This window comes from Scomber scombrus, chromosome 3 (genome assembly GCF_963691925.1).
Source record: "Scomber scombrus chromosome 3, fScoSco1.1, whole genome shotgun sequence".
Classification (NCBI taxonomy): Eukaryota; Metazoa; Chordata; class Actinopteri; order Scombriformes; family Scombridae; genus Scomber; species Scomber scombrus.
In genome coordinates, this window is record NC_084972.1 from 22261029 (window position 1) to 22378891 (window position 117863).

Sequence of the window (117863 nt, forward strand, 5' to 3'; positions counted from 1 at the left end):
ATTAAAATGCAGTAGGAAAAGAAGGATTAAGAAAAAATGTTGTTTGTAAAAACAAACATAAGGAAATATTGCAGTCACAATATACAGCTGTAAAAGGTTCATTTCCTGTATCACCATCATTCACAGTCATCTTACAGTAAGTCCTCACACCATTTTGGAGTTTATCAGTCGCATGGCCTTTTGATCATTTGATCATTCCATTTTAATTACAGCCGAGCAGAAGTTCAGAAACCAGTGCTTAGAGTGTCTGTCTCTGTAGGGGTCTTACGTGGGCTGGGTAGACTCTTCAAGTACTCCAAATGCCTGCGTGCCTCAGCTTGGTTCTGCCTCACATAGTACACTACATACACAATAACCATGAAGAACCACACAAACATTGTCACCAGCATGGCCACATCAGTGGTTTTCCTCTGCAAGCTGCAGAAATTCACCCCATAATCCAGGAGTTTGACCAGTGGTTGACCTGCATGCTCGCCCTGTGCCCCCGGGTCCTCCCACCTGCTCCCTTCGCCCACCCCTCTCACAGAGCTCTCACAAATGATCCCGTTCACTGTCTCAGGCTCCAGATTAAGAGTCTCCATCAGCTCCTGCAGGGCGCAGTCACAGTGCCAGGGGTTGTGGTAGAGTCGTGTCTTTGCACGAGTGGAGCCAAACTCCTCCCTGCTGGCCTTCCTTAGTTGGTTATGTGAGAGGTCCAACAGACGCAGCTCAGGTCCCAGGTGCCGCAGGGCCCCCGAAGACAGCGAGTCAATGCGGTTGTGGGACAGGTACAGGTCCCGCAGGTGGACCAGATCACTGAAGGCTCTCTCTGGGATGTTCCGGATGTAGTTGCGCTCCAGGTGGAGGGAGACTGTTTCTGGGGGGATCCCCTCTGGGATCTCCCGCAACCCTGCATCTGAGCACAGCACCGTGGCCGTGTCCCAGGCACAGTGGCAGCTGTCCGGGCACTCTGGGGAGGCTTGGCCCCACAGAGCCAAAAACAAGAGCGAGATGAACAGCCATGAAGGAAGATCCACTCCTTTACCAAACCGTCTTCCTCCACTGACGCTGGTACATCTCTCCTCACACCAGCCTGTGCACATCGCCTCACCATAGCCCTCTGACACACACCAGGTCCCAATCAGACACACCGTCGCACCAGGAGAACCTGACAGATAGAGAAAAAAGGATCAGTCTGGAACAGCTGACTCCCTCTTCCTCTCTCTCTCTTTACAAACCCTTCAAACAAAATGCAATCAAAATGAAAGCTGACAGGGGAGATTATGATGTTTAGGAGGAGGAGGAGAAAAAAGGTCAGTGGGTAAAGAGGTAGACACTGAATGAGCTTAAGCTGGTCTATCTGATAAATACGCTCCTGCACAGAGAGAGCGTGATACTAAAGCATCAAAACATGTTTCAATAAAAGAAAAATATTCCTTATATTTCACATTGCACGCAAACTAATTTAAATCTGGTGGTGCTGTTTGCTAATAACTTGACTTTTAGGACAGGCAAAAGCACATATTAATGCAGTGATTTCCTCATGAATCACAGTCTAATCAGCTGTAATGATCATTTAATAAGACTGTAAACCCCTCTTGTATTTCTGCATTAAAAGGACATAAAGCATCAGACATGATTATCTGAACTCCACCTGCCTGTCTCTACTCCTGCTGTGTCCTGCCTGCAGCTAAAGACCAGAAGAAGAGCATCGTATTAGACTCATCAATACATGTTCATCTCATTCATTCCTCTATTTATTTACCCATGATGCCATAGCTCCTTAATCATCTTCCATGAGTAGAAGGGAGGGGCCGTGCATTGTAGGAATGGTGGTTAGAAAGAGGAAGGATCGATAGCCCAAGTATTGCCTGATGGACTATTAACAGCAAGAATATCAATCCTACGTATGTCCTACAGTCAATAAGTGACAGAACTGGAAAAATAACCCAGCAGTAATCTGGGTTGAGCATGTGCTCACTATTCAGTTAGGAGTTGAAAGTAAAAAAAAAAAAAATCTGGCTAGACTGTGCATCACATGGGTAAAACCTCTGGAGAATAAACTACATGTGTTATGTGTGTTAAGCTATTTTAGAGACATTGCAAGTCTCAGCTTCCCGTCTGCCCGCCTGTTTGACTTCTTTAAAAATCTATTTGGGTCTATAAATGGTGTCATTTTAAGGTTCTTCAGATAATCCAGTCAGTTGTTGTCAGATCATTTTTGTTTTACGGAGACAAGTCTGGCCATATAATGTTCTTGTTCCAAGACAGAAATCACAATAAACCCCTTGAATTTGATTACAAGACCGTTCTCTAAAATGTCAAGCACTTTCTGCTTTCTACCCCGTCTTCATAACATAATCAAAACTGTCGTGCATCTCCATTCTCCTGCATAGATAGCACACACTGAAGGCTTCAGCCCCACACTAAGAGTGACCTGGATTTGGATTTTGATAGCCTAAAGGTGACTCACTGACTGACAGCTCTGTGATGACCATCAGGTGGCCCAGTGTGTCTTGTGAGGAGGGGTGAAGATTTTGTGCACTAATAATTAACCATCCATATTAACATACTGAATGTAGATACATGCAAATCCCTAATTAACAAAAATAATCATCTGCTGCATGAATAACAATGGGAATGAAAAAAAGGTTGAGAGTGAGAAAGAAAGGGATGAAGAGAGCAGACACAGCTGGCGCTGAAGCCACAGTTGATGGTTGCATTTCCACTCCAATATGTTGTTTATTTTTCATATTCCTCATTATTTACTTGAAGTAAAAGGACACATGACCTTGATAGAAAACAACACAGTTATCCCTGCCCTGCTTCTGAGTCTGGTCTCATGTCCTTATAGGATTAACCTGCACTGAAGTCATAATTCATTTAGACCATAAATCACATTAATCTGGGTGAAACAAGTCAACTACACTATCTGAAGGCAAGGAAAGTGGCTATTTTATGTATTGTATTTGCAACTTTTGAATCATGAATGTGAAGTTTACCAGTGGTTTTTTTTTCCTCCTATGAAGCTACCATCTAAAAGTTAAAAACCAATTAAAAAGGAAATCCAGGACTATAACAATATAGTCACTAATTATTACACCAAATTCCTTATAATTAGAAAATTATTATGATTTTATATACAGACATAAATGGATATAAAGTAATCAGTGAAATAACTTACGTGTAAATGGTTTCTTGAAAAAGTTTTGGATCCAGAAGATAGAAAAACATGTTTTTTGGACTCTGTTTGCAGTTTCTCTTCAGATTTTATCCAAAAGCAGAGTGGGCATCATCTTCTTCAGTGTTTTTTTCTTTGAAAAATAAAAAGAAAAAAAAGAACCTATGTGAGCAGCATCAGTTGCAGCTCCGTGATTTGTCTCCTGCAGTTTGCTTTATCACTGACTGTCGTACCTCTCTCTGTCTCTCTCACACACACACAGAGAGAGAGCAAGAGACGGAGGGAGGGAGAGAGAGAGTGGCAGAGGGAGGGACAGAGAGACAGACGACAAACATAGGTGGTGTGCCATCAATCCCTCTTTATGAGCTTATATCCATATGAGATATTAACTTAATCACCTGTATGTATAATTGGATTCTAACAATTATCTCTCCCTACCTTCCAGGAAGGTGCACAGGTGAAAAGACGAAGAAAAAAAAGAAAAGAAAATTGTAGGTGTTAGAGGGGCTACAACACTTGAAAAATTAACAGCCACCTGCTAACTTCCAATAAGTATCAGACTGTTCAAAAATATTTTCCATTTGTCACAGAAAGATAAGCGAGAGTGCTGACTAATAGAGCTGGAAGAAAACAACATCAAGATCCATTTCTGGGTTTTTATTGGAGGCCAATTATAGAGAGACATAATCTATCTCTGTGTAAAACTACAGATAACCACTGTTTATCAAGTAAAAAAAAAAAAGATTGACTTACTTTGAGTTTGGGTTTGCTGCCACTATAGACATTCAGTAGATAGTTCCTACATAAATATATAGAAATGCAAATAAATGGATTTACAATCACATGGCAACCTTGAAGCTCACACACTACGGTCACAAATTTACATATAAATAATAAGATGCATGCACAGTCTGAGAAAATACACCAGGCACAAACTGTATGTACAAAAATGTTATTCATGGAGGGTTAACGTTAGGACAAGTGACCTGCTCTGTCTTCACCACCATAAGCAGCAAAAATATCTGCCAATCTATAAAAGAGCCCTCAGGGGGGAAAGGACGGGTCTGACAGCCATGATGGTACCCCCTCATATCTCTCCTCTGTCTCGCCAGCCTGTCCTGCTCCCATCAACCTGTTAAAAACTATGACATATCCAGTCCTGACAAATATAATACTGAACACTGCAAGTACAACAAACCCCCACCCTCCCCTATCCTCTGTTTACAGATTAATTTTTGTGAATATTTTGCCCTTGACGGGTGATTGTCTCCTTGGCTGACAAGAGAAAGAGGCTGTGGATAAGCTGAGTTTTGTGTTTTTTTCGGATACAAAACAAGGGACAAAGGATGCATAATGAGAAAGCTCATGATGGCATAGAGCAAAATCCCCCCTTCCAAAAACATTTATTACACATTGTCTATTTTTCTGGTGCCTGACCTGAGAGTGAACAGCATGGTGATGGTTGAGAAGTTCAATTTGCAGCAAGGAAAGCAGAATGGGGGAATCAGGAAAGGGGGGGTTATTTTGTGTCTGTTCGGGATGTGCACTTCTAACGGATGTACATCCCTCGAGCAGTTTGCTGATGACAATGTTGACAATGTGAACTCAACTGGAAAACCTGACTACAGTCAAGTGAAGCAGTTTGGCATCGTCTGTTTGGCTGTAGTTCTTCGAGGGGATAACTGAATGAACCTTACAGTTTTGTAAACAGAAAGAGGCACAAGTGGAAATGATCCGACAGGCAGTAGTGGAAAATCTACTCCTCCAACACACATGGAGGATTAAATGCACGGTTATGATTTGTTTTTCTGTTATCTGGTGTTGCGTCTTGTGTTGCAAAAAGAAAAAACGGACCAGAAAATACATGCCCAACAGTGTGACTGTGTCGAGTATACCTGATGGAGTGGGACAGAAAGAGATTTAAAAAGAAAATTTAAAAAAAGCATTGGAGCATTTCTTGTAACTAGCCTGTCTTTCTCTTGGGATTGAATCCACTAACAATAGGTCAGGCTGAGGGCAGGTGTTCTGCTGAGGCTCTCAGTAGCCATTTTTCCACAGTGTGGCCAACTGGGACTTGCCAGGGCTGGAGTCGTCTAAAAATGCTTACAGGGTATGACCAGCACAAAGGTTTTGTCCGTTGCTTTGTCGTTAAGAAATCACAACCCAGACGGAAAATCATCCTTGCTGACATCTTTGCTTTGTAGGTAATTTGCGTGACAGGAAAAGACTTAGTCCTTTCTAGTCCTCTCTGGCTGTGTAGGGGGAAAAAATAGAGTTAGGCGAAAATAAGAAAATGAAAACCAAACTAAAAAAAACTAACAAAAATGCAAGGATAGGCTTTTGAGGATGCTTGACTTTTTTTTTTTTTTTTAAAGTCGGAGCGTCTTGTAATTTCCATTGCAATTTCCATTGCATAGCAATCAGGCAAGAGCACTTGGTCATGAATAAGCCTGAAATTGTACATGCAAGGATAAAGTGGTGGTTGGAAATTCAAATCGATACATATTAATGTACAAGTCAGCTTCTCCTCCTTTCCAGATGTTTCTCTCAAAATGTCCGCAATTACGCCCCTTTGGTGGATGCACCTTTGCTCATCTCACAGAGGTAAGCGAGGGAAAATGGCCATCTTCTCTGTCTCCTATAATAACACAGTATTGGTTTGCAGAGATTACAATATGAATCATGTGACTGCAAAAGGCTGTCACAAATGTGTATAGATTGGATTGAGACCTTGGCTCAGGTCCAGCACAATAGAGAGCAGAGTAATAACACTAAAATGTGTGTGCGCTTGTGAGAGAAAAGGTAGCGGGGAAAACAATATAACTATAAATTTAAAAAATAAATATTCACTGTAATCGCAGAGAAAAAAGGGAAACAATTGCTCAGCATTTGAAACTTGAGACTAAATATAGATTGGATGGGATTAAGACCTTTATTATTATGACCATTTTACAATCTGTGTAAATTCCTTGACTTAAAGACATAAATGTACCCAGTCAGCAAATCATCTCCATTTCAATAAAGAGAAAAATAAAAAATGCAAAAGAGTGAGAAAAAAAGACACAAAGGGTCTTGTCACTCAAGAATTAACAGTCCACACCACTGAGCAAAATGATGGAAAAAGACAAGCTGCAGAGCATTAACAGCTGCATGTAACAAATCAGTTGTTTTTTCTCACTGCTTTGGCATTTTCCTGATGGAAATAAATACACATACATGGCAAGAGCAGCAGAAGGGGCAGCCCTGTGGCAAATGCAATAAGGGAAGAGTTGCAAGTAGAGATATGGAGGGAAGAACACCTGGAGTATTAATGAGAAAGTTCAAGGCACTCCCAACTTTATTACAGAGAAATTGACTCTACAGCTCATCCCACTGCCGGTAACCTTGTCACAACACGGGCTGCCATAAGGAGCACCTCTTTGTGGCATTTGAAAATTTAATTTCTCAGAATTGATCAGGGCTCATTTTTGGCGCTTTGATCTTAGAGCCAGCGGAAGTAGCCTTTGTATCTCTTTGTAGTGCGACAGTTAATGTAAGCATGCTGGAAATGAAAGGATGAACCGCTCTCCCTGTGTCTCTATAAATTGACCCTTGAAAGGTAAGGCCGTGGTATTCACAGGTTTTGAAGATGCTGTAGATGGTGGGCCAGACTGCATCACATTATCTCAGCTGAAGGTGAAAACCAAGAGATATAAGCAGAATTTGAAAAAGAATTTCTTTATTGCTGGATCTTACCTAAGACTGAAATGTTTACAAAAGACAAGAATATAATCCAAACAGTCTTTTATTGCAAATGAATACCAAAACATTTACAGGTACAGACAGAAGAAGAGAAATGTGTAAACATGTAGATTCAAAGTGAGCCTGTGGTTTGGAATATAGGTATTTGGGGAACTGGTCCAAGGTTAGTTGGCTGCCATTTCCATACTATTCCCATCCTGGCAAGGTGGAAAAAAACAACATTAGCCCTGGCTGAAATGAATGTGCTGCAAACTGACATTTGAATCTTTGCTATTCTCTCTAAAGACTAACCACGAAAACAAAATGTGCTGTTGGCTGTCCTTTCTGACCGGTCAGCTGCTTCCGTTTGCAGGCGACTGGACAGCGGCCTGCAGGGTCCTACGGGCCATCTCCAGGACTCCTTCCTGGGTCTTGTTCCCGCCAATAAAGCCTCCAGCATGGACAAAGATGCATCCCTGAATCCCGCTGAGCTTCGACAGTGCTTCATCGCGAACGCCGCACCACTCCTCTAGCAGGGACAGCCTGGGACAGGAAGACAGAAGGGCAAGCTGGCTTACAGACGGACACTGTGTGGTCAGCTGCTCACTTCCTGTCGACATACCACTTTGAAAAACAGACTGTGTGGAAGGCACAACCAGAAAAACAGCTATTATAAAATGCAGATAAAAGAGCACAACAAAAGCACATTTCAACATGGTGATTTAATGATGGCAAACATTTTCTTCAGCATAGCTTTGCATAGAGATTTCACAGGTAGAAGGGTGTGAGGTAAATTGTTTTCATCAAAGGTAAATTGCAGTAACCCTCACACATAGCACCACTACAATCAACCCCAGTAAACAGACCACTAATAAATCTGCTTTATTCTTCTCCAGTAATGTGGAAAATCACATATTGGCACAATGGTTGAAGACCCATGCGGTGGCACTATAGTCAACAGGCAATCTTGCAATGTGAGGGAAAGATTGGCTCTGCAAGGGTTTACGAGCTGACCTCCACAAAATGCCTCTGGATGAATTATATAGAGGCTGAAAATTCATAAAAATAGAGAAGCTCATTTACCACCCACTGCAGGTGGCATACACCTCTGTACACATCCTCTCAGATCATTTAGAACACATACCATTTCTCTTTTGTGTGTGTGTGTGTGTGTGTGTGTGTGTGTGGGCCATTTTTGCCTTGATGGGATTATTATCTCCATTATCTCAGACCACTATACTACTTGAGGTATTAATATTTTTTGAAATGTTTCATTTAGATGCTGATTTAATTTATCGTTACATCGCCCACCTTTCACCTTTCCAAAACTGTTAAACGCTTCACATTTTGTAAAATGTCATGGCAACATCAAGCTCCTCTCCCTCCCTGTCACATGCTTGATGAATTATGGAACTGTACGATAAAGTCGAAACTTGTCAGAGAGGAAGTGACACAGTTGTCAAACACGAGTTAGCAGTTTGAACCTAGGAAAGTGTTTTTTTCTTGTATTAGATTTTCAAAGGTTTTTGCTCCAAAACATTCTGTAATATTCAGAAAGAAAGAGACTGACAATTAATTCAATTTTGTTTTCCAAGAAATCTTGGGTGCATATTAAAAAATAATAAGACAGTTAAAACAGTAAATCAGCATCAGTCATGTGCATGGGTTTTATCAATTTTAAATGCCTGACGTGTATGTGTAACTAATTTCTTCTTTTGCTCTCCGTGCCATTTTTTCCTCACATCTACACAATCTTATCCTTATGAAGACAACACGGGGAGGAAAGCATAGCGAACACTAATCCGTGTTAAATGAAACAACCAATCGATAGCTCCACAGTATGGCTGAAAAACAAGCTCAGAGGAAAGGTCAAGAGGGCTGGTAATGAGGAAAGGAGTAGGAGGGGGATGACTGCTGCTGTGATGACAGGTCAGGAAGCTCTGATTCTCAAGATGACCAGTCTAAAAATAAGCCCACAATTAGGAAATTAACTTTGCATGTGAGAAGTCCCCCTCCCCAACCCTTCCAAAGGCCTTTACTATACCACAATCAGACATATATTGGTAATTAGTGCTTCATTAGAGAGATACTTGTGCATATGCAAAAATGTAGTCCTGCAGTTTGCGGATTCATAATTCATGCAAATCATGCACATCATTTCTGTGTTAAGACATTTTACACACTTCACACATTGTCACCCTGCATTGGCCATACCAGTGATTGAACCAACTGACATCACAAAGAAAGAAAAGAGAAGAATATGCATTATTTTTCTTCTTTTTTTTCCTTTTTGTAAAGGGAAATAACATGTAATTATCTCAGTATCAATACTTTGTCACCACAATTTAAATTTGCCAATCCTTTTTTTAAATCCTCTTTTAATGTATGATGTCACAGCAGATAACTGACACCCACTGGTGCTTTTTTCAGACATATATTTTCTGGTTCATATTGCTGTGTATCATTCTACACAGTACATCTCCAAGGAAGGACTGCTTCCACTCCCCTCTTCCTTCTACCTCCTCACATTTCCTTAGCAAGTGACGCTGATAAAAATAGACCTTTTGTCCCCCCCAGGTGCATTAGCAGGGACACAGGTGATAACAACACCCCTTTTGCAGAGTCGGCACATGCCTACTGGGAGGAAGCAGGCCACCCATAGAAAGAGCCATCTGGAGCAATGTGTTTTTATCCCTCTCACAAGCCATTGTTCTCATGTAGCTCCATACCAACCGCCATGTTTGCATTAAATTAAATCTTTGAAGTGCTTTGCGAACCATAAACAGGTGCCTGTCTTTTTAGTTGAAAGCACTGCCACCTGATGAGATTCTCCAGCAGAGTGGGAAAAAAAGTGCAGTGAGAGGGATGAGATGAGGGAGGGGCAGACAGTGTGAAAGGTGAGATAGGCAGAGGGTGGATGAGGGAAGGGAGGGGGAGGGGAATAGGATTAATGGGAAGACAGCAAGACAGATAGGATAGAAGGTGATGAAATAGAAGAGGGTGATTATAGGACAGAGACAGAAATACTGTACATAAGAGAAAGGGACAGCTAGAGGCAGAAAAAAACCTAATGGGAGAGCCAGGAGCAAGGGGAGCTCACAGAATAGGTGAAAATAGAAGCCATGTAACAGGGCAGCTGCTGGTCAGATCAGGATCACAATGTGCACAGGAAGCCCCCTCCTGCTCTAAAGCAACCTGTGCTGTATTAGTAATGAGATGTGTCAAAACCAGGATAAAGGCATAAGGGCACATTCTGTCAGAGGTAACAAGACATTTAAAGAACATAGTGGTCAGGTGGACTACTGGCATAGAGACCATCTGCTGTGATAGTGAACTCTCGAGCCAAGAACAGGGTATCCCATTTGTCAAATCAATTTGACTTTTAATGCCCAAAGTCATACATTTTCTATATTTATCTTTACTTCCCCCATGACACCTATTCTTAGACCTTTAAATTGAAAAAGAAGTTTACAGCTGTGGGCTCTGTGAGGCTGTACTTTAACACAGCAGCTAACGTCAGCATGCTTACATGCTTACAATGACAACGTTAACATGCTGGTGTTTAGCAGGTATAATATTTACATTCATCATTTTAAAATGTGGGTTTTTATAATATTTTATTTAATACAACATCAGACACCGTCAGGGACAGAACGATGACAGATTTATAAAAGCATGCATACATTACACATGGTTCTGTTTTATAAATCTCAATCATCGTGGATCTAGGCCCATGTGCAAGAGCCTCATTTCCACTCCTACAAAAGCCATAAATGGATGAAGACATGCCGTTAACCAGCTGTTTTCATATCAGTATGTTGCCTGCTCCACCAGACTTTACACCTGACAATGAAACATGAAGTGCAGTTTCACTGATGGTGTTGTGCCGGTGAGGTTGTTCAACAGCTGAACAGTTGTCATTACACGCAGCTCTTTACACCATAAAGATGCAGCATTCATAGTTGGGCCACGTGACAGAGAGAGAGAGAGAGAGAGAGAGTGCAGCAGTGGTCGAGTGAGCAACAGAGTGAATGAAGAGGAAAGTCAAGCAGACACAGACCCACAGCTCTTTCTACATCCATGACACAGACAGAGAGCAGAGCGGAGCAGAGGAGAGTGACAGAGACAGCAATGTAACCTTTTTTTGAGTCTATACATTGTTATTTTTGGGAAATCCTGAATAGTTTACCTAGTAAATGTATGGTCTACAGTGTACATTTGAGTGAGAGTGAGAACTTTTAAGCATAAATAAAGAATCACACTGAATGAATATAAATTTCATAATAGATTATAGAATATGTTTTCTCAGGGGAATGTCTACAAACACAAAATGCCTTGAATGCAGGAAGTGGAAATTATATAAAAAAATGTCACAGCTTGTCACAGGTGTAAACAAAATAGTTTTCTTGTTGAATTTTTAAGCTGTCTTTTAGATAACACATTACAATTCCTATTAAGTTTTCCCTTGGGTGGAAGCATTCAATGTGGATGCAAATTTCGACCTAAAATCAGATGGAGGGTGGGGGGAATGGGATAAATACAAAAATAGAGGTCATAAAAAATAATTACTCACCCACCAAAAATGTGACTGAAAGCTGCATCATTTGTGCTCCAGGGGAAATAACGGAAGGTGAATACAGTATATCAGGCAATGAGGTAGGATTTAATTTAGTTTTATTTAACGACAAATTTAACTTTTGCTACATCATTTAATAACTGTGGAAAAACTGCTTAACATATTATAAACAAAAACATTGCAGACTTTTTAGAATCATGCACAAAAATAGGTGGAGTGAGAGCAGAGTGTTTGACGGGCAAACTAATGTATATTTCGAATTTCTTTGATTCACACTGTTAGGACATGGACATACATGAATATACAGACAGACACTTGAGTCAGTCTGAGTGCATTAGTTGAGAGCCAACACTAATTACTTTTATACTTTCTCATTCCCTACAGTAATATCCCCATTCATTTGCAGAGAGCTAAAAGATGCTCTCATTAGTAATCATAATCACAAAAGATACTCTTCCACCTCAGCCACCTGTGCTTTAAAGATCAGGTGTACTTTAAAATAATTAGTTTGTATGACTTATTGTCTGACACCATCTGTAGGTTTTATAGCTGTTCAGAACAGCCAAATATGAAGCCAAGAAGAAGAAGAGATAATCGTTTGAATATAAGAGAGAAGTTCAAAGCCTGCTTACTTTCTCACCCCTGCACTCCTGGCGAATCGCTGCGTGAATTTTGGATATCCTGTTTCTGGAAGTTACACTAACTGTTGGATGTAGCCCCCCCCCCTCAATTCTGATATTGGCATAGTATAGGTGTGGGGGTTCTCGGATGCTGTTTGCCCATCCGACAAGCACATCTCTGGGAGAATACTGAAGTCCCAAGTGTCCATGGTGACCACTTTGGAAAGCTGGGACCAGTATGAAACAGCAAAAGTCATCAAAACCTGGAGCACAGCAACCAAATCAAAACAAGGAAACAACATGGATGCTGAAAAGATTTTGTGTCCCAATTGTAAACTAAGCTATCCTAAGCAATTGCTATGTTCTGTCTGTAATATCTGACAGCTGAAGATGTGCTCTGTGAATTGCAGAGATGGTAAATGTGATTTTTTGCAGCTAGTAAATCTCTACAGAACATACAGGATAAGCCTGGAGCACATAATCTTGGCCATACGTTTGTAATGTGTGTGGTATGCTGGGATTTAGGGCAGTAGTCAACAACAGACCAACTACAGAACTCCAGTGGGTATGCTGATGACGTTATTGGAGCAGCATTGTGGGTCGGACTGTGAGAGGCTCGTCAGATAAACAATTCCCCTCCAGGGTAACAAACACAGACTTGACAGGTGTTAATCATCTGACAATCTCACACAGGAGATCTTTGCCTTGTCATCGCTGTCATTAAGAAACGAGCAACAAGACAAGAATATTAATATGATTTAATGAGCACGGCTGAGGCATCTGAAAGTTTAAATGCCAGACTTACTGGAAGAAATATGCAAAAATACTCAACAACAGCAGCAGGAGCTTGCACACAGAGTCAGTCAAGTCATATATACAATTTATACTGATTTGCAAGGTATACAATGTATTGAACCATTTAAAGGTCAATGAGAACGAATATGAAAAAGATGAGGATATCACGTGGTGGAGGAAAATAAGGAATAGACAATTTCTGATTTGGTCAATATTTAAAGGATTGGCAGCTTTCTGCTTTAACTACGAAAACAATTAACAATTATTTCAGTATTATATTGTTCAATTAAAGCACATTCATCAGATCATAATTAAGTGCACTTATTTTATGATTTAATAGGACTGGAGACTCTTAGTGATAGAGCTACAGAATGTAAATTTTATTTGACCTTATTTAAATTCATGTTATGAGTAGATCTTGATTAGACTATGGCATGTATTAAATTGGAGTGATTTTTTCCCCAACAGAGCATGATGCTGCCCAGATTACACTCACATTCATTAAAAAAAAGAGATTCCTGGAGTACGTTTAGGTAATTGGCTGTAAATGAAAGTGTCTGTCTTATTGTCGAACCAATATGTACTGCATATTCAATATGCAATATGCCAGCTTGTGCTTGTGCAGTAATTGAAGAGTGTATGTGGTGAAAAGGCTCAGGTGGCTCTGCTGAGGTGTGGGCTGTGTTTACATCCTTTCAATTTCATAGAGAGCAATGCGAGAGGGAAACGCTGTATAAACTAAAGGATCATCCTCATCATAAAAACAAAAATTATTCTATCCAAGTACAAGTTAAGTCTCTCACAGGATGTCATGTCAACACTCCATGAGTACTTGTCAAACGGTCCAGTAAGCATGAAAAAGTTGAATCATACATCACGGTTCTTCTCAGTCATCAGTGCTCAACTCAATCCAACATGTCTACGAGACTCTGGAGCTTCACCTGTCTCTGTGTTATCCACCAACATTTTAAAATCTGTCTGGTGTGCAACTCGATGTCACAACATCGCACATGAGATCACAGCTGTGCCTCATGAAGCAGAAATTGCATTTTAATAAGCTTTAATAAAATATAACTAAAAAAAGACTTTGGATCAAGTTGCAGTTAAGCACATATATTTAGGGGGGGAAAAATCACCTGTTCTGGAAGGTGTTGAGCCCGGCAGGGACACACTGGATCCTCCACTGTCCATTCTGGTCGGGGTAAAGGACAAACTTGATGGGCGCCTCTATGTGGAGCTCCTTCTCCAGGGCAAACAGATGCTCCTTCCAGGGACATCCACCCTGGGAAAACATCAACACCTCCCCACTGGGGTCTACCTAGAAACAAGAGGAAACAAGGAAATTAAGTCTTACTAATGGGAAAGATAAAGGGGAGAGAGTCCTTCAGCTTTATTAGAGCGCCGACAACTACAGTTTTATACAGCAGATTGGAGTGTCCTGTACCTTATGCCTCTCTTTAACAGCGTCCTCCACGACTGTGCGGGCTGGCAACCAGGAAGACTTGTAGAAATCCAGACGGTCCAGGAACTCCTCCCCAACCATCACCAAAGCCTTCTTGAAACCCTCCTAGTGACATTTTGGTGTGAATACATACAATGCTATGGTGAAATACAGAATTATTTCACGATAAATTCAAAAATATAATGTACAAACTTCACTTTTATGACAACTGAAAAAAATAGATGGCTGTTGCCATGGTCAAAAATTAAGTCTTGTTGAACCATCATCCCAATAAGCCATGCACCATTATTTTAGCAGCTTCCTGTCCTAGCAACCCTGGCCTGATCTCACTTTTGCATTGGTCTCTTGAGCAGGAAACCAAGAGAACATGAGAAAAGAGACACAGATTCAAGCACAAACTGCTATCACAAACAGTCTGTCATGCAGAAGTCTAATTGGCATGATTCTGATCAAGGGGGCTGCAGTGGTCCTGAGTTTTAACAGTAGTGGATGGAGGAGTTGAAATTACGTTATTTAAATATAACAAACAGCGACGGTTGAGTTCACCAGGTCACTCTACGCTTGACTTGTTTGCCATAATATTTTCACTTTGTGATCTTTTGAAGCAGTCACCCCCCATAAATGTAAAAGTAAGAGTTAGTGGAAATTTGGGGAAATTGGATAACAGTGCCACGACAAAAATTATAATCATGTGAACTGAAATGTGAAAAAACAAATAGGCCAGCTACTCCACTGAGACAGCACAAACAATGGAAAAACAAAAATTGTTGGCATAGTCAACACATATGCAAAGCCCGGCTGCAGGTATCTCATGAGAGTCTGCAAAAAACAGGTGCTATTTCCCTGCAGGCATTGCCCTCCTACACTAATGAGAGATAGGAAAGCCACACTATACCATTTCTGGGTCTCTGTTGTCCCAGCGGGCTTCAGATAAAGGACCTTTGAACGCTGTTTGCACTGCACTGTTTACCACAACTTTCTTAACCCATTTTGTATTTTTATTTCACTACAGGCTACAGGAGTGACTTCTGGGAGTTTGGGTCAGGAGCTTATCCATGGTGCAAAGCGACAGGTTATTTATGAAAATGTACGAGCATCATTACCTGAAAATATTCATTGGGTCATGAGTTAGATGGTTTTTATTGTATTTTAGCTTTTGATATACTGTATATTTATTTTTGGTCTAATTTGTCCCGATGTAATTCTGTTTTTAAAGGTGCACTCCACTCTACAGTTTTTGCACATGAAGTAGCGTTTACCATAAATAGGCTCTACTTTAGATTATTATAGATAATTAAGAACCCAGGTAGCTAAAATCTGTCTGCATTGCATGCCACAGTAAATGAGTGGGGACTAGAGGCTTCTCTGTGACAAGCCACTTAGCTAGCATCTACCGATAGCCTGCAGGTGAGGCATTTTGCCAACATTGGTAAATTGTAGCATCTACCAATAGTCTGTTTGTAAGGCATTTAGGAGGCATCTGTAAATTGCAGCAACATTTGTACTTTGTGCAAATTGTAGCTACAGAAAATAACCCAGATTACACTCTCCCCCTCTAAACTGCAGGAGTCTCTGCATGCACATCGGTCATACACTGTACCACCCACCACAAACAAGTAAATTTCTCAACATGTGGGAAACACGGTGAAGGTCAGTTTACTTGTCATGAGGAGTACTAATTCAGCCTGTGAAGACACTTGTATAATGGCCTCTGTGTCTCTGGAGGAAGCTTTCCCAATTTTGAATGATAACACTAATGATGTTATTGGAGCTGACTTGACACTATTGACTTTAACATTTTTAACTGAAAGCCTGCATTACATACTGGTGGTATGGGATTTGAAGGTGGCCGATATTTAGGATGGAGGAAGGGCTTCATGAAAAATGTGATTGAATGGCATTGAGCCAAACATCCGTCATTTTTTAAGCTTGATCCATACTAAGGACTAAAAGTCAGGTAATCTTGGTCTCTACTTTAATTATGACCATTCACAAACACTTTTCAAGTGTTTTAAGTGTGAATTGCAGCTTCAAGTAAATTGCATTAAAGTATTATCCTTAGATATTATATGTATATACTGTTCTGTGTAGAGCAAAGAGAGAAATAGTAGTAACACATATTTATGTACTGGCAGTAGTTTGGTTGCCATGAAACAATATTAGCTTCACTGACAACTACAGTTATTAATACTATAGTTTTTTGTTTTTTTTACCATAAAATAAAGCAATTTACACAGTAATACCTGGAGTGTTCATGAGTCACAGAGATCCAGGCAGTGATAAAAACACATTTATCCAGAGCGCTGAGAGACACCAACATGCCACCAACAGTTTATACAGACAGGATTTATGCTAATAAAACCTGCTGCTGTTAGGCGCCTACATATAGCAAATATGAGTCAAGAGGGATTCACTTTTTCACACCATGATTCAGGATATTCTGATGAACGTATATTAAATCCATAAAAAATCTGATATAAGCTCCCATATGTTAGTTTGGCCACACACATTCTCACGCCTCCTTCAAATGCAACATGTTGTTAATTACACCTTGCAATGGTGTTAAATTTCTTCTTACCATTTCTTTTTTATGTATGTGACAACATCATTGACTGTTAATAAATACAGATGTCATGACAGTTCCCCAAAAGAAAAGCCAAAATATTGCCCTCTGGTGGCTGGCTGCAGTATAAGTCATAAATCCCACTCTATCCATGTTAGCAGAAGAGACATGGGGCCAATCTAAAAAGATCAAACTACACACCAAATAAGTTTTTTCCCAAAGATGGTTTCTGTCATTTAAGGTCGCTTTTATCACACTTATGTTTCAAGTGCAAATTTGTTTTTAAATCATTATTTAATGATTAAAATAAGTGGGTGTGACATCATGATTGGCAGCTATGACAACTGCTCACAAACCTTCACCACATGGCAGGATGGCTAAGGGCCATCATCCCACCACCCAACTATATTGCACAGTATCTGGCTCCAAATAACGTCACACAAGCAAGATGGCAGCTCCCAGAAAGGATATATTTTGGCTTCTTTTTTGCATAGCGATAGGAAGTACTGACGTGTCATACTGTCTATGGACGACAATAACAGAGTTCACACCTGAACATTACCCCTCTCTGCTATATCTTAATCTAATCCAAATTCTAAAGTTAAACCCGCCCACTAAACCATGAACTAATCTTCTTGTTAGATGATCCCACCAAATAAATCTTTGAAGGGTTTAAAATGTTTTTCCTTCCTTGTGATGTCATCTGGACATTATATTAAAAATACAAAACTCAAAAATAATGTTCCATATTAATATTCCTATATGACAGATACAGATCCACAGACATTAAATGTAATCTGTGGCTTTAGCTTGAAAGATTAGCATTTAAATCCCATCAACATGATATGTAATAAGTGCTACATCAGTGTTACAATAATGCTACATTAGACAGGCCAGGTTGATTCAATATCAAGTACACACACACACACACACACACGCACGCACGCACGCACGCACGCACCTCAGTGTCCTGACTCTTGCTGTTCCAGCGTGGGTTCAGGTGGCCGACACGTGCGCTCAGTGTGCTGGAGATGCTGTAGCGAGCCTCCCCATCACACTGTGAAATGCCATTGTCTACAGCATCCACCTCCTCCACAAAGTTCTCGTACAGCTGCAGTGATGGAAAGAGAGATGTGACAAGAGAGGTTATGAACCTGTAATGACACCGAAATCAGCTGTTTTATGTTTATGCTTGTTCTTAAAAAAGAAGCACTGACTGTAAACCCTCCCATTATCTATACATGCAGGACTTTCGAGAGAAAGAAATGTACTAGGATTACATTATCCTGATTGAAATCCATTTGGTCATAGTGTGTGGGCAGTTACTGAAGGCTAAAGTGCACAACTCGGTCATTAAAGGGGAACTATTATGCCCATTTCCAGCTCTATTTTTTCTGGGACTCCACTAAAGTAGCTTAGCATGATTCACAGTTGAGAAAACTCCTTATTTATCTTATACTGGCTCTTCATGCTGCCCCTCAGTGCAGCCTCTGTCTGAAACAGGCTGTTTTAGCTTCTGTCTCATTATAGCCCCATTCAGATGAGCTCACTCTATTCTGATTGGTTAGCTTCAGAAGGCTGCGTCACTGCAACTCGGTCACTTGGGAGGCTATGTCGTATCTTTTTTGTGCCAAAAGAACTGACATGCAAAACACAGATCCCCATTTTATAGTAAGAGTTACATATGCCAAAACACGTCTAAGGTTGAGGACCTGGCTTTTCACTTGCAGTGAAACTTGGAGTATTTCTACATACAGTAACAGTAACAGATTTGGAACTGTGATCATGTTTAACATAGGTATCCAACTTAACAACAGTATATAAATAACAGAAAACCACAAAAAGCATAGGTCCCCTTTAAACCAAAAGGAATCTGCAAATTGCTGCTGTTTTATAGTTCACTAGCAAAACTCAAAAAGGGCAGAGGAGGAGCAGAGAAGTATTTAGTCATCTCCTTAGTATATTAGAAGGTCAATCATCAAACAGTTGACATTTTGCAAGTGGCTTACAAGTGGAACCAAGCTTTGGGGCAAAAATACAGACCAGTTTTTCTTAACTGGCAGAGGACTAAACATGCAAAATCCTAAAATAAATAAAGCCCCAGCTACAAGTAAAATGATTACTTGGGGCTTTAAACAAACTGACACATCAAAAGGCCAATGATAATGTGAGTTAATAAGTGACCTAAGATTTGGCTGGCTTAATGTGCCTGGCCATCAAAATGTTCTGTGTGCCGGGCCTCCTGCTGGCCTGGCTGTCTAAAATGCATTAAATATAACTGAAGTGGCCTCACTTTGAATCTGGCAGAGGAACTTTGTCACATCCCTGTCTCTCTCCTCTTTTTTTCTGGTCATTCTCCACTGCCAACCATCTGATGAAGGCAAAATGCCACCAACTAAACTTTTAATTAAAATTCAGCTTTTCCTGAATAAAGTGACTGCTGCATGGTTTCCATTTTTAAAGCGCCCCCCCTCCACCCCCGTAGACAAGTGCACATAAAGAAGTGTCATTTAATTCCACTGAGTTATATATTATTTCCTCACTTCCTGTGATATTTATGGGAATCTGTGCAGGCGTTGTCATATTACTCATGTGACTCTCAAGCTGGCTTTCCTCTTTACCTCTTAACATACTTTTCTGCCCTTTGTCTCCTGGCTCCATATGGAAATTCTTTGTGTTTAAATAAATGGGCCCGTGGAAAACATGTTTCCAATGAAGTTTTTGTGCTGCGGACCAAGCACAATAAATGCTAATCCGCCGCCAGCTATAAATCCATCATCTTTCTCATCTCACCTTGTCATAGAGCACCTCCAGCTGCCGGTCATCCTCCTTCAGCTCTGTCAGCTGGGCGAGCACCTGACGGCCAAAGTGTAGGTAAACCAGGCCAGCTGAGCTGAGCTTGGTCACCCATGGCTTTTGTGGACACAGGCTGCTGAAGCTCTCTGAAAAAGTCCTGAGCAGAGAGAAGGAAGAGAAGCTTATAGCTTATAGACAGACATCAGAGGCCAAAAACAACACTATGATAATATACTACACACAATGATTACATTTATATGTGTGATGGTTTTAAAGAGATACCTTTTCTTTCATGTACCTGCATTTGAGTCCTGAATGGGCAAACATATCAGTCTATGTGTAACAGGTCAGTGAATAAGTAGTTTATTAAACTAGATCATCAGTCAGGAAATATTTAAACCATCATAAAATATGTATCTGTTCTCATAACCAGTATGCATTAGTATTGGCACTATTGACTCAGTAACTGATTAGTTGACTACCAAAAAATACACACATTTTTGATCATTTTGGTATCATCATTTGCTTATAGTAGCTTAATATGAGGATTTGTATCTTTTTATTTCATCTTTAAATTAAGACTTTTGGGGTTACTTGAATGTAGGTGGGCAAAGGAAGTGTTTTCAAGTTGTCTACTTAAGGCTTTGTGAACTTCTTTGTTATTTCTAACATTTTAGAGACACTAATCTAGATGAAATGAATCGTTATAATAATATAATACAATCGAAGTAACTGTCACTAGTTCGTGCTGAAGAGTAAGAAGAGTGTTGTTGAAAGGGTGATGCTATATTAATTTGTGTTGATTTAAAATGATAAAAACCTATTTTTGCCTCCAGTTCCTACATTAAATAAAACAAACATATATTATAATATATATTACAAATATTACTATAGCTTCCGAGTTTATGTAAATACAATAAAATTAAAAGAAAATTATTAGCTGAAGTGAACTTGTTTGTGTACATATGACAACATGCATCATAGCAGTAGTTTTACAATGCAAAGAAACTAATTTCTCTGACATACAAAGAAAATGAAAAACAGCTTATATCATCACTAAAACACTGCATGAGATATAGGCTGGTGATATCCAATACTCAATAACAAAGCCTCAGCTTGGGCTATTAAACATTAGTGCTCTGCTCATAAACAGAATACTCCAATAACTAACCTCTTCAATAAAATGCTGTATCCAGATGTATGCTGTACATTACTGGAAGACATGTATCAGATATCAATAAAGAGACTCGATAGAAATCTGTTACTGTATTATTCAGCTCCACGGAGCAAGTTTGCATTGACTAGAGAGAGAAAGCAAGCTCAGGCGTGTTTGCAAGCGTGAGCACACATAAATAAAAGCCACCGGAGGTCTCTCCTCAGCTACGTGCTGAGATGGGTGGGCTCCAGCACCGAGCCACTGCTGGTCATTTAATTCAGGCTTAATTAGGATGCTTGGGCTGCAGCACAGCGGATAACAGACCGTCAAATGAATGAGTGACATGCTAGGGAAGTGGGGGGTAATCACAGCCATTAAAGGGCTAATTGGCCATGTGGAGGCATTTCTATGCTGATAATCAGGAGATGAGAGTGAATGAGCAAGACGAAAATGGCAGAGAGACATGGAGAATGTCTGAAAAAGATACCAAAAGAGAAGTCATCGAACAGCGTGAAATCAAAAGTTACATCTCGTAGCAGACTATCACTTGCCACAGAACTAAATCAAGGTCAGTGAGTAAAGCAAAATACAAAAACCGAGAGTTAGTTTTATTTGGCATGAATCTGATTATCATGATCACTGGGTGAGCAAAATTAAACTTCAGGAATTCATCTCCTTATTTAAGAGTCAATGGCTTTTGGGCTCTTTTTGAAAAGAATACTAATGGCTTTAAAGAGTCCAGTGGTTCCTCAGAATGATGGGCAATTCAGGCTCAAGGACAGACAGCCTATTTCAACACAGCGTGGGCTTTCATAAGTTTAAGTAAGTCACTCTACATTTAACTTATTACTCATGACTTATATCACAGTAACCTTGGTAAATATTCAGTTCACACAGTGTTGTAGCCATGATCAAAGCTTCTCTGTTTACTTTTTTTTTCAGTCAGTATTTGACCTTTTTAGCCTGCTGATTAATTATAGTCCAATCTCCACTCTGCATAATTCTGTGGTTTAGAAAGAAATGGTCCCGTCCAACTAAAATATTTCATCGCAGAAAATTTCAAACAGGATTGAGAAAGTCAGGTCTGGTTACTCGTGTCCTCCTTTGAGAGGCAGATGGCGAGGGATGTTCCATTTTAATTAATTTAATGCTCACTGTGGCTTTCAGTACAGTAAAGTAAATTGATTTATAAGAGCACTCCAGAAACTGCAAATGTCTTGGGGTCTTTGCTGCTTTAACTTCTACCTTTCCTGGAGAACGATTACATGTAAGAATTTAATATTTCTAAGTGAGGTATGCAGCAGTAGTGATGGCATTTAACATTTTGCACCAGATGTGTTTTTTAACCTGTATCAATGTCTGTAATCATTTTCCATTGGTCGTCCTCCACTTCAATATCTCACCAACTATTGGATGGATGGTATTGAATTTGGCAGGGACACTCACGGCCCCAGGTTGACGTATCTTAATGACTTTAGTAACAAATACTGGATAGATTGACACTAAATATGACATTCACCCCCCCCCTCTGGATGAACTGTAACAACTTCTGTGTTATCATGATGGTCTACCTCATGGTCATGGGGGACCAGGAGTAACCAAGAAGGATTATTGTCCATGACCTGTCTTTATGGGAATAGTTCAACATTTTGGGGAAATACAAATTTGCTTTCTTGCAGAGAGTTACATGAGAAGATTAATAGCAAACTTCTCCAGGCTCACTGCACCCAGACAAGAAATAGTTCCTACTGAACAGACAAGTATTAGAGTGGTATTGGTCCTCTCATTTAACTCTAGGCAAGAGAGTGAATAAGTGAATTTCTCAAAATGCCATAATACTTTTTTGCTCTTAGTATTTTTTTACATTAATAACTGATGTATTGCTTTTGCTGTCAGTTTCATCTGTACATTGTCACTGTGTTTAAAGAAGTGCTATTGAAAAGAGGACACCGATCATTCTTTTCACCTCATTCTCCGACTTCCTCTAGCACCCCAGCCCACTTAAATCCATCCTTGCCATCACAACCATCTTGCCCCCATCTGCGCATGTGAGTGACAGCCACATTCTCCTGTGGCCCCTGACAGTGTCGTAGCAGCCTCTGTGCCTCGTGAACCAACAGCAGGGGGGCGTTCAATTGAAGAAGCGCTAATTATCACTAACCGCCTGCCAGGAAGAGAGTCTTGGCATATCTTTATCACCTTGGTCATAGCAGATATCTCTGATTATCATCAGGACTTTAAGCTGTCAGTGCACCTGGAATGGGCTGATTACTCAACGTGAGTGAATGTAATCAATCGGAAAGAAGTTTGGCAGCAAATTTAGCAGAAAACTTGAAGCCTGTTCCTTCCTGACTCATGCAATTAGGGAATTTGAGCGTTCTCAGAGGGATCCCCGTTTATGAAAATATGATTCTTTATACTTGGCACAGCGGGCAACAAAAAGGAGCACCAGGTCTGAAATCCATTCGATTTTACAATCTAGAGTTTGATAGGGGAAAGTAGAGAGTGTTTAATTAAATCCAGGTCTAAAAATGTTAATGTCTCTATAAATACCTCTGTGATAAGATGCTTTAGACTAAACACAGGCTTTATCACAATCTCTTGTGGATTAACATATTAATATTTTACAAACCAATATATGTCTTCCTAATCCTAAATATATTGTATCTTTAGCAAAGCTGCATCAATTAGTTTTTTTTAACAATTGTGATCAAGATATAGTGGTGGACAAATGATGTTAAATTAATAGTGACATTGTTTTTGTAAATTACAAACACATTTGTCTCTCTGCACTGCAATTTTTTTTACTTAATGGCCGACATATACACCAGTAGAATATATCAGCGGCAAAAATCTTCTACAAATTGAGACAATAGTTATTTTTCACAGCAGACACTATAACATGCTATAGCGTGAAAAGCCCAGGTGTAATTAATAAGACCAATTATTGTGACTGGCTCAATGACATGGCTTACTGGCACATCTAAACAAAACGAGCCATCGTTAATGATATTAGTCACACCTGTGTTTTGCAGCACAGATGTAGAGGAGGCATATTCTGCTGTTTTACAGGGTTGGAGTTTGGGCAGTTTTTCTATAATTATCAGGCTGTGCCTCCATACATCTACTGAGCTGTCTGACAACATCATTATCTAACACTGAATCGATGTACTTTTAAAGGTTAAGGCTGGCAATTTGCTATATTTTTCTTATTGTCAACAAATGTGTGCAGAGCCAAACCAACAATGAACTCATCCTAGTTATGTATTGTGTATTGCACACACAATAATATGTATTGTGTGTGCATCCAAAGCCTGATATATCTTATTCCTCTGTGCTGTAGACCTCGTTGTTGTCCAAAAAATTATTAAAAACACATTGTAACACACTGTCGTACTGGGTTAGATGCTCCTTTGCCCCAAAGGCAACAGTTATTGTAGTTTGCAGTGGCTGCCTTTAAATCCTACTGTCACACAAGCAAAGAGCAGATACTCTGAGGCTTGTCCCAGTCTTCTTTTACACTGGTTTGATAGGCAGCTTCATCTGAATGTCATGGCCCACTCAACAGACCAGCCATCATCTCTGCTTACCTAGCTCTACACGTCTTACCAACAGCCACTTGTTAGCAACCCCTTTGGTATCCTAAACATTTCATGACCTTTATCAAGTTCTCTGGCTGATGTCCACACAATGGACTACATGCTTATTTTAGTATTGATTTGGGAAAATATTTGTACTAATATAAAACCACAATGATTATAATGGCAGGTGATGGACAACATTAATTTACAGTTCACTCCTCATGTTTGTCGAAACCAAAAACTTTATAGTTATCTTTAGCAACATGTAGGTTGCCATCCTTGTCTGCAGCTGCCATCAGCCAATCTGTAAATCAAATCCAGCTTTTTGAATTATGCAGCATCTTACTGCTAGTGTTGTACCTTTGATGATGGTCGTAGCGATGCGTCTTTGGGTGAAACACTCCTCCTACATCTACAACAACGTCGCACTCTGCCAGCTGTGCCGGGTCCCTTGTCCGAATGATCTCAGCATCCTGGGCAATGAACAGAAAGATTTGCAATAATTTATCATCAAGCCTTTGGTAGAGTGGGAGAGAACATTTTCAAGATAGACATCTCAATTTGGTCCATAAGCCTCTAAAACCAAGTGGTTTAGTGGACCAATGGTCCAAGACCACTAATTATACCAAAAGAGCAGCCCTGATTGCACACACTAGTGGCAGGCTTGTAGCCTGGACTAAATAAACCAGAACATTTTCAGATTTCAGAAGCTGAATTTACTGAATTTTGAGTTTTTTCCTTAAAAAATGATTCAAATCAACTCATTTATTATCAAAATGGTTGGTGATCAATTTAATATTTGGGCAACTAATTGATTAATTGTTGAAACTCAGATGTGAAGCTGTCTACCTTTGGGCTTCATAAAATTGTGATGGGACATTCAATACTGTAATGGAATATTTTGCATACACTCCAATTAACTGCTTAATCTGAAAAATATCTATATATATGATCCTATATGGGAATGTACAGCAGGAGCATGTTTATAGTGGCTGTGTAGTTTTTTATGGATACTTGACCTGTCATTTGACATTTCCTCATACAATGTAAAGCATCTGGTTATAGAGGGGTATTATAGGTGCATTATTTCATGGTTCTGGACGCTCCATCTATCTATACAGCAGCACCCCCACTTGGTGTGTTATAATATAACAAGGGGCCCACCATGATAGAGGAACAAAATGAATATTCCTCAAATTAAACAACCAATGCAGACAGACTGAAGAACCATCTCTACTGTGAGGTTTTAGCAACAGGCTTTTTAAATGAAGTTACTAACAACACACTGTAAATCACAGCAGCAACAGCAGAGAAGAGACTAAATACAGCCCATCCTCTCAGCACACTGCACCCATTAGCGCACCCACCTTGTACTGAGGCAGCTGGCGGAGGAAGAAGCAGGCCAGCACCTCGTCGCAGTGGAAGGTCCCATTGTGGGTCCCGATCTTTGTGCCGGTCATGTTGTCGGTGCGGAGTCTCTTGGGTTGACTTGACATGTGTCGCAGTTCAATGCGAGTAAACTTGACGTCTATAGAGAGGAAGCAGCAATCACGCTGTGAGTTTAATAGACGTAAAACGCGTGCTGGCGTGGTTATGTGGATGAAACGTGTGTTTTTTGTGAAGTTAAACGCTGTCAAACACGCACGCCACATTCAAACAACACTTTACCCGCGACGCACCGGTGGCGGACACATTAGGCAGCCGGACCGGATGTGGATATGGTGTGCCTGTGTGTGCAAACCATTCAAGTTCTTTATTTTATTTTATTAATGATATACTTAATAACTGGTATTTACTAAAGCACGTCATGTTTTCTAATAAAGAGATTTTATGGAAAGTGGAAGTCACTTGTCATGCCTTTATCAGACCACCAGAGGACGCTGCAGGCAGTAAAACAAACCTCACAGACCCTGAAACACAGTTGTGGCTGCTGCATTTTTTTAAAGAACAGTATTTTAACCGTTCTACCACACAAAGCAATGATCCATTTGAATATACATGGAAAAACATGTATAAGTATCGCGACAAAACCAAATACTAGATAAGATATGATAAGATAAGATATTTCCCACATTTTACATTATTGCAGCAAGTGGATAGCAAAAATAGAAGAAAATCCATAGAAAGAATAAAGAACAATAAATAATAAGTAAGTACACAAACATTTTTTGTAAAAAAAAATATAGTGGAAAAAAAATAGTAACATTATGTACAAAAGTAATATTGGAGTCAGCACTAAAATCATTTATGCCAAATTCTCTGGTATTGGCTGAATTACTAAACTGCAACTGCCCAAAGCTGCAAACCCCTCAGGTCCAATACACGAGGGTGTTTTGTTTGTTGAAATGTGATTAACTAGAAATGATTTTGGTTATATGCACCAGGCTCCTAAAACTGTATGTACTATGCCAACTTTAAACTGAATATTAGGGGTTTTTTTCAGCCGATATATCATAATATACCTTTTAAACCTTATTTTAGGTTGAATTGCATATTCTTAAATAAATGGACTTAACCAAAGAACCACAAGTTTACTAACAAACAGCAAATCTAGGGCAGGAGTATTCAAGAGAAGAAGTATAGATTGGTTACCGTGGCTCTGGGCCAGGAGTGTCAAAGGGTATAATCCAACCCACTGGATAACTTTGCAAAGTATGAAAATTGCAGTAAAGTAATTCCAATTTTTCTGCTGCTTCATAGGTTTTTCCACCCTGACCAGAATATAATTATCTGAAAAAAACAATGAATACATATTGTGATCACATTTAAACCAGTCATATATTGAACATTGTGCAACATTTTGTCAATCAGCAGCTTTTTGCAAAATAATCTGAAAAGGACTGAGACATGATATTGTTGAAATTCATTCATTTCTCGTAAGACATCTCAGGCTGTTCAACTGTATAGATTGTTTATTATAGTAAAGTTATAATATATATATTATAAATTATGTGTAGGTTATATTATTATGCAAATGTTTTCAAATTGGGCTGTAAAAATATAGCTGTATATATAGTGAAGATGTGCAGTCTGCTGTGTATAATGTAGGCCTACATGATGGCCACCTGTAGGTGAGATATGCTCAGAGTTAGGGAGAGATGGAGGTTTAGGGGTTGCTGCAGCTCGTTTTTCTCAGTTTCCCTGAGCAGATAAATCTATTAATTTATATTTCTTCTTTCATGCAGCCTCAAATGGACTTAAGCACTGAAAGAAAGAAGAACAATTTCTTTTTATTAGCAATATTTCAAATTTGTATGTTGTGAAGTTTAGCTTGGCTTGGCTTTAGTAAGTAAGTATTTATACTTGATGTGGTTCACTTGTGTTTGCCCATAAATCCTGATATTTACCACTCTTAAAATGTCAGGTTAATTCAATTAAAATGAGTTAATGAGGCACAATTTGAACAGCTATTGTGATAACTTCATTAGACCAGGGTGTGATCCATAAGGAGGAGTGGGCGGGAGGGGGCAGCTCAATTCCCGTTCTCGCGGTACCACCTTATTGACAAGGTAATTAGCCAGATGGGACCCCTGTAGTAGTCAGGCGGAACAGAAGCATCACGGCTTGCAGGGCTCTCTAGTGTGGGAAATTAGTTCCTTCTGTATTTACACACCGGACCACCAGTGGACCAGACAGTCTGACTGCAGCAGCACCGAGCCTGCAAAAGGTACGTTTATATTTCAATTCTGATTGCAGTCTGTTTCCTGTAGGATATGATTCATATCACCCATTTACTGTGAATGTCAGATTTTTTATTTTTAAATTTGTATTGCACTACGGTGCACTTAATGACAGACAGACTGCTACTGTTAGGGTTTGCAGGTACAAATGTTTATTTTCATTCTAGGACAAAGGAGGGTCACTCCGAGGCTGCAAGATTTTTAGGGTCTTGTCGGGGAGTATTTCAGGTTATATTCGCAACAGCCAGGTGTCGTTGTAGGCACTGTGCTGTTCTGCTGCTGCTCAGTCTTGATGGCAAATCACCAGATATGTTGACACGTTTTTATTTCAGCATAATGAAATCGATAAACATTGATTTAAGCGGGGGCTTCCAATTTCCTGAGGGGGTAGCGTCCAGGCTTTCTTTTGAAAAATGTCTTCAAAAGTCGACGCCCACCACGGTCCATCCACTTCCTGGCTATTAACCTGACTTGTAGCTGTTGATTTGCACCAAAACATCACCCATAGCTTATACATTGACAAACAAAGATTTGGAAGGTTTGGAGTTGCATCAATGTGTGTACTGCAGAATGTGTCCAGCCTATTAGTCTTGTATTAAGCCTGATAAGATACAAATTACCAGTCGGGAGAAAATGGTTTTAGTAAGTTTCACTTGCTGAAAAATGCAAGAAACGTTGTGGGGTCATTACTTAAACTCTTTTTAACTCTATTGAGATAATGCCACGTAATTGCACATGCTGTCTTAATATTGTTTATTAAGTGGAAAAAATATGATTGTGTCTTCATTTGTTGTAGGAAAATTAAGATTTTAAATCCTCAATTAATTTAAACTATTATTTCCAATTTTTCCCACATTTTCAAAATCTGGCTGTTATCCATGATCACAGGATAAATGAGTAAATTGGTACCTTTTGTACTTGCCATTAGACCATATAGCCCATAATCAGCACCATGGACAGCGCACTGCATTGAAAGCACCCACTCTAAACTAACCTCCTGATGGTGTATTGAATGATTCATTTACACTGGCTACTTGTTTTTGAGACAATAAAACAAGTACACAACCTGTCATTTATATCTTCACATCCTTAATGTGCCATCGCTTTTGTCACAAATAATAATTGGCCACTTTACTACAGTTGAATTAATTATAGACTCTTAATGCAACTGATATTTGATCCAGTCAAGTGGGTAATTAGCATAACTCTGTATAATTGGTGGCTATTCTTCCAGAATACAAATTTGGGAAACAATGCCACCACCTCTTATTATGCTGAATGTATTAAGCAAATGAGGAGAAGATTATCTCATCTTTAACAAGTTATGTGTGTTGACAGGATACAACTGCTTAACAGAACAGAGATATGCAAAACAGAAAGAAAGTCAGAGACAGACATTTAAGCTTAGATTGGTGGTTCCCAGCATGTCCTTGCGTCCATTAAAGCTATAAAATGCATCATCTACAGATAATATTACAGCTCATATTGAGGGTCTCAAGCTAAAAAGGCCTAAATGGACAATTACAGAGAAAAACAGATATAAAATCAGTCAAGAGATCAATTTTTCTTTTGCTTTGTTTCAGAGGGTACAGTAGCTACTACATTTTCCCAAAAATGGAATGACTCATGGTCACAGGCAAATTGAAATAAACAACCCTGAAGCAAATGGTCATCGGCCAGCCTCCTACAACACTAACTGGCCAGCTCTGCATCACTCAGCGGGGATGCTCCCCATTGGCTGGCTCTAAACCGTGAGATATGGGTGGTGACCGAGAAAACGTCACAGTGCCTGTGATTTTCCCTGCTGCTTCCAGTTTTACACGCAGCAGTGATGGGAAATGATCGTGCCCCAGCTTGCCTTAAAAGGAAGAGCAGTGGCAGCATTCAATCAAAAAGTCAATTATTTGCCACAGGGCAAGTGTACGTCACATTCCCCTGTGTTGTAACACTGCAGTGGCCACCTTGAATGACAGAACGTTCTCAAGTGGTTAAAATAAAGAAACATTTATATGGTACATACAGTATATAAACAGAACCAAACAATTTCATATATTCAAATTGTGCTCAAAGCTTCTCATTACTTCTAATTACTGGATATTGATTATGTTAAATTGTGTTGATTACACAATTGAGAAAAGTCTGATTCATTTTTCTAAACTAGAATAGTGCACTCAATTGAGTGCAGATCTCCGCCAGGTGTGTACAATCAAAATGGCGGCGATGATAACAAAAACAGGGATTTATATAGCTTGTATTGTGCCTTACTTCGGTGGATAATAACATGTTGAGTATGGAATTAATCTGCAGATGCTCCAGTTCAAGATAAGATCAAACTTACCACAGATGTTGGTTTATGAGCCACAATAAAGGCCAAAATGCAGCCTGCAAGGGACTTGGTAAGCCTTGTTTTTAGTGTAGCCGATTGCCGGAAATGCCTGCTATGTTGTAACACAAATCATAAAATGGCGAGGACATTTTAAAAGTTTTACTATAGGCTCATAAGGTTTTTCAAAAATGATTAAGCACTGCAACCACGAGACAATTTACAATTTCATTTAACAGACACTTTTATCCAAAGCAACTCTCCCCTAAAAAAAAATGCAAAACATGCATAGAATGATGAGACATATATGCTTCCAAATTATGTCATTTTGAAGCATACAATATATCAATTCACATTATAATATTAATAATTCATAAACATAAAATGAACTCTTTATTGTGGCACAATCTCTGTCAGATGAGCATCCAAATTCACTCTGATAAAGGGCTTAATATACTATCACAATATTAGAAGCAGTATTAGATGCATTAATTGCATGAATTCAAAAGATAATCTATAATTGTTAATTCTGAAAATCCATAAGAATAATTTAATCATTTTATTTTATTATATTAATTTAAACATTTGGTTGGCTCTGAGAATGAATTGCCTTTGTCAACCCTGAGGCATCACACATCTCATATATTTTTAATTGTTAGGATTCAGAGTTGTGCATTTGAGAAAATATCTGTTTGGGCTATTGCTAGTTAAATGCTTTCATGTCCTCCACCCTGAGAGAAAAAGTTCATTAACATGAACTACGCACCGATAACAAATCTAATAAGATACAAACTGATTTGCCTACAGCCAAAAGAAGAAGACCCTCAAAACAACCACCTAAAAATCGTCAACATAATTATCAACACTTCCCCTGTAACAGCTGGTGAGCAGCTACACTCAAGGGCATTTGGGAAGTGTAGTTAATCCAATGATAATCTTGAGCATGGTTTACACATATTATCGCTTTAATTGCTACGTGTGCTATGCAATTATACCGTCACCAATTACACAGCTATAGTTTACTAGCCTGTCTGAGCATTAGGTTGCCTTTAATAGATGCCCTTTCTCAACACAAGTGAAGCCACCAAGAACTACACTAATGGATCTTCCATTGACATAATGAATTAATTATATCCTCTGAAGTACAGTGGTGCGGGATAATGCAGCGCCATGCCATGAGAAATGGCATTGAGGATTAAAAGTTTAGGTGATGTAGCCAAGGATGTATGTGTATGTGTGCTTACACACGTGTGTCCTTCCATTAGAATGCAGAGTGCGTCTTCCAGTGTGAGTCACCCCTCCTCCCCTCTACTCTCTTCTCCTCCCCTCCCCACATATCCATCCACCCACCTCACACCACCAGCAGCATCTAACTGCAGTCACCACCTAATATTACGCCTCTGACTTCACACTGGCCAACTGAGGATTCTGTTTCTACGGCAACATGCTCCAGACTCCACCCCCTCTCATTGCCCCCCTCCCTTCGCTCCTCTACCCACCCTTCCCGGCACAAACCACGTGACTTTCAGGAAGGCTTCTCCAACCTCCCCTTTATTGTTATTAACCCTCTCCTGACCGGCCGCTGCCAGAGGCTCTCCACAGCAGGCTGCCTCCTCCCCTCTCAGAGGTTTCAAAGGGAAATCAGACGCATCTCTAATCTCCCTGGAAGATCAAAGCAGTGCTTGATCTAAATGTTGGATTAGCATATTTTAGAACATGCTGGAATGAGTCATAATGGTCCTTCCCTTGTCTGGGATACTTCTTGTAACTGTCAAATTGTGAGTTGAGGTTGCGAAATTTTAAAGAAATGTGGAGAAATTGTAAATTTGCACTTACAATGTATGACTATTGATACAAAAATGTGTGTACCTCTTTTCCAATAACTTTTCAGTCTGTTCTCCATCATTATATCTTCTTCCGCTGCTGAGGATGTGGCACTATAATGTAGCCAAGGCCAAACGATGCAAAGCGCCAACCACTCATCCTGCAGTTTTGAAGCGGAAAGAGGAACTTTAGAGTCCGGCAGTGATCTCACCTGAGTATTGCCTCATTGGCTCAACTGTCTCCTCAGCATCCTGTTTGGAGACGTGTTGGTCATGTATGTGCGTGTGCACGCGCCTGAACCTGTGCATGTGTGAATGGCACACTTTGTGAATGAAAACTCTTCATCCTGAGCTGCAGACAGGAGGTGAGATCATCTTGTTGAAATGGAGAATCCCCCATCCTCCAACCCACTACACGCCCACCAATACTGGTAGGCGCCAATATTAATGAATCCCATCAGTAGGTGATATGGCCGAAACACAAACAGTGGCAGTCTGATGGATGACAATACTGTTCAATGTCAGCTTCCTCTGGCAGTCAGAGACAGATTACTATAACACATGCTCTATGTCGACAATGACATATACAGTAAAGGCTCACGTAAACACATACTTACCTTTCTTCTATCATCAGAAAGGATGTCTCTGCTGTTGGTTTTCAGTCAATGTGGCATTGAAGCAGAGTGCCAATTATCTCTACTTTCTTTTGTTCACGTTCCCTTTAGGAACAGAGTTGAGTGGATTTGACGATTGGCCGCCTATTCAGTGGTGTGTGAGTGAAAGTGACAATGAGTAACATAAGGGCCTCTCGATGAGGATCCATAAATAGGCTCTCCAGTGAGCCAGAAGCTGCCCTCCCCCTCATTCCCTACTCTGCACCCAGCCAAACACACCTCTACCCCTTCCCCCCTATACCGGACTGGGACAATCTGTGTCCACTTGGCACGGGGCCGTACACAACATACTGTACACTCATAGTCAGAGGCATGTATACACACATGCACAGACATTTACACACATGCCATTCCTCACATCCTTCACTGCAGGCCTCTGGTAATACCCTCCTACAGATTAGGAGGCATGTTGCCAAACAATGCAGCATTTTACATCAGCCATTTGGGTGCATACCACAGAGTGTTTGTCATACAGTCATTCCTTTAGTCAGATTAAAGCTGTATAGTTGTAATTTAGCACATTTTGATTGATTTTCCCAATAAATTAAAACATGATGTTGCACTTATTTAATGGATAAGTTACAATACACTTATTACTATCTTTACAAATTCAGCGCCAGTCCCTCTGCATGCATTTTTGAAAAGCTGTCACTTTTGTAGATTTGAGGTTTTCATCTGATAAGGAGTCATACCCTGCAGTGTTCAGTCTGGTGGAGTAAACACAAAAGAAGCTGAGGCTGTGTTGGTGGACATCAGAGGCAGCAGCACCGATCCTTAGAGGCTCGAAGATCCCTGACAAGGAGCTGTCCTGCAGCTATAAGTTCCAATAAATAAATCATGAAGAAAGTTTTAAGAAAAAGATAGAAATAGAACAGAGGATATGCTTCTCCATTCAGACTGCCTAAAGACAGAATAGGGAGAGGGATTTTAGATATGAATGGAATAAAGCAGCAAGAATGATTAAAGTGCTCATTTCTTCCCACTATATCAACATGAAACATTAATAAACCACATTTTGGGCAAAGTTCTATGGATATTAATTTGGGAACTAGAAGATGAGATAAAATATTATATAGAATTGTAGATGTAGTCATAAAAACTTCTGTATCACTGCATAGGAAACAACAAAACAAACAGCTCAGAAAAAAGAAAATCAGAAGGCAGAAGATGAATAAAAAGAGGTATAAATCAAAACAGAAACAACCAATTTATGTAACTGCGGTTTTTGTGGGAGGTATCTAATTCGAAACCAATGCAGTGATCTTTCTTCATTACAAATTTGACAAAGTACAGCAAAAAGGGGGGGGGGGGCTTTGAGTGCTTGTGCATGAGCAGGTGTCTTAGTCTCACATGGTTGGCACACTAGTTGGGGTTTCCCCCACTGTCTACAGTAGAAGCAGCACGATGAGGTCATCCTTATGGGGTTTAAGCTCAACATGGGTTTAATCTGGGAGATAAAGCCTGGATTTGGATTTAGAACTCAGAAAGGGTCATGTAGCTACGACCATTTAGACTCTCAGTAAATACACAACTCAGACACAGGATCCCCAGCTGTTAGACAAATACGTCTTTCTACTTGTCAGCCAAATAGTTTGACTCTTGGAAGATTCTCTGCTGTTTACAGTGATTTCATGATCTCCCAATTGGCCTGCAGGCTTCCTTTCATCGTGTTTTTCATGAAATGGCTCAACAAAACCCTGAAATAGTGTTGTGCGCTAATGATAAAAAAGTTGGAATGGTTCTTATATTTCTATGTTTTTGAGTTTCCCAATTCTGTCTCAAAAGCCTGTAAAAGGAGGCAAAGTTGCTTATTTCATTGACATTTGTTCTGATTTCTCCAGTATGTTATTGTATGTGTTTTCAGGGATATATGAATTTTGTTATGGACATAAAAATCTGAAATTAGTTTTTTTTGGGGGGTTGGACTTTTTGTAGACTGTTTTATCATTTTTGATATGGCCTATATGATTTTGTGGTATCCTGTAAGCACATGCATGCAAGAATAACTTTGAATTATTCAACCAAGACTTTAAATAAGAGGCTGTTTTGTGTATAATATGATCTGCTTCAAACACAAAGTAAAATTTATGTTGAGCAGTGACAGTTGTTTCAATTGGTGTGGTATTTTATTTCATTCAGGTTAATTAAAGTCGCTGAGGGAAACAAAATCACGTCTGGGGAAAGTCCCATTTATGTCTTCCTGAGCTGTCCCACTCGTCTTATCTCAGAGAAATGGGTCATTAGAGATTGGAGATGATAATACAAAAAAATTTAAAAAAAAACCCGACTTGCCCTTCCTTCATGTTCCCTCTGTGGCAGACGGGCTGTTCGCAGATTATGCACCAATTACGCTCGATACAGAGGGCGTTAATAAGGCTTGAAGGGATTTACATGGTGCTGTCCAGTCAAATGCTGCATGCTTTGGAGATGACATCATTTTGATCACCTCACATACCGGCTGACCCCCCCTCCCTGCCTAAGAGTAGTCTCATAAACCCGTTTACCTGCGGTTGTCCCGTGTCTCACCGGACTGGGCTCGTCACAGCGCATTTCTTCTCTGATAGGACATCAACATTGCCCCCAACCCCCCACCTCCCATCCCTCCCCTCCTCTTCTCTCTCCTCCTGTCCGCTCTCCCCGTCCTGTTTACTATAGGTGAGATACAGCAGCCGTATAAATTCCTGAGTGTGCGCAGATTGCATCCTCAGAGGAGAATGGAAAAGAAGGAGGAGGTGCAGAAGCAGAAAAACAAGCGAACCAAGGGAGCGTAGCTGGAGCTGTGTTTACTGCTCACTGGAATAAACGCTGCAGAGACGCAGACCTCCAGTCATCCACGGCTCAGAAACCTCGGATGCAGATAGAAGGAGGAGGAGGAGGAGGAGTCGTTAATTGTACAGACTGACTCAGAAAAGAAGAAGTATTAGGCGGTTATTATCAGATTTTGATCTCTAAACTAAAGTGGGAAAAAGCGTTACCAGCGATGGACTTCAGCTGTCAGCACTGAGGTAGGAAACGGATTTTACATTACAGCTGGTCGGATAAGCAGGTAGAGACAGAAAGCAGAGCACCAAATAACGCGTCCATGTTCTTAATATAAGCAGCAATAGTGTGTTTGGATGTAACTTTAGTTTTTTATTGTGATGCTCCGCTGGTGCACCGGGGATCTTAACCGCAGGAGGTGCGAGAAGACGCGGTGATGCACGCAAGAAAGCCCTCCGATATACATCCACAATGCACTGGCCTGTAACCGACCGTATCCTGCTCCTGCACTTCCCGCAGCTGATACCTCGGAAATAAATAAAGTGGGAGCAGGAGAGCAGGACTATTAGCAGACAGGATCAGTCGAATGTGAATGATGTGTGATTATTCCGGATTTCAGACACCAGATGTGTCTCAGTGGTTGCGTTTCTCTCTGCGCAGGAAATTATAATGAGCATGTTTTTTCCAGGCTTTACGGTTTATGGTTGTGGTTTGGTTAATGAATCCTCCAGACTGGGTTTGGATTATTTTTCTCTTCTTATTTATGAATTATAGATGGGTTTTTTTATATACATGCAGTATGTAGTGGTAGGCTATCATGGCACACTGGGCTGATGGCTCATACATTAGATGCAGGCACATTACTTTAAGTCAGAGTAATTGTCGCAGTAGGCTGGTCGATATAATGATCTGTAATAGCATGTTGGCTTAGTAATTTGATTCAAATTGACCTTCAAACAGACTGGGATGTGGACAGTACCTGAAGTGCACCTCACAATCACTACGATTGCCTAGTGTGAGTGCGCCCTTAGGCTGATGCTTTGGAAACATGCTCCATGTTTGTGTTATTCTAAAAGCACAAACACGTTTATTTTGTTACAACAACAAAATCATGCTGGTGCTGTTATGGCTTTTCATTTGTATCTTTACTCCACTAAGTGGGTAAAACCTGTCACCTCTTTAGTCTGACTTGTCACAAGCCGCAGAGGAGGAGTGGATCACTTCAAAAGACTCTGACAAGAAATAATGCATTTTCATCCTCAGTCGAGCGTGTATATGCTGTTGTCCTTGGAGAAATGTCAAGCTTTGAAGAGGCGTGCAGAATTCCCTCATTATGCTACAGTACAGCTATCATTTGATCTCATACATTTTAACATTCTTGCTCAAATGTATGATTGTATGAAAATATGGATGTGGCACTATTCTTCCTAGTGAACTTTGGTTTGTAAACTGTTAACATGCTAAACCAACAGCAATTCAATATTTATATAATATTCTGTAAGACATACAGAGAAATTGTTTATATCAGGTTCTGTGATGCTGCACCGGCAATATTAAAGTTTGTCAAACTGACATTAGAGGGGTTTCATATTGTCCATGCTGAGGTTTCCTCAGATTCATGGTCCAGACAGGCTGATCATTTTATCCACACATAGTGGATCATGTTTCATGTTTCTAGTTATAATTTGACATCTTTAGACACTCATTAGTAAATATCAATTGCTAGGCTGTGTAGTGATAACCATGTAATCCTACCTTCACCTGTCTGTAGCAAGCAATAGATCACAATTTCTGAGAGATATTAAGAGGCATCTGTGTTTCAAAATTGACCAACAATTTAAAAAATACATAGCTCTCTCTGACAAATATATATTTACCAAACCTGCATCTATTGATTCAAGGTGTACTGTAGTTGTGTACTCTCTGTTGTGTAATCCTTTATTGAAAACCACACAGTCGTTTGAATAGAAAACACAGCAGCGCTTGAGTGATACGACAAAACAAAAAATGACTTGAACCAGATGAGAACAGAAAACATGAATGTGCATTTCTGTGATACTGATCATTGCTCAAGGCTGATTTTCTTCCTTGCTTTTACAGATACTGTAGTTCAGAGCTGCTTGGATCAGACTTGAGCAATTTGTAGTGCTTCATTGAGTTTCACTGCCAGTAATGATAGTTTAGTAACCATAGCTACTGTTTCTACTTATAATAGGCCTAAATTATCATCCAGAGATGACACTCTCCTTTCAATATTCAGCTAAATCGGCCATGCCATTGGGAGCGCTCAGAGGGTAATGGCAATGATTTAACTTTATTTGATTTGTAACAATTTCCATTCTCTTTCTTTCCTTCTCTCTGTGTTTGGTCTTGTGAAGGCTCCCAGTTCTCGAGTTGTTCGGACGACCACTGTCCCTCATGGCACTAATTCATGAACCTCGTGCCCCTTCACCCTCTCTCTCCGGCTTCAACTCACCCCTGTCTGATCCCCCATCCTTTCGGCGGCTCGATGCCGAAACACCCTGCACCCCAGAAATGGACTTGACCCCGACCCAATGCGTCCTTCGCAACGTCCTTTCCATAGATACCGGGGGCGCCGTTGAGCCTGGGGGTGGAGGAGGAGAAGGGCAGACTACTGGGCAAAACCAGACACCGAGCGAGGAACAACAAGAACACTTTGCCAACAGTGTCCTGAAGCTCCACGATCATGATGGGTGTCCTGGAAGGACGGAGGGAGAGGGGCAGGAGATGGACAGCAGCGCGGTCAGGAGCCAGGCGGACGCTGCCAGGCTACAGTGCCAGTCTAACGGAGGGGGAGGAGGGTTTCTGGAGGGGTTGTTTGGGTGTCTGCGGCCTGTCTGGACAATGATTGGCAAAGCCTACTCCACAGAGCACAAACACAACCTGGATGGTAAGTCTAGCTGTCCAAACCATTTCATGGGACACTCCAGCATACAGTTGAATGAATGATTGCTTTGAGAATTCCAATAAAAACAACCACTACCCCCCATTTAATTCCAGTCTGACACTTTGATATGCTAATTAAATGATCTTATCCCCCAGTTTAATTACATTAAACAGTTGGTAGAAAAATGACTCCCACAAAGGCCATGTTGTAAACAAATACTTTCCTTGACGTTAAGAATGAGAGAGACTCAATCAAAGCTGCAAAGGGCTTATTTTCCCCTGATATTTTCCCCCCCATCAGGTCACCTGCTTTTGCCCACCCCACCTCCTCCCCACTGCTACTCCCCCAATGAAACTAGCTCCCTGCGACGCTGTGTTGTTTATGTCTGCAGCCACTACAATGGTGCGGAGCTCCCCTGGGACTCCTCTGCCAAATCTGCTTCATGAATTATGCATGGCCACGCTCTGACCCTGCGCCTCTCATCTCTATTAACGCAAACCTGACACACGCATACACACACCCCCACACACAAGCACACACACAAATGTGAGCATGCGCCCAAGGATGAATGCACACACATAAACACGTCCACAAATAGGAACACTTAATTTCTAATACTGACATGAACATATAAAGTCAGATAAGATGCCAAACGCAAACTTGATAAAAATAAATACAGCGTCATATATCAGTCACAAAGGTGGCAGATTTATATCTCTCCTTGTCTTTATAGCCTTCTGATATTTTATCGCCCTTTTATATTTGACTTCCACATCTCCTCTCTGCCCTCCACCCCCCTCCTCTTTGCATTTCTCATTTTGTCTCCTTTCCACTCCTTTTCATCCTGTGCTGTTATCACTCCCAGCCCATCTGCACCTCGCTGTTCCCCTCCTCTATGCAGCATCACAGGGAGTCACCCACACTGACGAGAGCAAAAAGGATATTGTAAAATAGAATACAATAAATAGGGGTATTGTAACTGAATGCCTGCCTGCCAATGACAATACCCTATTCTTAAGCTTTGATCAGAAGGAACAATGTAGGACAAGAGAAAACATGAAAATTGTCTGTCCTATTATTGATTCTAAAGGATTGTGGGGTGCCTAATGATGTGCTAAATTTCCTCAAATTTTCCGACCAAACAAAGAAAGCTGAGGGAAAGTCTGGGGTATCAGATATGTCCTTATGTCTTTTTTGTGGAAAATTTGAGGGGCTCATTAGACACTGAACCCTCAATCAATCACTGCAGAGCATTAATCATTCATATCATCCTTATTAATATGATAAATGTTCTTTGCTGGGGTTGAGAACAGCAGTAAAGCAGGCTGTATATTTTCTCTGTATTAACAGCCTGTCTTTGGCCACATGGACCCCTGTCAACCCTTGGGGAATCCTCCTTTATTTTCACACACACACACACACACACACACACACACACACTCAGAGCTAGCTACCATCACCAGTACCGTCACTACCCCTCCACCTCTCTGTTCACTATACATCCACATTAGGCTCTCAAATCCCCTCCCTCCTCTAACCCCCTCCTGAGCATTGGACCCCTGTTTCGCATCAGCCCCACAATGGCACTAAGCAGGATTTAGGAGGCTGAGGGAGAATTACCCACAGGAGATTAGAGCTTCCTGTATGTCTGCCTGCGCACCCCGAGTCTTAGGTTAAAGTGAGGTTCAACAACAGAACAAGATATCAACCTGGGTTCAGTGTTGACTGCATGAGGCACGGCTTACAACAGGTTTAACTGTCACAGATTTATATAGATGGTGGTGCTTCACCTACAGCTTTGGTTTAAGACTTTTTTTCTTTCTTTGTGTAATTACTTTACCTTTTGATATAGTTCCTGAATATATGTGGCAGCTGAACATGTTTCTATCTAAATTTCATTAGCATTTTAACATATAACACTATGTATATATAGCACTGAAACAAGACATGTAGTCTACATCTACACAAGCAGCTCTGTCAGGCTGTATTTGATAGCATTTGCATGCAGTGATAATGCTAACATGCTGATGTTTAGCAGATAATATTTACCAGGTTCTCCATATGGTTTAGTTTATTAGCATGTGAACATTTGCCAATTAGAACGAAAGCAAAGTTGAGGCTGATTGAAGGTTTTACTGAGATCTGGTCCTAACTGAGTAAGATCAAATGTATCATCTGGGAACCATGAATGTCTGAACAAAATGATGTGCTAGTCCAGTAGATGTCAAAGCATTTTACTGAATAAGTCAATGAATATCTGTAGCACATGTTATGTAATTCTGAACTACAAACCTTATGGTTTAGCTAGAGGACATGTTACAGGACCATCAAAGTAATCCATCCAATAACTGTTGTGATATTAAGTTGACATTTTTAAGTAAAATATGGTGGTCCCACTGAAGCAACACCACTTTCATAGCTAAGGGATATTTCTTTTGCATTGATGTTTAGTTTTTAATGTAACAGTTAATATGAAGCATCAGCTGAATTTAAGAATATTAGTTAGCAGCCCAGTTTCGTAATTCGACTTGGTGAAATTGACCTGTAATCTGTACAGTTAAATACAATCATCGCCCTGTTTTACATTCATAATTGAGATTTTAGTACAGCGATAAGCTCGCCAACCACTTTGCCTCAATCTTCTTCCCCAATCTCAGAGGCATGGGAAGTCCCGTTTGAGGAGATATCGGACCTGCAGTGGGTGGGCAGTGGAGCCCAGGGTGCCGTCTTTCTTGGAAAACTGCACGGACAGGAAGTGGCTGTGAAGAAAGTGCGGAACATCAAGGAGACAGACATCAAGCACCTGCGCAAGCTCAAACACCCCAACATCATCACTTTCAAGTTAGTAAAAACTATCAATTGGTTTATGATATCATGAGACATTTGCCATTAATATGCTGAGTAATATTTGAGAACATGTTTGTTGAAGACTAGCTTGTGTTTGCATTACATTTTTTTTGTGATCTTTGTCCTTGATGAAACCATCATTCCTTGTTTATTATCTCTAATGTACTGCTGCTAATGCATTCTGTAGTTATTGTATAACTAATTAATTAAGTGGGCTTTAGTTTATTGTGCAGAATGTTTTAAGAGGTTTTAAACATACATAACATAAATTACATAAAATCTGTCAGTTTCCATTCATTACAGGAATTGTAACAACTCTAATATGCACTGTCCTAACATACTGTTCATACTTCTTCACACTCTCAGAGGTATCTGTACCCAGGCTCCATGTTACTGCATCCTCATGGAGTACTGCGCCCAAGGACAGCTATATGAGGTACTGAGAGCAGGCAGGAAGATCACTCCATCACTTCTGATGGACTGGGCCATGGGTATCGCTGGTGGCATGAACTATCTTCACCTCCACAAGATCATCCATAGAGACCTCAAGTCACCAAAGTGAGTTTTATGGACCTGGTGTAATTTTGGCATAGTGATGTGTATTTCTACAGTTTTCCAGCATTTAGAAAGATACACACGGATCAGCCTATTTGAGATGTTATAACTAATTGGCAAACTTATAAAAGAGCTAACCAACATGGAAAAATTATGTGTTTTGTTAGAACGGGAGAAACGGATGTTTGTTGTTTGGTGTAAATGTGGTGAACATTTTCATAACTAACCCTGTCCCCCAAACAGTTAAACAAAAACTTGATAAACGGCATCCAATGTGTCTTTTCAGCATGCTCATCACCTATGATGATGCAGTGAAGATCTCTGATTTTGGTACATCCAAGGAGCTCAGTGACAAGAGTACCAAGATGTCCTTTGCCGGTACGGTGGCCTGGATGGCTCCTGAGGTCATACGCAATGAGCCTGTCTCAGAGAAGGTGGATATTTGGTAGGTGTTGCATCCTTTTAAACTGTCCTTTTTGCATTTGTGAGCCTTTGCAGTGTTCCCTTATGATTTGTCTTATCTGTCATTGGATCAGCATAGAATCTCATTAGTTACAGCCTACTACAGTATAGAAAATCCAGAAAATCTATTCAGTATTATGTACAATATCTCATTACATGAAATTGTATAGGGCCTCTGCCATATCTGATGGGTTGCCCTGTGTTAAGTCCTGATCTCCCCCACAATACTATCCCTCTCTCTCCCTCTCTCTCCCTCTCTTTCTCCCTCTCTTTACATCCCTCCATCAGTCTTCCTCTCCGTCCTGAAAGGAACGCTGGCTAATTTAATAATTGATTTGCCAGATGCTGCAGTGCTCAGGAGAGGCTGGAATAACCTTCCAAGCCTGTGGATGGTTTGGCCCAGGGCCAGCAGTGCATTAGCAGAGAAGTGAAAATAGGATTAAAAAGCTTTTGATGTAGAAAGAAAGCAAAGCATGGTTGTATATACCATACACTTCGGTTGAAATTTATGTAAATCACTTGATAGTAGGCCAAGCCAATTGTTAAGTACTATGTTATGTTGTATGTAGTTTTGTTTTGTGCTGAAATACTGCGATAGCTGGTACAACTCATGTTCCTTTCTGACTTTTATATAAGGACTATATTAAAATGGAGACAGGAAGAACTGAATATTAACACATTATAAGGTGATTCAGTTCAAATGAACTACAACAAAATATAACCTCTCCTAGATTAAACTGAATTCTATTCAATATTTTATTCATCACTTCAGGGGCGATTTCATGCAGCACCTCATCACACAGGCCAACAAATACACACACACAATAAGAAGGTCAAAAAAGCAGCAACAAAAATTCGAGAGTAGATGTCATTTTAAGGATTTTAACAACTTTTCTTGTGAACAAAACATACAGAGAATTATTATTTAAATGTATATACATATCTTAAAACATGTCTGTGGGGGCTCTTTAAATCACCAAAGTGATTACAATTAATTCTGGGATTCTGAGGAAGAGACTCACTCTAAATTGTGGCTTCCACTTGGCCCACATTTGTTGGGTCTTGGAAGCCAAATGGTTACTGCACATGCTACGTTACAGCAATGTTGCTGGTTCGATTCCAGCCAGGGACCTTTGTTGCAAGCCATACCCATCTGCGTCCCCTTGTTTCCTGTCTGCCACTTCACTATTCTCTATCCAAAAAAGACACAAAAAAATCGTTTTAAAAAACCCCCCAAACAATAACACATATGTGAACTTCATGGCGGCAATCTGGGAACAATGAATGTCTGTACAATATTCTTTGACAATCCATCCACTAATGGACCTAGGTGGGGGACCAACCAACATATCAACTGACGTCATTATCCCTAAACACAAAAAACACACAAAAAGATGTTGCAAAATGACAGAAGATGATGTGACCTACACTATTATCATGCTACATTGCAAATTGAAATATAATACAGCAAGATTGGGCTTCAGTATGATTATATAGCTACTGGGTATGTATGACATGCATAACAAATTTCATTTCATGACAAGTGTTGAATTGTGCATCAATAATCACATTACCCAATGATTATCATACTGTGCAGGAATACACCAATACAGTAGTTGTAACCCATCATCTAATTAACAGCTATTTCATTTAGTGGTGGTAAAAACGTGTTGAGAAGAAGTACCAGATCGTCTTCTCTTCTTCTGTATTCACATCATAAATGATAAACAAGGAGATGGAGAGACACTAAAAATACACATGTAAACTCAACATCACCTCCCCCCTACCCAGTGCTGTGTTTGATGCTCTTGGCACCTTGGATACATGGTCACCGTGGCAACCCATGGAGTCACCAACAACAGACTTTCCTTAGTTACCTAACCTTCCCATGGGCCCACTTTCTTGGTCCCATACAAAATAGAGACGGAGCCCAAATTCATTAATGAAACACTGAACTGATGGACATTTTGGAAAAAGTTGGAAAATCTAAATCATTTTTCACCAACTGTTTTCTGGAGCTGTGATGTATTTATCAAGGAGTAAATAAATTGACTAGTTTGGAATCAAACTTTAATAATATTGCATTTTATCCACCAAAGACTATCCAAAAGGCATCAGCATCAAAGACTTATACATTAGAAGATAACTTTCTACAGTATCAAAGATAGATGGATACTTTATTAAAGATAAAAGTTGCTAGAGTCTCAACAGTATAAGCAGGATTTGTTATCGAAAAGTTAAAAGTGTGACATTTTAGTCATGCTGCCTTCCATCTGTTATCAATGTGTCTGAAAATAAATATGCCCTATCTGTCTGCAGGTCATTTGGCGTCGTGCTGTGGGAGATGCTGACAGGAGAGGTGCCCTATAAGGATGTGGATTCCTCTGCTATCATCTGGGGAGTGGGCAACAACAGTCTGCAGCTGCCTGTACCTGATAGCTGCCCCGACAGCTTCAAACTGCTCCTGAGGCAATGCTGGTGAGCACGCAGGAGGAGAGAGAGGAGAATGATACGGATAAAGAAAGTTGAGGCATTAGCATTAAGATGTAATAATAATGTTAGAAACCTTAAGAAGGTGGAGAGAGTTAAAGTGATCAAGGAAAGGAAAGAAAAGAAAACACTTTAAAAGGAGAGGAGGTGTCATTTTCTTTAGTGTCAGTTGCATCACTGACACAATATTTGTTTGAACTGTTCATAGGAATTGCAAGCCAAGAAACCGGCCTTCATTCAGACAGATTCTCCTCCATCTGGACATCGCCTCAGCGGACATCTTATCAACACCACAAGAAACGTACTTCCAATCCCAGGTGAGCTTCCTTCAACACTTATTTTACTTCCTAAGCTTTAATAGCAGATAGAAGGAAATGAGGGAGAGAAAGCCAGACTTGAACCAATGAAATTATCCTTCATGGTCAGCATCTTAAACCCTAAGCCACCAGAACACACTTTATATAATTTAGTCTAATTAGATTGTTTTTTTTACTGTTTATCAAGCACTATTTTAAACATGAACATAGAAAATGCGCAAAAAACAGCACTTCATTCAAAGCCTTGATTATATACTGTGTTTAGAATTATGGGAAAATATAATTCAGAACAATAATTTATCAAGTCACATTCTCCCTCAGCAAATATAAATAAAAAATAAATGATCTGATGCCTCAGGTGAGTTACATAAATGAGCTCTGCTCATTATTCCACTAGAAAACCTCCTGTCAACTCCATCCAGTATCTCTAAAATCATTTTGCTGTCAAGCTACTGCCATTTGTTCCCAGTCTGCTACAGTTACTATAGACAGTGTAGAGCATGCAGCTGCATTGGGGCCCCAAGCCCCTTGGGAACCCACTAATAATACATGTTCTTTCAATCACAACAAATTATTGTTGGTGCCATTAATTCCTTTCTTGCTTGTTACGTGATAGTGATGATTTCTGGTCTTTTCAACCTCCATCACATAAAAGCGTGATGGAGAAGGTCTGTGTGATGAGAAGGAGGGTGTGTGTGTCGGCCTGTTATTGGATGGGGGATGGGGGCCCCTGACAGATATGTTAGACCACTGCAAGCACAAGCACATGAAGGACAAAAGACTTAGAAATATATGAATATATGGATGATACGTCTTTACTCAGTCTGATCTGTTTATAACTTGATAATCTAGAGACACACTCATGCTCACAAACAGTAGAAATAAGATTTCCTATTAGAAGCAAACCGCTGCCTCTTCCTCTGGTTATATCTCATGGTGCAAAACACAAACCTCTATTGCTCTCTCCACTTATCCTTGATCCTTTATTTCTTTATCCCTGCCCTACTCCCCTCCCTCTGCAGCCCTCCCCAGTTTCTCTCCTCTGCCCCATAATGGATTTTTCTTGTGACGTTAGAAAGAAGTATTTGCTGCTGGAGTGTATTGATTTATTTAATGGTGGGGAGCAGAGAGCAAAGAGAGAGAGCGAGAGAGATAGAGAGAGAGCGAGAGAGATAGAAAGGGGACTTGAGATATTGAAGAATCCGCACAGAGTCCATTAGCTTAATAAGAAGAGCATCACTCGTGCACAGACAGAAACACGCACACACATGCACACATACAAAAGAGGTATACACATGTGCAAGTGCATCTGCATCCACATGCACACGCACACACACATACACACACATACATATATCTGGCTTCCTTTATCCTTTGATTTGACAGGTATCAGATAACAGCTGTCATGCTCCACTGTGTGCAAAATAATGCCCTCACTGCTTTTTTCGTGTGTGTACATGTCATGTTATTTCATGTTCAGTTTTGCTCCACGGGTATTGATTATCATCCAACAGTTTAATGGATTTTGTTTCAATGATACACATGAACCCCAATCTCTCTGCTTTTTTTTTTTTTTTTTTACCAAACCACGGTGCAATCAAGCTTACTTATTTATTTATTAGCAAATTAAGCCAAGCTTTGTTATCTTAAATGCAAGTTTAGGAATGGCAGCAGCCACCAAGTGTAGTAATCTAAAAATTTAACCTAAAACAAAAATTAAAAACTGTACATGTACATTTATAGTACTTAGAATATTACAAGGAGAAGAACACGACAAGCTCATGTTGTAGTTTAAATTGCTGACAGTGATTTGCTTGTCAACATAAATTATTGTTTTTTAAATTTTGACGGTGAAATGTTTCCGAGATCGATCGGGTCATTAATACCTGCTCTGATGGATGTGTTTTATGTGTCCCTGCAGGCGGAGTGGAGGGACGAGGTCAGGCACCACTTTGAGAAGATTAAGTCAGAGGGGACGTGTATTCACAGGCTGGATGAGGAGCTGATCAAACGACGCAGAGAAGAACTGAGGTTAGATACATAGAACAAAGACTCCACTACTAGAATACACAAATTATACTAATCACACTAATTAAAGTGCAAAAAGGTAGCTGTGTAAAGCTCCTAAGACTTTGTTGGACTGAAAAACAGCAACATTTCAAACCTACTTACAAATGGACAACATGACAAAGACAGAATTTAAAAAACACTTACATCTTTTAAACTCTACAAAATGTTCAGTAAAAGGAAGTAAAAGATACATACAAAAGTTTCCCTATGTAGTTAAATCAGTATTATAAGTAGTAATCAATGCCATTATTGAATATGTGTGCTTCCTCTCCACACAGACATGCACTGGACATCCGGGAGCACTACGAGAGGAAACTGGAGAGAGCCAATAATCTGTACATGGAGCTCAACGCTATCATGCTGCAGCTGGAGATCAAAGAGAGAGAACTGCTCAAGTATGTAAACTGAGACTGATTTGTACTTACATCCTCTTACGAGTAATGGTTAGAAATCAAGGAGACAAAGAATAGTACAGTATACAAATGTTCTACTTAGTGCAAACTTAACCTCACTATAACATTAATAAACTAGGGATTTAATCATTTAAATACCTTGCACTAATAGCTTGTTATCCGTTAGTATGTGTTTCTGTAATGAAAGAGAAATATGGATAAATAAAGGTTTGTCCATAATGTTAAGGGAACAGCTATTAAATCCAGTCTACACAGGGTGCATGTAACAAAGGGCTCTCTTATGCCTTCATCGACATCCATTACATGAATGTTGGCTTTGTGTTTAACATCAGGAGGGAGCAGTCGCTGGACAAAAAGTACCCAAGCCTCTTCAAGCACCACAGTTCCAGACAATCAGCCTCCTCCAACTCCATGGAGAAACTCATGAAGAAACGAAACGTACCTCAAAAACTGCCCTCCCACAGTAAGAGGTGAGGCGGTAAAGTGTTATTCATGTTTGCAGCTATTATATGTGGATGGTTTGATGAAGTGGCACTTAAATTAAGTGCACCTTAAATATTATTTTAATTTAAATGAGGAAGAATGTAGAAGATACACTGGATATATCAACTAATGAATTTTAATGTATTGAAAAGTTTATTTTGTTCCTCCGTTGAAAAAAAAACTCTGTCCTTGTCTTTTTCAGGCCAGACTTACTTAAGTCAGAGGTGATCCTTCCCAAATTGGACTCATCCATGACCCAGGTCACGATACCCAACAAGGGCTCTACCTCCCCTGGCCGCTCACGCAGGGGAAAACCCCGCTACAGGAAAGCTGGCAAAGGCAGCACTGGGGACTTGGCTCAGCTGAAAGCCACCCTTTCCTCTTCTTTAGCAATGATTAACGCCACCTCATCTGTTCCCAGCAGCAAGCAGCATCTAGACCCCAGTGCAGCCCTCAGGGGTCTACAGCATGACCTCCTGCTGAAAAAGATGTCCTCTTCCAGCCCTGATCTCATTTCAACCACCTTGGAGGCTGAAGGCAGGAGGAAGGGCCAGGTAAGGCCGGGGCTGGACAGAGCAGGCAGTCAGAGTGCCTCAGCTGGGCTGGGGGAGAGTAGAAGGACTGGAGGGCCCGAAGAGGTCCCAGACGTGGGTGTAGGGCCTGATGACCAAGCAGAAACACCTCCACGCAGTGACACGCCCAGCGAAGATGCAGCATCTATTCCGTTCTCCAGTAGCCCCGACTCACCGTGTGGTCGGGGAGCGGCTGCAGGGAGGACGTCTGTTCTTGGGAACCCCCGTATTCCTCATGATGGTGAGGAGAAGGAGGATGGGACAGTGATCACACGCTCACCCAGAAGTCAACGCCTCACTCCTGCAGCACTGCTCTACAGAGCAGCAGTCACACGCAGTCAGGTAATGGAAAGTCATGTGTACTAATTGTGCTCAGTTTCACAAAATCAGTTCGATTTCTACTTTAAAAGGGACAAGAGATTAATCAGCACTGTCATTTGTTGCCAGTTAAGCAACATAGTGTTCATATCAGTGTTTTCTTACACCTGTGCATAGTTAATTTTCCAGTGCTGGTGGTTTATTCCACTGCACTGAGTGTGCTTGTATGTCGCACTCATTACAAAAATGTAATAAAAATGAATCTTGCTGCATATGACTCCCCTCATGTTCGGGGGAACCCAAAACCTGAATCAACTATTCTTTCTGGAAGTGGTATCAAGCATCAGTATAAGTGTCATCAGGGTCATATTTCATATTTGATGGCTCAGTAGTTTTAGCAGGATGGTGGTTAGTGTGTAGTGTGCAGCATTGATGTTTCATGTTTTCTGTTAATCATCTCCACAGAGACGTGGAGTGTCATCAGAAGAAGAAGAAGGAGAAGTGGACAGTGAAGTGGAGTTGCCAAGAAGACGGTAAGGGTTGTTAAAAGCTGTACATTATATCACACATACCTTTTCATCTGTGCATCCATACTGTAACACAAATGAAAAGTTAAGCACATTTTCAGTTTTATTTGACCTAATATGCCTGAATGGAGGACTAACTGCAGCCTCTTGGGTTTAAATATGCCATGAGGACTGTGTCATCCTGCAATCTTGATTTTTCCACCCATCATTTCTCTCCACTGTGAAGTACTGTACTTATAAATGCAGCAATGCCATGAAATGACAGAAAAAAACTCATGCATATATGTACTCTTTCCTATTTCATTAACCCGCAGGCGTCCTGTGAGCATGTCCAAATGTCAGTCCCTGTCAACCTTCAGCTCTGAGAACTTGTCCGTCTCCGATGGCGAGGAGGGAAACACCACTGACCACTCCCACAGTGGCACACCCGATGTGGTCAGCACCAACACTGATGAGCGTCTGGATGACAAGAGCGACGACCTGCTATCTCAGGGCTCCGAGATTCCCGCTGACCCATCTGACCCAACCCAGCTGGGCTCTGATGGCTTGTCTGAGAAGGAGGCTGCTCTGCGACAAGTCAAGACCCAGCTCTGTAGTAATGACCGTAATTATGAGGTATGCTATATGCAGTGAATAAAAAGGGGGAGGCGGTTGTTAAGCAAGTGTATAGACAGACAGATGCTAACAGATAGGTGAAACTAAATGGCTTCTACGGACTAGGCAAGCAAACAATAGGTCGCCATTCACAAATCTGCTATTTAAGATCAATGTTCTAGTATGTATTGCTGTTCTAACTCATATAACTCACATTTTTGCTCTTTACCAGGGCCTGTATGATGACTCTGATTGTGACAGCACTGAGCTGGACCATTCAGGCAGTGCGGAGCCCAGCCAACCTCCAACCAACTGGTGAAAACATGACACCTCGGCCCACTCAAACACCCGCAAATCTGGCCTCTGAATGCCTCTTTCACTCTTACAATACACTGAGTAATGATCAGGGACATCACATCAAAGCAGGAAATGAAGATTCACAACCATAAACACAAAAGAAATCCTCAAAAAATGATGAGTGTTGCTCTAAAAAAACTGACATCCTGGGAAGAACTAAAAAATCCCATTCACGAGGATGTGAAACTGAACTGGGGCACTAGCTGAGCTGACAGAGCAGCAGCCCGCTCTGTTCCCTCCATAGCAACAGACCCAAGATCAGCTTTGCAAAAACCCTTCAAATGACATCTCAGCGACAGAGGCCTCAGTTAAAAGAGGCCATCTACGACTGTCTATTAATGTGTCTGTCACTTCCATGTCAGTTTGTATTTTTATCTCCGTCATGAGAATTTGTGTCATGTTTTTTCAAAAACCGTGTCATATTTCTGCAAAATGTCATGTTATTAGAACATTATGAAATCCTACCAGGGCTTCTATAATATTTTTAATAGGCAACATTACCGGAACAGCTGATCATGTCGCTGCTTGCACTAAATTTATGAAATGGACTGATTTCCTCATGATCATCGTGTTATAATCTTCTCAGAACATTATGCACTAATTTATTGTTATTTTACAGTGAATTCATTGATATTTTAAAAAAACAATGTTTACATTTTTCATTTGTATGGTTTACATGTTTATTTATATTTCCATCATGGATTATGTTGCCATTTTCTACTTCTGTGTTTTAATATTGGTGTAAATATGTGACGTTGTAAAATGAACACATTTTTAAAATGTGAGATTGTATAATTTAAAGGTGCTGATGTTTCTACTTAGGTGGCGCTATTCTATTTGAACCTCAAAAAGCTTATGGTAGTAAATGTACTGTAGCTGTTGTTCATGTCCGAGCATCACAACAGAGAAAAGAGGAACAACATGTGAACAAAGAAAAAAAGCAATATGTCTGCTCTGGTACAGTATGTCATAGCATATAACCGGTCAAAGGAACCACAGCTTGGTTCATTCAGGGCAGACATGCTTTTTTATTAGTATTGCGGTGTTTACTGTATTAAATGCAATACCACTTTGAAAACCACCTTTTTTTGAGCATCTGAGGGTGTATATAGCATCAAAAAAGCATGCTTGTGAAAAAGTGTGGATAGCCGATTGGATATAGATGAATGTGTCACCAATTGTGAATCATCCAAATGAAACATTAGCTCCATCCACAGAGGGGAAAATGCAGCAAAAGATAGACTGCTGGCAGATGTTCAATAACTGAAAGAATACAGTGTGGAGGACAGGGACACAATACACCAAAATAGGATAACCATGGATAACATATATGGTCGACTACCCTCATTCAGCTCCACCCTTTAAAAGATATATGACCATGCCACGCAGAGCAGAAAAGATGTCAAAGCTTAGATAATTTAGGGAATCTAAACCATGTGGCTCATTTATACAAACTTGCAATTCTAGTATTGTTTCAGGAAATAAATCTCGGAGCCCTCACAGGCTTAATCTGAGGCAGAAACACTTCAGATCATGATAGAAATAACTTTTGGTTTACTCAATATGGGGCAAGAGGGGCGATTACTGCAAACTTTGGAGTTTTTTCCACCATGTCCTAAAATACTGATTTGCTCAGGTCTACTTTTACCTATTTAATATAAAATAAGAGATGAACTCTGATGATGAACAAACACACATTGTAGTTAATCAGTTTTCAGAAAGGGCACTCTGACATAGTCCTCACCAGCTGAAGTTTTGGCCAACAGGGGTGTTTTTTGGATATGTGTGTAAGGGCTCCCTCATATAAACAGTATGATACATAAAACTCTGGTTTTGATGTACGTGTCCCTTAACAAGCCTCTTGTACAGCAGCACATAATTTCCTGATCCGTTAATCTACAATGGACCAGGTCCCACTAAATAAGCTAGAAATGGCAGCTTACATTTTTTTAATCTCTTCTATGTTGTTCATTTAGAAACCTTTCAACTTCAAGAGCATTTTAAACTGAATGTCCCCACCAAGAATACATGCTAGAAGTCCTCATGCAGGATGAACTGTTGCCAAAAAGCAAATCTACTGCCCTCTAGTGTCTGGATCGTGATGCTGATTGGAACCCTGTATGAACTGAAATGTTTGCTTTTTTATACTGCATTACTTTAACTGTACAATAAATATATTTAAGAAACCATTTAAAATAAAATCAAACCTGTAAAATCTTCAGTTGTGTGTTCATTGCGCCAAGCAGTGATAGAATTCTCGAGACAATTTGTGGTTTGAGCAATTCACATCTTTATTTCTGTATTTTTTTAACAATGTTGTGGCACCCGGGTCTACAGTCTCAAAAAACGTGCACAAAAGTTTTCTTTCCTGCAAATAAAAAATAAAATTCTGACTTGAGCAAAGCAAAGAGCAGGAAACTAGTGTTAACTCACAACCCTTTCTTTGTCTAGTTCCAGAGCTTAAATGATTCAGTTCTCAGCCTCATCACATTTAATAGACAGATCAGTGTCCAGGAGTTAATCCCCCCCCCCCCCCCCTTTGGTAGTTAAAAAAAATATTTCCTCCATTTAAAACAAATATTCCAACTTTTTTTTTTCATTTTTAGTATATATCAGTCTTTACAAAAAAAGCGAGGAGAACCCTCTGCTTCTGATCCCTAAAGCCGAGCCCAAATCCCCCAAAAACCTCCCATCCCAGCAAAATATCAACACATGATCTCAGGAACAGGAGTGGGGAACATAGGAATGACATGTAGAGGGAGGAAATAGTGACATGTGTAGCAATACACATTTTAAATAATGTGGATAAATTCAATTGTGTTCGAACATTTGTCATCATAACCAATATACTCGGTGACCATGCATGTACAGCTACGTATTCTCAGTGACACGAGCACTTAAGTTGGAAAGGGGATTAAGGGGAGTGTACAACACCAGTCAAAAGTTTGGACACACTTTCTCATTAAAGAGAATGGGAAGATGTGTCCAAACTTTTGGCTAATACTGTATATCTAAAGCATGTGGACATACAAGTTGGTAGAACGACTTTTGAACTGAGTAAGGGGGAAAAAAAGGGTCGCGTGGTATATAAACACAGAATAAAACAGTCACTCTATTCTTATTTTTGATACTTTTTTTATTTTACCTTTTTAAAGAAAACCTGACTGTACAGAACTAAATCTATATGCCTATTAAGAGTTTTTCCAACTCTAATCCTCTGGGATGACAAAGAAAGAAAAAAGGGAAGAGAGCGAGGGATCCATCGAAACAAATAAAAAAATTAATCTAATAACTCATTAAAATCTCCAACTTGACTCAAAAAGGGAATTTAAAACCTAATTGTTTGCTTCTTTTGAGTAAAACCAAAAAACAAAATAAATAATGAATGCAGCGCATCAAATCAGTGGCGGTTGACATGATTTCAAATGAGGAAGAGGCGGTATAATATATAAACTCTTAAGTTGAATAGTTGCATTGACTGCTTTATGGTAGCCGATGATATAAAAGTGAGATTTAGTGCAGATGCAGTGTCTTATCAGTTGGCTGCCAGTCCTGTGGCCTCAGAGGAAAGCCTGGAGAAAGAGACAGAGACACCAGGAGACCAGGGTGGGAGAGAGAATAAGCATGCGTGCAGTCAGACAAGATACATGTTAACCTTTTATACTATACATCACATTATAATTAAATGCTATATGAAGACAATCTGGATTTATTAAACAAAAAAAATGTATGCTCTGGTTTAGAAGAAAAAGATCATTAGATGTCCAGTTTCCTAACTATCAGCTGTTCAGAGTCAGATATCAAACTGATACTTCAAGGTTTGACAATGGAGCTGTGCTGAGGAAATGGTTCTTCATTTTGGGAGATATACTTAATTCCTTGTCAAGAGTTCGATGGAAAGATTGTCTGAAAGTAATTATGATTCTGCTGCCAAGAGCCGGTTCACTTAGCTTTAAGACTAGAAACAGAGGCAAACAACTTTCCTGGCTCTGTTCAAAGCAAAAATTTGCACACCAGTATCCCTAAAGGCCCAATATCACTATTTCATCTGATTAATACGTACAAAAAACCCGAAAATTAAATAAAAACGACATGTTAGGGTTTTATATTTGGAGAGCCAGTTGTACGATTCCCTCCGTTTCGAGTCTTTGTGCTAAGCTAAGCTAAATGACTGCTGGCTCAAGCTACATGTTTACTGTACAAAAGTTAAAATGATCTCTTCCTTCAAACTCATGGCAAGAAAGCAAATATGTGCATTTCCCAAAACATCAAACTGCGTTACCATGATATTTTTGTACTTTATATCAACAACATGATCTAAAAAGGTGATTTGATACCTGAGGGCAGATTAATTGAACTTACATCTGTTTCCTACATGAGCAAAATCATCATGATACATATACTCTTCATTATGACACCCAGTAATAATAATAATAATAATAATAACAATTATAATAATCACTCAAAATTCACTACAAGAAAACTACAATTCCCATACCATATGACATCTTAAAGAGAGAGCCGCTACCTGAGCAGAGCTTACACAAAGAGAAATGCTTAAGTAAAATCAGTGACATAATTCACTGTCCATGCTAAGTTCAAAGTCATTTAAAAATATAATGCACTCAACATGTCAATCCTTTAGGAGACGAGCCAAATCAAGCTACAGATATCGATTTAATAAATATGGCAGCAACCATCTTTCTGGCTGTGAAACACTGTTAATGTGCATTTGTTTTCTGTAGTAAGCGTGGCATGGCACAGCCAGATACAAAAGCAAGTGCAGGTACAGACAATAACGAGTATTGTCAGTACTTTAGTAGTAAATGACTTATGTTTCCTTCGTTAGTAAGGGGAGAGCCTTCGTCTTTTAGATTTGGAGCCCAGCTCGGGGGCAATTTTGGGCTCTGGAGGGATTGGGTGTGTGGGGTTACTCGCCCCACTGACAACATGGAGGGCCAGGAGAGGGAGGGGCTTGAGACTGAGGAGACTTGACACACAGGCAGGAGAGCTGGGGAGCAGGGAATCAGTGGAGGAAGAAGAGGAGGAGGAAGAGGAGGGAGGAGGAGGCGGCCCTGGAGCCAACAAGGACAGAGGGATGGAGGCTGAGGGGGGCACCACACAGGAGGAAGAGGAGGAGGAGGAAGAGAAGGAGGAGGTAGCAGCAGAGGAGGTGGTGGTGGTAGTAGTATTGGTAGTAGTAGTAGTAGTAGTAGTAGAGGTGGAGGAAGGGCACAGGCTGGTCTGTTCAGGGTTCAAGGAGGAGGAGGAGGGAGGAGGTTTAGAGGACTCTACACTGTAGAAAGAGAGACAAGGAGAGAGGGACAACACAGTCGGGATGGGTCACAGGGCAGGCTGGTGAGCAATGGGGAGGGACAGGTGGGAGGGAAAATGGGTTGGGGGTGGGGGCGGTCACTCAGGGATGTGATCAAAACACAGGACAAAAAGCGTCATTAGAAATGCACGTGGCACCCAAAACTGAAAGAAAAAAAAAATCTCTGGCCATGGATCAATGCAGAGCTAAGTGAGGGGAAGAATAAGGGAAGAAGCAGACTGACAAAGAGCTAACAAACACCAAAGCCATAAATATTGATTGAAATAGAAACGCCAAGGACCCAATTATTCTGATAGCGTATTAAATCACACTAGAAAACTTTATTATATATTTTCATACATTGAGGTACATTAAGTACCCTACTCTTGCATGGGTGACTGTAGGAGCTCTAGGACAAATAAAATGTGACAGCCAAGGAAAAAACCGAAGGGTGATTGGGCAAATTTAGAAAAGAAATTGAAAAAAATCTGATCAGGTTGACCCAAGTAGTTTAGCATTTTATCAAAATGCACTGATTCAGCAGAGCGTAAAACTGAGAGTGAATGCATCACCTGTTGGGAGTTAACACAGTTAACAGATGATCTTACCTAGCGTTGATGAGGTACTCTGCCAGGCTGATGCTGGCAGGTGAGCCGGTGATGGTGACCTGGCGGTCGGTTGATCCATCCACTGGATTCGCAATCTTAATCTGGGCACCTGACATTTGCCTGATCTCGTTGATCTTGGCCCCCTGGCGGCCAATGATGCACCCAATAAGCTACAGTGGAGAAGAGCAGCAAAAACAAGCAACATAGATGTTTAAAATAAACCATGATGAATGTAAAAAACAAGCGCCTTTTGAAAATGTATCAATATGAATGTAAAGCTGGAACTTGGGTATTAAAACTGGGATAACATTTGACTCTTTGGAGCACTTACATCATTTGGAATGGTCATCTCATGGGAACTGGTTTGAGCAGAAGCATCTATCCCTGACAGAGAAATATACAGGAAAAAAATAATGAACCACAATCACATAAACATAATGTTGCAATATTCTTATAAATAAACTTGCAATATGCATAGAAACTAAACAACAGTGAACATCACTTCCTGTAAACAGAAACCACTTCAAAACAAAAAGAAGTGGACGAGCCTCTATTCACCTATAAAACAATATTAAAGCCCTTTGGTTTCAAATATTAATGTTTCAATACAACATTAAATATTGTAGTCTACTACACCACACCTCAACCACAATCATTAGGAGTTGCAGTATGTACCTTGAAATGATCAATTTCTTAAAGCTCTGCATGGATCGTTTTTAGTTAAATCAGCATTTCTTCAAATACGGTTGATAAGCAATTTAGCAACAGCCAAATGCTGGTAAAATATCAAAGTGGCTGGTAGATTTTCTTTACTCAAGAGCCAAAAAAACAGTGGTCATCTATTGAGTAGCTGGTAAAATTTTAACATCCACTAGCCAATTGGCCAGTGGACAAAAAAAACAAACTTTTTTAGTTTTATGAACTCCGATCAAATAAACTTTTGATCAAACTTAATTTTGAGCCTGACCAGTAGCAAAATGTTGCATTGAAAGCCTGTGGGCTGTGTCGTGCTGCATACCAGTGAATCCCTGGTTGCTTGGTGCGATGGGGAAGGGGCTCTGTTGCATAGCCAGCTGGTGAAGCTTGGTGAGCTGTGGAGAGATAGCAGCAGAGGAAGACTGTGAGAGTGAGAGAGGAGGCAGGGAGAGAAACAGAGAAAATGGAAAACACAGGAAGAGGGAAAAACAGAACAAAAAAAATAAAAAATCACAGTTAGTAAAGACAACTACAACAAAGAACGCCCCAAAGAAACAACAACAAAAAAAGAAAGATTTCACACACTTCATCACTTAATGCCTTGGTGTGTAGATTTCTTATCCTTTCACAAAGCTCTACGTGGATCACTGGTGTCTGACTGTGTGTTTTATGGCTTGTCTATGTAGGGTACCCCATAGGTATTCCTCCACAGTTCAGGATGCACCTCTTGATAAAGCTTTCTTGTAGTCTTCAGGGTCAGGGCAAAGTCACAATACACAAGGGAGGAAGCTCTCAGTGTGCAGGAGATTTTCCTAACCAAAACCAATACAAGACCCACACATGAACTGAGACAGTCTCAACTTAGCTTAACACTGTACCAGTATCACCACTACAGCTGGAAGGGAAGGAGGAAATTATGTTTCTGTCCCACCTTTATAAACAGATCTTGTTTTGATAAATGAAAACTGCTCTAACCAATGGCACTGCTTAAAGGCCATAGAGAAAAAACACACATTTTACCTTAATAAATATTACTATGTTATATCATATCTAACTAGCATTTTGTTGCTTTGATGTCAATATTCAGTGACAGGTAAGGCTAAAAATATACAAGCTATCACATCCGATGCTCCAGATGGAACATCTAAAGTTCATTAAAAAAAGAAAGAAAGTTTGAGTCAAAAGACAAATGGGCAGAGCATAACAAACAAAGTAATAAGCGTTAATGAAGGTGGGCACAAAGAACATTTTTATCTGGGACACACTAATGAATGAGACATGTAAAACAAGACAGCACATTAAAAAAAAGGATGAACAGGAAGGGTGAGCAGCAGGAACAGATTATTATTCATGGAACAGTGGAGAGTCTGGACAAACACAAACAGTAGTTTAATTAACAAGTGACTGCCAGTCAACACAGGAAACATGAACAGCACTGCTCTCTAAATGGTTATAAAATCTGATAACAGTAAATCGAAGGGAGGCAGACAAAAAACAAAATTAGGACTACAGCAAATGTAAAACGAGATGTGGGTGGGTGGTCGCACATTCGTAATAATAGGTGGAATTGGTGGGGGTCATGTGGAGATGACTACTGCACTTACATCTGGCTGTGGAATCGCGTGCTGTCCTTGTACGGCATATGCCTGAAACAAATGAAAACAAAGCTTTCATAGGCCTCTGATTGTAGGTTAAGTTACAGCTACATCCTTCCTAACGTATAAATACCGCTTGCACACTTCAACACAACAAAGCGTTCTCTGAACTAAAATCTAAGAATATCAACATGTATGTCTTGTCCAAAATCTCCACATTTCTGGGAAAAGAGAATTATTTAGAGACATTATAGTGGAATTAAGGAAACCAGAAAGAATTTTAAAAAAAAAAAGATATTTAGTAAGTTAAAAGACTTTGCAATGTTAGGCCAACAAGCTCCAGAAAGCAGTCTGGTGCACACAAAGAAGGCCACCTCACGACTGGAACTTAATGTTCAAAACAAAGTCAAAATGAGGGGAAGGACAAAAAGAAAGTTGTTACAGACTGTCTCTAGAGTAAATGTTCCATGGTCATTAGAGTACTTGATAATCTCTTGGAACAATCAGCCCACACAGTTTGGATACAGCTGTTTTCTGAACTTAAATACCTTCAACAGCTACTCTTTTGAAAGCAACTTTTCTGATTATGAATAATCATACTGACATTCTTCATTCAAGATGTTACTTTGAGTTATATTCAGGACTTTCCATCACACATCAGTATTTCAAAGAATACTTTTCCTGCAAAATATGCATCCCGGACTCACTGGAGCCCAAATGAAAGACAATCACAGCAATAAATATCCCCCAAAACATAACAGGCAAACAAGTGGGATTCTCATGTCGCTCTGAAGTGTCGTATGTACCTGTCCGCCTGCAAAGATGACGGGAGATCCTGAAGGCTTGGGCCGGTAGGGGATAGTGACCCCCTTAGGCGGAGACTGTACAGGAGACAAAACAAGCGGATGTGTCATTATATTACAACCCATGTTATCATCTAATTGTTGAAATTGTTAAATCATGTTAGACTTATTTCATTCATTTTTTACAAGTAAAGTAACATGAACACACAATCTTAAAAATATCACAGCTTCATACTACAGACGTCTTCATTTAGATTTACTCTAGCTGCTCCAAATCCTAAACATACTTTCTTTCAGTGTCTGCCAATATCCAGTCTCAAGCTGATGTTTATATTTTCTTAAGTGATACAGCTGCATTTTGTACATTTGGCATAACAAAGGCAAAATGGAAAAAATAAATATTCAGCAATTTAAATATACATCTAACCCAAACATAAAAGCCTTCCTTTTAAGAAGGTTTAACATTTTGTATAGTACTCTATATGTTTTTTACAATACCAGCCACAATCCTGCTAAACGGTTTGACACCAATACCAAGCTCATAAACAGAGATCTCACTATTCCACATCATTCATTTTACAGATCTACTTCATTCGCTTCATTGCTTTCACGGGTCCACTTACCTCAAGCATGACCACACAGATCTGCTTCACGCACTCAATTATAGACTGAGGAGTACCAGCGATGGTGATGGCGCGCTCCGTGGAGTTGGGGAGCATGTCTCCTGCCACTTGTACCTGAGCACCGGTTGACTGGGACACACAAATATAGGGAAAAGGGATAAGGATTTTAGATCACATAAGTTTTATTCTTTACATTTCGTATTCCATGTTTTTCTGTGTGCATACCTCTCGGATTTCCTTGATCTTGCAGCCACCTTTCCCAATGAGGGAGCCACACTGGCTGGCAGGCACCACAATGCGTAGGGTCACAGGGGGCTTGCTGGTAGCTGTGCTGTTTGTCATTGAGCTGCTTATGTCCTGGAAAAACATATGAAGGTTAATTCAGTTTGTGTTCAGGCTGGGTACTGCTGATCTGCAGAAAAAGTCAGTATACTTGGGACATACCTCTTCCAGCTTCTCTATGATCATGGAGAATGCTTTAAAGATGGCGGTGGTTGGCCCTGCCAAAGTAATGATCCTCTCAGGGCAATTGCCCTCAGAGATGTTGATGCGAGCCCCGCTCTACAGATAAAGACAAAAGCAAGTAATTGAAAGAATCAATTTGGAAGACTTTTGCCACAATCTGTAACTGTGGCCTGGAAGTAATTATAATATCACTATGTAGAGTAATGAAAGCTAGAAGGGACCTCACCTCTTCTCTCATCTTCTTCACAGATTCACCTTTCTGTTTGCAGAGGATAACATCAAAGTCAGATTCATTATCAGTTTAATTCAATGATGAAGAGAATCAAACATCTAATCATATTAAACAGCAGCTTACCTTTCCGATAATACTTCCGACTTCCTGAAACACAAGAAAAGATATTGTTCTTCTTTGTTAATTAAATCAACTTTTTAAACTTGACATTTGTTATTACCACAGAATTAGATATCTAACCTCTCGAGCTACATTTTGTATCGCTTTGTCAGGCATGAAGAACCTTCAGTAAATGAGGCAATATGGTTTCCTATCACTTGGATAAGAAGACAAGTTCTCCCTGTCAGAGCACCTCCTTCAGAAATGTCTTAATGGTTATGGGCACTAGATGTAAACCATTATAATAAATGCGAATTCTGCAGTTGATGGGATGTTTATTTAAAGAGAGCCAAAGTGAATTACAAACGATAGTCTTTTAATTCACTAATTGTGAGGTGCATTGGTCAACTGTTCAAATTCGTCCTGAATTTCCCAGCACTCTACCATAGGCAATTTTTGTTTCGTCTCTTCTTACATAGACTCAAGATGTTGCTGTTGACCACAGTGAGACCCGTGATAAAGTCAAGCCACAGTATACGTAGGCTGCTAATGCCTGTAGCCCGCACTGGGACCCGTTTTAAGATGCTCCAAGCTAGCAGATCTTATGGAGGATCATTTTTCAGTTGTATCAACAGTCTGGTATGCCTGCAGTGTAAGCTGATGTCTAAGAGTCAGATTTTGAGCAGCCGCTTCCCACCACATGGCATATTATCACTTGAAACCACAATAACAACAGGGCACTGTGGGACACAAGATGCAACAAGTGTGTGGCTGCATGGCAGCCGTCAAAGTCAGATGGATTGGACATGCCTCCTGGTTGTGGTTTTTACCAAGTGTCAAATAGAGATGTGGGAATGGCTGTGTGTAATATCATTTCAAACTGCTATGGGATCATTCAGCAAGAAATACAGCAGAGAGAGACCTCTACAACATTTGAAAGGAGTAGAGGACGTAATTACTGATTTGTGAGTGAAGAATATAACTCTGCTCTCAATAATGATGGCCATTTACTTCTGACGTAACTTAATACTAGCAATGAGGAACATTGTAATATTTTAGCACAGCTAATGCACCTTGGAAAATAACTCAGGCCCTGTCGGCACTGGGCATTAACATGTGCCATGGGTGATCCGATCACAATTGGGCAGCTCCAAGTATATCAGTTCACACCTGGCATGGTGTCTTGAGTCACTACTTGTAATCAGACTTCTCACTTATTGCTCTATGTGCAAATAAATACATACATCATTTCTATTTGCAAAGACCAAATGCATTGTTTTTTTTAAAGCTAAAGTGAAGAGACCGGTATTATATTAAACTATACGGCCTAATGCATCCACTGTACCAACTATGTTATGCTAGCTTGTCTGGGAGGGGGCCTAGTAACACCCCAAAGTATGGCTAAAGTTTTGCCAGGGAAAAACTTGGCATTGCCATTTTTAGAGGGGTCCCTTGACCTTTGCCCTCAAGATATCTGAAGGAAACTGGATTCTATGGGTACTCACAAGTCTTCCCTTTACAGACATGCCTACTTAATCCCATGCAGTTTTTTGCATGCAGTATAAAATGTGTTATCATCGCCAATTCTACAAATGAAGTTTTTGAATATTTCTGCATTACTGGGGTCCCTAAACAGTCTAGGAATTGCATAAATTGAGCATAACTGGAAAGTGTATACTCTTCTAGATTTAATGAGTCCAGTTGTATTCTTATATGATGATGTTAGTCCCCATAGTTGTCATTTCATTGTAGTCAGACCATTTTTTGACCTTACCTTATAAAACGACCTGTTATGACTTCTAGGACAATCACAGCTTCATGATACTTTACAAGGCAAACTAGAAGATTTACTAGGCATAGTGCTTCCCATCCAATCACTGAAAAATGCAATTCTTACAGAAACCTTCAAATGTCAAAAGTTTTTATTCACAGCATTCATTTATCTGTGGTGAAGCTCAAGGTCTTGGTATTGTAATTGTGGTATTTTGGATGGATTTTTGACATTTTTCTAAATCAGTTCTCAAGTGGTCAAAAAATGGTTAAATGTTTTACAAAATATGTGTAACAAATAGTATCAACCCAAAAATTGCTGCTACAACATAGGAGACATAACTGAGCATGTGAATAGTCATTGTATACTTTCTTAATAATATTAAAAGCCCTTATATACTCTAAACTTTCAAAATTTGAATAGACACCTGACCAAAACACAATGTTTATTACAGCTATAGTGCAGCATTGTACAGTCTGACTGCAGTTGGAATGAAGGACCTGCGGAAGCGCTCCTTCTTACACTTGGGGTGTAAGAATCTGTCACTGAAGGAGCTGCTTAAGGCCTTCACAGTCAGATGCAGAGGGAGAGAGGTGTTGTCCATGATGGAGGACAGTTTGGCCAAAACCCTCCTCTCTCCCACCACCTCTAAGGTGGACTTACCTTTAAGGTGGACCAGCTATTATTGTTCAGTGACTATCTCAGCCACTCATAAACAGAATGGAGAAAGGTTGGCTGCAGAGTCTCTCACATGTTTGGCTAGGACACATTCGCATACACACTTTAAAGGGGACCTATGATACTCATTTCAAGATTGATATTTTTATTCTGGGACAAGAGTAGCTTTTTGTTATTCACAGTTCAACAAACTCCTTATTTATCTTATACTGGCCCTTTATGCAGCCCCTCAGTTCAGCCTCTGTCTCTAACAGGCAGTGTCTTTCAGGCTCCCCTCCAAATAAGCCCAATCTGTTCTCATTAAAATCCAGGCGACACAGCAACATATAGACAAATTTGGAGCTCTTTGTTCAGCGGCTCAGTTAGAAATAATGCAGGAAGGAATAGTACAAGCAGAAACAACCACAGTAATGATGATGTCTGATGAAGAGCTGCAGATGACCAGCACACCTCTAACGGGTTAATGACTTATTTAACTTTGCTTTGCTGTGTAATGAAAAAAAACCCCTCAAACAGCTCAACTCCAGTCATGGCTCGGCATGACTACCCCAAAACAATGGAAAAATGTCATAATGCTAGCAGAGCGGAGCAGTGAACTCACACGCTGCGCGTGGAGCAGATGACTGTATTAAGAAATCCATCACGAGTCAACATCGGCTCGGGCTAAAAGTAGACGAAAAAAAGTTGGAAACTTTGCATTCAGAGCAGTCTGCAGCCGATGCATTTTGCACACAGGGATAATGTCTACATACACTTTGCTCATTTTTTGACACTTTGGGCTTGTTTAATATGAATATCTAACATTATAACACTATGACTGAAAAAAAGGAAAAGCAAAATAGGCCTCCTTTAAAGAATGTGGCCATATGCGGCCCAGACCACCTCCGCATGTGGTCTGAGCGATCGGATCTTAACATGTCCTCAATGTGTGTTGGGCACGTTCACACCTATACTTAGAGCTGTCTGCTTGTGACCAGATCACCCAAGATGCATTTTAATACCCGGAGTGAACAGAGCCATGTATAAAGAGGAGGAAAAAAACAGCTTGTTATGCAGCAGAGACGCATGGCAAAACACCTTGCACTGAGATACAGGATCCAATCACTGTGTCAATAACCGTACTCATCACATCACAGTCCCTGGCCTTTATGCATCCGTCAGGGACATCACGACAATAAATATAGAGTCATATGTTATTAAGAGTGACCTCACCTTGCCATGCATGAGCAGCCTAATGGTAAGGGTGACATTGAGCCCTCCTTCAATCACACCGGAGTCCATAACTGCAACTGAAATGTAGTCGTCCGTATAGAACTGGGGTCTTTGGTCACTGAGATGGATCTAAAGGGTGCAGACAAAATACTTAAGATTATGAAGCAATCAAGATAATGGAAATGAAGACTTAGTTAATGAGAAAAGAAAAAACACACACTGAGATAACATGGACACTCATACCACATTTGAGGCGTTTTTTATTATGTTTCTAAATCAAATTCTTCCACAGGAGAAAACACTCCAAATATTCTTGCTACAAACCTATGGCCACATTTAAATGCCACCATTACACAAAGTAACCGGGTTTTTCCTAATTTACCGATTACATACAAAATGAGAATATATAACAAAGGATGATACACTGGCAAACATACGATAACTATATTTCATATTATATTTGAAAAATGTACCCTGGAGAATACAGATGAACATTTTGTGAATGAATAGGATAAATCTGTGTTACAGCTTATGTCAGCGTTGATAGTACCTTGATGGATATTATAATGAATCGGGAAAAAAGGAGGTTTAGTGCGCACTTTCTCTGTGGAGACTACAAGCTGCTAGTTTGGAGGACCAGAGAGCAAGTTATACGACTCCAAACCAATAAATCACAATTAAATCCATCTCATTTAGTGGGAAACATATGGATAGCCTTGTTTAGCTTGTGGGCTAACGATGCCTACATCAGTATATGATTCAAGTGTATCAACAAATGTGCGTACGATTCAATCTGTCGTTATCGTAGTCTCAACCAAAACATCATGAAATTAACACGCAAGTCTTTTCTCGACGCGACGAGCAGATGTGAAATTGATTTTTGACTCACGTTTTTTTGAGTAGAAAGTGAGTGAAGTGAACTATTAGCGCTGGTTGTAAGTGTGTTAGCCTGTTAGCATGCTGATTACCCACCGTGCTGGGAAATGAATGGAGCATGCGTGCGCTACTTAGCACACGCTAGCTATTTGGCTTTTATCAGTCAATGTTGTAAATTGTTGGTTAAATGTCGGCACCAATAGCTAGGTCTCCTTTTTTTCGAAGTGTATCCACCAAACAACAAGCAGTGGGGGTTTAAAGCCATCATAAAAAATAAACTTCCCTCTTGGTTAGCTAAGCTAGCAGACTGCGTGCTCATCATCATGCGGCCTTGTTAGCACGCTGGGCGCGATTTCTTTCCGCTACTTCAGATCATAACAACAAATATTTTAAAAAGCGCTAAACGCCGACATAAAACTCACCTGATTCGTGCGCTGGAAGGTGATCGGGGGGAGGGTTGGGGTTGTAAGGGTAGAAGGGGAGAGGTTTGGGAGGGTAGAGACCCGGGGGAGAGTTTAGAAAGGACTCGGGGAGGAGGGAAGAGTGATGTGAGATCGAACTCCACTCCTTTACACAAAGACAACACAATTATAACCTCTGAACTTTCCCCCTTCACCCAGCCCGATTCCCCCCCCCCGCCCGCCCGCCCGCCCGCCATATTTTTCCAGCACCCGCATTACGCGAGGACCAGCCCTTCTCCGCTTCTGATTGGCTGTTATTCGTTGCCTCCGTTGGTTCCATTGGTTAAGCGTGGGTGTGAGGAGTGAGATGATTGGCTTACGGTAAAAATATCAGGGTCAGGGCCAATGATAGCCAATCAGAGGCAGCGTAGGGGCGGGGCTTCCAGAATGCGGGTGGTAAAAATAACATCCTTTCTTCACACATCCTGAATCTGACCCACACTTTGACCCACAGATGCCCCAAAATCACGTCTGTAAAAAGGTACAGTGGCACATTTGTCGGACATTATTGACAGCAAGAGTTATTGCGTACCATATATACTTTGTTATATTGGATAAAGCGTAACATTACGAAAAATCTGTTGCTGGAAATAATGGATGGTGTTTTACCCACATTTATATACTGGGTATGGAATAAGTTTGCGATATTTTCCTCATATATTGTCTCAAAGCTATTGATATTTATAAACTTCAATTAGACTTTATATACACCTACCGGCCACTTCATTTGGTACACCTGTGCAATCTAATGAAGTCCAAAACAACAGCTCAACAGCTCTGCCACTGACTACTTTTATGAAGCTTATGCATTTGCAGTTTTTTCTGACATTGTCAGAGAGGTGATAATTGTACTTTGATGATTATTACTGATGTCGTATTGGGTGGTGTTGATATGCTGGGGTGCATCATATTCAATGGTGTTCATAATATTTTGTCCACTCCATTAACATACATACTTGAGGGGGGCAAAATATTAGGATCACTTCTCCAGATAATGCAGTAAACCACCATTACCCACTGCAACCTCAATAATAACCTTAAAGTAGAATGATCACCTTTCTGATAATGTCAACAAAAACTGAAAATGTATAAGCTTTATAAAAACAGAATTTATGGCAGAGCTGTTGTATTGGATTGCTATATATATACATATATATATATACACACACACACACACGTACACATTGCACTCCTTGCACTACACAGAAGTCAAATCTCTCTTATGTGTGAACATACTTGGTCAATAAAGATTACTTTAGGCTTTCATTCAGATCTATTTATTACTGCAGTTGCATAGCAAAACAGATATAACTTTTTCTAGTCATCTCATACAGTGGTGAACACATTTAAAAAAAAAAAAAAAAAAAAAAAAAAATCAATGGGCTCAAATAAAAATATGCAGTGTTTTAATATATAGTTAATCTTTTAAATTAATTAAATTTTTAAAAAATCAGGACAAACTGAAAAATGACACACACATTTTCTTTTACTGAATCACAGTGTTACATTTTCTCAAACATGCAGAGTTAAGCATTAAGACGAAAGTGCGCAGTCCCTACTGAAATGATGATTATCATCATAAAATGATGGCTGACAATCACAAACAGATCATTTGGATGAGCTGTGGCTATTTCATCTTATAAGTAATATTCATGTCTTAATGACACATGTGCAATAATTACTACACACTCCACACAAATGGGGAGAGAAGGAATTAAGTAGTAAATATTTCTTCCAACAAATTCAAAGATGATTATTTGGACCAATTATGAAACATTCTTACTAAGTTCAACTGTTACTGACACTTTGGTTCTTCTTTAAAAAAGGACCAAATGTTTTCATTTGATTTTGGGAGGAATTTTTACTAACAGTAATAAAGTTGTTCAATTAAACAGTGTGTCTGAGCAACAACCACAATTAGCTAACAAAACCTAAAGCCTGAATTTAAATATAATATCAAATGATCTTAGTTTTGTCCAGTGAAGTCATTTTAATTCTGTGACCTTGTGATATTTGAACTACAAAAATTAACCGCTAATATTCTCCGCCTCATCGACTCCACTACTGCTGCTGCTGCTGCTGCTGCTAGTCAACAATGTGCACAGCTTGTAGTTGAAGGTTGCTAGACCATAAGGTTGAGTATCCCCCATATTTCTTGCAGACAACACAAACACAAAAACTTGGCAACTCTGCAGAGATGTTACCCCCAATATTACATGGAGTTAAAGCATCTAGATTGTTTGAGATACGTAGAAAAATTGGCAGGGACAATACAGCAACACCCTGATATTGATAGGAACATGTCCCTAACACCCATATCCAAATAAACACCCGCATGGTGGAAACAGTTCACCAATAATATTCAGTAATGGTGTGAATATGTTCTCAGCAATAGCCTATACGCACTTTTAGTGTTATAAATAGCCCAATGAGGATATGATGAAATCCTGTAAAATATTAGCAATTCATTTTATGTGTTTGTAGTCAATAGCCAGGTTGCTCTTTGTTAGAGCAAACTTTCTGTGACAGCTGTGTTGTGGACTGGTGGCCTCAGTCGCTGTCACTGCTGCTGCTGCTGCTGCTGCTGGAGGACTGTGGAGAAAAGACAGAGAGATTATAAATGTATTTATAGGTTAATACACTTTAAATGATAGTTTTAAACACAAACAAATAGTTACAATTCGTTTTAATCCGTGTTTTCCAAATGTGAAATTTGCAATAAAACCTTTAATTATTGACTTGGTGAAAGGTTGTTTAGTACTCTCCCCATTTACAAAGTAGACTCACATGTCAAAACACAGTGGGAGGAATAATGTCAGTTATTTTCAAGGCTAAGTTACTGCACTTCTATTGCCGTGGATTGTTATTGTTCATAGATTTACAGTTTCACTTGGCCAACAAAGAAGATGTTGAAGTAATGATGTATTATTATATTATACTGTTTATTCAAGGTTTTAGTTGTTTCATATTTTTAACTGAATGCACTCTGTTTCCTTGTGCCATGAAACAACTCTTCCTCTGCACTGTATCAACCCACTTACATTACATTCATTTGGAAGACACTACACACATTGTTGACTTATAAGAAATGCATCTAAAAGTGATTGGAACAGCAACAGCTAAATGTCATCAAAAACTAGTAATGAATACTTCCCAAACATAAACAAGTCACAGCCTGTTCAGAATGTGAGAAAGTGCAAGTGCTTAGTGGTTGTTTCTTTCTTTTATCTTTTCTTTTTTTTTTAGGAATTGAGAGGTAAGGATGTGATAGCATAGGGTAGACTGAAAGGTGTTTTTTTTAGATACTTCCACCCAGGTAATTAACACCATTCAGACTCAGCCACATTCAGTTATTTCAAGCTTGTCTATCCCTAAAACAGCTCATTGGTTTTTAATGGGGTGTCTGTCAAACTGTCTCTTACCCTCCTCATGACCTTTAATACACTGCTACATTTTGGAAAACATTTCAAGTCAGCAGTGTACCTGATTATCTGACAAAAAAGAACAGACGCTGATCTATTCAAAGCAACCATGTTGGCTGGGAAATGAAACTGCAGCTGTATGTTAAACTCCTAAAAGCACAAGTCTAAACTAAACCTATTCACACCCACATGTACGATGTATCTAAGATAGTCAAATGCAAACTGACGAAGCAAAAGCCACATCACGTTTCCAAGGAATTCATTCACAGGGCAAACATTGGTAGCAGCAGAGCTACATATTGTTGCTAATGTTGTGCTAATGCTGTCTTATCTAGTGAACTAATAAAGGCTTGCAAAGTCTGACATGACCAATTCCTAACTAATTAGTTTGGAAATTACTAAAATGACCAATGACTCAAATTTGAAGTCATTTTATGTTGCTTTTATTTCTCTAATTCCTTCTGTAAGTTAAAGCATAGATATTCAAGTAGAGCTGTAACATTTATATTACGTATCTGATGGATAAAGTACAGTTTTAACAAAGTTATTATTTGTTTAAGTCTTCTTTTTTTTTCAAGAAAATTGCAAAAAGATCTGTTGGTTTCAGCTGCTTAAAATGGCGAAGGCTTCCTGCTTTTCTTTCTGTGTTTTATATGATGGTAAACTGAATATTTTGAGGTTTAGAGCAAAACAGATGAAGATGTATCCTTCAGCCGTGGGAACCTGTAATGTTCATTTTTGCCAATTAAATATCTTCTATTTTATAGATGAAATGATTTATCAAGTATTGAGTAGATTAATCAATAATTAAACTATCTTTAGTTGCAGCACTAACATACAGGGTGTAGAAAAAGATGTAACTTTATTCTCCACACAGTATGTTTGATTTATAATCTAGTCATTTGTCTGTGGTCATACAAGCCATCATCATGCCTCATAATGCAATCTAGTAACTGGCTATTGCTTGTTTTTATGTCCCTCGGCAATAAAATGAATCATAATGATAATAACCTACATCCCTCTTCTGGTAGAACCAAAACCAGCACATGATGGCATTTGTTTGCAGAACTGACTTCAATAAAGTTAGAGGCCTGTGTGCAGGTTCAGGTTTCATCTTTTGATGTAGTTTGTCATTATTATTTTACCTGCAGGGGATGCCATATTAAACTCTTTAACCTTTAAGCCAAATCTCACCTTGCCGCCATGTTTGTGGTGCTTATGCTTGTGTGCCTTCTTCATCTTCTTCTTCATCTTTTTGTTGGCTTTATGTCCAACCATCCCCACTCCCACTCCTGCCAGTCCACCGCCTAATGCTGCAGTCATGGGATTTAGCCCTCCATGATGATGACCTTTGCGGTGGCCTTTATGACCTTTTGGGGAGTGCGGGTATGGACCTGGGTGAACACCTGCAGGGTGGACACCTGGTGGAAATCCACCAGGTGGATATCCACCAGGTGGAAATCCACCAGGAGCCATAGGATAAGGATGAGGCCCTGGTGCTCCATAGGGCATCGCCCCTGGAGGTGGCATGGCTGGATTCACACCAGGTGGGAAATGGCCATGTGGGTATGCTGGAGGTGGAGGATGGGGGAATGCTCCAGGAGGAGGGACAGGAGGACACGCAGGGTTGTAGGCAGGAGGGAAGGCTGGATTTGGTGGTCCCACTGGAGGGGGAGGACCTAATACATAAACACATGCACAGATACGCACCACATTCTTTAAAAAACACATTATAAAACAGACCTCAACCAAGTCATAAAATGTATTTGTTATGTATGGTAACGTACCTTGATTCGGCCACATGGTCACGTATCTTAACTCACAAAATCCTGGAGAAACAGTGAGAGAGAGATGACATGAAAAACAATAGTTTCTTTCAAGAGTGAAACTACACTGCATCTTATCATATCATTCTCTATGCAGGTCTGATCTGAGACGATATCCTTGGTTTTTGTTCTATCTGCTTGTTCAATCAACAGACAGAATGGTCACACCAGTTTCCAACATTATGATATATATATACACACATATACATACACACACATAATAAAAGTGAAAAATGCATGTCATGAATATAGCAGGGAGAATTACTTCAAACTGCTTGTTTGTTCAATCAACAGCTTAAAGCCCAAATATATTCAATTTACAGCCATTTAAAACATAGAAACAGCAAAATAGACAATCTTAAACTAATCATCTTTCAGCAATTGTTAACAACTAATTTAAATGTTGACTGGCGGATCTATTAATCAACTAACTACTTCAGCATAGTTCAATGAATTAAAAATTTAAATAAGCTATTGTCAGGCACTCTGTCTGAAAATCTAACGACCTGTTGGCCAGGGCGGATGTTGACAGAGAGACATCAAACCTGTGGATTGCACCTGATTCTTTGGCTGCAATGCGTTTCCTGTTTCACTTCATTCAGGATTTAAAGTGGTAGTACATTGTGATTTTATTGGTTAAATTAAAAATGATTGTTGTCAGATAGTTACACTCAGTTGCCAGTTGATTCAGTGTAATACAACAATATTTACATATTTATAGTTTCGGTTGAAGTGGATTTAAAGCAGTTTCTAATATTTTGCCCTCCTCGGTTACATAAATAAGGGTAGACTAAATGTTCTGTCCACCTCTCAGTGTGCAGTATAACTAAATACAGTTAAAATACACCACACACTACAGCCTCGAACATGGCAATGAACCAGTTTTAACAACAATTGAAGATTAAAGCCTTCATGAGGATTAATTATTAGGCTGTTTTATAAGATCTGAACTGCCAACTGAATATCAATCTATTATAAGTCATGGGGTTACTTTTTAGCAACTAAATACAACACAACAGAATACTTGAATGACAAAAATATACCTCTTACTAATATTTTAGATCGTTTTCAGACACACTGCACACTCATCACGTATGTCACATGGCATTTTATGATACTAAACTCTAATGTGCAAGCTCCTTTTTTGGCAACACTTCCATCATTTAACTGCATGACCTGACGTCAAACTACAACAAACAGGTGTAAACAATGTTACTGTTATTTTTTTGCATAAACTCTATTATAATCACTGTTTATCAATGTCCAGATTTTAGAAGCTCACCTTTGGGACTTGTCCTCGCTCTGGGGGAGTTTGTCAGGAATTCAGAGCTCCAGTGTTTGTCTTCCGCATTGAGCTTCAAGGAACGAGCAAAGTATGCATCAGGAAGCCACGCCCGTCGTTAAAGGACACGCACGTTATTTACGCAATGGAAAGAGGCCAAGGGTGTGTGAATGAAAAGCTGATCTACTAGTTTCTATGGTTCAAAAGAGGTGATAATAGAATTGATGATGTGTACCCACAGCCACTGCTCGGGATTTTTTTAGAGGGAGGAGCCCTTCGCACACACACACACACACACACACACACACACACACACACACACACACACACACACACACACATTAAATATATCATATATCACACCATGCTCACTTTTGGGGACTTACCTTTATTTCATTTTCATTTCATTTTACATGGAGACTTACCCCAACCCAAACCATCACCAATACTGCCTCACCTTGACCCTAATCTTTTTTCTTTCTTTTTATAACATATTTTTATTGGCTTTTTCAAACATATAAACAGCCACAAAACAATGCAAAACAAACAAAATAATGATAATAAAATATAACATAAACTGAAGAAAACAGGCAGTTACAGAGAGTAAAATTAACATTAAATTAATATTCCATTGTGGTGGGTTAAAAACACTGAGATAGATACAGGACCATAAATAATTAGTTATTGGTTATTAATAGTTAATTATTTCATATGAAGTTACATTCAAAAAGATGGGAGGGTTAGGAGCTTGGTCTAATATAGTCTATAAATGGTTGCCAGATTTTCACAAATGTAGTCGAGGAGCCACAGCTCAGAGGACGAGAAGACTTCCATTGAAGAAGGATCAATCTTCGTGCTAAAAGAGTGACAAATATTGTTATTTTAAATTTAGTTCCGGATAGGTTATTGTTTTCTCCTGCTACTCCAAAAAAGCCATTAAAAGATCTGAAGATCTGATGGCTGAATTGTCAATTTGAAAATGTCTGATAGTGTTTTGAAGGTTGAACTCCAGTAAGTGGACAAATTAGGACATTGCCAGAATGAGTGTGCTAGAGAGGCAGGTGAGAGTTGGCAACCCTAACCCTAATCTTAACCACTGATCCAAAAAATCAGCTTTTTTCCAATGGGAGACACGGCTTTTGTGCCCAATTGGACAAGCTGTCTCCAATCAACTGGTCCTAAGTCTAAAAAATGTGTCTAGAAAAGTAGCTTGAGACAGAAATACACATACACATACTCAAACACCTGACTTAACACCTGATACATACTCACTGCATAGTTACGCATGTACCTATTACATCATGGAACAACAGTTATGTAAACAAAGTCCAGCATACAACACAGGGCCTTCTAGAGATTTTTTCAATTTAATTTAGACCCCAAAAAACAAAAACAACAAAGATACTGACAAAAATAACTCACAACCTCAACCACACCAATCACAGAAGTTGTTTTTTTTTTTACAATAGTCATATGGCCTTTTTCACATCAGACATGTCAAGTTATGGTAGGAAAAGTACAGGTGTTACTCATGAAATTGACAATGGCTCTGCTCTATTAAAATGCCTCAGTAAACAACAACAGTATGACGGTGAGAAACCAAAACAGCCAAATTGAATTCATCCCATCATTGTATTATATACACCTGTTCAAATTGCCCTTTGTGTGTTCTTGCTCACTAGCTTTACTTATTGGAACATTTACATATATCAGAGACATCACTGACATTATGAACAGTGTTAGTACCGCCTGTGATTTTGCAGCTATGTGAAGTCTGCAGTCAAAGTATCTTCTGAAAAAATTCAGTATTATTTCCCTACAAAACCTAAATCATGTATGACAGTTATGTAAAATTAGACAAAGGAGCAAACAATACAAACAAACCCCACCCTGTTGTTGAAAATAAAGAAATAAAACATTTTTTTGTTCTCATTGAAAAATAAGAATCCAAAAGAAAGACGTTTAAATCAAGAGGCCAACCTATAAAATTCAACCTGATCATTTAGAAGAGCTAAAAAGTAGTGACTAGTGCTGCAACTAAGGATTACGTTCATTATCAATTAATCTGTCAATTATTTTCTCGATTCATTGATTAGTTGTTTAGTCAGTAAAATGTTGACTGTCATAGAGGACAAAGATACCAAAAAATGTTCACATCTGAGGAGCTGGAACCAGAGTTATCTGATCATTTTTTCTTTACAAAATGGCTTAAAACAATTAATTGATAATCAAAATAGTCAGCGACTAATCAATTTATAGACTAATCATTGCAGCTCTAAAAGTAAAAGAAAACATTACAAGTGCTCAATATGTTGGCTACAGGACAAGATGAAAAAGATCATAAGGAGTGACAAGATTGAAGGGAGACTAATCTGTCCGCAACACACCGAGCTGTCAGCCTGGCGTCCGGGTCACTGTCCCAACACTCGCTCAGTAGCTCCAGCAGCACAGATCCCTGAGAGTTTTAAATAGTCAGTCAATACATTCACTTTCATTAGATTCAGAATTTCATGAGAAGTCCAACACATTTATCTTTATTATCTTTATTACTTCCAGGCCAACACAATAACAACTGTATGTCCAAACAAGAGGCATCATGTGGAAGAATACCTGAGGTAGCAGTTTCCAGTTGTCAGGTATGGAGGGTCTCTTTTCCAAGTAAAACACGTACCAGGTGAGGTTCTCCAGTGTCATACTGGCTCCCAGCTCAGATTCATAAGGCATGAGATGCTGTGGAGCAATACGGCCTGCAGATGGAGACATTTGTATGAATTTTAACATCCATTTAGCACCATCAGAGATAAAGTGTGTCCGAGCAGTGCACAGAAATACAGCTCATTATGCACATCAACATCAAAAGGAAAGTAAAAACTGAAATTGTGGAAATCTGACAGCATTGACTCATGTGATAGCCATTATGCCAAACTGAATGAAGGGTTTAACATAACTCATCTCCCTGCTCTGCCTGAGATTTAGTTTTTTCAACTTCAAGAGCAATTTTGAAACTGATTGAGCACTTGGTATCTGCAGTCATTCTTATGTGATGTTGGAAATTTGGTTTTCATTCATAATTATCATATGGTTAATGAGAACCTATATAATTCCCTGTAAGTGACACAAGTTCAATCCAAAGATCCCAGGGACACTATCATTGTTCATGAGAATATCCCAAAGCTTTCTGGAGTAAAATGTTTCCCACATTGTTAATTATAATCTTTCTTTGTGCCCCAAATTATGTTTATCTGATACATTTTCCACAGTATGTAACTTAAGTTGTGAGAAGGAGTAGATGATATTTTTGGTATCTTCATGTCAAATATACAGCTGATGTGTGCTGGAAAAAGGTACTAAAGCCATCTCTGAAGCAATGGTTGAAATTACTTAAAGAAGTTTTCTTTTATTTCTATGTGGTTCTGTTTTGTTTGTTTGTGTCATTATTTTTTGTTCCTCTCATTTTTTGATGATCATATTTTGTAAGTTTGACATACATGCTTAAAACAGAATAAGTATAATGGTAAAAGATAGATAAATTGTTGTGATACACCAGATTAAATGGCCATTTGTGGCTCCACTAGCTCCACTTAAAAAGTACCATGACAAAATTTAAAATGATCCAAGGCTACCCCATTATGTTATGTATAGGCCAAGAGGAATTTTACCTTTAAATAATTCAGAGCAGCGCATCCAAATCTCCCACAGCAACAGTCCCAAAGCATAGATGTCCCCCTGCAGACACCAGCCACTGTGTAGGTTTACAAAGCCTTCCAGGATCTCAGGAGACATGTAGCACAAAGTGCCTACCTGAGCATGGGCCTGCAGATGGACAGGAATCTGAACTGTTATTCTGTATGCTTTCATTTATTCTGAAAGGTTCTAATCCTGCAATACTAAATGATGTCTCCTAACGGGTCTCACCACTGTGTTTCTTATGTAGCTCTGTTGCTGCCGAGGCCCGGAACATGAACGCAGGATGGTGGAGCAACCAAAATCACTCAGGGCGCAGGTACCATCTGCTCTCACAAGCACATTGAAGCTGCTGAGGTCTCTGTGGGCCACTGGAGGTTTATGCACATCTGGAAGAAAAGACACATACAGTATAATTGAACATAGTTGTGGATTGGAGTTATTAATGCAGTGGGCCAAGAAAGACTTGTATATTCATTCATTCGTTTACTGTACATTTAGTATTTTGGCCTGCTTGTGGCTGTTAGGAGGAAGCCGCCACTACATGACAATTTAACCACTGAACTAAAATTCTGTTAATGGTTCAAAATGGGCATATACTGTATATACATAGATAGCAGAGCTGTCTATATAGGTAGGCCATAACATGGACAAGCACACACACACACATACACAAACACACACACATATCTTCACAGTGATGTTCTGGCCAATACCATTGCTGTGAAGGTCAGAGTGGAGATAGGAAAGTCCCTGTGATAAAGACTGGCAGAGCTTCAGTGACAAAATCCAGCTGGTGGTGTGCTTACACAAAAAGGAGTGGAGAGAACCCTGAAATCAAAGGATCAAAGGGACCTTAATTATTTATGTCCAAAAATGTGATTATTATAGAGTTCGCTTCAGATAAACAATGATAGTATGAGTGTGAGAGGATGTGGTAGACTTGAACATGTGTGGCATGCAATTCATTTTACTGGACTAAAGGAAATGATCATTTTCCTCAACAAAACATTTGAATAGGAACTTGCTGCTCCATAGAGTTTACATGACTGCAAAGCATACATCAGACTCCTTTTCCGGACCATTCACCAATACCCTTGAATAACTTTTGACTTTTTTGTCTCAGAAAATGGCAAAATGCACAATTAATTTTCCTTCAACAAATGATAACCACTCACATGTTCAGCAAATTCCAGGACTGTGAGCCAACTGTCACCATCTGGTTTCCTTGCAGTGCCCAGGAAGTGGGCAATCCCAGCATGCTTCAACAATGGGAGTTCATAAACCTCCTTCTCTGTGATAAAATGACATTTCGAGCTTGTAGGGATAACCTTCACTGCCACCACGGATCCCTTGTACTTCCCCTGCCAAACAGTGGCAAAATGTCCATGGGCCACAGTCTGAAACATATAATAACATACAGGTACAAGTTCACTTAACTATATGATTTTCCAATACTTTGCTCACTGCTGACCATAAAATATAAGTCAATTTGATAGCTTTGCCTACCTGCTGTAGTTCAACGTCAGCAATGTCAATCTCTGCGGCTTTTGATGTTAAGCAGGAACACAGTGGTGAGACATGTGAATCATCAGGGGAGGCTTGTTGGCTCGCCTCTAAAGCTATAACAGCGGACAAGTAATGTAATGAAGATACACTAATTCAAGGAAATCTTACACTACCATTTCCTTTCATTTTGTGTTATTTTTAACAGTCTCATTTTTCCTCATTGCAGTCCTGAAAGGTTTTAATCCTTGTATAAATTATTAGGTCACCCACTATTCATTTTAAACTAGCCTAAGTGAATAGGCACATAAAAGACAAAGAAATATGATTTAAGAAAGGACAGGAGGTAAAAGGGAGCATTATAGCAGAGATAAACACCAAGGCCAGTCCAGCAGCGAGAATGTAACTGTTTCAAGGTCGCACAATGATATCATGAGAGCTGAATAAAGCAGAGGATGTACTGTAAATCAACACTTTCTTTTTTCCTTTGTAAGGGCAACAATAATATAGCCTGTCTGATCTGGATCCAGCTCTAAGACACTTAAAGTAATATGCAGGGGCTATTAACTCCAAGGATGAGCAGAAACATGGAAGTCGAGTTATCTAAATCTGAAGGTTCTAGTATACTTCCCTCCTGTGTGCTGATGATATTGTAAAATTGTGACAGCACAGTCCACCATAAAGGCACTTAATTGATTCTAGTTAATTCCCACATTTGCACTATTCAGTAAGTACTGTACACTATTATCTATGAAAAAATTATTCATTTTCATATCATGCAAATGCTCCCTGAGACAGGTGTTAAGACATGTCACTCCAATAACATTAACTGCAATCAAGACGTTTCAATGTTGTCCACTGGAGGGGAATGTCATATTAAATAAACTGAAAAATAGCCACTAATTGAAAATGAAGGTTTTACCCAAGTGACGATAATTATCTCGAAGGAGGTTTCTCCATTTCACAGCAACAATCAGGAGTATGACAAAGAGAAGAACTCCCAAATGTCCAAACAGAATCACTAAAGTTGGATATTCTGTGAAAAAAAGAAACACATTTATTTTCTTTAGAGTCTAATATGAGGTTTCTTCATTAGTAGCCATTAAGTGAATATCATGTTAAAAAATTTAAGTTGAATTTTTTTCACTTTAATGTCAGATTTTCAAACAAAAGGAGGGTAGAGGATGTAATCTGTCTGGAGCGGACTTAGGGGGGAACCAAACATGAAATAATGATCACATTTTTTGCGATGAAAAGAAAATTGTCGTCATACCTACAGAAGCGGGTGGAAGCTCTTTGGGCTCCGGGGTCCAGGTCATGTTACTATTGCAGAGGTCCGTGTTGCACACACATTTAATGAAACGGTTGTTAAAGCGTGTTTGTGGCCTGCAGGTTGCATCTGGGCAAATCTTTTCAACTATATCACAAGCTGGAGCAGAAAAATTAATGACACAACAGACACTTAAAAAACATGAGCATCCTACTTAGTCCAAAAGGATGTATATATTACATAATATAGACATAACTAGACAGACTTAGACATAATTAACCTATTTAGCCAGTAGCAGTCAGATGTGCCCTAATGCCTGATTTAGGCTGGATATGAGGCTTAAATAGTTAAATCATCTGATGACATTTTAAGAGTAAAAATGTTTATGACTTGTGATTAGGATGAATAGATGATATGGTTAGGGTTAGGGTCTGACACAAGAACAGACACCATAATGTCTAGTCTACTCCAGTGGTTCTGATCCAGTTTCCTTACCAAGAACGTCAACCTTTGGCTGGCTGTTGTTGACCATAAAATAGCCGACACAGCAGCGGGTCTTTTCGCAAAGCTGCACCGAGCCACTCACATCGCCAACATATCTATACACGTTGTTGTGTGGGTTCAGTGGATTCAGTTGGAATGCACACTTTCTTTTTTCAATCGAAGACGGGTTGGAGATAAGTAGAAGGATGCATTCTAGGATGAGAAAGTGAAACAGACAGCTGCTGTAGATGATTAGGATGTGGATTCATTGAGAAAAAGTGACAAGAGACTTTGTTATCCAGGCTTTATGGCAACTCTTGTACTCTATAGTGCTGGTTGTTTATATATTAAATATAAACTACATATATTTAAACTACATTTGTATCAATTATGCAAAGACTTAATGTTATTTGTTCAAGGTTCTAACATGACAAGCAGATTTATGACTACTTTAACTCAGTCTAAAGTTTGCCTGTAGATATAATAAAAAATCAAGATGCCATATGTGCATCTTATCAGTAGCCTCAACATTACTTCAACACCTCTGAGTGTTCCAGTCTACTGCTGTCACATTGTTCCTGACCCTGGAATTGCTTCAAGACTTATTTCAGTATATTGCTATTTTCCTGAAGTGTTTCCTGACGCTTGATGATGCAGAGAAAGATCTGCTACAATCCACAAAACATTTTTTTTCCTTCTGAGATCAATCTTTCAGCGCTATATTTACTGGACATATGCTGGTAGCATACCTATCTCTTTCCATTAACTGGCTTATCTATCATTAACTCTGGAAAGGTTAGAGGGTTCTGAGGCAAGTGAACAAAACTGGAGCAAGTAGACATATTTAAGATGTCCCTGTATAACTGAAATCTGAGCTGAAAGGAATGACTAAAATCATTGAGTTTTGTGAGTTAGTGTTTTGGAAATCAGTTACAGCAGGCACACTTCTATTGAACTGCTACTAAACTTACATTACAGTGCTTCAGCAACACAATCTAATTATCATGACATTATTAATTGTGGCCCTGGAAGTCAATTAAAAAGATTCACAAGGAAAATAAACCAACACATGGAGATTAGAAGCTTTAAATAATAGAAAATGAACTCACCCAAAGTCAAAATCAGTCGCCACTGCTGCAGGATCATGGTGACTCTGAGGCCAGACCAGCCCAGCAGGGAGTGATTATTTATCAGTCCTGGGAATGTGAGAGGAGTTTCCCACGTTTCACAGCATCACTCCCACTGCCACACACCTGCATGTACCACATGTACCTTCAGCCAAATAATAGGCTGTGGGAATACATTTATCAACATAATCATCTCCCACTGTTAAGGAATATCATCTACAGTCAGGTGTGATGTTGTCTGCAGCTGATTCAAATGATATGAGGGCCACAAGTAAACTGAAGAGCTCCCAAAGAAAATCACAGGAGCCACAAAAGGAAGATCTCCTGTTGTGATTGATTTTTAAAAAAAAGTTTATATCACACCACAAACACCCATTCTTCATTCTTCTCTTTATACATTCAAACGCTAAACTAAGATGGTGAACAAGGCGAAAATAACAACAACTTTATTTATATAGCACCTTTTAAAAGAGTTTACAAAGTGCTTTGACAGACAAAGCAAAGGCAGTACAATACAAAGCAAAGGCCCACAACACAGAGAGCAGTAACAAGGCCAACATTAACAAGATGAAAGCAAAAGACAATGAAAGAGTAAGGAGATGATGAAAATTAAATAAATAAACAAATACAGTAATATAAAATGAAATAAAAAGACATCACATAAAAGCAAGTCTGTACAAATGAGTTTTGAGAAGTGAGAGTCACTGATTCTGCAAGCATTATTTCCTGCTTAAATAAAGTTACGCGCTTAACATTAGCATGTTAGCATGTCAGGGCTTTTATTCCAAAACAACACGTGTATCAGCTGTATTATCTCCTTTTTACTGTCTTTTTTTTTTCTTGTCTTGAAATGTCAAAATGTGAACATCCTATGTGGCTTTAACTCAGAAAGTCAACATTCAAATGTTCCTAATGTCTACTTTCAAGGTTAGCAGTCCGCGTATCTTTTGGTCAAAATGATGATGTAAGCTACTGTTAGCTAGCGGTCTGTGTATCTTTTGGTCATTTGATTTTCTTTTCAGGAAGGAGTATAGAAAACAAATAAAAAGTAGTTATTTGATTTTCGTTTTAAATACAAAAGATTAAATTGAAATACGAGCCGTTTTTCCTTTTCCTGGCCAAAAAGAGATGAGCATAACCATGTGTTTTTTGTTTTTCAATACAAAATCAAATGACTACAGACCATTAGCTAACATTAGCTTACATCATCATTTTGACAAAGAATTTAATTCACTTTGCAGGTTTGTTTGTTTTTTTGTGGCTTCCTAAACAAAAAAAACAACATTTTCACATTTATTTTTTAGAAATATTATTTTAATGGGGCATGTTTAGGCTGTCAAAAAGGCCTAAAACTATAATAATAATAAAAATCATCCAGATTGAACATTTTAGCCTGGATGGCCGACTTCCTGTTGGACTTAGGGTATGGGTCCAAGAGGCTTTTTTTCTGCGTCTGGACATGATACATAGGCCTTGTCAATTGCATTTCTCTATGTCCATGTGGAAGGCGGGGCTTAAACTTTGAAATCTTCCAGGGGGCGCTGTGGAGTCATCTTCTCACTTAAAAATCCCAAACTTTGTCAGTAGTCAATATGTGTGACTGTTGACGTATGTGTACAATTTGGTGAGTTTAGGAGTTTGTGAAAATGTACAAAATGGATAAAGGCATTAGGGGGCGCTATTGAGCTGTTGTGACACGCCCAGGGGCAGTTATGGTCTCAAATTAAAGTGCGCCTGAGTGTGAACCTATGTGGGAAATTTGGTGATTCTGTGAAGACGGGAAAGTCCTCTAAACGCAGAGGGAAAAACGGAAAATTGACGCAGGAAATGCACAATAACTCACTTCCTGTTAGAGTGAAAATTTGGCGGTTTACCCATGAGTGCTATGAGTCCTGTAAATTTCACTAAGATCAGACAAAGTTTGTGGTCACATGACCTGCTGTTAGGGGGCGCTATGGAGCCCCCTTGCCACACCCACCCCCAATGATGTTGAAATTGAAACGGCGTCACCAGGTGTGACATTTTACGCACTGCATGTATAAACATCCGACAATGTATGGAGGAGTTATAAGGAGTTGTTTGTTTATACAAACAAACGACTGCCACGCCCACCTGGTATAACGTAGGTAAAATCTGTTGTCAAGTTTACATCATCAAGGTCTGAGGATGATACAGTTCCAATCTGAAGTCTGTGGAGTCAAAACTGCAGGAGGAGTTCGTTAAAGTGCGAGGCCTGGAAATGGGGAAAATGGCGGCAAAAATGCACCTGTGAACCAAAATGGCCGACTTCCTGTTGGACTTAGGGTATGGGTCCAAGCGGCTTTTTTGTGCGTCTGGTCATGATATATATGAATCCTAAATTTCGTTCATGTACGTGCATGTAGAAGGCGGGGCTTCAACTTTTAATGTTCTAGGGGGCGCTGTAGTCATTTTGGCACTTAAAAGGTTCATACCAAAAAATAATATTCGTGAGTCTTGACGAGTGTGTCCAATTTGGTGAGTTTTAGAGTTTGTCAGTACATCCTAAGTGGGAAAAGGCATTAGGGGGCGCTACTGAGCTGTTGGGGCAAAATGTTGGGCAAATGTGGTATCAGATGAAAGAGCTCATGATTTGAAACCTACGTGGCAGGTTTCATGATTCTGTGAACATCATAAAGTCCTTTAAAGCGGTGTTCGAAAAATGAAAATCGGTGCACGCCACGCCGCGTGGGCGACTTCCTGTTTGGTAAAAAAATTCCACAAAATTAATTTCCCAATGATCCGATGAGACCTATGACATATGTAAATTTCATGCAGATCCGAGAAGATTTGTGGTCACATGACCCAACGTCATGGGGCGCTAGCGAGTCCCCTTACCACGCTTGCGTCCAATCACGTTAAATTAAATACATTTTCACCAGCTGCAACGTGTGTGCAGAATTTCATGAGTTTTCATGCATGTTCAGGCCACCAAAAATGCGCCTAAAGTGGCGGCATAAGAACGTGAAAAATATTAATAAGAATCCTGGCAAAAGCAATAGGTCCCTCACTGACTTGTCAGTGCTCGGGCCCTAAAAATGTGATAGTCTGCGTTCAGACCATGATTTTTGGATCATCGCTTCATTCGCGCTTGTGACGTCGGGAGAAACTCACCGCTGATTGGATGTCACGGCGCGATGCCGTCTGAAAAGTTCAATTTTTCCAACTTTATTCGCGCCGCTTCAGACGCTTTATTGATTCATTCATTCATTCATTCGCTTCAGACGCTTCATTTGCGCCGCCTGATATAAAATCGCGTGTAATCGCGCCATTTACATTCATTTTCTATGTAGACTTGCTGCTCAATTCGCGTCAGACGCTTTTGGTCTGAACGCAGCTTACAGTATTGAGAAAAAACATTTGATTCTCTTGTTTGTGTCCTGGTTGGGGGCATGTTTAAGTGTTCAGCTCCCCCCACGAGGGCGGAGTTTAAAAAGCGATATTCACCTTAGCTCATATTGTGCATTCTAGCTGCCCCGAGCTCCAAAACACGCACACCTAATTTTCTACCAGTTTAACGTACCTGTGAGCGCGGGCGGGCCAAACTCAAATGAACTAGGGGAAGCTAAGTCCCTCCCGCCGACTGAAAACAAACAATGGTAAACTACTTATTTGCCAGCCTGAGTGTATACTACATATGAATTCAAAAGTTTTACGCTAATTTTGTGCATATTTATTTGATCAGACAGGGGTTTTAGGGATGCCCTCCCTCACTAAAGAGCTGGCTGATGTTTTTGCGGAGGACTCTGAAAACGACCGAACATTTTACGGTTTTTCTGAAGGTGAAATCAGCGACCACAAGGTGCTTTTTTTGGTTTCTAACGAATGAAACAGAAAATATTAAGTCTTATATTTATGTGTAATAGACATTTTCTGTTGTAGTTTGTTTATAGCACCACATAAGTTAGAAATGAATGCACTCAGTGAGCACATCATTAGGAACACCTGTGCAATCTAATACAGCCCTGCTATAATGTTTACTTAGGTCGTACAAAGTGTTCCTAATATTTCGCCCCCCTCATATATGATAATGGGGCGGACGAAATATTAGGAACATTTATCAATATTATGCACTCCAGTACACCACCACCCACTACCTAACATCACTTAACAAACAGAGCAGATTTGTCACCTTAATAACTGTCAACAAAAACTGAAAATCTTTGTGCTTTGTGATAGTGAAATTTATGGCAGAACTGTTGTATTGGATTGCATTATATCGCACAGGTGTTCAGTCATTTATTTTCACTTATATCCAGCTGACAGATTATGTTCCCAGAGAGACGGTCAGATTCATTCTACTGTGAAAACTTTGTGAAAGACTTCTGTCACCAGCCAAACAAGAAATAAATCATTTCTCAATCTTTTTAGGTCAATCAGAATACAGGTTTGGAAGATGAAGATGGAGCCCAGCCATCTCTTTCACCCAAGAAGCAGAAAGCTGCTGCCCATCCCTTCAGACTGAGGGTGGCTCTCCGCTGCACTCCCTCTGCCCAGAAGTCCACTGATGATGAGTATGAAGAGGGGGAAGAAAAGAGGACAGAGAAGAGGGATGTGCACCGAACAGGAAAGACCAGTCGGGCAAAGAAGAAGAGACACGTTAAGTTTGAAGATGAAGAGACAGCAGTGGCTCGACCGTCTCCTTCTGAGAAGCATGGATCAGGTTCAGCAGAAGATGTGTCGGACTCCTTTCTGGCCAAGAGAGAACAGAATATCAAAGCCAATAAAGCAATGGTAACCAGGAAACATAAAACTAAATTTTCCACACAGAGATTATTGTACTCACTACTCCCTTTAGTTTACAGTAGAAATGGACAGGTCTTCTCAAATTGGAACTCCTAGAGAGAAAAAAAAAAATCAGATTGAGGGTTTAGAGATTAAATCAGTGGCTCTCAGACTTGGAGTATTGAGTCACAAGATCATTCGAGGGTTCTTCAAAGAGATATTCAATAACAAAGATAAACTGTAAAACAGAGATAAGGAGTAAATCTCCACACTTGAAAAGCTGCTACCAGGATTTTTGCTTGAAAAATTACCTATTTGATTACTCAGCTGCCTCTAATCAATCAAAAATCCTGAAAAAAGTGTTTGTGAGCAATTTATCCCTCTGCCTGAGCCCACGTTCCTTGGTCTATAGTCTAAAGTGGACAGATTCAGGGCAGCTGAAATATTCAGGAAATTGTGATGATTTATGACTCAAGAAGTTGGTAAGCTGCCTTGACTCTAATCTTTTTTATTTTATTTTATAACAGCTGGCACAGCTGATGGCAGACCTGCAGAAGATGCCAGGAGGAGCAGGTTTTCTGAAGAAACAAGCTGGCAAACAGCCCAAAGAGAAAAGCTCTGTAAGCAGAAGAAGTTTTGCCCCAAAGCAGTTTTGCCCCAAAGTCAGTTGTTAATATTTTAGAAAATTAAGACCTCCCCCTAATCTATCTATTTATCTTAATCTTCCTTCCAATTATGACCACTTTGAAATTCAGTTCATGCTCTGAATAATAGTATTTCAGTATAGACCAGTGTACTGATGTGATTTCATCCAACCTCACCTGCAGCGTCCACCACGCTCTGGTGCAGCTGGAGTTGAGTCCAGGAGGAACCCAGAGCGAGCGTCCCGCAGACAGACACGCTCTATGGGGGCGAGTGAGGATCTTTTGGCCCCGAAGGAGGAGCAGCTGGAGCTCAGCTTAGAGGAGGAGCTGCTGGAGGTTTAGTTCATCCATTTATCAATAATTGTCTTTTAAAATTAATTCCTGTTCTGAAAATATGTTGAACAGAATTGAGCACCCACACATGCCTTAAAAATGTTGATTTAAGTGCATTACAATTATTTTACTTTTTTGTCCATCTTGACTGTGATTTTGTTTTGCATGTAAGTTCATGTTTTTACTTTTAAAGTAGATCTCAGGTAAGAAAATCAAATAATTTCATATTGGCATTATTATGTAGTGCAACACATTGTGCTACTACATAATATGTTATGTGTGTGTGGGGAACTAAAACTTTGTAAATAATATGAAAATATCTTCTGTTTTTCACTAACATTTTTAACGTGCTGTATATTGTTGAGATGAACATGTGTCAGACTTTGTAGATGCCTGTTCAAGCTAAGTAAATATCATAATTGTTATTTGATGTTCCAGGTACGCCGGGCCCCACAGCGCCGTGGCACTCCACGACCTCATCAGTCCAAACCTCACATTGTCCGCCCTGTGGAAGACATCACAGAGGATGAGATTCAGCTGATCGCAGATAACATGACTGATAAAGTCTATGACAGAGTGACAGTGAGTTCTGGGAATGAATGAATTAATATATATTTCAATGTTATTTTGTAGCCAAATCAGTTTGCCCACAGACTACTAACAATATCACTGTGACTTCTAGTTCAGAATACTGTTACGGTCATCAGGTCACCACCAGGTGGCAGTCTCTCCTTTACTGGAGCCTAACAAATGTGCTCAACTTCTCCAACATATTTAAATGGTGTGATTTTGAAAGGAAAAGTTTCAAAATGTATTCTTCTGACCCTTTCAACTATCTGTGGACGACATACTCGTCTAACATATCTGATGTTTCTGTTCTCAGGGCTCTACGTGTCACCAGTGCCGACAGAAAACTGTCGACACTAAGACGTGCTGCCGCAGTGAGGACTGTCGTGGGATTCAGGGTCAGTTCTGTGGGCCGTGCCTGAGGAACAGATATGGAGAGGATGTCAGGAAGGCGCTGCTTGATCCGGTCAGACACCAACAACACACAGGCTATAGCTGTGCAGACGCATAGATGAATTGTTGCATTGTTTCAGTATTTTCTGTTATATAATGTTTAGGTTTGCAGGAGGGGGATTTAAATTTGGCAGAGCTGATATGTTACCATCTCTGTGAGGCTGTTTTCAAAGGATAACTCTGGTTTATTTCAACCTGACATTTCCCATAAATGTGGCCTCTATTATATAGATTTGGGGAACTGAGGCACTCTCATTAAACATCTATTGCAAGTCATTTCACTTTGATGGTAACTTAAATGTCAGTCTTGTGTAAGTGAAGACACACATGTTAAACAGTTATGATTCACTACAACCAAACAGAGGGCCAAAGCCTGACAACTTCCACTGATGGACTAGAATATACGTACAAAAATGAACATTTCTGCAACCAGAAAACACAAAATGTATTTTGACACAATTGGTTAATGGGGTCTCACAGAAATGTTAGTTGTAGCCGTTGTCAAAAACACAAGAGCACCTACAATCACCACATTTCTAGTAGTTTATTTGATGATTAGATGTGGCACATTTCATGTCTACCACTATTATTTGAACAAATGTTGTGTCAAACATAAAGCATACAATGTCTGTTTCCTCTTGTTGCTGGTGGGTATCCTTTTGACATCTACTGAAGTACAAATATTGATATATAACAAGAACAATTGTTAAAATAAGCATCCATAAAGCATATATACTTTGAAGTGACAAGTCATTTCTGTATTTAGAGTAATTCTCTGCCAACTTGTATGCCCTTTGCTTGCTGAACAGTCACAGTGCTAGTAATTCAAGTGTCAAGATGTGGTAAATATTAACTTCTGCATTTTTCTCAAGATGGAACAGGATTTGTTTCTGGTGCTGTTTATCTTTTGCACATTACAGTAAGCATCCCTGCAGGCAAATCTACAAAAGTTGTTAAATCCTTTTCCTTGTGTACTTACACCTTTTGTCTTCATCTAAAAAAAACATTCAGTTTAGTGTTTAACCGTTCATCTCCTCAGGAGTGGCAGTGCCCTCCCTGTCGAGGCATTTGCAACTGCAGCTTCTGCCGCCAGCGTGATGGCCGCTGCCCGACTGGGATCCTGTTCCCCCTGGCTCAGTACCACGGCTTCTCAGACGTCCACTCCTACCTCCTCAGGTAGAGTACAACATGATACGTTTTTATTCAGTAAATTCAGGTGTTTAAGTTTCTACTGCAATAGCAAACTATTTAAGTTATTTATATTTACATGGAGTGCCAGAGTGGGGTCATCGCAGAAAGCTCGTTTAGTGGTTGTAAACTGTTTAGTGGTTGGACCTAGAAATCTGTGTCAGAAGTATGATTATGCTGTTGATATGCAGTGTTTTAACGGTTCATTTTTAGGACATTTTACAAAGACGATTCGTTATCATTTGGTTCATACCTAGTTAATTTGCAGAAAACTTAAACTAAATTCTTATACTGATATAAAATACTTTTCAATGTGTAGTTTTGTTTCTTAAAAACTCGAGTACCACGATCTCTGTAAAATGTCTTAAAAATACTTTTAAATACCTGCAAATTACTCAGAAAATTAGTATAAAATTAAAATGACCTATAGTGTTCCCAAAACCTTTTGTACATTTTTAGAACTGACATGTTTCTCTCTGTGCAGCCTCCGAAACAAACTGAAGCATGAAGATGACAATGGAGAGGTGTGATCCCAAGACACTAGAGGGAGCAATTGTTCCAACTTTTGTAGTTTTCTTACTGTTTAAAAGTTTATAGTCTTAATTTTTTTGGTCTTTACACATCCTGTGATTTTAAATGAATAAAGTTTTCGACCAACTTACTGTTGCGTGTTAGATTGGGACATAAATTTGCAAAGAAACAAGACAAAAGTAAATTCATAATTTTAATCCAGCTGTTGGCATTTGCAGTAGTAGAATACACACAATATAAAATCCCTTATTTAAAATGGGGCAAAAAGAAATAAGAGCACTTGTTGTCCAATGAACTTAGTCTGTAGAGTTTCAAAGGAGAGTTTTTAAACACATTTTCTGACATGAAATTTACAATTGTTCCTCAAATTAAGCAGATCACAAAATGAATACAATGGTGAGAAGCACATCTTTTCAGAAAAACCTTGACCCTTACTATATTTTTCAACTTATTTATTTGGACAACAAAGGGATGTGCGCCGAGGTTTGCCTTTAAGCTGGATATTTTCCAGTTAGAACTTAAATGTATGCATTACAAGTGTAAAATGTATTAGAAAGTTCATGGACCAAAGACAGTTTTCCTAGTTTTGCTTATAAACTGAGTATGAACCTTTGGTTTGAGCTTACATATTTATGCTGTCTGGTCATTATTACAAAATACTTCACTCTGAGCAGATATGACTAAACAATTCTCCACAAAAGAAACTGATGTGACTGCAAGGCAAAGTCTCAGATAATAAGTATACCACAGAAAGAAAGTACTGGGAAGATCAGGACTGTATAGAATACATTATTCTATGACAGAAAAGGCTCTTAAAGTTTACACATTTAATCTACATATATATATAAAAGTTATAACATAAGATTAAGATTGATTGTGCATGAGAGGTTCATACAACTGAAAGGCAATTTCTCACAATCACGTAAGATGATCCTGCCTATACTAAGAATTTCTGTAGCCTTTACATTAGCAAATATATATATATACACATAAAAAAAAAATCAAAAAGGTTTTTTTTGCTATGATAAACATATCAAAGCATGATGGCTTGGATGTGTGTACCTACACAAGAGGTTAAACAGTTATTCTCAGGATTTCAGTGCTCTTAAACACCTACATCCTCACACTGATTAGTGCTTCTGGCTCTGACCAGGTCATGACCTAATGTACTCCAGCCCACTTCTAAACTCCTAAAACGCTTCACATATTATTCCTATGATAGTGAGATTGTTAGTTTGTGAACACATTCAGAGAGCTAAATGTTTGCTGCCAGAGGTTATGATGATAATATTCCACTTTAGCTTTACAGGGGAATTCAGCATTATGGGATGATGAGGGCTAGTTAACCTGAGGGGCACGCATGATATATATAGCAGCCCAGTTTGAGAGGGCAAGAACCACCTGAGGTAAAGAGGGGCAGAAGTTTGCAAAGCTCACATCCTTGGAAACAAGGGTGAGAGTCTGACTTAGTAGTGTCATCTCTTTACTAAAGACGGCTGTAGAGAGAATATTACTAACAATTCTACGTCAAGTGAGCTGGTCTGTGTGTTTTATTGCAATCCCATTATCAATTAAGATTGGTGCTTCGTGTGGGACAAATGTTAGTGTATTGCCATTTCCACTCAGGGGAAATAAGATTTCATGATGATTTCTCTAGTCTAACATTTTAATCCAACTCAACCACCTATGATCTTTAAATGCCACAGATACCTGGGAAGACGGAAATCAGCATTTCTGCCTCAGTTCTCAATAGTGTCTTATGTTGCATTGTGACCACTTCTCCCGCCTAAAGCCTTTGAGAGGTTCTGTGTCTGCAGTCAGACGTGCCCTTTTTAACCTGAAACGTCCAAATACAACGTCCACCAAGGCCATCGTCCTGCTCCTCCTCCGTTCTTAGTAGCTGTTGCCATTAATCTGGTGAAGGCCCACCTGCATCATGTTGATCCCACTGCTGGCTAATCGAGCTATGCTCTCTGCAGATAAGGTTTCCATGGTGACAATGGTGTGCTGGTCACTGGCCGACACTGCTCCAGTGCCGGCTTCCGTTCCTGCCGCAGGGGAACCAGCATCAGTCGAAACTGTGGTGCTGTTGTTGGCGACGGTGGCTGTTTTCTTGTTTAAGTGGGTTTTGATGTGCTTGGAGAGGTGGTCGCTGCGCATGAAGCGTTTTGGACACTCTGGGCAAATAAACCTCTTCTCACCTAAACAGAGATAGAAATAAAAGTCAGATTAATCCTACAGGGGAAAAAAAGAATTCCTTAGTCTCTTGGTGAGATGGTTGTGTACGCACACAGTCTTATCTTTAACTCTCCACGTCAGAAACCACTTTTGAAATATGTCTTGGAGTTGATTGTGACATGATATTTTGTAGCTGTGTGTGACTAAATGTCACAAACTAAATGCTAAACGTCACCTGTGTGCGTCCTCTTGTGGCGCTGAAGTTCATCTGAACGGGTGAATCGTTTGCCACAGAAAGACCAGCCGCAGACGAAGGGCCGTTCTCCCGTGTGCCAGCGGAGGTGAGCCCTCAGGTGGGATGTCTTGCCGTAGATCTTCCCACATCCGGTGATGTGACAAATGTGCTGCTTCTTTTTAGTTGGGTCACTGTTTGATATACAAACCATAAAAGATTTAAGTATGACTGACTTTTTTCCATGTGATATTTATAGGGTTCTCTGAGGAGAGACCATGTAAATGAAAGCAATTCTCTGTCAGTCTGTCACAAGTAAAACTATTTGCTCCTCATGAACCTTATCTTATTGTAGTCAAATAACAGTAAATCACTGATATCAGTCTCAGTCACACAGATGTTTCACAGAAAAAAAATTAAGATGCTGTACTAAAATCACCGACTAAATAGGCACAATATAGACGTACAGCTGGTTAAGTTACATACCGTCCTTCTCCATCCTTGCAGAAGGGGCAGGTACAGGCTTCTCTGCGGTTACGTCGTCCTTGAGGAGGAGGGCTTACATCCTCACCAATGGCTGTACTATCATCCAAACTTTCACCGCTCATCTGCAATGCCTGTTCTCCTGTAGCGATGGAAGAGAAAATACTCAGGTGTGAGATAATTTCTTTGTTCAACATTGCTTAAGAATCAAATAATAGTAAACCCTGGGGCTTCAGAAATGTTTTACTAGCAGTTTAAGTACAGTGAGACGTACCATTTGAATATGAATAACATCAAGTTACACGTGAATATACTGTACATTTAAAGGCTGGATAGCTGGAGGCTTAAGCTTCAATACTAAAGTACATTTTGGTTAAATGTCACCACAACAAAGCCTGCTGCATAGCTGATGGGGAGCACATGATTTCATAATAATAACAGAGAAAATTCCACCCAATGATTGCGCAATGACTCCTCACAAACTTTAGTATTTCATAAAATGTAAACTGGCATGGACATACAAATTAATGGGAGGGATTGTTAGTGTCACAACTGAAGAGGGGTTAAGACATGATAAAGGCTGCTATGTGATGGGAGGGGTCAAGTTACACCCCTTCCGACACAGAAGTTGTGGTCGTTCTGAACTACAGCTATGTGGCCATCGTCTGTAGAGATGCAGTACGAACAAGAAAAGAAAAAGAAAAAAAATTACAACACATGTAAACACACGCAGTGCAGAAAAGAGCTCAAGGAAACTGGGCCAGTTGAACTGGTTAAACCAGTAAAGTGTAGTTCACACACAAAGGGAAAGAGATCAAATTGAGAGATACAAGATACTTTGCATTTCAGGAACTCCAGCACACCAATTGAAACTAATTTTGTTTACATATTTACTCAACACAACTGTCAATTGTTCTAATGGTGTATAAATGTAGTTGTTTTTTTCTCACTCTTGTCTAAATTAACAAAATAAAAAGGTTAAGGGTTAAGCCCCTTGTCATTTTGATCAAACACAAAATAGATAAATGCACACTACAATTTTAAAAAGTAATGACTAGAAAGTCAAATAACTTTGACAATAATGACATTCAATTTACAAATTCTACACTTTGGATGACACCCTTCTTCACACACACTATGGGGTCCCGAGTCAGTGATGGCTCAAAATATTTCCAAGAAAAATGTGTTGATTTAATGTTCTTGCATATCTCAACTTCAAAACATTTGCAACCAAACGAACAATTATGTAAACATTTTTAAACCACACATCAATAATTCCTGGAAAGCAGGCTACTGACTGACCTCCTGTGCTGGCGATGGTGATGGGAAGACCCTGCAGCTGGTGCATCTGCAGCCCTGAGCTGCCGAGTGAGTTGAGATTTATGGTTTGGAGGCTCGGGATCTGCACAGTGTTGACAGCTGCAGCAGGTCCCTGAGTCTGGCCCAGCTGCGAGAGAGACTGCATCGGGGCCAGTGTGATCTGTGCTCCTGCTGGACTCTGGATCTGAATGGTCTGCCAACTCACCTGGCCATTGGGCCCAACAGTGCGCAGCAGGATGGGGCTTGTGTTTGGCATAATTTGAAGGTTTTGAAGCCCTTCCTGGCTGAGAGTTGGAGCAGCAAATACTTGACCGCCTGCAGTCGTGACAGTACCTGCCTGTATGGTCTGGAGGGGTGTTCCACCTTGAATAATTTGCTGAGGTTGGATAAGGATCTGCTGTGGCTGCTGTCCGTCTCTGTTGTCTGGCTGTATAGGGATGCCCAGAGAAGATGCTGTGTTCTGCTGTAATGTCCCCGTCACTGCTACATTACTGTTGTGTGTTTGGGTCATTCCATAAGAAGACGTCGTCTGCGTGGTGACAGTGGACGCACTTGTCATGTAACCTGCCCCACTGTTGGAAGACACTGGCTGCTGTATAAGCTGGTTTCCCCCTGTATCCCCTCCACCATTTGCATCTCCACCTGCACCGCTGGCTCCAGCACTGACGGGCAACAAAGTGATGTTTCCATTTAGTGACACAGGCATATTTGCGAGGAACTGGGGCTGGTTCTGTAATACGCCATTGCCTAAGCTAATATTTTGTATGGGGATTGCTCCCTGAATGAGACTGGGCATCGTTATGATGTTTCCTCCTCCACCAGCTCTGTTAGTTGCAGCTATTATCTGCTGGCCATTGGGAGAGGACACTATCTGAAACTGCTGTCCTTGTCCTGCTGCAGAAACACCAGAATCGTGCTGAGCCTGTGCAAACTGCAGAGGTTGCCCATCTACTGTCTGAAACTGAGGAATAACCTGGTACTGAATGTTGGGCATCACACCTGATAGGGTGGTGAGCAATTGCTGACCCTGCAGTGATGGAGCCTGAGCAACTACATATTGCTGTGCCTGCTGCTGCTGTCCCTGAGTGCTTACAGCAACTGCTGATGGTGACTGCACCTGTCTGCTCTTTCCTGCATCTCCGATCGTCATCACCCCTGAAGAATCGGTGGTGATGGTGTTGGTGCCTGAGGTCGCTTGAACACCGAGAGGGATAACCTGCCAGCCATTGGCACTGGAGGTGAAAACACCTTGATTCATGTCCAGCTGTTGCTGCTGGTGTTGCTGTTGTTGGTCAGCAGGTGAATCATTCTCTCCTGGTGTGTCAATCCGACTGCATGTGGCTGCCAGCAAGGCAAGAGGAGATGGCTGCTGCGAGTCCTGGAAAGAGAATACATTTAAAGACAAAAAAAAAAGGAAAAGAGAAGGACATTAGAACAAAAATACATCTATACAACATATATGTTGATGCTGCAGCTGTGACAAAATATATCAATATTTTATATTATTTTAGGCCCATTTTACACTTACTGAGGCTGTTGAAATAGCAAAGGAAATAATAACACCAATATAATGATGATAATAATAATAACTAATGAACAAACAAACCTTTAAAAAGTGCATTACAATAACAAAGTGGAGTAAAATATAATTAGGATAAATAGAGCAGCATAATGACACAAGTGATTTTAAAAAAGATCAAAAAGCAAACTACACTGCTAAAATAATTTAACCATGTGTAAAAGTGGATATGATGAAACTAGGAAGTGAAAGGACATTTCAATTTTAATTAAAAAAAAAAATCCTATTCATGTAAACACTTACATTGTCTGGCTGGCTTTGCAAATGCCAATTTATAACATGAAACCCATTTTTGTCACTTAAGTCCCTTTCCAGCACTTCTCAGGGGCTGAAGAGAGAAGTCCAAGGGGGGGAAACAGGGTGGGAGAAGATGGGAGGGACCATATTTTATTCCCACAGCAGCGGCGGGCTCGGCCTCCCCTCCCCCCAAACCCACCCATCTCCCTCCCACACTTTTATTTTGCCCTATAAACTGACACACTCCTCTAGCCACCCCCTCCAAGGCCAGCCAAATGGGCCGAGCGAAATGCACATGATAGTGCAGGGGTTTGACGGGAACACCCAGTGTGGGCGATTTTTACCTGCCCATTTCCCACCCCGGTGACATGTGCTCCAGAGAGAAAATCAACAACACCACACACGTCTCTACATTAGATTATGTCTAAGAGTGAATGAAACTGCACACAAAAACACACATCGGGTCCAGTGGGTGTGAGTCAGGGAGTAGATGTATGTTTCCCAGCAGACAAATCATCAGACATGGCATTGGGAAGGAATTCTGGGTTTAACCTACTTGTGAGTTTGTGTTTCGCTTTTGACTGAAGCCTCCACCGCTCTCTGCAGCGGCCATTTCACCCTGCTGCTGATCTGCGGAAGAAGAAGAAGGAGAGTTTTACAAACATCACTTCTCTTCAACTTTCAACCAGGCAGACGCTTTAAAACTGAGTTGCGTTAAACCAAAAAAAATAAATTAAAAAAGCCAAGCAAAACACACACACACACACACACACAGCCTTCATACAATCGACACAAAATTACCATAAAAAACTATACTATCTGTGTCGTCAACGTGAAGCAAATACATGACAAGTAAGGTAAGGAAATGCAACCACAAGTGCCTGAAGGGCCAGCTAGCTTATTGGCTAAGCTAACATTAACTCACACAACAAGTCACACAGAGAGAAATAAGCTTATCTACACTACTAAATGTAACTAGTTAGCTAGCTTATATGTGGCCAAGTTGCAGTGTTTTAAAGGCCGGTTAAAAACAATACTTTCGTTGCTGTTAACTAGTTAGTTGGCTAAATGTTGTTAGCTAACTTAAATACCGACAATTAGCAGATAAGTAGTTGGCCACTTTGAAACTGCTTGAGACGCCACAAAAACACACACAATCTGTACAGTGAACACGCTCAAAGTCACCTACTTCACTTCCACTTGTAGCTGGTAACTTAAAGCTTCGTTCACAACACGCTACTTATTGCAAAAAAAGTTCACTTACTGCTCATAATTTGAAGACGGGAGGAGTTTCTCTTCTTTTTTTTCTCGGGGTTGACAACTTTTCACAACTTCACACTAACTTGACGGACTCCCACTCTGTGAAGGAGAAGGGAGGGTGCGTTTCATTTATGGCCCCGCGGAGCCCGGAGTCTGCGCGGGGAATAAACTGCGACCAGCGTTTGTAGTATTTAATGTCAACATTTTAAAATCACAGTTTGATATAGTGATATTAACCTAAGGACACACTTACTGTCTTAGATAGATAGATAGATAGATAGATAGATAGATAGATAGATAGATAGATAGATAGATAGATAGATAGATAGATAGATAGACCACCAACATCTAAGTTCAGGTGTTTTTCTCTCATTTGAAAATGTATTCATTAGTTCAGATTATTTATATAAAATAAGATATAAGAAATAAGTCAGAAGTCTGGCATGGGCTTAATTGGTACTGTGACACCATTTAAGCCCATGTGTGTTACAAATAAGCCCATGTCATGATTTATTTACAAAATATGAAAAATATTGATTTCAAAGAATTAAAAACAGCAATATATGTATTCAGATAGATAGATAGATAGATAGATAGATAGATAGATAGATAGATAGATAGATAGATAGATAGTCCAGCCAACAATGAGGTTAAAAAAAGGTAAAATGACGAAAGGCTAAATAGGCTAAATATATACATATATATACAATAACTAAACTAAAAAACTAGCTCAAATATACAATAAATAAATATTATGCAAATAAGAACTGAGCTAAAAATGAATCAACTATTTCTTAAGATGCTTCTTAATGGGTATTATTTAATCAAGGATGACACAGATTAAAAATAAAAATAAAACTATTTCTAGTAGTAGATTGCTCTTTCAAATTACACTAAGTAAAAAATCTGCCAGTCCAAATGCCAAACAACACAAATAAATCTTATTAAATCCAATAACATTATCTGAAATGGGGATGTTTTGTGTTTTTAAATTCATGTATTCATGCATTTTTGGTGACTGCACTTTGGCATTACCCCAACACATAAACAAGTGCACCTCTCTGAGAGCTACTTGCAAAGGATTGTTACTGTGGTCCAATGGGAAAGGTCGTTTCTGCCAACAAGTATTAACTCACTCATATGATTGGCTCAGAGGCGGAGAAATGGGCGGTACCAAGCATGTTAGGTAGTACCTCTGAGTATGATTGACGTTGGGTTATCTGTTTACCGCTTAAAAGGCGCAATGAGTAAATAAGTTCACTAAAACATGAATATTTCCAGTTGTTCTGGCAGAGATACTGTCTTATTACTCCTCATATGAAAGATGCTCCTCCCTCTGTTTGAACACGGAGGTGGGAACGGGTGTTTCAGTCGTGGCCATAGCCACTCCCTGGTGGCGCCTTGTGGGCTGGGAAACAAGCAAGGAGGCGGGAGGAGTCGGCCACGGTGGAGGAGAAGGGAAGGGACCCCCCTCCCTCCCTCACACATACACGCACACACATATGCACACACAGTGGCTGATACTGCACTGGGAGGAGAAAATGGTCCTCATGTGGGAGGGCTTGTATAACTGGGATGTGTGAGGGGGCTGTCAGAGAAGCAGCACATGTGCCCATGTAAACAGGACAGAGGGTGGAGTCCATCCTCAGACCAGGCCTGCACCACCCCAATGCTGTCACGTCAAACATATTCCTCAAGTTAGACACAGATGTGACTTATTTATCTTGTTTATTTATAACAGTGCACACACAAACACATAATCAGGCCTTAAAATGTAGACTTTTATTTCATTTGTGTTGGTGCAGGTGCCAGAACAGACAAACAGACAAAGACAATAGCAATAAAATAGAGAAAAGTACACTAAAACAATTGTAAATACTAAAATAATAAGATAATATACAATACACACAAAAAAGCATACACATCTAGCCAAAGTTTACATGGAAGCAATACTGTAGTTAGTGTTAGTTTGCACAGATACCTGTAATGTTGCTCAGATAAGCTGATCCAATCAGTGGTTTAGATTAAAAAAAATACAGTGCAAATATTCATTGGCCTATGTGCAATAACATTTGACTGCAATATGCATAATTTGCATGAGAAAAAACAGGAAATGGGAATTATCAGGCAGCCAGTCCTCCGTGCACCAGCTCCCTGTCACTCCACACTATGCAAGAAGGGTGAGCAAGAAGCACAATTTAGCAGTCAATAATTTATATCTGTAAAATGATGAACAGGTTGTCATATTTGCATAATAGCTTTCATGAAAAATGATACATTGACATAACCACCAGTCTTGTGAACATGCCTGAACAGCAGCTCACTAGGAAGATGTTTAACTGAAATATTTAACATGAACATCCTTGGATTAGTCAGGTTTAATCTTCATTATAAATTGCCCCTTGTGTTTGAGGGAAGATGGTCTGTTGATGGTTGGTACAAAGCTAAATTATTAACACACTGTCTCAGCCACAGTCTAGAGTCTTATATGAAGCAGAGGAGTTATACATTTATGTGCACAGAATGGTCAAATAGATCACTATAAGATAATGTATAGAAACAAGCTGGTTTCACGGTTTTCCTGGAGATTTAAATTCTACACTTTTTAGTAAATGTCATTTCTTTTTGATGAGTTCCTCTGTTTGGATGATTATGAAAACATGAGTTTTGTTTCATGTCTATGCAGTCATCCTCTTAATATTGTTTATGTCCTTATGTTTTTTTTAATGTTTGTCATTTTGGTCTTTAAGAAACATTACATTCATTTTTACTGCATTTTTATATTTGAGATAACAACTATGATAACTTAAACCTCAAACTTGATCTTGATGTGTATTTGAGTTCTGTGTTATAGCTTAATTATATGACCGTTAGACTGATTTAAGCTGACATTAGCTTTTAATAAGTTTTACTGGGTTAGTTAATGTCATCCAGAAGAATATGTCTCTGTAACATGTCATTAATAAGTTGGTCAGGTTTTATTATTGTTCATTAAAGTTTATTAAGACAGAATATATATATATATATTTATTTATTTATTTATTTATTTTTTATATATATTGTTCATGTTTCATCTCTCTGTTGCTGCAGCTTTAACCCATCCAAACCCAAAATCAGCAGGTGGAGAACCTTTTTGTGGCAAATTTTATTTGTAAAACAAGAAACAAAGTTCTTTGATTGCAGCAGTTATGTGTAAGTTACTTACTTGTCTGACCACTGCAACAGGTCTTTTGGTGTCTTATAATGTAATAATGTAAATGTTATAAGTCCATGTGGATTGGGCTTTTACAGGCCTATATGCATGCAATTAAGAAAATAAATAACATGAAAGAAGCATGTAGTACTTTATTAGTAATCTTTTATGAAGGGGTTATAGGTCGCAAAGAATGGATTTAGTACTGTTAATAAATACATTATAGATACAGTTTAGGCCATTGATAAGAAGCACTTGATTATTAATCATAACTGCTTAAGGATGAAGAGCTTCACTTTCTACCTGAGCCAATAGGAACATTTACTGTCAGCTGAGACTCTAAATGTTAATAAATCATTAATAAAGATTCTTACATTATGTATGCATGTTGAAAAGTTTTTAACAGTATAAGTTCTGGTTCAGATACTCTGCTTTTTAAAATACAGTAAGTCATTGTGTTGCTGTGTTTGCTTATTATATCATGTTATTGTTATGATTCCATCACATCTTTTGTATAGTTAACCTTTACCTGCCTTTGACATTTCCAGCAACATGTTGAGTGTATCTGGGTTTTGTTTCTGCAGGATGTGTCGCAGCTGCGTCCCACGCTGATAACTGTGGTTGTTTTAGATGAGATGCAAAGTCACTTCCTACAAGCTGCACAGTGCACATCCCCTGCGATCATTCAGACACACATAGCCTGTAGGTCTGCTGACATGCTTCAGAGCAACTTACACGAAACTCCTAATTGTCATTTTATCTCTGAATACCAGAACAGGCTGGATGCAGCTTGACAATTTGCTGAAGATTGCAGATAACTTTCAGATATCTCAGTGTGCCACAACAGGAAATGAGAGAAAGAGCGCCAGTGTAACTTAAGTGAAACCTGCGTCGATGGAGGTAATGTTGCTTTTCTTCTCTCAAGTCTGTTCACTTTGTTTTTTGCTCTAAATGTTGGAAAACTCGGAATACGTCTACATATTGCAGCTAAAATATCAATTAACAATCTACACAACCTGCAGACACATTTTCATAGAAGGGTAGGTTGTAGAAATACTCTTAAAATCTTATTTTATATTTTTGGATGACACACACACACACACACACACACACACAAACACGGCAATACTTTTAAAATCTCTATGAAACATTCATTAATGTTTTCAAAAAGTTATGTTATCTTGATAAAAATAAGTAGTATACATCATTTATGTCCTATATGGTGGGTTTGTTTTTCAGTTCATATAAACAAACCAAATGTCTTGTTGGGCTTATACATTAGAATCAATATACTTGCAATTATGTTGATACATTAATTCAATATTCATCCACTCCACGTTTTAATTTGAATGTATTTGGATGTATACACCTGTCACTCTGTATTTCTGTGTTTTACATGTCTGCCTTCATTACTGTATGTCACTTTATATCATTTTTATAGCTAGTAAGTAAGCATATCTTAAATAAGTAATTAGTTTACTGGAACAACTATATATTTTATTACCCTGGTTGTCCATGCAGTCATCCTCTTTACTGTATATTGTTTATGTCCTTATGTGTTTGTCATTTTGGTCTTGAAGAAATATTACATTACATTACATTACATTACACTCATTTTTACTGTATATTTTGCCACATATGGCAACTTAAATTTGACCTCAGACTTGATTTTGATGTGTAGTGTAGTGTGGTGTAGTTGAGCTCTTTGTTACAGCTTTTATTATATTATGATAAGACTGATTGAGGCTGCTATTAGCTTTTAAGTGTTAAGTTTTAGCTTTAATAAATTTTCCTTGGTCAGTTATTGTCATCCAGAGGAATATGTCTCTGTAACATGTCATGAAAAAGTTAGTCAGGATTTATTAATTGTTCATTAAAGTTTATTTAAACAGAATAAATGAATGGAGGGATTCCTCTACTGTAGTTTTCTTCATAAATTACTGCCTCAGTCTTTCAAGCACATCAATGAAATCGTTAAAACTTTATTGATCATGTTTCATCTCTCTTGTGCTGCTGCAGCTTCAACCCGTCCATGCTCCTGGGCTGTCTGTGAACTGAGGCCATGGAGAGCCCGTCCTCCACAGTGAGGCGGCGAGCCTGGATCAACAGCAGTCGACAGTGGCCCACATTGGAGGAACTGGACCCTGATGGACCACTGTGTAACCTCCCCTCTGCCTCTACAGCTGACGACGATGTCTTCTCAGAGGGTCAGTTCAAACCCAGCAGAGTGTGATAGATGTAGTCACACTCATCTGTCCTGTATCTACAATTTATGTTTGATTATGTCAGCACTTTAATTTGTGACAGTATAAATGGAATAAAAGAAGTGGTCCAACCAACAAGTGACTCAGATTAAAACTCAGATCACTTCTTCTTTTAGAAATCACAAAACATAGTGTTACAGAAGTTAACACTTTTCTTAAGAGACATATTGTATATTAGAGTGTATACTGTATGTTTGTTAAAAAAGTGAAGTCCACTAGAAGAACCAGAAGTCATTTATCTTATGAAGATTACTCAGAAAGTAAAGTGTTGCATATGTGTGATTTCCACAGGATGCGTCACAGGAAAGATTGAGAACTGGCTCCAGGGTTGTGGGTGAGTAACTTTACTATGTTTGTTGTAAGATGATAATTTTTTAGCTCTTTTAGTTTAAAGGACAAGGTGTCAGTCACTGGAAACTGGTTTAACAAACAATTGTATGTAGAAAGTGGAAACTGACGTCTGAGGTCAGGTGTTCCAGGAAGACAGTGCAAAAAGGTAGCCACAGTATTGTTTTCACCACGCTGACATTCAATGCATTTTTCCAGTCACATGTGAAGAAAAAATATTTTGAGTTCTTTAAAAACATAATGCTCCAAACTTTATATGCAGCAAAGGCAAATTTTGTTCTCAGGATATCTAACAGTCTTGAATTAAACAACTGTGAGCTGTCTAGCCTTGGACATGCATGCATACAACTTTTTATGACAGTGTTGATTACAAACATTTTTATTGTCAAGCTATACATGCTAACACTTCAACGAGCTTATGTCAGGTGGTTGTTTCAGCCTTTATAATCCTTTGTGTTTTATACTAACACAATTATATAGCCAGAAACAAAGTTCCTTTTTCCTGTAATGAAACTGAATGTAGGAAGGACACATATTATTAAATGTCTCATATAGCAGCCAGCGACAAGGAAGCTGCATTAGTGGTCAGTGAAATACTGCATAGAGCATGTCGGTATCTAAATATCTCTTCACAGTAACTTAGTGTGCAGTTTAAGGAGTGGCTGCATGGTTGTTACTTCTCAGAATTCAACATGAAAATGACCAGATCGGTTTGAAGGTGCTGACTTTAATGCTGCCGAGTGTGTGAACGTTTCAGCAAGAGGAAGTGTAGCCTTCATCAGCCTGTTGAGAGCTGATCAGGGAGTAGATATGAGTGACTGTCTTAAGCATATACTCCCACATATACTGCTGCTATTGTACTCCAGATGAGGTTATCTTGAAGCGCCATCACTTCTTTGATAGAGGAAATGACATGCAAATGAAACTGACTGGATATTTGTGCACATTTATGCAGTAGAAATATTACTATGTCTTACAGGTTGGAGGGATGCTCAGTGAACGCTGGGCAGCTGAGTTTTGGTGAGTATAAACTGAGATGAAGCTTGGCATGAATACTGCTATTACCCATAAGTCATTTTTATAACCGCCTGTGTTGAAAAGTTCCCTTTTCTGTTGTCTTTAACCCCTTTCCACACACACATAACTAAACAGTGCTGCAACATAAAAACGACTCCATTACAAGTAGGAGTCCAGCATTGAAAGTGTCACTTCAAGTTAAATATAAAGTATCAAAAGTTGAAGTACTTGTATTTAGAAGAAGTGGCCACTGTGAGTATTGATAGTATTATATGTTATATTTTCAGCATTTTACTGTTAACACTATATTGCTGAGTAGTTTGATCTACACTATTAATCATATTTGATAATTGCATCATATATTTTGTATTGAAGTTTTTAATGATGAGTTACTAAAACTGTTGAATAAATGTAGTGGTGTAAACAATACAATATTTTGCTGACTTGTAGTGTAGTAGAAATATAAAGTAGCATGAAGTGGAAATACTTTATAATAAATAAAAGTTTCCTTAAGTGATGACACATATGAGAAAGATTTCTTGGTCTAAAAGTGCTTTAAATGTGTCTTTCCTTCAGAGTCGGTGCTGAAAACAAACATTTCTGATGATGACCTAAGCCTTGGTGCTGACGGTAAGTAGAGAAACACACACAGGCACGCATGTACACTCCCAAACACACACAAAGGAGGAAATGGGTGTAAAGGAAAATAAAGTGTTATTGTCTGCTGAAGCTTAAGTTAGTTTTATCTGTAATAATGGTGACAAACATGCAAAGAGACATCCATTTATGCATATCGATTATATATTTAATATTTCACTGAAACATCCAATGTTACACAGCACTACTGCACCTCTGCTAAGGAGGATGTGTTTTGAGAGGAGGAAGTGTTGAGCAGAAAGTTCTTTTTTGTTATTTACTCAAAAGTTAATAATTTGTTAGATAGTTAAAGGAGTTTTTATATGAAACGTAACTACACTTACACATGCAGTATGCAGCCTTATCAGGGCCCTAAATATTTACATTATGAAAGTTGTCATGGAGTCTGTAAATATAATTATTTTACAATTCAATTGGCAGGGCTAATATTGTGGGTGTAATTTGAGGTTATCTTAACTTTAATACCTTTTGCAGTTTCAAGAAAGTATCCATAACAATACACCCTTTGCATCAGTGTCCCTTTATTAAACACGACCAACAAGTGTTTCATTACATCTGCAGCTGTATGAAAGCTTCTGTCAACATGTTTGGAGCAAAAATGAGAGTGCACCTGTAGTTGCTGTTAGGTTGAATTGACTAGGGTAACCCACCCAACACACCTGCATTAGTTTTCCAAAAAAATGTGAAAACATAATTTAGATGCATATCAACAGATTTCTCTTCCATTCTGAAATGAGTTCTTTGTTTCAGCTTGTGCGTTAAATGGTGGAGCCATTACGCCTGGAATTGGGTGAGTAGCAAATGCAATCCAAAAGATATTAACAATGAAACAATGCAAAAAAAAACATGCAAGAGGAATGTTTTATTATTGATTAAGTGAATATTAGTTCATATATATTGTATATGAATCCATGTAGCTTTACTCATCATACTAACAGAGCTGAAACAGCACTGAGGACACAGATGTCTTTAATAGTTACACGTCCGTTAATATTTTTCTGCAAGGACGCAATTAATTTAAGTGAGCCATAAACAATATTTAGGCATATAAACTGTACCTCCAGTCCAAGTTTCATGCTAAGTCTCTGGATTGATATTTGTAAGGTTGTGCTCATACCTGCATAGTAACACAGTTTCTATTAAAATGATTCAGTAGTTTATTTATTTATCATTTTATTGTGGTTATGTGGAGACGTTTATATGTAAACTTATTATATGTTTTGAAATAATATTTGAAATAACCTGTCTTTATGCATTTATATAATAGTATAGTAAAAAAATCTCAAAGAAATGACCAGTAAGGAGACGGTTATTTGTCTTTTTTCTCTCTCTGTGCTGACATTGAAGCCTCACAAGGCAACCTTCCATCAAACAGCGCCCCATCAGACTCAGCAGGTCAGTGATCAAACTTTTTCCCTCTTCATGATGAAAACATAATGAAAAGGGTTGTTGAAAAAGTATCGCAGCAAAAATATTTTGGATGACTTAGTTTTCCTTTTAAATATTTGCAAATGGAAAGCATAAACAAAGTGAGGTTTTTCAGCTGACTGATTTTTACTTTCACTCTGCAGCGATTGCATTGTTAACATTAATAATATTTATATTCTACTTTGTGTCATATGCATTTTAACACTTAAAATATATTATTATCTTTACCCATGTTTGATAGCACCCCTCGTCAGGCACTATGTCTGCCGACATTGAACTTGGGCCACAGCATGGCCTCCAGCTGTTTCTCCAACTCCACCTGTAAAACTGTATCAAGGTGAGACACTTCATTATTCTCTAGGTTTCTTTTGGCTCTTGAATGACCTGCTCATCAAGATACAGCTTTGCAAATCCAAGTTTCTCTTTTTCCTGGTTCTATTTTTATTCTATTTATTAGTATTTCATCGCGATATCTTTCTTATAATTCATTTTAATGTATTTGTTTGTGTTTAATTATTTGGTAAAACACATTTTGACTGTATTTTATTAAGTGCTCCCTCCACATGCCAGGATAAACCTTTTTCCCTTCCTATTCTCACATGAACACTAGTGTATCTGAGGTGCTGCAGATGTGTTCAGAGGATGCAGAGGAGACTCTGTATGAGCTGGGTTTTGGCTATGATGAGCCACAGGTCACTGTGCGTATTCCTCCCCGCTTCTTCACCTTCCCCTCTCAGGCTCGGGGGATCAACTTCCGTCTTTTTCTAGATTCACAGCTGCGGCGGATACGAGAGGAGGATCCTAGCCTGTCTCTCGCTAGTAAGACTATTGATTAAATAAATGACTCTGCTGTAGATTGTTTGATGTGTGATGGGGTGATATAGCTCTGGGATCACCATTTGTGTTGTACTTGTATTCATTTATATTTTATTCCTTCTACAGGTCGTTTCAGACAAGTTCAAGTGCTCACCGCAATGGCCAATGCTTTCTACTCCCTCTACTCCCATGTGTCTCGCACCCCTCTCCAGAAACTGGCCACACCAGAATTCACCTTTTCCTCATCTCCTGTGGAAAAGATTGAACGCTTCAGGAGCTGCATCCGCAGCGAGCCACGCTCTCCTGTGGAGAGACTGAAGGACACCGTCTCCAAGATGTGCCTCTACACAGGGTCTCCTCGTGGATCAGACTCCACCTCGCCACAGCCCTCACCTAGGAAAAGGTCAAGTCTACCTGACGTTGTAGGTATAGTGCTGGATAAGGCCAAGACCGGGCCCGCCAAGAAACTGGATTTGGGGGTAAATAATCAGGGCAATTCAGCTGCGGATGTGAGGCAGGTTACGGATGTTGATACGTCCTGTAACGGTGGTCAAGAACAGCAAACAGAGCAGACTGTGGAGGGCACAGACAGTCTTCAAAATGGAAATAAAAGCTGTCATGAGGAGATGCAGGACAGTAAACAAACAGATAATGATGATGATAAAAAAATCATCAAACCAACAGACTCTGAAAGCATGACTAACAGTTCGAGAACATCTCTAGCGTCATCATTATCAGGAGAAACTGTGATAGAAACAGATCATCAGTTTCTTTCATGTCAGCCTGAGCTGGACTCATGTTTGCCTCAAAGTGACACAAGGACAGCTGATCTAAAACCAGTTGCCAAGGTTACGTTTGACCTAATCTGTCCGCAGATAGTGGAGAGTGTACACCAGGCGCCTTTCTGCCATCAGCATGCACACACTGTGAAAACAAACACGTTACATCATAGCTCCTGTGAGACAGAAGGCATAGATAGATCATGTTCTGTATCACAGAGACCTCATGTCCAAAACATGACTCAAACAAATGTCTCTGAGCCTGACAAGGACTCATACACAGGCTCAGGTGATGCTGCCTCTTCAGGGGAAGCCACACAGGTGGATGTATCCAGATCACTTCCTGTCCTTGACCCTAATGGTAGCTACACCCATTACTGCATCACTGTGACTGGCTGGGAAAGTGACAAAGTCTCTTCCTGTTCCTTGAACACACCACATTCCAGTCATACTTCAAATGTCAAGCGTGTTCAGACTGGTGAGGAGTCCTTTAGCAAAAACCAGTATCTCAACCCACTGACTCCTCAGGCCCTGGGGCACAACTCCAATAACCTACAACAGGTTAACTCCTTTGAGCTGGAGGAGGTACTGTTGTCAACATTTTTACTTCTCATGTACAATATGTATGGACTTAGGGGCTGAATGATGTTTTTTTTTTAAAAACAATGATACATTTTAAAATTAAGGAGGAAAGTTGCACAATTTTACCAGATACTCTAAATATGCAGCATTCAACTTTAAAGCATGTTGCTCTATCTGGAAAGATTTAATCAGACTGATTAACATTTGTATTCAATATTCACCCATCTATCTAGGCATGAGTCTGTGATCACCATGAAATTCATTATGAAATTGGCAAAAGGATTCAGAAGGAAAAGGGAAGCTTCATATTAATATTCATCAATTTAAATTAGGGCTGAAAAGCGATTATTTTGACTGATATTTCAATTGCGATACGATTTGCGATATTACAGAGGATTCTGATTTTGATATCATTATTCACATTTTCATTTAAAAATATATTCAAATGAATGACACAGTTTTTGCAGGTATCCGTGCCGAACAAAGACGTTTCGAATATGAAATGTAGGCCAGGACATCTCTGCAGCACAACAATCTTCAATTTTAAATATTTTATACACATTTCACCTTTAATAAATATAAATATAAATATATACAGTATATATATACGACTTTGGCCTCACTGAATGGCAGTTCATTTTGGTACTCTCATATGGCTCTGTGGTGTTGAGTGTCTGTTGCTGCTCCACAGCATCTTTAGAAACCACTTTTTTTCCCCCTGTTTTACAACAGTTGCTTGTTTTTTATGCTAGTAAATTTTCAAAATGATTCAGATTCAGCATTTTCCACAGGCGAAGCGAACAAAATGTAACTACACCAGGCTAAAGAACAGTATATGCATGTTATTTGTCAGATGGAGCGGACTGTTTGTTTTTAAGACAACTATTGATAACACAGAGCCACTGATATCAGTAAATGGGGTTAAATAATGGACCATGATGGGCCTAGTTTAGCTTATTATATAGCATCCTTTGCAAGCATACGCTTTGATTTTGATGATAAAACAATATCTTCAGCCCTGATGTTGTATAACATTTTCATGATATGCTTTCTATTTATATAAGTATAAGTCATAAGTCAAAAAAAGACATACAGTATAATCTCTATATCTCTAATCTATATAATTTTCTCAATAGGTGCATAGTGCAGGAGAGGAAGATTATGGACAATCAGAAACTACAAGGATAACAACCTCTCCATTGGCCACAAAACATCAATATAAAGGTACAGTACATTAACAAAAAAAAAACAAACATTTTTTTTAATTTGTGTGTGATTTAACTTTTTTGCATGAAAACATTAGTTCAAAGGCAGTAAATACAAGTTTTCATTATCGATTAATCTTCTTAAGATATAGCTTAAATGATCAATCCCTTATCAAAACAGTTGCCTTTTAATTATCTGTCAACTGACCAATCTATTAATGGACTAATTGTTGCAGGTGTAATACAGTTTGTGTGGTCACCAGATAGCCGATTCTGTTCACAACAAATACAGCGATGACCCTGTTTAAACTATAATGAGTGAAGAAGAAGATGTTGTCACCTCTGTAACAGCTACTGTAACCAGAGGGCTGCACTTCTCAACATTGAGGATTTTAGCAGGAGGACACAAATTTGAATGAGCACAAAAGTTATTTCTGAACCTGAATGTTTAACCTGTCTTGTATTGATGTCAGAGAAAATGTGTCAGAAACTTTACAGTTAAGATGAATTTTTGTAAAAAAGGGTGAAAGTATTTCTGACTCTGAGAGGCTTGTGTATACAGGTGCAATTGTGCAGATGTATTTGTCATTGGGAATTGTGTATTGTATGTGTATATCCTGTATGTATATTGTATATTCAGGTCAAACTGCAGCTGCATTTGTGAAGCGGTACATGGAATTGTTCCCTGACTGTATTTGTGTCTTTGTCCAGGTGCAGTGGCCCGGGGTGACAGTATTCAGTCAGACAGCAGTGGCTACGCAGATGAAGAAGTCAGCCCTGTGTTAGACAGACATCACAGATGACAGGAAACCTGGAAATCCATGAAAACAAACATTGAAGGGATGTTTGTCACCAGCAGACTTGAAGACAAGAATTTCCTATAAAATATTTGGAAAGTGTTTACATTTAAAAGTGACTACATTTAAAGGTTGTGTAAGACCTGGTCCCATGTGAAGGTTTCAGAGGCCCTGCACTGAAGTAGAATTTTTTCTATGAGAAAAGTTCAGAATATGCAAAGCATATATTTTTTCACAGTGCTTATACTGAATATACATATTGTAAATAAAGCCTTGATGATATGCTGTGCGTGTTGTGCTGTACATTATTGGACTAGATTGGCAGGTTTAATCAGAACTTTGAGCATATTTGATTATGACAGTTTGCAGTAAAGTTTACAACAAACGACGCTTTATTGGAAACAGTCATTTTGACAGGGAGCTCACATTTGAGTTCATTTGTTTTTTTTAAAATTGGGCACAGTTTCCTCTTAACACCATAAAGAAGTTGAGTATTTGGAATTTAATGTCAGAATTGATGTCAAGAGTGTCAGCACATTAAATTAAATTTAAAAAAACCCCCAAACAATGTAACTTCCTTATTTCAGTAATCAGAAAACATGCTGTTCTGCCTTTCCAGAGAATGAGGTCAACATTACGTCAAGCACACTGCAATGTGATGTACAGGAACTCTGTCAGCCTACATTGTGCAAACGACATTATCTTTTAAAGTATTGCAGACTCTACCATTTTCAATACTGAGACCTTTTTTAAACTGTGCAAGACAGCATATAAGTGATTAAGGTAATGAAGATAATAATTAAACCTCAGACAAAGACACTACAGGTAGGTGGAGAATACAACCTGGAAATATTATTACAGGAATCAAGGTCACATCGACAAAAAAAATTAAAAGGTTTCACATTACAAACTCGGCATAATGAACACAATCTGTCTTGAGGTAAAAACCTTGGACTCCACATTAAAATATGTGGTTTTATTTGCCTGGTCAATCTTGAAAGTCAAAAGTAAGGCTTTGTTTAATGATCCATTAGTTATAACACAAAAAAGGCTTTATCAAAGATTCACATTCCTCTTTCAGCCCAATCATGAATTTCATTTGTTTTACACCAAAAGAAATTCACAAAATCATTGCAGTCTGCTAAAAGAAGGGTGACGGGGAAAAAGGGCTAATTTTGAAACTGCGATAATTACACTGACAAGTGTGAACTACTAATAATAAGGTTTACATTCAATTGTAATATGTGTGCAGCTGTCAGTTATCAACACAATTAAAAAGACATGGTATTAGTTCTTTCTTTTGTAGTGTTTATGAATGCGAAAACCTGTGATGATCTTGTTGAGAGTTGGCCAACTGTTGCAAGGAACTCTACGGTATGAAGAAGGGAGTTGCACACATTAGAGATTTCATATCTCCTAATAATTCTACTAACATGAAAAGAAAGGGTTAATCTCCAAAATTTTACATCTTAAAACATGTCAATTGATTGAGCATTAAAAAAATAATTGGAAAAATTGAAATGATCACAACAAAAGTCACATTTTCAATACTCATACAAGCTGTATGAAGGGGAAGTCTTTAAAACAATTATCCTCTGATATTTATGCAAAAGAGTCCTTTTCTCTCCACAATTCAGCAGCAAGGCTGGGAAATTTCTTCTTGCACTGATCCACGTCAACGGAGATTAAACAAAGCACCAATCATCGAGGATTCCACAATCCCAATTTCTACAAACCCTTCTTTTTGTTGCATCAGCATATGTGAGTAGTTATTTGGGAGCTCACTGCAAGAGCACCGTTTGTATTTTAAGATAAAGATTTTAGGAAAATACAGTGCTAGGTGCAGATAACAAACAAACAAAAACTTATTTTAAAAAAATCTACAAATAATTTGTACGCAAAATGTCAATGTGATGGGTAAATGAGTTTTTGGGCAACTAAATCTTCATTGGCAACAAATAGATATCAGTGTGATGATGATGGTGGGCTCCATAGGTTAGTTTGGGGACAGAAAAAAAAGTCTTCATTTCCAAATCTGAGGTAATTCAGGTGAAACTCATCACACACGCTACGACCATTTCGCTGACGAGAGATAAGTGTCGTCTGGAGTGGAAATTCATCCTGGCACATTGTTGTGATGAGTTCGAGTCTGTGAGGAAGAAAATGATGAGGCCTGTCACTTCCCTCCAGCCATTATTTTGAGGTACTGCAGTGCATTGTGGGCCGCGTTGGCGCGAGCAGTGTCTATGCTCGGAGCGAAGCCATGGCACACTGTGATTGGCTGTGTCGACAGCTCCACCAGACACTGGCAGAAGCCACTCAGACTGCGCTCTTCTGAAACAAGAACGAAGAAGAATGTTAAAAAAAACCCAAACAATCAAGAATCACAAGTTCTTAGTATTGATTTTTTTTTTCCTGCAGCTTGCTACAACAGCAGTATTCAGATAGATTCAGATATCTTATAATATATAGCACAGTATAGTTATAATATGTATTATAAAATGGATATTTACACCATCAAGGCTTTTTTGGATGATAAGAGATCATTATCATAGACAGTAAATGATGATGTGGCCAGAAAAGATCAATACACTATATTTCAGTGGCATTTCACTGACATATATTATCTCCATTATAAATCAGATTAGGGGGTTTGACAGGTATGATCCTTTTTCAGTCTGTTTCTCACCATAAATGTCTCAATGACTACATTCATATGCATGTAGTAACTCAAATACATGCTATGTTCCACTTTCTTTTAAACTGCAAATTTAATAACCTCACTGGAAGCTGATTCCCCAACAAAATCCAGTGCAAATTACAAACACTAATAACTCAAACATAAACCCATCTTAAAATTATTGTCTGTCTGTGAAGTGTTGTCCACTGATAAAATGGCTCACATGCACAAAACTGTGATAACACACAGCTGCCTGTCACTTCCTCCATATCTGCACACACGGCACACACAAGCTAAGACTTGTGCAGATGGTGCAAACCAGATGTGAAAGCAGTACGAGGCAAGTGACAAACTAAAAAAGAGTTCTCAACGCATGCAGATATTCATGACTTCATACTTCTTTCAGTTTTACATTCCTCTTAAGGGGTGTTGTGTGTAACTTTAATCGGCTACTGTACTGCATGTAGACTCACCAAGGTCCAGGTAACTGACGTCAAAGCACTGCTCTGTGGACAGGTCACTCAGCAAAGAGCAGAAGTTAGAGTCGGAGGGCATGCCCAAAGGGTGGCTACGGAGCTGGAGGATCTTCTCTCCTGCAGAGTTCCGTAGAGAGTCCCACGTGCAGCTGAAGCCTTTACTTTTACCCGATTCAGCTCTGCTCCCCATATGCTTTGTGTGCAGAGGAGATGAGATTTATAATGATTAATGGACACTGTCATTATCTGCCTGCAAGATTCATGAGACAGAGAAGTGGTAATGGTGCACAAGAGTCAGGTGCAGAGCTTATAGTACTCTACATTGGAATGTTTTAAGTACCTGGGGTTAAATTAAAAGCTACAGAGTAGAGTGTCCTTTCCTCTAATGATGTCAAACATTCAACATGCAGGCTCCTCATAAGCATTGTCAACTGGATAAAGTTTGTTTCTCACCATGGTGAACGTGTCATCTTCTGCATCAGCGTCGTTGCTGGTCCTCAGGTCCACTGGGACATCGTGTATACGCGACAACATCTTAGCTGCTGCGTTCCTCTTGGCTAGCTTCTTGGACGTACCACTTCCTAAAGACGAACCGGAAACTGTGAGTCATGTTGCAGGTGTTAGACTTACTGATTTTCATTTAGTTAGACCTCATTAAGTATAAGAAAACCACAGTATGCTTGATAATGGTTCTAATTGAGCAATTACCAATTTCCACAAATCTCTCGACTCTGCAGGTCATGGTGAACTCTTTGCGATGTGCTGGACCAGACTCCTGGGTGACTGTGTATTCTGGCAAACGCCATCCTTTCTGCACCACCAACTCCTAGCAGATAGTCACATTGACAAATAATTACACAAACAAAAACTAATACAACATTGCAGATGTTCTTGACAACTGAAAACTGGGATGGATTGGCTAAACATTGACAGTATTACAGTATTAATTAATCTTACAGAAAGATAAAACCTTAAACCACAGTAGCTTTATCTTTGTTTCATCACCTGCAGAGCTCCAACAGGGTTACATTCCGACTGCTGAGAATTGCCCGAAGTCTTCATCTCTGACTGAGAGCTGCACAGAGGACGAGATAAAAATCAATAACACAAAAGAGGAAGTAACAAGCACCTCCATCTCACACGTGTTCAGTCCTAAATGATTCTACATATCAGGCAGCAATATGCCTCATGGTGAGCCAGATACAGTTGTGACCAAAATTATTAGCCCCCCAGGAATTATGGAACATTTTCCTAAAATTCTTCCCAATGTTTGCAGCATTGATGAAATTCGATATAATCAAACATTCACCAGTGCTTTTTAGTAGCTTTTGGTACATTTTCGAATATAAAATAACATTTTAGGCTAGATTTATATCAAATATAGAGAAAAATGGGGATGTCAAAAATATTAGCCCCCATGATGGGGTGGTCAATAATATTTCCCCCAATGTGAATTATTGCCTTCAAAAACACACCTAATTAACCAATCAGCTTTCAAACCACACCTGTGCAGTCAATTGGCTTCCTAACAACACCTGAACATTAAATCAGCATAAAAGGACTCCAAGGAACAGGGCACTTGAACACATTATTGAGAGGGACTACTTTTACTCACCATGCCAAAGACAAAGGAAATCAGTCTTGAGCTCAGAAAGAAGATAGTGGAGGCTCATTATAAGGGGGAAGGCTATACTGCCATTTCCAAGCGTTTCACAGTGTCTAGAACCACTATACGTTGCATCATTGCCAAGTACAAGGAGACAAATTCTATAAGAAACAAACCTGGGCGTGGTCGTAAGCTCAAGATTTCAAGAACTTTAGAGAGGAAAATTGTCAGAGATGTCAGCAAGAATCTCCAGACATCTGCCAAGATGATTGTTGCTGACCTGGCCTCTTCTGGAGTTGATGTTTCAAGGAGCACAGTTGTGAGGGCTCTCCATCGTGGTGGGCTTCAGGGCCATCGTCCAAGAAGAACCCCTTTACTCAAAGAGCGGCACATCAAAGCCAGACTGAGGTTTGCCCGTGAACATTTGAAAGGTAAAGATGAGTTTTGGAAGTCTGTGCTTTAGTCTGATAAGACTAAACTGGAATTGTTTGGGCACATGGATCTTGCTTATGTTTGGCGAAGAAAGGGAGAGGCCTTGTAACCCTAAGAACACAGTTCCCACAGTTAAACATGGCGGTGGGAGCATCATGCTGTGGGGCTGTTTTGCAGCCTCAGGCACAGGGAGCCTTGTTCGGGTGCATGGCATCATGAAAAAAGAAAATTATGTTGACATTTTGAGGGATAATATGCAGAAATCTGCTCGTAGTCTATCCTTAGGTCGTCGCTGGGTCTTCCAACAAGACAATGACCCAAAGCACACATCGGAATTGGTCCAACAGTTGCTGAAGGATACCAAAACCAAGGTCCTGGAGTGGCCCGCACAGAGCCCAGACCTCAATCCTATTGACAATCTGTGGCGGGTGCTCAAAGTGAATGTCCATGCTCGGAAACCACGCAATTTGGACCAGTTGGAACAATTTGCAATGGAAGAATGGGCCAAAATCCCTCAGGAGACCTGTGCCAACCTAGTAAAGAACTACTCTAAGAGGTTGTTGTCAGTTGTGGCTCAGAAAGGGTACACTATTGACTATTAATGGCCAGGGGGCTAATAATTTTGGATTTCTCATTTTTGCCCTTTTTTGTTTCAACTCATTGTATCAATAACATATCCTAATCAAACTTGTCAACTTTTGTCTTTGTAGTGTCTTTGTTTCCACAATAACAAACACGTGTTGTTAATGGACATTTCCATGGAGAAATCAAGAATTTTGACTATTTTCACAAGGGGGGCTAATAATTTTGGTCACAACTGTATATCAAGCATATTGAGATATTATACTGATTAACATCAGTCAATGCTTCATCCAAAGGTTTACTTCTAATGTAGCTGCCAATGTATCATTTTAACTACGGTCAATGGAAGGAAATTTAAACTGTACAGAGGGAACTGACTTGTCTCCATCAGCAGGCACATCAACCCCAATAAATCCGTCTACTCCAACACTAAGTCCAGCGGGACCTCCGAGACCTCCCTTGAGCATCTTCAGAGCAGCCTCGGCTGCTTTGTGCTTGGCTGCCTTCTTGCTGGGCCCTTGGCCGGTGCAGCTGATCTCTCCAACGGAGACGCGGAACGTGAAGTTGGGCTGGTGGGCCTGTCCCTCGGCCTTCAGCAGGTCATACACTGGGGTCTTACCTATCCGCGTTCCATACTCCTGCAGCAGACTGATGGGCGTCTTTCCGGGATTCACAGCCAGCATTTGCTCAATACTATTTGAAGAATAAAAGAATAACCTGCATTAGATGGATTGTCAAGCAACTGGGTTAGGGTTCAGTTCATAATGACAGTCAATCAATCTTATTGATTTCTCTGATATAAGAATATCAAAGAAATTAGGCAAACACAGTCAATGCCTGCTTTTCAAAACCTTTATAGACACATTTTATCAACCTTCACATACTTTTCTATTATTCCCCACACGATTTAACGTGTCTTTCTCGTTTATATCGTATTGCACAGGGACTGGAGTAATATTAATTGTGTGTGTTGTGTAAACTTTAAAACCCATTAAATGAAAGTTTAATTAATGACAGTGAACTGATGTTAGGCAACATCTCTCTGTTTTACATTCACTTATACATGTTATTTTGTTGCTTGGTGAGTAAAGTTTGCATCAGCCAATTTTTCAGTTGTAACCAGTGTCAGAAAATGTGCAAATAAAATGAAGTTATCCTCAGATTTGGTCCCAGGCTAGCTAGCATGCTTAGCTAGTTTAGCTTCACCTGGAGCACCCGGAGTTTCTCTTCCAGCTGTCCGATGCTGTCTCGTCGTTCATTCCCTATTTCACACAGACAGAGCCGGTGGGTTTCGGATGCCAAATCCCCCCAACCAAAACAGACACTTGCTTTCATTAGATGATATTTTCCCAGCCAGATGATGAGGTGACAACATGCACAGAGCAGACGAAGCTTCCTCCCTCCGCAGAACTCGAGCTCTCATTGGTCGAGCTTAAATTCCTCTTCTTCGATGATTTTTAGAAGCAGTTTGCATCCTAAATGTAGCATTAGCGCCTCCTACTGGATTGAGCGGAACATGTATGTGTCCTATCTAATCTATGATTAAGCTAGGCAGGGCCGTCACTACAGATTTATGGATAGGGGCTCTCACTAGGTGGGGTCCAAAAATGTCTGTCATGATTTTTTAGAGTAGTAATAGGTATACAATCAATGTAATGATCTGTCTTAGTTTATATTAGGCATGGGTTTAATAAGACTTAAATACTATCCATCCAATTAAGCAAAGATTAAGCAAAGGTATTGAAGTCAATGAATGCTATTTCCTTTATCTTAGATAAATTGCAGGTCCAAAGTATGTTATTCAAGGCTGGATTAGTACCACCATGGGTACAGTGGGCAATGAAGACCACCGTAATTAACTTATGTTTCAACTTCCTCTTCTTCATTTTTAACCTTTTTGAAAAAGCTACTTATCTTCATTACTTTTTTTATTGTGGCTGCTTCTTTCTATTCTTTTTCCTTTTGTTTTGTCTTTCTTTTGGCAGCCTTGCCTTTTGGTTACCTCTGGCGTTGTCCATTTTCCCCTAGTTGATCATTTTTCTCACACACTCATTGATACAACCTAACCACAGTGCATTAACTCTTTTGGATATTTTCATTTTATAGCCCTGCTGCCAAGTGGAACAGATATTTTTTTCGTCCTATTTTTGAGGCTCCTGGGCCCCTGGGCTCGTATGGTAGATACGGCCATGACGTGATTCATATACAGACTGTAGATTAGTGCAATCACAGTTGTTGCTGTAGTTGCTCTTACATGTTTAATAACCTAGTTGACAGAATGTTTAGGTCATAGTGACATTTAACAGCACAAATATGACATTTTCTTAATACTTTTTTTCATTTGTTCTCCAGATAAGGAGATATTAAGGAAATTACACTTCTACAAATATGGAAGAAATCAAAATCCGATCCATCCCCAGTCAGAGGACAATAGTCAGTCAAAAAGCACAAACAAAAAGGTATATGCATTAAATGGCAGTACACATGGCAATTTACATGCTGGGTTGTATTGAAATCAACATCTTTCATCTTTCAACTTGCTAACTTCACTTCACAGTGTAGTATGGTTTAGACTGATCCAGTTAATGGATTTCTATGGTGGAAAGAAAAGTTATCAT

The 117863-nt window shown here is 39.5% G+C and overlaps 10 protein-coding genes across 13 annotated transcripts; 3 read left to right on the forward strand and 7 right to left on the reverse strand.

Moving 5' to 3' along the window:
- Positions 1–224: 224 nt before the first annotated feature.
- Positions 225–1082, reverse strand: LOC133978053 (leucine-rich repeat-containing protein 3-like). The gene has a single exon (XM_062416394.1). The coding sequence runs from the start codon at positions 1080–1082 to the stop codon at positions 225–227; it is 858 nt and encodes a 285-aa protein (XP_062272378.1).
- A 5846-nt stretch (positions 1083–6928) lies between these two features.
- Positions 6929–26124, reverse strand: myg1 (myg1 exonuclease). Its single transcript, XM_062415731.1, has 8 exons — positions 25797–26124; positions 24790–24902; positions 19690–19849; positions 17858–18007; positions 14316–14438; positions 14008–14189; positions 7193–7423; positions 6929–7098 (listed from the first exon to the last, which is right to left on the reverse strand). The coding sequence occupies exons 1-7, from the start codon at positions 26079–26081 to the stop codon at positions 7234–7236; spliced, it is 1203 nt and encodes a 400-aa protein (XP_062271715.1). The 5' UTR covers positions 26082–26124; the 3' UTR covers positions 6929–7098; positions 7193–7233.
- A 9802-nt stretch (positions 26125–35926) lies between these two features.
- LOC133977740 (mitogen-activated protein kinase kinase kinase 12-like) lies at positions 35927–50564 on the forward strand. Its single transcript, XM_062416001.1, has 14 exons — positions 35927–35934; positions 38068–38600; positions 41255–41438; positions 41811–42002; positions 42286–42444; positions 44781–44939; positions 45160–45268; positions 47190–47299; positions 47617–47733; positions 48084–48221; positions 48437–49148; positions 49590–49657; positions 49966–50266; positions 50478–50564. Exons 2-14 carry the CDS (start codon positions 38108–38110, stop codon positions 50562–50564), a joined length of 2829 nt encoding a protein of 942 aa, XP_062271985.1. The 5' UTR covers positions 35927–35934; positions 38068–38107.
- Positions 50565–52868: 2304 nt separating this feature from the next.
- Positions 52869–66149, reverse strand: LOC134005783 (poly(rC)-binding protein 2). 2 transcript variants are annotated; one of them, XM_062444788.1, is made up of 13 exons: positions 65997–66149; positions 64699–64827; positions 61062–61085; positions 60933–60965; positions 60686–60802; positions 60467–60598; positions 60242–60370; positions 59622–59696; positions 58825–58866; positions 57543–57615; positions 56856–56908; positions 56525–56694; positions 52869–54174 (listed from the first exon to the last, which is right to left on the reverse strand). In XM_062444788.1, exons 2-13 carry the CDS (start codon positions 64765–64767, stop codon positions 54138–54140), a joined length of 954 nt encoding a protein of 317 aa, XP_062300772.1. In that variant the 5' UTR covers positions 64768–64827; positions 65997–66149; the 3' UTR covers positions 52869–54137. The 2 variants fall into 2 exon arrangements, with proteins under 2 accessions (XP_062300772.1, XP_062300764.1); XM_062444780.1 differs by having other exon boundaries at positions 57543–57642.
- Positions 66150–67352: 1203 nt separating this feature from the next.
- On the reverse strand, positions 67353–72706 carry prr13 (proline rich 13). Its single transcript, XM_062416116.1, has 4 exons — positions 72566–72706; positions 71245–71286; positions 70652–71136; positions 67353–68627 (listed from the first exon to the last, which is right to left on the reverse strand). Exons 2-4 carry the CDS (start codon positions 71258–71260, stop codon positions 68586–68588), a joined length of 543 nt encoding a protein of 180 aa, XP_062272100.1. The 5' UTR covers positions 71261–71286; positions 72566–72706; the 3' UTR covers positions 67353–68585.
- A 2197-nt stretch (positions 72707–74903) lies between these two features.
- LOC134006309 (bone morphogenetic protein receptor type-2-like) lies at positions 74904–80654 on the reverse strand. Its single transcript, XM_062445398.1, has 10 exons — positions 80618–80654; positions 79521–79721; positions 79029–79184; positions 77759–77871; positions 77428–77649; positions 76966–77080; positions 76481–76638; positions 76225–76378; positions 75176–75312; positions 74904–75020 (listed from the first exon to the last, which is right to left on the reverse strand). The coding sequence occupies exons 1-10, from the start codon at positions 80652–80654 to the stop codon at positions 74904–74906; spliced, it is 1410 nt and encodes a 469-aa protein (XP_062301382.1).
- Positions 80655–84329: 3675 nt separating this feature from the next.
- LOC134006320 (cell division cycle-associated protein 7-like) lies at positions 84330–89093 on the forward strand (the record flags this gene model as incomplete). The annotated part of the gene is made up of 8 exons (XM_062445409.1): positions 84330–84455; positions 85034–85387; positions 85906–85998; positions 86206–86358; positions 86794–86937; positions 87239–87388; positions 88415–88551; positions 89048–89093. Coding segments are annotated over 8 exons (1203 nt in total), but the record flags the coding sequence as incomplete, so codon positions are not given.
- Positions 89094–89274: 181 nt separating this feature from the next.
- Positions 89275–96471, reverse strand: sp1 (sp1 transcription factor). The gene is made up of 6 exons (XM_062444273.1): positions 96388–96471; positions 95680–95753; positions 93290–94685; positions 91991–92129; positions 91508–91698; positions 89275–91295 (listed from the first exon to the last, which is right to left on the reverse strand). Exons 1-6 carry the CDS (start codon positions 96392–96394, stop codon positions 90988–90990), a joined length of 2115 nt encoding a protein of 704 aa, XP_062300257.1. The 5' UTR covers positions 96395–96471; the 3' UTR covers positions 89275–90987.
- Positions 96472–100236: 3765 nt separating this feature from the next.
- Positions 100237–109673, forward strand: tespa1 (thymocyte expressed, positive selection associated 1). Its single transcript, XM_062444271.1, has 12 exons — positions 100237–100476; positions 101596–101783; positions 102132–102174; positions 103168–103208; positions 103782–103835; positions 104613–104652; positions 105210–105257; positions 105532–105627; positions 105901–106109; positions 106233–107470; positions 108604–108691; positions 109384–109673. Exons 2-12 carry the CDS (start codon positions 101639–101641, stop codon positions 109473–109475), a joined length of 2094 nt encoding a protein of 697 aa, XP_062300255.1. The 5' UTR covers positions 100237–100476; positions 101596–101638; the 3' UTR covers positions 109476–109673.
- An 88-nt stretch (positions 109674–109761) lies between these two features.
- Positions 109762–116641, reverse strand: tarbp2 (TAR (HIV) RNA binding protein 2). Of its 3 annotated transcripts, none has more exons than XM_062444279.1 (7): positions 116452–116641; positions 115624–115938; positions 113631–113700; positions 113334–113451; positions 113079–113206; positions 112623–112818; positions 109762–111803 (listed from the first exon to the last, which is right to left on the reverse strand). In XM_062444279.1, the coding sequence occupies exons 1-7, from the start codon at positions 116502–116504 to the stop codon at positions 111646–111648; spliced, it is 1038 nt and encodes a 345-aa protein (XP_062300263.1). In that variant the 5' UTR covers positions 116505–116641; the 3' UTR covers positions 109762–111645. The 3 variants fall into 3 exon arrangements, with proteins under 3 accessions (XP_062300263.1, XP_062300261.1, XP_062300260.1); XM_062444277.1 differs by having other exon boundaries at positions 109762–111800; positions 113079–113224; XM_062444276.1 differs by having other exon boundaries at positions 113079–113224.
- Between the last annotated feature and the right edge of the window lie 1222 nt (positions 116642–117863).

Excerpts from the sequence above, each read along its gene's own strand:
- LOC133978053 (XM_062416394.1), bottom strand. The coding sequence starts at position 1,082 with ATGTGCACAGGCTGGTGTGAGGAGAGATGTACCAGCGTCAGTGGAGGA.
- myg1 (XM_062415731.1), bottom strand. The coding sequence starts at position 26,081 with ATGTGGCGTGCGTGTTTGACAGCGTTTAACTTCACAAAAAACACACGT. Across the intron at positions 19,850-24,789 it reads CGCTACGACCATCATCAAAG|GACTTTTTCAGAGAGCTTCA; the intron begins GTACAACACTAG and ends CTCTCTGCTCAG. Across the intron at positions 18,008-19,689 it reads TGGAGGTGCTCTATGACAAG|CTGTACGAGAACTTTGTGGA; the intron begins GTGAGATGAGAA and ends CCATCACTGCAG.
- LOC133977740 (XM_062416001.1), top strand. The coding sequence starts at position 38,108 with ATGGCACTAATTCATGAACCTCGTGCCCCTTCACCCTCTCTCTCCGGC. Across the intron at positions 41,439-41,810 it reads CCCAACATCATCACTTTCAA|AGGTATCTGTACCCAGGCTC; the intron begins GTTAGTAAAAAC and ends TCACACTCTCAG. Across the intron at positions 47,734-48,083 it reads AAAGAGAGAGAACTGCTCAA|GAGGGAGCAGTCGCTGGACA; the intron begins GTATGTAAACTG and ends GTTTAACATCAG.
- LOC134005783 (XM_062444780.1), bottom strand. The coding sequence starts at position 64,767 with ATGGACTCCGGTGTGATTGAAGGAGGGCTCAATGTCACCCTTACCATT. Across the intron at positions 59,697-60,241 it reads TCTGTGTGGTCATGCTTGAG|TCTCCGCCTAAGGGGGTCAC; the intron begins GTAAGTGGACCC and ends TCTCCTGTACAG. Across the intron at positions 54,175-56,524 it reads GAGTACCTCATCAACGCTAG|GCTTTCCTCTGAGGCCACAG; the intron begins GTAAGATCATCT and ends CTCTTTCTCCAG.
- prr13 (XM_062416116.1), bottom strand. Across the intron at positions 68,628-70,651 it reads ACCACAAACATGGCGGCAAG|TCCTCCAGCAGCAGCAGCAG; the intron begins GTGAGATTTGGC and ends TTTTCTCCACAG.
- LOC134006309 (XM_062445398.1), bottom strand. The coding sequence starts at position 80,654 with ATGATCCTGCAGCAGTGGCGACTGATTTTGACTTTGG. Across the intron at positions 79,185-79,520 it reads GCCAAAGGTTGACGTTCTTG|CTTGTGATATAGTTGAAAAG; the intron begins GTAAGGAAACTG and ends TTTCTGCTCCAG. Across the intron at positions 77,081-77,427 it reads TCCTGGAATTTGCTGAACAT|GGTTCTCTCCACTCCTTTTT; the intron begins GTGAGTGGTTAT and ends CTTTGATTTCAG.
- sp1 (XM_062444273.1), bottom strand. Across the intron at positions 92,130-93,289 it reads CACCATCGCCAGCACAGGAG|GAGAACAGGCATTGCAGATG; the intron begins GTCAGTCAGTAG and ends CCATCGCTACAG. Across the intron at positions 91,296-91,507 it reads CCACAAGAGGACGCACACAG|GTGAGAAGAGGTTTATTTGC; the intron begins GTGACGTTTAGC and ends ATCTCTGTTTAG.
- tespa1 (XM_062444271.1), top strand. The coding sequence starts at position 101,639 with ATGGAGAGCCCGTCCTCCACAGTGAGGCGGCGAGCCTGGATCAACAGC. Across the intron at positions 103,836-104,612 it reads CCTAAGCCTTGGTGCTGACG|CTTGTGCGTTAAATGGTGGA; the intron begins GTAAGTAGAGAA and ends TCTTTGTTTCAG. Across the intron at positions 106,110-106,232 it reads TCCTAGCCTGTCTCTCGCTA|GTCGTTTCAGACAAGTTCAA; the intron begins GTAAGACTATTG and ends TTCCTTCTACAG.
- tarbp2 (XM_062444276.1), bottom strand. The coding sequence starts at position 116,504 with ATGAACGACGAGACAGCATCGGACAGCTGGAAGAGAAACTCCGGGTGC. Across the intron at positions 113,701-115,623 it reads GTGCCTGCTGATGGAGACAA|CTCTCAGTCAGAGATGAAGA; the intron begins GTCAGTTCCCTC and ends TCCTCTGTGCAG. Across the intron at positions 112,819-113,078 it reads AAGATGACACGTTCACCATG|CATATGGGGAGCAGAGCTGA; the intron begins GTGAGAAACAAA and ends CTGCACACAAAG.